Source organism: Anolis sagrei, chromosome 10, assembly GCF_037176765.1.
Source record: "Anolis sagrei isolate rAnoSag1 chromosome 10, rAnoSag1.mat, whole genome shotgun sequence".
NCBI lineage: Eukaryota > Metazoa > Chordata > Lepidosauria > Squamata > Dactyloidae > Anolis > Anolis sagrei.
The window spans coordinates 35,891,937-36,010,116 of NC_090030.1; the positions used below are offsets into that span (position 1 = coordinate 35,891,937).

The 118,180-nt window shown below is 46.4% G+C and overlaps 2 protein-coding genes and 1 pseudogene across 9 annotated transcripts in view; 1 reads left to right on the forward strand and 2 right to left on the reverse strand.

The window, feature by feature from the left end:
- Positions 1-848: 848 nt before the first annotated feature.
- MTMR1 (myotubularin related protein 1) lies at positions 849-67,557 on the reverse strand. 4 transcript variants are annotated; one of them, XM_060756497.2, is made up of 17 exons: positions 67,297-67,557; positions 59,415-59,511; positions 57,576-57,599; positions 55,104-55,154; positions 52,103-52,178; positions 45,656-45,750; positions 45,320-45,427; positions 41,845-41,943; positions 40,292-40,375; positions 39,904-40,053; positions 34,767-34,955; positions 34,479-34,664; positions 33,285-33,491; positions 31,882-31,974; positions 31,604-31,717; positions 19,457-19,633; positions 849-1,459 (listed from the first exon to the last, which is right to left on the reverse strand). In XM_060756497.2, exons 1-17 carry the CDS (start codon positions 67,476-67,478, stop codon positions 1,301-1,303), a joined length of 2,091 nt encoding a protein of 696 aa, XP_060612480.2. In that variant the 5' UTR covers positions 67,479-67,557; the 3' UTR covers positions 849-1,300. The 4 variants fall into 4 exon arrangements, with proteins under 4 accessions (XP_060612480.2, XP_060612481.2, XP_060612482.2 ...); XM_060756498.2 differs by lacking the exon at positions 57,576-57,599; XM_060756499.2 differs by lacking the exon at positions 55,104-55,154.
- Positions 35,958-37,786, forward strand: LOC132763185 (dnaJ homolog subfamily B member 1 pseudogene; annotated as a pseudogene).
- Positions 67,558-79,878: 12,321 nt separating the features above from the next.
- The window catches only part of MTM1 (myotubularin 1), a 70,691-nt gene continuing 32,389 nt past the window's right edge, over positions 79,879-118,180 (reverse strand). For 4 of the 5 annotated variants that reach the window (XM_067471696.1, XM_067471697.1, XM_067471700.1 and 1 more), the window contains exons 8-15: positions 114,133-114,282; positions 110,848-111,036; positions 99,026-99,211; positions 97,817-98,023; positions 92,692-92,784; positions 88,262-88,375; positions 85,016-85,192; positions 79,879-80,144 (exon numbers count right to left, since the gene is read on the reverse strand). In XM_067471696.1, coding sequence (XP_067327797.1) covers positions 79,977-80,144; positions 85,016-85,192; positions 88,262-88,375; positions 92,692-92,784; positions 97,817-98,023; positions 99,026-99,211; positions 110,848-111,036; positions 114,133-114,282 — 1,284 coding nt within the window. In that variant the 3' untranslated portion in view covers positions 79,879-79,976. The remainder of the gene's footprint in view (positions 80,145-85,015; positions 85,193-88,261; positions 88,376-92,691; positions 92,785-97,816; positions 98,024-99,025; positions 99,212-110,847; positions 111,037-114,132; positions 114,283-118,180) is intronic. The other variant, XM_067471699.1, reaches the window with a different exon arrangement.

Consider the following 118,180-nt stretch of genomic DNA (forward strand, 5'->3'; position numbering starts at 1 on the left):
TCGCTGTCTGCTGCAAGTGCTCGGGGGTGCTCTTTTTCTCCTTTGCTCTTCTCATTCGGCCTGGGCTTCCCAAGGGGCTTCCGAGGAAGAGGAGAAGGAAGAAGCAGAGGAGGAGGGAGTTGCTGACCAGGCCGGATGAGAAGAGCGAAGGAGAAGAAGAGCAGTCCCAAACACTTGCAGCAGGCAGTGACAGTGCAGCAGTAGCAACTCCCTCCTCCGCCACTTCCTCCGAGGAAGAGGCGGCGGAGGAGTTGCTGCTGCGCTGTCATTACTTGCTGCAAATGCTCAGGGGCGCTCTTCTCCTCCTTCTCCTTTGCTCTTCTTCTTATCCGGCCTGAGCTTCCCTACATTGCGGATTTTCACTTATGTCCTGGAACGTAACACCTGCGATAAGTGGCCCTGGAACGCAACACCTGCGATAAGTGAGAGTATACTGTACTTGCACTTCATGGATTTTCACTTATCACGGGTGGTTCTGGAACGTAATATCCATGATAAGTGAGGGAACACTATATTTGTGCTCTGGGGATTTTCAGGTATCGCGGGTAGTCCTGGAACGCAACACCTGCGATAAGTGAGAGTATACTGTACTTGCACTTCATGGATTTTCACTTATTGCGGCTGGTTCTGTAACGTAACACCCGCAATAAGTGAGGGAACACTGTATTTGCACTTCACACATTTAGTGAAATGCTTGACTCAAACTTTGTATAGATCAGAGATGTGACTGAGTAAATTCAGTGTTTCAACTCACGTGGATGAAAGGGGACAATGACAACAGTTCAGTCGTTTAGGTTCCAACGCTTATTTTCCATAGTTTGGGTATCTCACCGTTGGCAAAACCCTGCTCAATACTCAATGGCATATTTATTCAAAATATTTTTCAAAATATACAAATGCCTCTACTGTTTAAAAAAGTAAATCCATTCTCAAAGTGCATTCGATCCTATACAACTGTGTTCGGAGAAGCATCGTATTTGATGTGGCTTTTTCTTCTTCCTAAGCAGACCAAAGAGGTTCCCTTCTCAGAAATCGGGGTCCTCCTCCGGTTGGGCCACCTTGGCACTGCCTTCGCCCGCTTTGTCACAGGTTGCTCATACCAAAGTGTAAATTCAGTTAAGACATCTCAAAAAATATATACACAAAAAGACGCTGAAGACATTCTAGCAACCTTCACTGCTACAAAATCACAGGCAAAGCAACTCTTTTGGCCTGGATGCGATGGACACTTGGAAAGGAACCTGTCATCCCCGTCATCCGTTCCGCCTGGCATGTATGTACCTTGCTCGTCAGTCCCGTGTCAGACGGAGGTGTGCACCGGAGTGGCCGCCGGGGAGGAGCCGCGGTCGGAGGAGGAAGAGATGGAGCGTGTGGCCGCTTCTCGCTGCAGCTCTTCCACCCGCTTCTGCAGCTCAGCTCGGATGGCCAGGAGCTCCTTCAGGTTCTGATGGATTGGCATCTGCAAGGGGTATTGGATACACAGCTTGTAAGACTTACTATCAAGACGGTTTCCAACAAATCAGTACATATCAAAACATAATACAGATTAAAACATTAAACAATATAAAACACCACAAAAGCAATAAAAACAACTTCATTCGCGTCTCATCAAGCATTGTCCAGTTCCTTTGTCAAATCATTCGATTTCCTATATTAGCTATTCTGCATTTGTAAACGCTTGCTCGTTTGCGTGTTTGGGCAATGCTGCTGCGTTTGGTGGTCCCTCTGTAGACTTGTCCACAGCTGCATTTTTATTAATTATTATTAACTTGATTTGTACCCTGCTAGCATCTCCCGAAGAACTCGATGTGGCTTACAAAGGCCAAGGCCTCAATACACAACATAACAATACAAAACCTAAAGCAAATTAAAAACAATTAAAGCAAGACTCCTGTTTGGAAAAATTAGGCAAAAGTTAAGCTTGGCAAAAACTTGGTACTTGAAACTGAGAGCACCATGATAAAATGACAACGTTGCCTCAACTGAGGCAACTCACTCACATGAATCATTATAAACACTGGGTGTTAAGCAGTGGAATTTAATATTGTGCTCTGTGTACAATCTGAAAATCTCCTAGGCAAAACTTAAGCTTGGCAAAAACTTGGGACTTGAAACTCAGAGCACTTGAAAGCAAGGACATGATAAAATGACAACGTTGCCTCAACTGAGGCAACTCACTCACATGAATCATTATAAACACTGGGTGTTAAGCAGTGGAGTTAAATATTGTGCTCTGTGTGCAATCTGAAAATCCCCTAGGCAAAACTTAAGCTTGGCAAAAACTTGGTACTTGAAACTCAGAGTACCATGATAAAATGACAACGTTGCCTCAACTGAGGCAACTCACTCACATGAATCATTATAAACACTGGGTGTTAAGCAGTGGAATTAAATATTGTGCTCTGTGTACAAGGGATATCTGAAACATATACCCATTCTGTGTTTCGATCTGGGTCCCCTTCCTTCAGGATCTTATTGTGCAAGGATTCCCGAGCATTTCAGACGAGGAATAGTCAACCTTGAGAAATCCTGAACTCTTTTGCAAGTGAACTAATTACAAACTATCTGTTGATGGTCTCCTTGAAGGATCTTCTGGGAACTTCTGCCAGGCAACATAGGGGAAGGAATCAATCCCCCATATTGAAAAAAATGGGGTGCATGTTAGAATCACAGTGTGTGTGTGTATAATACATACATACACATACACATACATATATATATATAGAGAGAGAGAGAGAGAGAGCTGTACCCGCCACATGTTGCTGTGACCAACCTTCCCTCCCCCTTTCTCTCCTTCTTTCGCTCCCTCTTTCCTTCCTTCCCCTTTCTTCTTTCCTTCTCTACTTCCTTCCTTCTCTTCCTCTTCCTTCCCCTTTTCTTTTCCTTCCTTTCCTTTCTTCCTTCTCTTCCTCTTCCCTTCCCTTTTTCTTTCTCCTCTTCTCTCCTTTCTCTACCTTTTTCCTTCCTTCCTTCACTTTTGCTTCCACCCTTCTCTCTTTCCTTCTTTCCTTCCCTCCCTCTTTCTCTTCTTCCTTTGCTCCCTCTTTCCTTTTTTCCTTCTCTCCTTCCTTCCTTTTCTACCTCTTCCCTTCCTTCCCCCCTTTTCTTTTCCTTCATTTCTCTCCTTTCTTCCTTCTCTACCTCTTTCCTTCCTTCCCTTTTTCGCTTCCATCCTTCTCCCTTTCCTTCTTTCTTTCCCTCCCTCTTTCTCTTCTTTCTTTCTCCCCTTCCTTTCCTCCCTCTTCCCTTTTTCTGTATCGTCATTTAGCTTTTTGGGGTATTTTGGGGGGGGGGGGGGTGGGTGGGTTATGAGTGATGGTCACTCGTTGGCCTGAGAGGTGTTTTGTGTCCAAATTTCGTGTCAATTCGTCCAGAGGTTTTTGAGTTATGTTAATCCCACAAACGAACATTATATTTTTATTTATATAGATATGTGTGTGTACATATGAGTAATGGTCACCTGTTGCCCTGAGATGAGTCTTGTGTCCAAATTTGGTGTCAATTCGTCCAGTTGTTTTTGAGTTATGTTAATCCCACAAATGAACATTACACACACATATATATGGCTTTTTTGTTGTACTTTTTTCGTGTCAGGAGCAACTTGAGAAACCGCAAGTCACTTCTGGTGTGAGAGAATTGGCTGTCTGCAAAGACACTGCCCAGGGGACATTGCCTGGATGTGTTTCCATCCTGTTGGAAGCTTCAAACTCCAAGAAAGGAGATTCCATCTGAACATGAGGAAGAACTTCCTGTGAGAGCCGTTCAGCAGTGGAACTCTCTGCCCCGGAGGGAGTGTGGTGGAGGCTCCTTCTTTGGAAGCTTTTAAACAGAGGCTGGACGGCCATCTGTCAGGCGTGATTTGAATGCAATATTCCTGCTTCTTGGCAGAATGGCGTTGGACTGGATGATGGCCCAGGAGGTCTCTCTCAACTCTAGGATTCTATGATTCTCTCATGTTCCTGCATTAGAAGCTGGAGCTGACAGACGGGAGCTCACCCTGCTTCCAAATTCAAACTTTCGGTAAGCAGTCTGGACAGCACATGGGTTTAACCCATTGCACCGCTGGGAGCTCCAGTTGTGGTACTGAAATTAGCGCACATCTTAAGAATAGATGAAATATGGCAGCGCTTTAATAAAGTGCTTATAATAAAGTGCTTTAATAAAGTGCTTATAAAGGGAAGGAACACTAGGCACGGCACGTGTTCAAATTATTATTATTATTATTATTATTATTATTATTATTATTATCTTTATTTGTCCCCCGCTAGCATCTCCCGAAGGACTCGATGCGGCTTACAAAGGCCAAGGCCTCAATACACAACATAACAATACAACCTAAATCAAATTAAAAACAATTAAAGCAATATTAAACAACAAAACAACAAACAACAAAGAATACATCAAAACACAATATAACTGGGCCGGGCCAGAGTAAGGGTACAGAATTAAAAGTGCTGATGTGACATGTGGCTTATAGGGCAAGTGCAGTGTGTGGTGGGCGGCAATCTTGGTTCTACTAAAGTGCTTCTGGGACTTGGTATTGGAGATTTCCTATTCTGGGAAGGCACATCGGAACAGCCAGGTCTTCAAGTTCTTTCTGAAGACTGCCAATGTAGGGGCCTGTCTAAGATCTTTTGGGAGGGCGTTCCAGAGTCGGGGGGCCACCACAGAAAAGGCCCTGTCTCGTGTCCCCACCAGACGCACTTGCGATGCAGGCGGGATCACGAGCAGGGCCTCTCCAGATGAATGAAGTGAATGCGTGGGTTCGTAGACGGAGATGCGGTCACGCAGGTAGGGTGGTCCCAAACCGTTCAGGACTTTGTAGGTAAGCACCTGCACTTTAAATTGGGCTCAGAAAATAAACAGCAGCCAATGGAGCTCCTTGAACAGAAGGGTTGACCTCTCCCTGTAAGGAGCACCAGTTATCCTGGCCGCTGCCCGCTGGACCAGTTGGAATTTCCGAGGCGTTTTCAAGGGCAGCCCTACGTAGAGCGCATTACAGTAGTCCAATCTAGAGGTGGAGCCCCTGGTGGCTCAGTGGGTTAAAGCCCTGTGCCAGCAGGACTGAAGACCAACAGGTCGCAGGTTCAAATCCGGGGAGAGGTGGATGAGCTCCCTCTATCAGCTCCAGCTCCTCATGCGGGGACATGAGAGAAGCCTCCCACAAGGATGATAAAAAACATCAAAATCATCCAGGCGTCCCCTGGGCAACGTCCTTGCAGACGGCCAATTCTCTCACACCAGGAGTCACTCCTGACACGACAAAAAAAAAAAAATCTGGAGGTAACCAAGGCATGGACCACCCTGGCCAGATCAGCCTTCACGAGGTACGGTCGCAGTTGGCGCACGAGTCTCAATTGTGCAAAAGCCCTCCCGGACACCGCCGACGCCTGAGCCTCAAGCGTGAGCGATGAGTCCAGGAGGACTCCCAAATTGCGGACCTGTGACTTCAGGGGGAGTGTAACCCCGTCCAGCACAGCTTGCCACCCTATACCCCGATCCGGTTTGCGATCGACCAGGAGGACCTCTGTCTTGTCGGGATTGATCTTCAGCTTGTTCCTCCTCATCCAGATAGGCACTCGTCCAGCACTCGAGGGGCTTCCTTGGAATTAGGTGGAAAAGAGACGTAGAGTTGTGTGTCATCTGCATAGAGATGGCACCCAACTCCAAAACTCCGGATGACCTCTCCCAGTGGTTTCATGTAGACGTTGAAAAGCATGGATTCTCGAGCACAGCAGACGCCTTCAAAGTTCACACCTTCCGGCAGCGAGAGGCTTGAATAGCGGCGAGCCCCTTTTGAGGGTCATTGGCAGGCGGGCTTTTAAAGCTGGAAGGGCAAAGGAATGATATTCCAACCAACGTCTGGTTTATATGCAAAGAGACTTTGCAGCGGCGGCGCTTTCCTGAAGTCGGCGCATCTCTCTTTCCCTTTGTGCCTTAAAAGTGTCACCATGGAGGGCTTATGGTCTGCTGCTAGGCAACACGCATTGCACCGCCTGTGTTTTCAAGGCCCGGTTGGTGTGGGGAAGGGAGACCAACCCTTGCCTGTGCGCTCTTCCCATCTTTCATTATTATTATTATTATTATTATTATTATTATTATTATTAACTTTATTGGTACCCCCGCTAGCATCTCCCGAAGGACTCGATGCGGCTTACACAGGCCGAAGCCTCAGAACACAATACAGTAAAAAACATAACACAACAATAAACAAAGCAAATCAAATAGTTAAGCAAAATAACAACAACAGTAACAATACATCAAGACACTTTAAAACTGGGCCAGCCAGCGCAATGGGGTACAGGGTTAAAAGTGCTGGAGTGGCAGGAGGAACGTAGGATTAAAATAGTGCGGTGTGCAGTAATATTAATTGTAGTAAAGTGCTTCTAGGACTTGGGATGGGGGATTCCTAATCTGAGAAGGCACATCGGAACAGCCAAGTTTTTAGGTTCTTTCTGAAAGTTGCTAAAGTAGGGGCCTGTCGAAGATCTTTTGGAAGGGCGTTCCAAAGTCAGGGGGCCGCCACAGAAAAGGCCCTGTCCCGTGTCCCCACCAAGCGCGCTTGCGACGTGGGTGGGATCACGAGCAGGGCCTCCCCAGATGACCGGAGCGAGCGTGTGGGTTCGTAGATGGAGATGCGGTCACGCAGGTAGGGTGGTCCCAAACCGTTCAGGGCTTTGTAGGTGAGCACCTGCACCTTGAATTGGGCTCGGAAAATAAATGGTAGCCAGTGGAGCTCCTTAAACAGAGGGGTAGACCTCTCTTGATAATGAGCCCCGGTCAGCATCCTGGCTGCTGCCCGCTGGACCAATTGAAGTTTCCGAGCCATCTTCAAGGGCAGCCCCACGTAGAGCGCATTGCAGTAATCCATTCTAGAGGTGACCAAGGCATGGACCACCCCGGCCAGATCAGCCTTCGCGAGGTACGGTCGCAGCTGGCGCACAAGTCTCAATTGTGCAAAGGCCCTCCCGGATACCGCCGACGCCTGAGCCTCAAGTGTGAGCGACGAATCCAAGAGGACTCCCAAACTGCGGACCTGTGGCTTCAGGGGGAGTGTAACCCCGTCCAACACAGGTTGCCACCCTATACCCCGATCCGGTTTACATCCCAAAGCCATGCTCCGCGTTGGATTCCTGCACCCACTGCCATTCCCTTTCTGGGAGCAGGTGATCATTCATGCCATAATCCCTCTGAAAAACCACTTCTGCAATCACTCGGTTAGCAATTACAGTTTTTCCCCCCCTTAAGTAACTTAATTAGGCTACAAACATATCAAAAGTCATTACTGCCAATTAAAAAAAGGATGAATCTCCCCCCTTGGCTTGCTTCTAAAGGCATCGCTGGCTCTCCTGCGCCAAGAGAAAAACCCATAAAGGTCTCCTGCTACCCAAAAAGGGAGGCCCTGCTCTCAGTCCCACGCGTCTGGTGGAGACGAGGGGCAGGGCCTTCTTGGTGATGACCCCCCCCTTCGTGGAATTCGCTCCCCAGCAAGATTAGATCGGCGTCCTCCCTCCTTTCCTTTAGAAAAAAATGGAAATCGTGGTTTTGCTTCTAAAACAAGGCACTGCATTTCAAGAAGCGACTGGTTTCTACAGCACGGATCAATTCCACGTTGACATTGTATTACCAATTGACATCCCCTATCAATGCAATTCTATATAGATCATTTTGAGATATGAGGGTCGATTGAAAAGTAATGCCTCCACCTTCGCAACTCAACGGATGGCAGTACTGGTATGCGGCAGGTACTGGCTTGTTCAGTAGCCTCTCCTCTACAGTTCCATTTTGGCGGGAAGCCTTAGCATTGAACAGACCTTCATCACTCCTCAATAGATGGCAGTCCTGGTATGTGGCAGGTACTGGCTTATTCAGTAGACTCTCCTCTACAGTCCCATTTTTGCCTTAGCATTGAACAGTTGGGTTGTTAAAGTCAGTAGCCTCTCCTCTACAGTTCTATTTTGGCGGAAAGCCTTAGCATTGAACGGACCTTCATAACTCCTCAACAGATGGCAGTACTGGTATGCAGCAGGTACTGGCTTCTTCAGTAGACTCTCCTAGTGAAGACATCTGCCCTTGCGCTATGCTACTCTGCTGCTGAGTATGCATGCCCAGTGTGGAACACATCTCACCACGCTCAAACAGTGGACGTGGCTCTTAATGAGACATGCTGCATTATCACGGGGTGTCTGCGCCCCACACCACTGGAGAAATTACACTGTCTAGCCGGTATTGCACCACCTGACATCCGCCGGGAAGTAGCAGCCAATAGTGAAAGGACCAAGGCAGAGACATCTCCAGCTCATCCCCTGTTTGGGTATCAGCCAGCACGTCAACGACTTAAATCAAGAAATAGTTTTCTAAGATTGACAGAGACACATCATGTTCCTTGATGTGTGTTTGGGCAATGCTGCTGCGTTTGGTGGTCCCTCTGTAGACTTGTCCACAGCTGCATGGTACACAGTAAGACTCCTGTAGAAACATGGAAGGCACTGCAGACTACTTCAACCAGAGAAGTCAGCCAGAGCAGAGCACCTGAGGAACCAACCTGGACACAGCAGATTATTGGAGAACACAGAAATATTGGACCACTCTCACAACCACCATGCCAGGCTACACAGAGAAGCCATTGAAATACACAAGCATGTGGACAACTTCAACAGAAAGGAGGAAACCAAGAAAATGAACAAAAGCTGGCTACCAGTATTTAAAAAACTCTAAAATTACAACAGCAAAACAACAGAGAGTAAACAAACAAGGACATCTAATCACCTCTCAACAAAAGTTTGCTCCAGGCACTGCCAGGCAATCAAATGCTAATCAAGGTGGTCAGTTGAAACATTCACCCCTAGCTCCAGCAGACAAAGAGTCCTTTGTCCCACCCTGGTCATTCCACAGATATATAAACCCCTTTTCCTAGTTCCAACAGACCTCACTACCTCTAAGGATGCTTGCCATAGATGCAGGCGAAATGTCAAGAGAGAATGCCTAGAGAACAGTGTTTCTCAACCTGGGGGTCAGGACCTCTTTGGGGGTCACGAGAGGGTGTCAGGGGGGTCACCAAAGACCATCAGAAAACATAGTATTTTCTGTTGGTCATGGAGGTTCTGTGTGGAAAGTTTGGCCCAATTCTATTATTGGTAGGGTTCAGAATGCTCTTTGATTGTAGGTGAACTATAAATCCCAGCAGCTACAACTCCTAAATGTTAAGGTTTGTTTTCCCCAAACTCCACCAGTGTTCACATTTGGGCATATTGAGTATCTGTGCCAGGTTTGGTCCAAATACATCATTGTTTGAGTCCACAGCATTCTCTGGATATAGGTGAACTACAACTCCAAAACTCAAGGCCAATGCCCACCAAATCTTTCCCAAATTTTCTGTTGGTCATGGTTTGGTTCAATTCTATCGTTGGTGGAGTTAAGAATGGTCTTTGATGGTAGGTGAACTATAAATCCCAGCAACTACAACTCCCAAATGACAAAATCAACCCCCAACGCCATCAGTATTCAAATTTGGGCATATTGGGTATTTGTGCCAAATGTGGTCCAGTGAAAGAAAATACATCCTGCTTATCAGATATTTACGATTCATAACAGGAGCAAAATGACAGTTCTGAAGTAGCAATGAAAATAATTTTGTAGTTGGGGGTCACCATAACATGGAGAACTGTATTAAGGGGTCACAGCATTAGGAAGGTTGAGAAACACTGCTCTAGACCATGGCCACATAGCCCAAAGAAACCTACAACAACCCAGTGATTCCGGCCATGAAAGACTTCGACAATACATTCTAAGGATTCAGTTCTTGTGGGGTTTTTTTTCGGGCTAAGGGTTATTTCTGCGTTTGATTTATTCAAATATTCCCATCTAAATCCACGTAACGAAGGTGGAGGCATTACTTTTCATTAAACCCTCGTCCCTTGTAATCAACCAAGTGATTTGGAAAGAAGCTGCTGGTTGATGTGGACTGTATGAGTGCCTCTGCCGCTTATGTCCTACTCCACAAGTTGTCCTCAGGCAAACATTTTCAGTGGTGTATAGGAAACCTCCTGATGTAATAAGATTGTGAAGGTTGTGTTTAGGTTGACTTTAGGTTGTGTTTTGAGGGTTCCCTGTGCCTGCGAGAGAGAAACTATTCCCGTCCAAAATACCCAAATGGAGGTGTGCATGGAGGCCGCACCTATTTTCCTTCAGCATTGTGAAGCCTCTTGGATGACACAATGGGTGCCGACAAGGAGAGGCATACAACATCCACTCACGGACAATGCAACCGGCTCTTAATTGCATGGAAGTCATGGAGTGCTCTTTGTATTCTTGCCTTCCTCTTCAGTCGCTCAAGGACGGTCGTTCAGCAAGGCACGCGTTCCTTCTTGGCCAGGCCTTTTTGAAAGGCGACTTTGGTACAATCAGCTTGGAGGAGGACTATTTGAAGCCCACTTTTCGGAGGTGCAAACCGACCCCCTCCCCATCCCTTTGTGTCTGGGATGCCACAGGGCAACACTTGGCAAGTTCCCATTTGCTTTCTCCAGGCACTGGACTCCGAGGAAGAATGCCTCTCCTCTCCAACCCAAAAGCAAGAGCGTCGTCACGACACTCAACACAAGGGTTTCTTTTTCCTGCTCAAGGAGCTTGTTTTGTTTCTTGAAGACGTAAAATAAGCATGCCAACAAATGTAGGCCTATGTTGTGACTATCAACTGATAGTGTTGTGCCTCAGATAGGGTCTCAGAGTGACTCTGACGAGGATTCTGGGTTTCAGGTTCAATGCGTTCCTCCGGGACCAGACACAGAGGGTGGAGTGGGGAGGCCAAAGCTCAGAGAGCTCCTGCCTTGGCTGTGGAGTGAGTCCCCCAGGGTGCCATCCTCTCACCCCTGTTCTTCAACATCTACGTCCGGCCACTTGCTTGACTGGTGCGGAGCTTTGGCCGAGAGTGCTACCCGTATGCAGATGATACCCAGCTACGCTTGCGTCTCCAACCTGGGACAACCACCGCGATTCCTGAGAACTTGAGGCTGTGTTTGGAAGCAGTGAGGAGTTGGCTGCAAGCGAGCAGACTCAAAGTGAATCCTGCAAAAACGGAGATCCTCTGGCCCGGCCAGCCACCAGAATGAATCCAGTCTCTGCCTGATTTCGATGGGGAAGCTCTGGTTCCGTCTGCCACTGTGAAAAGCCTTGGGGTTGTGTTGGACTCATCGCTGACGATGGAGGCCCAGATCATGGCCAGAAGGAAGCAGGCCTTTTTCCATCTTTGCCAGGAAAGGAAATGGGCATCCGACCTTTCGGGAGAAGCATTGGCAACGGTCATCCACGCCACAGTCACCACGAGGTTGGACTATTGCCACGCTTTGTATTTGGCCTTCCGAAGTCAACGACCCAGAAGATTCAGATGGTCCAAAATGTGGCGGCCAGGCTGTTGGCGGGATCATCTCTAAGATCCCATATGACACTGATTCTGCAACAACTACTAAGAGAACATCGGATCTCTTACAAGAGACGGATCCTGACATTTAGAGCTCAAAATGGCCGCTGTGACGGTCTGGATGAGGGCGAACAAATTGAAATTGAATCCAGACAAGACAGAGGTACTCCTGGTCAGTCGCAAGGCCGAACAGGCTACGGGGTTACAGCCTGTGTTGGATGGGGTCGCACTCCCCCTGAAGACGCAGGTTCGCAGCTTGGGTGTGACCCTGGACTCATCGCTGAGCCTGGAACCTCAGGTTTCGGCGGTGACCAGGGGAGCATTCGCACAGCTAAAGCTTGTGCGCCAACTGCGCCCGTACCTTGGGAAGTCTGACTTGGCCACGGTAGTCCACGCTCTGGTTACATCCCGTTTAGACTACTGCAATGCTCTCTACGTGGGGTTGCCTTTGAAGACAGCTCGGAAGCTCCAACTAGTCCCACGCTCGGCAGCCATGATGTTAGCAGGAGCGGAGCGCAGGGAGCATACAACCCCCCTGTTGCGCCAACTCCACTGGCTACCGATCTGCTACCGGGCTGAATTCAAAGTGCTGGCGTTGGCCTTTAAAGCCCTAAATGGTTCCGGCCCAAGATACCTATCTGACCGCATCTCTGCCTATGAACCCACCAGGACTTTGAGATCATCCGGGGAGGCCCTGCTCTCGATCCCGCCTGCTTCTCAGGCTCGGCTGGCGGGGACGAGAGAGAGGGCCTTCTCGGTGGTGGCTCCTCGGCTGTGGAACGCCCTTCCTACGGACATTAGACTAGCACCATCTCTAATGGTATTCCGCAAAAAGGTGAAGACCTGGATGTTTGTGCAGGCGTTTGAGTAATTTAGTGCAATCTGGTAATGGGACATAGGAAGGGAACAATGGACGACGAACCTGGACTACGCTTGGAGGATGAGAAGATTGGGTACGGTTGTTTTTTGTCATAATTGTGCATTGTAATTGCTTATTGGTAATTTATGGATAATGTGTTAAGTCAATTGTTATATGTTGTATGGAACCACTGCTGCTTCTACTGTTTTTACTGTTTGTGAACCGCCGTGAGTTGCCTTCGGGCTTGAGATACAGCCGTATAGAAGCAAAGTCAATACATAAATAAATAAATAAATAAAATGGCCAAGGACCTTTGTATCTTAGGGACCGCCTCATTCCTCTTCTCCATCCATGGTCACCTCGATCCACCCAGGAAAATCTCCTCTACATCCCGGGCCCGAGGGAGGGAGGGACACCTGGAAGCTACAAGGCGTAGTAGAGCTTTTTCGACCAAGGCTCCAATTCTGTGGAACTCTTTGCCTCCATACATTAGAGCAATGTTGGAGTTGCGACCTTTTGTAAAAGCACTCAAGACTTGGCTGTTTGGTTGTGCATTTAAGTCATTGGATCTAATTTGCCAAATAGTCACTGTTGGATGTTTTTATGTTGAATGTTTTTATATTGTGTAAATGCTATTTTAGATTGTAAGTCGCTCGGAGCAGCTTGGTGGAGAGCCACTAATTAAGAAAGAAGGTGAAGTGAAGGTTCACAATCAGGTTCAAAATGTTCCTGTTGTAGACAATGAGGAACAGGGTGTGCAAGTTCAGTCTCCCACAGCAGGGAATGATGTTTTTGATACTGAGACTAGCCAGGTGCAAATTGACTCAGAAAAGGAGGACAGTTCTCAGCCTGATAATAAGCAGGAAGGCAACCAGGCTCATACTAACGAGCAGCCTGACCTTGATGATACGGGAAGCTTAGATCGGGCTGACCGTTTGGAATTCAGAGTTCGAAGGAGTGTGAGAATAGCCAACAAATACAAGATACTCCACTTAGGCAGAAAAAACGAAATGCAAAGAGACAGAATGGGGGATGCCTGGCTCGAGAGCTGTACGTGTGGAAAAGATCTTGGGGTCCTCGTGGGGAGGAAGGTAAACATGAGCCAGGAATGTGATGTGGTGGCAAAAAAAGCCAATGGGATGTTGGCCTGCATCAATAGGAGCCTAGTGCCTAGGTCCAGGGAAGTCATGCTCCCCATGCTCTATTCCGCCTTGGTTAGACCACTTTACCTGGAATACTGTGTCCAGTTCTGGGCTCCACAATTCAAGAGATATTGACAAGCTGGAATGTGTCCAGAGGAGGGTGACTCAAAGGATCAAGGCTCTGGAGAACAAGCCCTATGAGGAGCGGCTTAAAGAGCTGGGCATGTTTAGCCTGAAGAAGAGAAGGCTGAGAGGAGACATGATGAGAGCCATGTATAAATATGTGAGAGGAAGCCACAGGGAGGAGGAGGGAGCAAGCTTGTTTTCTGCTTCCCTGGAGACTAGGACGCAAGGGAACAATGGCTTCAAACTCCAAGAGAGGAGATTCCACCTGAACATGAGGAAGAACTTCCTGACTGGGAGAGCCGTTCAGCAGTGGAACTCTCTGCCCCGGAGTGTGGTGGAGGCTCCTTCTTTGGAAGCTTTTAAACAGAGGCTGGATGGCCATCTGTCGGGGGTGATTTGAATGCAATATTCCTGCTTCTTGCCAGAATGGGGTTTGACTGGATGGCTCAGGAGGTCTCTTCCCACTCTTTGATTCTATGATTCTCACAAAAAGAAAGTCATCTTCAACCTCAGCAAGATGGAGTGGGTGAGGGATTAGAGGACATCCAACCCCAAATTGGGAAACAAGTCATCCAGGAATACCTGGCCACTCTAAATGGGTTCCAGTCCCCTTTCAGGGCCAGATCAACTACACCAAAGAGTACTGTAGGAACGAGTGGAAGTCATCTCGGAACCATTGGCAACCCTGGAGACTAGGACGCGGAACAATGGCTTCAAACTACAAGAAAGTGTGGTGGAGGCTCCTTCTTTGGAAGCTTTTAAGCAGAGGCTGGATGGCCATCTGTCAGGGGTGATTTAAATACAATATTCCTGCTTCTTGGCAGAATGGGGTTGGACTGGATGGCCCATGACTGTGAGAGCCGTTCAGCAGTGGAACTCTCTGCCCTGGAGGGAGTGTGGTGGAGGCTCCTTCTTTGGAAGCTTTTAAGCAGAGGCTGGATGGCCATCTGTCGGGGGTGCTTTAAATGCAATATTCCTGCTTCTTGGCAGAATGGGGTTGGACTGGATGGCCCATGACTGTGAGAGCCGTTCAGCAGTGGAACTCTCTGCCCCGGAGGGAGTGTGGTGGAGGCTCCTTCTTTGGAAGCTTTTAAGCAGAGGCTGGATGGCCATCTGTCGGGGGTGCTTTGAATGCAATATTCCTGCTTCTTGGCAGAATGGGGTTGGACTGGATGGCCCATGACTGTGAGAGCCGTTCAGCAGTGGAACTCTCTGCCCCGGAGGGAGTGTGGTGGAGGCTCCTTCTTTGGAAGCTTTTAAACAGAGGCTGGATGGCCATCTGTCAGGGGTGATTTGAATGCAATATTCCTGCTTCTTGGCAGAATGGGGTTGGACTGGATGATGGCCCAGGAGGTCTCTTCCCACTCTAGGATTCTATGATTCTACGAACTTCCTGACTGTGAGAGCCGTTCAGCAGTGGAACTCTCTGCCCCGGAGGGAGTGTGGTGGGGGCTCCTTCTTTGGAAGCTTTTAAACAGAGGCTGGATGGCCATCTGTCAGGGGTGATTTGCATGCAACATTCCTGCTTCTTGGCAGAATGGGGTTGGACTGGATAATGGCCCAGGAGGTCTCTTCCAACTCTTGGATTCTATGATTCTATTATTGTTATTAAAAAGCTCCCAAAATGTCACAGATATGCTGAAAGTAAGTGCCTGCAGTTTATGTTTCTATATTATGAATGAAATACGTTTGCCATTTTTGTATCGGCAGCTTTGGTTCCCCCTTAGGGACGTTTTTGGGACAACCTGTTCTTTTACTTCATTATTCCTACGATTTTTTAAATGTTTGCAAACCATTTCGGCACTTCCTGTTGTGCACTGGATTTCCCTATTTTAATGAACCAAAAGGCACCTATTCTGTTACAGGGAGACGGAGTGTGCGTCATTTTCAGATCAATTATGCCGCCAGGCTGCATTTCCTGCATCTGGTTGTCTTTTCAACACCAACTGCATCAAAGGCGTTTCCAACCTCTTTGAGGCAGCATCTCCTTCTGAAGTGTTTGCCTCAGATCTTTGGGCATTTTTTTTTTTTTGTAATGGTGATGATGGCAACCTGCAAGAACGGTGTCAGGCAGGACAACACACTCTTGGCAGAAACGGAGGCAATCTTTGTGTCATCTTTGCAAAGTGACATTTTTATGTTTAGAGTCAACGAGAGTTGCTGACCGGAGGCATTCGGAGGATTCTTTCTCATCTGAGCTTCCTGGGAATTTTGCATTTTTGCAAGTATCTTCCCGGAGGAAAGAAAGCTGGAAACTCAAGAGAGCGCTGAGGTGCTCAAAGGGGGGAGAGGCTCCTTTAATAGCAGTTATAAAAGAGACGCTTGCCTTGGAAAAGGAAAGAATCCGCACAAATCAGGACAAGTGGGTAATCTAAACCAGCACCAAAACTAGACTTTTTAATAGGCCCTATGAGGCTGTTTCTTCCAGCAATTTTCACCCCAGCTTTGCATTCATCCAGCCCCGCACATCGCATGATGTGTTCTGCATACAAGTTAAAAAGGTTGGGTGAGAGGATGCAGCCTTGCCGGACGCCTTTCCCAATCTGGAACCCGTCTCCTGTTCCGTGGTCAGTTCTGACTGTTGCTCCTTGTTCAGATTCCTCAGGAGAGAGAGAAGGTGACTTGGGATGCCCATCCCACCAAGAACTTGCCACAATTTATGATGATCATTCACACAGTCAAAGGCTTTAGAATAGTCAATGAAGCAGAAGTAGATGTTTTTCTGAAACTTCCTGCCTTTCTCCATTATCCAGCGGATATCGGCAATTTGGTCTCTCGTTCCTCTACCTTTTCTGAACCCAGCTTGAACATCTGGCAACTCTCGCTCCATGTATTGCTGGAGTCTTCCTTGCAGGATCTTGAGCATTACCTTCCTGGCATGAGAAATAAGGGCCACTGTACGGAAGTTGGAGCAGTCTTTTGCATTTCCCTTTTTTGGTATGGGGATATAAGTTGATTTTTTCCAGTCTGATGGCCATTCTTGTGTTTTCCGTATTTGCTGACATATGGCATGCATCACCTTGACAGCATCATCTTTTAAGATTTTAAACAGTTCAACTGGGATCCCGTCGTCTCCTGCTGCCTTGTTGTTAGCAATGCTTCTTAAGGCCCATTCAACCTCACTCCTCAGGATGTCTGGTTCTAATTCATTCACCACACCATCATAACTATCCTCAATATTATTATCCTTCCTATACAGATCTTCTGTATAGTCTCGCCACCTTCTCTTGATCTTCTGATGGCCGAAAGCGAGGAGGAGCTGAGGAGCCTTCTACTCAAGGTGAAAGAAGAAAGCGCAAAAGCCGGGTTGCAGCTAAACGTCAAAAAAACCAAGATTATGGCAACAAGAATGATTGACAACTGGAAAATAGAGGGAGAAACCGTGGAGGCCGTGACAGGGTTTGTATTTCTAGGCGCAAAGATTACTGCAGATGCAGACTGTGGCCAGGAAATCAGGAGACGCTTCCTTCTTGGGAGGAGAGCAAGGTTCAGTCTCGATAAAATAGTCAAGAGCAGAGACATCAGACTGGCAACAAAGATCCATTGCCTAGTCAAAGCCATGGTCTTCCCTGTAGTCACCTACGGATGTGAGAGCTGGACCTTCGGGAAGGCTGAGCCAAGGAAGAGAGGCGCTTTTGAGCTGTGGTGCTGGAGGAAAGTGCTGAGAGTGCCTTGGACTGCGAGAAGATCCAACCAGTCCATCCTCCAGGAAATAAAGCCCGACTGCTCACTGGAGGGAAGGAGACTAGAGACAAAGTTGAAGTACTTTGGTCACATCATGAGGAGACAGGAAAGCCTAGAGAAGACAATTATGCTGGGAAAAGTGGAAGGCAAAAGGAAGAGGGGCCGACCAAGGGCAAGATGGATGGATGGCATCCTTGAAGTGACTGGACTGACCTTGAGGGAGCTGGGGGTGGTAACGGCCGACAGGGAGCTCTGGCGTGGGCTGGTCCATGAGGTCACGAAGAGTCAGAGACGACTGAACGAATGAACAACAATGAGGCTGTTTTCGATATTGGCCAAAATTATTGATCTATTTATGTCATTTTTATCCTGCCCATTTCAGCCCGAAGGCGACTCAGGGCAGCAGACAAACCGGCAACAATTAGATGCCCCATATATATATCTTCTATCTATATAAATAAAAATGTAATGTTTGTTTTTGGGATTAACATAACTCAAAAACCGCTGGATGAATTGACACCAGATTTGGACACAAGACACCTCTCAGGCCAACGAGTGACCATCACTCATAAAAACTCTAAAAAACACAGCAGAAGAGACTTAAAAAGCCAAGAAACAAAAAAAAAAATACATTACAACGCATGCACAAAACCAGATACATACACAAACACACATAAGGCCTTCTTTGACAAGGTCCCTCATGACCTTCTGGCAAACAAACTAGTCCAATGTGGGCGAGGCAAAACTACGGTGAGGTGGATCTGGAATTGGTTAAATGGACGAACACAGAGGGTGATTCTCCCCAAGGCTTCCTCCTCTTCATCCTGGAAAGAAGGGACAAGTGGAGTGCCACAAGCAGGGTTCTTCTGTCCTTGGCCCGGTCCTGATCGGGATCTCCATTCATGACTTAGATGAAGGGTTAGAAGGCAGGATCATCAAGTTTGCAGATGACACCAAATGGGGAGGGAGAGCCAAGACTCCAGAGGACAGAAGCAGGATTCAAAGGGATCTTGACAGATTAGAGAGATGATGGGCCAAAACTCACACAATGAAGTTCAACAGGGACAAATGCAAGAGACTCCACTTAGGCAGGAAAAATGAAATGCAAAGAGACAGAATGGGGGACGATGAGGCCTGGCTCGAGAGAGAGCAGGACGTGTGGAAAAGATCTTGGGGTCCTCGTGGACAACAAGTCAAACATGAGCCAGGAATGTGATGTGGCGGCAAACAAAGCCAATGGGATGTTGGCCTGCATCAAGAGGAGCCTAGTGCCTAGATCTAGGGAAGTCCTGCTCCCCATGCTCTATTCCGCCTTGGTTAGACCACTTTACCTGGAATATTGTGTCCAATTCTGGGCACCACAATTCAAGAGAGATATTGACAAGCTGGAATGTGTCCAGAGGAGGGAGACTCAAATGATCATGGGTCTGGAGGACAAGCCCTATGAGGAGCGGCTTAAGGAGCTGGGCATGTTTAGCCTGAAGAAGAGAAGGCTGAGAGGAGATATGATAGCCATGTGTAAATATGTGAGAGGAAGCCACAGGGAGGAGGGAGCAAGCTTGTTTTCTGCTTCCTTGGAGACTAGGACTTCAAAATACAAGAGAGGAGATTCCATCTGAACATGAGGAAGAACTTCCTGACTGTGAGAGCCGTTCAGCAGTGGAACTCTCTGCCCCGGAGTGTGGTGGAGGCTCCATCTTTGGAAGCTTTTAAACAGAGGCTGGATGGCCATCTGTCAGGGGTGATTTGAATGCAATAATCCTGCTTCTTGGCAGAATGGGGTTGGACTGGATGATGGCCCATCAGGTCTCTTCCCACTCTAGGATTCTACGATTCTATGTTTCTATATACACATATACACAAATATATACACACACAAAACACATAAGACACAGACTGGGCCACAGCTAGTACAGTAAACAAACAAACAAATAAATAAATAAGTTCAACAGCTCAGCGGTTTAACCTGCTGCACCACCACGGTACAAATTATATGATTATAAATATTATTTGCCAGGCACTTACACATATGCAAAATTAATGTGTGAAAATAAGTACTTCTCCAGCTGAGTTTCTATACTGCTGCTGTCAACTAAAGAGGTAAAAAAATAAATAATGGAAGCCCATCCCACACTTGACGCATCACATCCCGTTGATCGTTCTGTCATGGAAGCAAAGCCCTGGGGATATTTTTTTTGAAAAAATAAATCCTTTTTGCAAGAATCCTACCTGAGGTCTCATGCGTGGATTCCATCGCACATAATAGTTTACCCACAATTCCAAGTGGCTTAGGCTGGCGACGGGGTACAGGACGTGGTTTTCGTAATTCACGTAGAAAGGGTTGCTGAATTCATCAAGCTGGCTATTGACGTAGGACCACAGGGAGACCGTCCTTGTGCTTATTTCCTGGAAGGAAAAAACAATTGGTCAAACACGCTTGCTTGGAATACACACACACACACACACAAAAGCTTGTAGCACTTCTCGAGTTTTCCACACATCAGAAGCCATTTCTGGCATCAATCATCTCCTTAATATGGAGTAGCTCGCTCTATAAAAGTATCTATAGAATCGTAGAGTTGGAAGAGACCTGGTGGGCCATCATCCAGTCCAACCCCATTCTGCCAAGAAGCAGGAATATTGCCTTCAAAGCACCCCCAACAGATGGCCATCCAGTCTGGCTTCAATGGGGGGGGGGGGGGGAGGAAGAAGAGGAGGAGGAAGAAGAAGAGGAGGAGGAAGAGGAAGAAGAACAAGAAGGAAGAAGAGGAGGAGGAGGAACAGGAGGAACAAGAAGAACAAGAAAGGAGGAGGAGGAGAAGGAGAAGGAAGAGGAAGAAGACAAGGAAGAAGAGGAGGAGGAGAAGGAACAGGAGGAACAAGAAGACAGGAGGAACAGGAGGAGGAGAAAAGGAGGATGAGGAACAGGAGGAACAAGAAGAAGAAGAAAGGAGGAGGAGGAGAAGGAAGAGGAAGAAGACAAGGAAGAAGAGGAGGAGGAGGAGGAACAAGAAGACAGGAGGAAGAGGAGGAGGAGGAGAAAAAGAGGAGGAGGAGGAGGAGGAGGAGGAGAGGAGGAACAACAAGAAGAACAAGAAGACAGGAGGAGGAGGAGGAGGAGGAGAGGAAGAGGAAGAAGAACAAGAAGACAAGGAAGAAGAAGAGGAGGAGAAACAGGAGGAACAAGAACAATAAAGGAGGAGGAGGAGAGGAGGAAGAGGAGGAAGAGGAAGAATAACAAGAAGACAAGGAAGAAGAGGAGGAGGAGGAGGAGGAACAAAAACAAGAAGACAGGAGGAGGAGGAGGAGAAGAGGAGGAGGAAGAAAAGTTGCAGAGTGGAGGGGCATTTGCCACCGAGAAGGAAGGAAAGAAGGAAGGCCTCTTGTATCTCATTCCCACAACTGGGCTTGAGATGGAGGTGGGACTGAGAGAAGGAAGGGCTTCTCCTGGGCTTCAAAGGTCATCAGCAACCCTTTGGATAGTGCCTGGAAACAGCCTGGCAGACAGTAGAGTTGCTGCTGCGCTCTGTAGCCAGCCCCAGTCAGCAACATGGCTGCCTCTCTTTGCACCAGTCACCACACTTGCGTGTTAGTCATCCAGGTGGGATGTCACTAAGGCATGGACCACCCTGGCCAGATCTGGCTTCTCAAGGAACAACAGGCGCAGTTGGAGCACAAGTTTTGGTTGTGCAAAGAATGTCCTCCCGGCCACCACCAACACCTGGGCCTCCAGGTTCAGTGTCAAGTTCAGGAGGACCCCCAAACCATGGACTGGTCAATGGTCAATGGTATCAAAAGCCGCTGAGATGTCCAGGAGTACCAACAGGGACACTCTCCCCTTGTCTAGCTCTCCACAGAGGTCATCCACCAAGGTTACAGCTCTCCAGGAACGAATGGAGCCACTGCAAGACAAGGAGTCCCAGTCCCATCCCAGCAAGATGACCCAGAAGGATTCCATGGTCAATGGTATCAAAAGCCGCTGAGATGTCCAGGAGTACCAACAGGGACACTCTCCCCTTGTCTAGCTCTCCACAGAGGTCATCCACCAAGGTTACAGCTCTCCAGGAACGAATGGAGCCACTGCAAGACAAGGAGTCCCAGTCCCATCCCAGCAAGATGACCCAGAAGGATTCCATGGTCAATGGTATCAAAAGCCGCTGAGATGTCCAGGAGTACCAACAGGGACACTCTCCCCTTGTCTAGCTCTCCACAGAGGTCATCCACCAAGATTACGGCTCTCCAGGACCGAATGGAGCCACTGGAAGACAAGGAGTCCCAGTCCCATCCCAGCAAGATGGCCCAGAAGGATTCCGTGGTCAATGGTATCAAAAGCCGCTGAGATGTCCAGGAGAACCAACAAGGGCACTCTCCCCTTGTCTAGCTCTCCAGAGGTCATCCACCAAGGTGACGAAGGTTGAATCTGTTCTACAGCCTGGCCTGAAACCATACTGAAAGGGATCTGGATAATCTGTTTCATCCAGAAATCCTTGGAGTTGGGAGGCCACCAGACACTCCAAGACCTTGCTCAGAAAGGGGAGGTTGGACACTGACCAATAGTAATCCATTATGGAGGGGTTCAAGGATGGCTTAAATACAGGCCTCACAAAGAAGCTTGTCTCCCATTACTAAGATCCTTTCTGGAATGTAAATATCCCCATTGCAAATAACTGATACACTTCAATTCCAAAAAGGAAACCCAAGGGCTCTGTGGGACATACAAGATGTCAGTTAATAACAAAGCAATGCGCTCAGTTTCTGTATTAAGGATCTAGAGGTGCTGTGTCCCCCATTATGGTTTCTTGATCATAGAATCAAAGAGTTGGAAGAGACCTCCTGGGCCATCTTCTAGTCCAACCCCATTCTGCCAAGAAGCAGGAAAATTGCATTGAAAACACCCCCGACAGATGGCCATCCAGCCTTTGTTTAAAAGCCTCCAAAGAAGGCGCCTCCACCACACTCCGGGGCAGAGAGTTCCACTGCTGAACAGCTCTCAGTCAGGAAGTTCTTCCTCATATTCAGATGGAATCTCCTTTCTTGTAGTTTGAAGCCATGGCTCTATTGCGTCCTAGTCTCCGCCTGAGCTCTGCGAGTGCAGCATTTTCCCGAATGAAGCAGAAAGTGTTTGAGGACCGGGACATCCGTAGGGATACGAAGGTGCTTGTCTATAAAGCTATTGTCCTCCCAATCCTGCTCTATACCTGCGAAACATGGACTGTCTACAGACATCACATGCAGCTCCTGGAACGATTCCATCAGCGCTGCCTCTGGAAAATCCTGCAAATCTCTTGGGAAGGCAAGCGGACAAACGTCAGCGTGCTGGAAGAAGCAAAGACCACCAGCATTGAAGCAATGGTCCTCCGCCATCAACTCCGCTGGACCGGCCATGTTGTCCGGATGCCTGACCACCGTCTCCCAAAGCAGTTGCTCTACTCTGAACTTAAGAACGGAAAATGGAGGAGGAAAAGAGATTTAAAGATGGCCTCAAAGCCAACCTTAAAAACTCTGGCATAGACACTGAGAACTGGGAAGCCCTGGCCCTTGAGCGCTCCAGCTGGAGGTCAGCTGTGACCAGCAGTGCTGCAGAATTCGAGGAGGCACGAGTGGAGGGTGAAAGAGAGAAAGGTGCCAGGAGGAAGGCGCGTCAAGCCAACCCCGACCAGGACCGCCTTCCACCTGGAAACCAATGCCTTCGCTGTGGGAGAAGATGCGGGTCAAGAATAGGGCTCCACAGCCACCTACAAATCCACAAGGAAACCCATCATGGAAGACCATCTTACTCGTCCAACGAGGGATCGCCTAAGTAATTAAGTAAGTCTCCAGGGAAGCAGAAAGGAAGCTTGCTCCCTCCTCCTTAGGACTTCCTCTCACATATTTATACATGGCCCTTATCATGTCGCCTCTCAGGCTTCTCTTCTTCAGGCTAAACATGCCCAGCTCTTTAAGCTGCTCCTCATAGGGCTTGTTCTCCAGACCCTTGACCATTTGAGTCGCCCTCCTCTGATGTAGCTGCATTTTGATGCATTTGCTGAGCAACCATCAATCATTTCAAGTCCAACTTGGATAAACTTGTATTTGAAATGAAGCCTTTCGAACTCCCTGGAGGACCAATTAAAAATGGGATAGAAATCCGGGCTTGTTTAGAAAATAATGGGCTTGGAGGGGCAAGAGGATACGTTTCAAAACACTAATGGCCGTCAATCACTGGAACCAATCATAGTAAAAACTAACCAAATAAAAAAAATATCTGGTGATGTCAGCACAATATGGATGCTTCCTGAGCTCTGAGGATTACCTGGGAAGGAATCCCACGGGAGCATTGCAGCACGCCCAAATCCCTGGGAGTCACTCTGGACCGTGCTCTGACCTACAAGAAGCACTGCCTGAACATCAAGCAAAAAGTGGGCACTAGATACAACATCATACGAAAGCTGACTGGCACAACCTGGGGATCACAACCAGACACAGTGAAGGCATCTGCCCTTGTGCTGTGCTACTCTGCTGCTCAGTACGCATGCCCAGTGGGGAACACATCTCACCACGCTAAAACAGTGGATGTGGCTCTTCATGAGACATGCCGCATTATCACAGGGTGTCTGCGCCCTACACCACTGTTTAGCCGGTATTGCACCACCTGACATCTGCCGGGAAGTAGCAGCCAATAGTGAAAGGACCAAGGCAGAGACAACTCCAGCCCATCCCCTGTTTGGGTATCAGACAGCACGTCAATGACTTAAATCTAGAAATAGTTTTCTAAGATCTACAGAGACACTCGCTGGAACATCTCAGAAAGCGAGAGTCCAAAAGTGGCAGGCTCAAACCCAGAATCTGATACCCAATGAGAGACTCCCCCTTGGGCACACAGAAAACTGGGCGACTTGGAAGGTGCTGAACCGACTGCGCTCTGGCACCATGAGATGCAGAGCCAACCTCAAGAAATGGGGCCACAAAGTGGAATCCTTGACATGCGAGTGCGGAGAAGAGCAAACCACTGACCACCAGCTGCAATGCACCCTGAGCCCTGCCACATGATGCACAAGGGAGGACCTCCTTGCAGCAACACCAGAGGCACTCCAAGGGGACAGATACTAGTCAAAGGACATTTAACCAACTACCAAACTCACAAATGTTGCATTTTGACTGTTTGTTTGCTTTGTTCTGTTAGAAATGTAATATAATGGATTGGTTGCTCTGACATGACAAATAAATAAATAAAGCACAATATGGAGTCAGTGCAGTATTTTCGAAAAAGGAGCGCCGTCTTATGTTTTCCAGTTTGCCTAAACACTGAGCTTCGAGCGGAATGCCCATGCTGAGCTTTATTCAGTTGAGCATCCCATTACGATACAGAAGCATCACTAGGAAGCCATTATTCAATCAAAGTTTCAAAATCAAAATTCTGATCAGCTTCATCTTGCAATTTTATACTCCTCCAGTGCTATAAAGCATCTGTTTCCACTAGAGTTATCTCTTAAATTGCAATATTAAAAAAAAAAAAAGGGGGGGGTGCATTATATTATTCATTCATGAGATAGAGCTGACTGCCTGCAAGGCCCAGACTGGGAGGGAATGCCGAATTCAGCTCCATCTCGTGGTGCCATCATGCCATTTACTCTGCTTGCTAGGCGAATTGTCTTAATTCAGATGCACTCCAGAGCAAAAACCAGAAGGTGTGCTTGGCATAAACTGAGGTTGGTCTTCCTAGAATGGAAGGGAGCGGCTCCATTTGGAGCAGGGTCTGCTCTTGGCCACTTCGCACTCCGCACAAAATAAACACATTAAAATGGATGGTTGACCCAGGTTACGAAACCGACTGCATACATTGTGTGTTGAGGGAGATCCAACGTATCTATATAAATAAAAATGTAATGTTCGTTTGTGCCGTTCACAGAACAGGAGGAGTGTGACCTTGCTGGTTCTCTTGGACATCTCAGCGGCTTTCGATACCATTGATCATGGTATCCTTCTGGGACGACTCTCTGGGATGGGTCTTGGGGGCACAGTTTTGTTGTGGCTCCGGTCCTTCCTGGAGGGTCGATCCCAGATGGTGAAGCTGGGAGACGCCTGCTCAGACCCCTGGCCTTTGACCTGTGGGGTCCCGCAAGGCTCCATTCTGTCTCCCATGCTTTTTAACATCTACATGAAACCGCTGGGAGAGGTCATCCGGAGTTTTGGAGTTGGGTGCCATCTCTACGCAGATGACACGCAACTCTACTACTCTTTTCCACCCAATTCCAAGGAAGCCCCTCGGGTGCTGGACGAGTGCCTGGATGCTGTGTCTATCTGGATGAGGAGGAACAAGCTGAAGATTAATCTCGACAAGACAGAGGTCCTCCTGGTTGATCGTAAACCTGACCGGGGTATAGAGTGGCAACCTGTGTTGGACGGGGTTGCACTCCCCCTGAAGCCACAAGTCCGCAGTTTGGGAGTCCTCTTGGATTCATCGCTCACGCTTGAGGCTCAGGCGTCGGCGGTGTCCAGGAGGACCTTTGCACAATTAACACTCGTGCACCAGCTGCAACCGTACCTTGCAAAGGCTCATCTGGCCGGGGTGGTCCATGCCTAATCACCTCTAGGTTGGATTACTGTAATGTGCTTTACGTGGGGCTGCCCTTGAAAATGGCTCAAAAATTCCAACTGGTTCAACGGGCGGCGGCCAGGATGTTAACTAGTGCTCCTTACAGAGAGAGGTCAGCCCTCCTGTTTAAGGAGCTCCACTGGCTGCCATTTACCTACCGAACCCAATTCAAGGTGCAGGTGCTTACCTACAAAGCCCTAAACGGTTTGGGACCTGCCTACCTGCGTGACCGCATCTCCGTTTATGAACCCACACGCTCCCTTCGTTCATCCGGAGAGGCCCTGCTCGCGATCCCACCTGCGTTGCAGGCGCGTTTGGTGGGGACGAGGGACAGGGCCTTCTCTGTGGTTGCCCCCCGACTCTGGAACGCCCTCCCCAAAGACATTAGAGTAGCACCCACGTTGGCAGTCTTTAGGAAGAACTTGAAGACCTGGCTATTCCGATGTGCCTTTCCAGAATAGGATAACCCCAGCACTATGTCCCAGAAGCACTTTATTAGAGTTTAAAACTCTCTGCACTCTGCACTTGCCCAGAAACCCAACACACCTCCTGTCACACCCAGCACTTTTTAACCTGTACCTATCACTGGCCCGGCCCTGGTTTTACTGCGTAATGGTGTAATGTTTTGTCATTGCTTATGTTTTTATTTGCTTTGAATTGTATTGTTATTGTTTTGCTGTTGTTGTGTTGAGGCCTTGGCCTTTGTAAGCCGCATCGAGTCCCTCAGGAGATGCTAGCGGGGGACAAATAGAGTTTAATAATAATAATAATAATAACTCAGAAACCACTGGGGCAATTGACACCAAATTTGGACACTATGTGCCTAACAACCCAATGTATGTTCTCCACTCAAAAAAACCCAACGAAAACCAAAAGCAGAAAGGACTTCTAAACTGCTTGTCCACTGCGGGGAAGCAGCCGACGTTAAAGCCAGGCGCACGTGCACGGCCACACACACACACACAAGCGAGTGGAGTGGAGGTGGAGGCGCGCCGCATGCAGCCCCTTCTCTTCCCCTCCTATGTCAGGAGAGCAGTCTACTCCTCCTTTCCCTGATGGAAAGTGCTAGTAGCAGCAACCGAGTGCTCCACGCAAGGAAGAAGGGGAGGAGGAGGCGAGGAAGGTCCACGCTGCTTGAATGAAGGACCTTCCTTCTCTCCCTCCCTTCTTTCCTCCTTTTCTTCTTTCCTTCTCCTTCCTTTCCTTCTTTCCCTCCTTCCCTTCCTTCCTGTCCCTCCATCCTTTTTCCTTTCCTTCTTTTCCTCCTTTCCATTTCCTCATTTCCTTCCCCTTCATTTTCTTCCCTCCCACCTTTCTTCATCCTCCTCCTTTTTTTCCCTCCTTCCTTCCTTCCTTCTCCTTCCTTCCTCCCTCCCTTCCTGTCCCACCTTCTTTCTTTTCCTTCCTTCCCTTCTTTCCCTCCCTCCCTTTTTCCTTCCTTCATATCCCTCCTTCCTTCTCCCCCTCCCTTCCCTTCTTTCCTCCTTTTCCTTTTCTTCTTTCTTTCTCCTTCCTTTCCTTCTTTCCCTCCTTCCCTTCCTTCCTGTCCCTCCATCCTTTTTCCTTTCCTTCTTTTCCTCCTTTTCCTCCTTTCCATTTCCTCATTTCCTTCCCCTTCATTTCCTTCCCTCCCACCTTTCTTCATCCCCCTCCTTTTTCCCCTCCTTCCTTCCTTCCTCCCTCCCTTCCTGTCCCTCCTTCTTTCTTTTCCTTCCTTCCCTTCTTTCCCTCCCTCCCTTTTTCTTTCCTTCATGTCCCTCCTTCCTTCCTCCTTCCTTTCCTTCTTTCTATGTAAGATATAAATACAATATTAAATGGAAGGGACGGTCAAGAAGTAACGAGAGAAGGAGGGAAAGAGGGAAGGAAGGAAGGAGGGAAAGAAGGAAAGGAAGAAAGGAAGATAGAGAAGCAAGGAAGGAGAGAAGGAACGAAAGATAGGGAAGGAAGGAAGTAACCAAAGAGCAAAGAAAGGGAGGAAAGAAACAGGTACAGATGGAAGAAAGATGAGAGATAGGGAAAGAAAAAGAGGAAAGGAAGGAAAGAGGGGAGGAGAGAAAGAGGGAGGGAGGATTGGCCACAGCAACGCGTGGTGGGTGCAGCTAGTAGATAAATACAGGGCAAGGCAGCATAACTTCCTTTTTTCAAAACTTAATAAAACCCATTGTATGAATCAGAATTTTTTTATATAACGTAGGCGCATACCTAAAGTTTCATTTTACGTAGTTTTGAAGATCCAATGAGGTAGGTGACGTCCCCCATTCTCCAAACACTGAGTCAATCGATTTCTGGCATTTGTCCTGACTCAGGAATATTGCATTCAAATCACCCCTGACAGATGGCCATCCAGCCTCTGTTTAAAAGCTTCCAAAGAAGGAGCCTCCTCCACACTCTGGGGCAGAGAGTTCCACTGCTGAACGGCTCTCACAGTCAGGAAGTTCTTCCTTATGTTCAGATGGAATCCCCTCTCTTGTAGTTTGAAGCCATTGTTCCATTGCATCCTAGTCTCCAAGGAAGCAGAAAGGAAGCTTGCTCCCTCCTCCTCCCTGTGGCTTCCTCTCACATATTTATACATGGCTATCATATCTCCTCTCAGCCTTCTCTTCTTCAGGCTAAACATGCCCCACTCCTTAAGCCGCTCCTCATAGGGCTTGTTCTCCAGACCCTGGATCCTTTGAGTCACCCTCCTCTGGACAAATTCCAGCTTGTCAATATCTCTCTTGAATTGTGTTGCCCAGAATTGGACACAATATTCCAGGTAAAGTGGTCTAACCAAAGCGGAATAGAGCATGGGGAACATGACTTCCCTAGATCCAGACACTAGACTCCTCTTGATGCAGGCCAAGATCCCATTGGCTTTTTTTGCCGCCACATCACATTCCTGGCTCATGTTTAACTTGTTGTCCACGAGGACTCCAAGATCTTTTTCACACGTACTGCTCTCGAGCCAGGCATTGTCCCCCATTCTGTATCTTTTCTGTCCTTAGATGGTTCACAGAAACATGGGATTCCAAAAAACCCCATAGAAAAAAAATCTGGAGAGCGGGCCGGCCACTCCAAATCCCCCCGAATTGAGAGGAGGCACTCTGGGAAGGGTTCCCTCAAAACAGCCATCGATGCCGCTCTTGAAGTGTGTGCAGTTGTATCCTCTTGTTGGAACCCAATGTCCCCAAAGTCCAACCCATCTAGCCGTGGGGGGAAAAATTCCTGTAACATGTTTACATCCTGGTCCGAATTCTCGGTCACTGCGACTTCATTTTCCTCCAAGAACCAGGACCAAGAATTCCAGCTGAGAAAATGGCACATGACCGCACTGTGTTTTTAGGTGAATGCAAAAGCCTTGGATGCCATTCTCGAGGATTGTTGTCAGCCCAGGAGCGCATGTTTGGTTTGTTGACGGATCCACACCAATGCAAATGGGCTTCATCACTCAAAAAACCAATAGCGTCCTCAGGAACGACTTTGAGAAGAACCTCACACGCGTTCCTCCGAGGATTGAAGTCACGTTCAGAAAGTTCCTGCACAATCGCCATCTTGGAAGGATGGAAATGAAGGTCACCATGAAGAATTCTCCTCACAGAATGATCGGAAAGTCCAAGGGCAGACAACGCATGTTGGTGCGCAGAACGCCGTGGGGATCGCAACATGGAAGCTCTCACGGCCTCCATGTTCTCAGGCGATCCCATGGGCCGAGGGACTCCCGTTCTTCGTCTTGTCGCACTTGCAGTTTGTCTGAAAGTAGTGACCCACGTCACAATGGATTTTCGGTCCAGGACAGGGGCCAAGGGGGCGAAATTAAAGCAATTCCGAAAGGTGCGCTGGGTTGCAATCACAGAACATCCGCTCAAAAAGTGGGCCTCAACAGCAAAAGCACGCTCCTCACTGTTCCAACGCAGGATGGCGACTGAACTGTGTCAGGACAAAACTTGATACTCCCGCCTCTCCAACGAGACCACGAACGCTCTGCTACGTCTTCCACCGACTGAATGGTGCGCATTTGAAAAAAGGAAGTTATGCTGCCGCACCCTGTGTAAGATAGTGAAGCTGGGAGACGCCTGCTCAGACCACTGTCCTTTGACCTGTGGGGTCCCGCAAGGTTCCACCTCCAGATTGGATTACTGTAATGCACTCTACATGGGGCTGCCCTTGAAAACGGCCCAGAAATTTCAACTGGTCCAACAGGCGGCCAGGTTGTTAACTGGTGCTCCTTACAGGGAGTGGTCAACCACTGGCTGCCGTTCATTTTCTGGTCCCAATTCAAGGTGCGGGTGCTTACCTACAAGGCCCTGAACGGTTTGGGATCTGCCTACCTGCGTGACCGCATCTCTCTGTACAAACCCACACGATCTCTTCGTTCATCTGGAGAGGCCCTACTCGCGATCTCACCTGCATTACAAGCGCAATTGGTGGGGACGTGGGACAGGGCCTTCTCGGTGGTGGCCCCTCGACTCTGGAACTCTCTCCCCAGGGACATCAGGCATGCCCCAACCCTGGCAGTCTTTAAGAGGAGCCTGAAAAAGTGGTTGTTCCAGTGTGCCTTCCCAGAATGAGGAACCCTAAGCAACATGTCCCTAATCGCACTTTACTAATGATCTAGGATTGTCTGCTCGCTCCATCTCTCGCCAAATACCCATCCTAGTTATAAGTCACCTGGTCATGCCCAGCATTTTTTTAAATTTTAATTATTACATTTGACCCTGCCATAGGTTTTTAATGCGTTGTGGTGTATTGTTACTGTTTATTGCTTTGTTTATGAGTTTATTTATTGTCTGTATTGTTGTTGTTGTTGTTTTTATTGATGTATTGGGGCTCGGCCTCTTGTATTTATTTATTATTTATTTATTTGCTTCATTTTTATACCGCATTTTTCAGCCCTTGACAGGCGACTCAATGCGGTTTACAGTGCAATTAAAACACAGCAATACAACAACAGGATCGGCGACGTCGATCCACAACAATTAACAATCAGACAGGACAAATCAACAAACAACATATATAACGCCTCAGTTGAAATCAGATCCGTTCTCATAGTCGTTGTGCCATTCCTATGTTCCTTAATTGGTTGCATTGCTTAGCCAAACGCTTGTTCGTAAAGCCAGGTCTTGACCATTCTCCGAAACGTCAGCAATGAAGGTGCCTGTCTGATGTCTGCCGGCAAGGCATTCCATAGCCGAGGGGCCACCACTGAGAAGGCCCTGTCTCTCGTCCCCGCCAAGCCCGCCTGTGACGCAGGCGGGATCGAGAGCAGGGCCTCCCCAGACGATCTTAATGTTCTAGTCGGTTCATAGGTGGAGATGCGTTCAGAGAGGTAAGCAGGGCCAGAACCATTTAGGGCTTTATAGGCTAATGCCAGCACCTTGAATTGTGCCCGGTAGCGGATTGGCAGCCAGTGGAGGTGGCTCAGCAGAGGAGTGGTATGCTCCCTGAGTGCCGCTCCTGTTAGCAACCTGGCTGCCGAGCGCTGGACCATCTGAAGCTTCCGGGCAGTCTTCAAGGGCAACCCCACGTAGAGCGCGTTGCAGTAATCAATCCGGGATGTAACCAGAGCGTGGACCACCGTGGCCAAATCAGACTTCCCAAGGTAAGCCGCACCAAGTCCCTCGGGAGATGGTAGCGGGGTATAAATAAAGTTTATTATTATTATTATTATTATTATTATTATTATTAAGTTGCATTGCTCTCTGTCCACAGGAAGTGGGTCAGGGGAAACCTTTCCTGAACGCCCCTCGCATTTGAAGACATTCAGCTCTACCGGAGAAAGCAAACAACCCTCGACCATCTTCTTTCGGACACAGAGGACTTACCTCTTTAACTCGCTGATGTTCAGAGTTGTACAAAAAGGTGCCAAAGAGGCAGCTGTAAAGGTGGTCCAAAATGGTGATCAAAAACAGCTCGTTGAATTCAAAGGCGGCCGGAAACTGAAACAACAAAAGAAAGGTTGTGTTACAAGCCTTTATTCACAAGGCAAACGTTCAAATATATATATAAAACATATAATAAAAGAGGCAATGAAGTTTTAAGACCTGTCTGAAGGAATCTTGGCGCATTAGAAATATAAACAGTATCATAAAGAGTATCTCACCTGTTTTGTCATTTGCCAAACGCAGTCGATGAACTGAAGGAAGATGGGGGATCTGTCAGCGTCAGCATGGTCATTGTCGCCATGACCCACCCGCTAATGGGGCAAAAAGAATCTTATATAAATAAAAATGTAATGTTCATTTGTGGGATTAACATACTCAAAAACCACTGGACAAAATGACATCAAATTCGACAGCAAAACACATTCTAATCCGATCTATGTCTTTCAAACTAAAAAAAAAAACTGTAAAAAAAATGAAGGGGAAATAACTTAAAACTCCCCAAAAAGAAAAATGGCTTACAGAGCATGCGCAAAAACCCCTCTCTCCACTGCACGAGAAGAATGAAGCACCAACCGTTGTGAGAGAAGAGAAGCTTTGCCAGAGTCCCTTTCCATGCAGGAAGACAGAGTCCGTTTTCTTTTGGGGAGGGGAGGGATTGAGGAAAGGAAAGAGGGAAGGAAGAGGAAGACCTGCCCCAACGGAGGGGAGGGGGCTTGACGAGGCAAGCCCCGGCAGCAGCTGGAGCCACCGCAGTGCCTCCATGAGGCCCACGTGGCTACCAGGCAACACTTCCCCCAAGACCAGAGGACTGCAAGGCAAGCCTGGCTGCAGGAGCGGCTGCATACCGTTGGGTGAAGGGAGGATGCGAACCATGAGAAGGCCAGTAACTCTCCCCTTTCAGCCCCCCCCCCCCAAACCCCCTTTAAAACCCCTTCCAACTGTCCCAGAGGAAGAAGGGGATAGAAAGGGAAAGGAGAGTATAAAGGAAGAAGAGGATTGGTGAAGAGAAGATTATAAATGGAAGGAAATTTAGAAGGAAAGAAAGAGGAAGGAAGAGGAAGGAGGCAGGGATGGGAGAGGAACGGAAGGGAAGAGGCAGGGAAGGAACAAAGAAAGGAAGGGGGAAACTGGTGAAGGGAAGAGAAGAATATAGAATCAGGGAGTCCTAGAGTTGGGAGAGACCTGATGGGCCATCCAGGCCAAACCCATTCTGTCAAGAAGCAAGAAAATCACATTCAAAGCACCCCCGACAGATGGCCACCCAGCCTCTGTTTCAAAGAGGCTTTTTGGAGTGTTTTGGCCAGCATGAATATAACTGAAAAGCCTGGCTGCTTCTCATTACTTTATTTCCCATACCACCTTGCACCTTAACAGCCTGGCTCCTACTACTTTGGTGGAGGAGTTCCCTAGCCCAGATTGCTTCATGTCTGCAAATCCTCTGTTTCCTGAGGGCCACAGCAACGCGTGGCTGGGTACAGCTAGTAACAATAATAATGAGGATTCATTATTCCAAGATATCCTGGATGTCAGAACTGCTTCTTCTAATTCCCAGGTAAATTCTTCCTTCCTCCAAACCAAGGTGCCCAACTGTTCGATCTGGGAAGTGAGGTCTGAGGCTCACCATGGCAAAACGGTGCCCAAAACTCATCCATTCCTTCTCCAAGAGGACCTCAAAGCCTTTGATGGTCCTGTAGTGGCTGTCCAGCATGAGCAGGGCTAGAGAGGTCAGCTGCGCCGTACGGTCCCAGCCGTCGCTGCAGTGGACCACCACCGACGTCTTCCCAGACTCGATCTTGTCGGCGATCCTCACGGCGCCAGCAAGAAGCATCTTCCAAGAGAGGGACAATTCAGAGAGACAAGATGAGCTCCTCTCGCTAAACACACAGGAAGGGTTGCACTCAAGGCTCACCTAGCCTAGCATTACAATTCAGGGACATTGCAAGTTCTCACTTCTGGACACAGAACTTGGCCCCAACCTGCTGAAAGGCCTGCCCTCCGCAAATAACCCAGGTCTGAAAAGGTCAAGGCGCAATCTGACTGCTGCCAAAACTGCCCAATGGAGGAGGAAGGGGAAGAAATATTACCCAACTTATTTTCCAGGTTTAGTATACCTGGCAAGACACATCGTCACTTACAGACCGCTGAACGGGACAAAAAAGAGAAAACAACACTGGAAGATTCAGAAAAGGCCTTTAACGGCCTAAAGACAAGTCCGTTGGTCTCATTTTTCCAACTCTCATATTATAAAATTCGGCTCTTAATTTGAATTATATATATAAAAATGCTCTGTGCATAATGAGTACCTTAAAAACAAAAGAACAATGAACAAAATCACACCAAATTTGACAACAAAACATCTCACAACACAAGGAGTGACCATTACTCAGAAAATTATGATTTTGTCATTTGGGAGTTGTAGTTGCTGGGATTTATAGTCCACCTACAATCAAAGAGCATTCTGAACTCCGTCAACGTTGGAATTGAACCAAACTTGGCACACAGAACTCCCATGACCAACGGAAAATACTGGAAGAGTTTGGTGGGCATTCACCTTGAGTTTGGGAGTTGTAGTTCACCTTCATCCAGAGAGCACTGTGGACTCAAAGAATGGTGGATCTGGACCAAAATATTCCACATGCATAATGGAGGACCTTCTTGTGGCAACAAAAGAGGCACTCCAAGGGGCCAGATACTGGTCAAAGGACATTTAATCAACTACCAAGCTTGCAAATTCTGTGTTTTGTCTGTCTGTTTGTTTGTTTTCTTAAAAATGCAATACAACTATCTGGTTTCTCCTCACACGATAAATAAATACCCGTATATATTCCAGCCAGTGTGTACTTTCCACGTTGGACAGCCACCGAGACTCATCAATGGTGGGGTACACGATCTCCTTGAGCTTGCGCAGGGACTCTCGCATCACGTGGATGTTGGGGATTTCCAAGAAGACCAACTCCACATTGGGGTAGGCGCCTTCGCTTTCGTACCCACCCCCTTTGGCCTGGAAGCAAAATCAGGTCAGGATTTAACACTAGGAAATACACACACACAGAGAGAGAGAGAGAAATACACTTTCCCCCAAACTCTTCCCTACGAATGCTACCTTATTTGTGTCTGCGACGCTGTTCTGCCTGGCGTCGAAGATGAAGAGTTTGTGAGACTGAGCGTTGGCATCCATGATGGTCTGCAAGTACTTCTCGTCTTCCTTGCAACGCTTGTCGTTCGGGCCGACCAGAGGTTGGCTGCAGCGCGTGACCGTGGCCTGGCTTTCGGGGTGGATCCAAGACAACACCTGCGTTCAGAAAAGGCATGCTCATGGGGGGTATGGGGGGGGGGGGCATTCTTAAAAAACATGATCGGGAACATGAAAACAGCTCGGCACCTGGCCCAGGTGCAGAAATTAATGCATGACCAGGAGATCCCTGTTCAAAGTGTAGTTTCCCATAAAAGTGTCCCTAAAGGGTGTGGGGATGATGACATGCTTTCTGAATTGTTACCAGAGAGTTCCCATGATCAGGAACTTGAAAACAGCTCGGCACTTGGCCCAACTGCAGAAATTAATGCATGACCAGGAAATCCCTGTTCAAAGTGTAGTTTCCCATAAAAATGTCCCTAAAGGGTGTGGGGATGATGACATGCTTTCTGAATTGTTACCAGAGTTTCCATGATAGGGAACATGAAAACAGCTCGGCACCTGGCCCAACTGCAGAAATTAATGAGCAAATAGATAGACGGGAGGAGATCAGTCAAAATAGGAGAGCTGAACAGTGGCTTCGGCGTTCTGCCAGGCTCCGAGAGAAAAAGATAAGAAATTATCAGCTAAAGCGAAACCAATTTCTGAGTGCTAGAGACATAGCTAATGAGGAGATAAAAGTCCCAAGTACAGGATATGTAGTCAGATGAAGCATCATTTGGAATCAAGTCAAGATCTCATCCTTGTTTCATGGAAGTTTTGCTTGGAAAAATCATGTTTTAAGTGCCTTTGTTTCATGGTTTTGATTCTAGGATTCTATGCTTTGATATTCATGCCTTGGATTCATGTTTCCTGATTTCTTGCATTTTATTTGGGAAGTTTTGACTGTTTTTATGGACCTTGCTGAACTATTACCCTGGACTACTTTGTTCCTGCTTATCTTCCTACTTAATTGGATTTACCTATTTCTTTTAAGTGCTTTTTTACCTTACTGCTTTTTAAGTATCTTTCCATCCAACGGTGTGGAATTTAAAGTCAAAGGGCTTTTCCTGTCCTGGAGTGCAACATCGTTCCTTGAACCCAAGGCGGTGAGTGCGAGCCATGGCCAAGGACTATAACTGCACCCTGGGCGTGTCCCATGGAGACAGTGATGATGATCTTAAGGAAGCCTATCGGAAGCAGCCGCTGAGCTACCACTCGGACAAAAACAAGGACCCCAGCGCCGAGGAAAGGTTCAAGGGGATCGCCGAGGCCTACGACGTGCTCAGCAACTTCAAAAAGTGCAAAATCTTCAACAAGTTTGATGAGGAAATACTTAAGGGAGGTGGTCCCAGCTACAGTGGAAGCGGTCCCAATGGCACTTCATTCAACAACACATTTCATGGAGATAATAATAATAATAAACTTTATTTATACCCCGCCACTATCTCGCTGAGGGCAGTGGTTCTCAACCTTCCCTTTATACAGTTCCTCGTGTTGTGGTGACCCCCAACCAGAACCCGAACATTATGAATCGCCATGTAAATAATGATCTGCAGGATGTATTTTCATTCACTGGAGCAAATTTGGCACAAATACCCGGTATGCCCAAATTTGAATACTGGTGGGGTTGGCGGGGGGATTGATTTTGCCATTTGGGAGTTGTAGTTGCTGGGATTTATAGTTCACCTGTAAACAAAGAGCATTCTGAACCCCACCAACAATGGAATTGAACCAAAGTTGGCACACAGAACTCCCATGACCAACAGAAAATACTGGAAGGGTTTGATGGGCATTGAGTTTGGGAGTTGAAGTTCACCTACATCCAGAGAGCACTGTGGACTCAAATAATGATGAATCTTGGTACGAATACTCAATATGCCCAAATGTGAACAGTGGTGGAGTTTGGGGAAAATAGACCTTGACATTTGGGAGTTGTAGTTGCTGGGATTTATAGTTAACCTATAAACAAAGAGCATTCTGAACCCCACCAACAATGGAATTGAACCAAAGTTGGCACACAGAACTCCCATGACCAACAGAAAATACTGGAAGGGCATTGAGTTTGGGAGTTGAAGTTCGTCTATATCCAGAGAGCACTGTAGACTCAAACAATGATGGGTCTGGACCAAACTTGGCACGAATACTCAATATGCCCAAATGTGAACACTCGTGGGGTTTTGGGAAAATAGACCTTGAGATTTGGGAGTTGTACTTGCTGGGATTTATAGTTCACCTACAATCAAGGAGCGTTCTGAACCCCAACAATGATAGAATTGGGCCAAACGTCCCACACAGAGATCCCCCATGACCAACAGAAAATACTGGAATGGTATGGTGGGCATTGACCTTGAGTTTGGGAGTTGAAGTTCTCCCATATCCAAGAGCACTCTAGACTCCAACAATGATGGATCTGGACCAAACTTGGCACAGATACTCCATATGCCCAAATGTGAACACTTGTGGGGTTTTGGGGAAATAGACCTTGAGATTTGGGAGTTGTACTTGCTGGGATTTATAGTTCACCTACAATCAAGGAGTGTTCTGAACCCAAACAATGATAGAATTGGGCCAAACTTCCCACACAGAGACCCAACAGAAAATACTGTGTTTTCTGATGGTCTTTGGTGACCCCTCTGACACCCCTTCGCGACCCCTCCAGGGGTCCCGACCCCCAGGTTGAGAAACACTGCGCTGAGGGGGACTTCGGGCGGCTAACATGAGGCCAAGCCCAAAAATACAATACAGCAAAATAAAATACAAAATGCAAACAACAAAAATAACATCACAATAAAACAGATACAATAACAGACTAAACAAAGCAAAATAACATAATATAAAATAAAACACAATGGGCAGGTCACATGGACAAGGTAAAAAGATAAAATCCTCATGCCATGTTTGCAGAATTCTTTGGCGGGAAGAATCTGTTAGTACTTTGGTTTAAATGAAGTGAAAAATTGTTTGTAGTTTAAACTCTGTGTGTGGTGTAGCAACGCAAAGGTAGAACAGAAGCTCTCTGAAGCTCTAGGTGCCCTTACTGCCTATTACAGGGAAAACCAGCTGATCCCTAATCCATCCAAAACACAGACATGTGCCTTTCACCTTAAGAACAGAGAAGCATCCCAAGCTCTGAGGATTATTACCTGGGAAGGAAGGAATCCCACTGGAGCAGTGCAGCGCACCCAAATACCTGGGAGGAGTCACTCTGGACTGTGCTCTGACCTACAAGAAGCACTGCCTGGATATCAAGCAAAACGTGGGTGCTAGAAACAATATCATACAAAAGCTGACTGGCACAACCTGGGGATCACAACCAGACACAGTGAAGACACCTGCCCTTGCGCTATGCTACTGTGCTGCTGAGTACGCATGCGCAGTGTGGAACACATCTCACCATGCTCAAACAGTGGATGTGGCTCTGAATGAGACATGCCGCATTATCACGGGGTGTCTGCGCCCTACACCACGGGAGAAATTACACTGCTTAGCCGGTATTGCACCACCTGACATCCGCCAGGAAGTAGCAGCCAATAGTGAAAGGACCAAGGCAGAGACATCTCCAGCTCATCCCCTGTTTGGGTATCAGCCAGCACGTCAACGACTTAAATCAAGAAATAGTTTTCTAAGATCTACAGAGACACTCGCCGGAACACCTCAACAAGCGAGAGTCCAAAAGTGGCAGGCTCAAACCCAGAACTTGATACCAGATGAGAGACTCCCCCCCTGGGCACACAGAGGACTGGGCGACTTGGAAGGCGCTGAACAGACTGCACTCGGGCACCACGAGATGCAGAGCCAACTTTGAGAAATGGGGCTACAAAGTAGAATCCTCGACATGCGAGTGTGGAGAAGAGCCAAGCACAGACCACCTGGTGCAATGCACCCTGAGCCCCGCCACATGATGCACAAGGGAGGACCTTCTTGCAGCAACACCAGAGGCACTCCAAGGTGCCAGATACTGGTCAAAGGACATTTAATCAACTACCAAACTCACAAATTTTGTATTTTGTCTGTCTGTTTGTTTGTTTTGTTCTGTTAGAAATGTAATATAATATGACTGGTTGTCCTTGTAGGGAATCAAGAGCTGTTAGGCTCAAAAATAACCCTCTCTGGGGGTGATTCCACCAAAATATAGCAGAGTGCAGGGTGCACAGTAAATAAGCAGCAGAAAGTTACATGTAGTGAGCAAGAATTGACTTCCATTCAGCAGGATGGAACAGGATTGCAGATCCACAATTCATAGGATCAAAATAATATATTTATTAAAGATAAAAGAAATCCATTCTGGATAGGAAAGGTTCTTGGAGCTAACTAGCTTCACTGAGCTATCATCTAAGGTAAAAGAAAAGGAAAAATAATAAAAGTAACTATATCTACTACATCTTTGCCTGGCAAGATGCTTCCTCACTCTATAGAGGACAAAAAGAAAAAAGAGTCTGAAAATGGAGACAGACCACATGGCTCAGGCCAGAGCAATAAAAAATACCTTTAAAAGAGGAAGTTACGTTTTCCCTATAGGATTACATTCCTAGGTATTCAAATGGGGAGGAGATAGTACCATGCAAAGGGCAATTCCCCCTTCTTAACCCCTTCTTAACCAACTTAACTACAGGAAATTGGGAGGAATCCCTAAGTCTATCTAGTCTATCTACTCATTGAGGGCTGGAGACTTGTGCAGTCAGGGATGAAACCCAACAGTCCTGACACGACAAACAAACAAGCAACGCAATGCAGTGTAAGGGTTAAATGCACAGAGCTGTGATTGATGTCTAGAGCGTAACTTTGAAGAGTTCCCGTTATGTCGATGCATTCCAGAGAAGATCAGACAAGCATGTGTCTCCCTCTTCCAAGAAAGTAGGCTAGGAGGAAAGACGTGTCTTTTGCGACTCCTGTATATAGTTTTGTAGTAATTTGGCAATAAATATTTAAGTGCCGCTCCGGGCTTTGGAGCTGACTGAAGTTAGCATGCTTCATTATGGACTTTTGTGTACAAAGTATGAACAACACAGAAGTACATTTCAAAGAGGAATTGCTAAGAGATCGATCTCATTGTGCACATACTGACCGGAACTCTGCCTTTTGCCCTGAAGGCTGCGACTCTGGAGAGGTCGTCATCCTTTACGCTCGTTGGCACAACAAGGATGGCAGGATACGTGTCACAAAATTCGTACGTGCTGTTGATTTTGGATATTTTCCAACTCTCGTTGGGTAAACCCTGCGGAGAAGATGTCTTTGAGTGTCCACAGAACTGTGCTCAAAACTCTCATAGTAAAAAATGGACCTTATGAAAAGTTACACAAGCTCAAAACATGCTCTGAATAGGCGAGTCTATATAAAGCTCAAGATGTGACTGGGTCAGAAGCTCAGCCAGCTCCTATTCATTTATATCCCGCCTTTCTCATCAGCTCAAATGACAGAGAGAGCAACAAAAAGTGAAAATCATCATTACCAACCTGCCTCTTGTATTCCGCGATTGGGTCGTAAACTTTCCAGCCATTTGTGGGAAATTTCTCTCGATAGCTGAAGGTGAAGAATGGCTGAAGGAAGGGAAAGAAAAGCACACTTTACTACCACTTTCTCATCAGAATTCAGGGTAGCCCCACGTAGAGTGCATTGCAGTAGTCCAATCTGGAGGTGACGAAGGCGTGGACCACCCTGGCCAGATCCGGCTTCACGAGGTACGGTCGCACCTGGGCTTCAAGTCTAGGAGGACCCCCAAGCTGCAGACCTGTGACTTCAGGGGGAGTGCAACCCCATCGAGCACAGGTTGCCACCCTATACCCCGATCCAGCTTACAACTGACCAGGAGGACCTCTGTCTTGTCAGGATTGATCCTTAGCATATTCACCCTCATCCACACAGCCACAGCGGCCAGGCACTCGTCCAATACCCAAGGGGCTTCCTTGGAGTTAGGTGGAAAAGAGTAGAGTTGGGCGTCATCTGCGTAGAGATGGCACTGAACTCCGAAACTCCGGACGACCTCTCCCAGCGGTTTCATGTAGATCAGTGTTTCTCAACCTGGGGGTCGGGACCCCCAAGGGGGTCGTGAGGGGGTGTCAAAGGGGTTGTCATAGACCATCAGAAAACATAGTATTGTCTGTTGGTCATTGGGATTCTGTGTGGGAAGTTTGACCCAATTCTATTGTTGGTGGAGTTCAGAATGCTCTTTGATTGTAGGTGAACTATAAATCCCAACAACTACAACTCCCAAATGTCAAGGCCTATTTTCCCCAGACTCCACCAGAGTTCACATTTGGGCATACTGAGTATTTGTGCCAAGTTTGGTCCAGATCCATCATTGTATGAATCCACAGCACTCCTCTGGATATAGGTGAACTACAACTCCTAAACTCAAGGTCAATGCCCACTAAACCCTTCCAGTGTTTTCTGTTGGTCATGGGCGTTCTGTGTGCCAAGTTTGGTTTAAATCCATCGCTGGTGGAGTTTAGAATGCTGTTTTATTATAGGTGAACTATAAATCCCAGCAACTACAACTCCCAAATTACAAAATCAATCCTCTCCCCAACCCCACTAGCATTTACATTTGGCCATATTGGGTATTTGTGCTCAATTTAGTCCAGTGAATGAAAATACATCCTGCATATCGGATATTTACATTACGATTTATAACATAGAATCCTAGAATCCTAGAGTTGGAAGAGACCTCCTGGGCCATCATCCAGTCCAACCCCATTCTGCCAAGAAGCAGGAATATTGCATTCAAATCACCCCTGACAGATGGCCATCCAGCCTCTGTTTCAAAGCTTCCAAAGAAGGAGCCTCCACCACACTCCGGGGCAGAGAGTTCCACTGCTGAACGGCTCTCACAGTAGTAAACAGTAGTAAAATGACAGGTATCAAGTAGCAACGAAAACAATAATATGGTTGGGGGTCACCACAATATATGGAACTGCATTAAGGGGTCACGGCATTAGCCTGGTTGAGAACCACTGATGTAGATGTTAAAATGCATGGGGGTAAGGGAACTCCTCATCCAAATACTTACAAGCCCGTGAGAAAGAGGAAATGCTCGAGTAATGAGGTGCTCAAAAATCTCCAGTCTGTTTTCTCCCGGTTTATAGGCAAGCCGCAAGTTCCTCATATCCTGTGGAAAAGAGAGCTTTGATGGTCAGTCTGTTAAGAGGGAAATAATGCTCCACAATTGTGAATGAAACAAGGGGAGCTTTTTTTTGCATGGCTGCGTGTACAGCTAATAGGTGTGGTGGACTCTTGGTGTCTGTTGGAGTTTGGGACCAAGACTCTCTGTGGAAACCCAAAACAAAGGTCACTCAAGTCCCGCTGGACACAACCGTGTAGTTAAGCTGAAGACCTCTGGATTTTAATGTTGGATTTGCTTTTGCTGTTCATTTATTACATTGTTCTTGCATTTTATGTATTTTATTTTCTGCTTTTGTTATTCTTTCGTGTAATAGGGGACGAGGGACAGGGCCTTCTCGGTGGTGGCCCCTCAACTCTGGAACTCTCTCCCACTGGAGATCAGAACCGCCCCGTCTATCCTGACATTTAGGAAACAGGTGAAGACGTGGTTATGGAGACAGGCATTCGACGAGTGAGCCAACACCCTGAGATATGGATGGAGGATGATGAGCAACGATTTTAGCAACGATCCCGCCAGCCTCTCAAGCACGGTTGGCGGGGACGAGAGATAGGGCCTTCTCGGTGGTGGCTCCCCGGCTGTGGAGCGCCCTTCCTGTAGACGTTAGGCTGGCACCATCTCTCATGACATTCCGTAGAAAGCTGAAGACCTGGATGTTTGTGCAGGCGTTCAGTACAATTTTGGTAATTTGAACATAGGAACGGAACAATGGACGACGAATTTGGATCACGCTTGGATGATGAGGCAATCGGGGGTGGGATTTGTGATAACTGTGTATTGATGATTGTTTATTAGTTAGTAATGGAAATGTGTAATTTAACTGTTTTTGCATATTAATTATTGCTGTTTTTATTGTCTTGCTATTTGCTGTCTGGAAACCGCTGTGAGTCGCCCTCGGGCTTGAGATATAGCGGTATACAAGAATAGTAAATAAAATAAATAAATAAATAAATAAATAAATAAATAGTGTGACGACTGACCATTGTAGTTATTGATTGTAATTGCTGTTTTAATGTCTTACTGTAATATGTATTATGATGTTTTATTGATTGTATGTGATATTAGGGTTGGAAACCGGTCTGAGTCCCTCAAGAGAGGTGAGGAGGTCGGGATACAACACTTTTAAATAAATAATAAATAAATAAATAATACTGTGTTTATAAATAAAGTTTATTATTGTTATTGTTATTATTATTATTATTAAAAATGTATAATATCACAAAGGACGACCGTCTCACCCGCCTCATAGGAAACCTGCTACAAAACAGGAGCTTCTTTGTTGAGTTCCAGGGCCAGAGAAGCAGATGGCGGAAACAGAAGAACGGCCTGCCTCCGGGGAGCGTGCTTGCCCCATCCATGGTCAACATCTACACAAATGAGCAGCCACTGCCAGAAGGGACAGAGAGCTTCATCTATGCTGATGATCGTGCCATCACCGCTCAAGCAGGGAGCTTTGAGATGGTTGAACAGAAGCTCTCCGAAGCTCTAGGTGCTCTTACTGCCTATTACAGGGAAAAGCAGCTTGCACCATCAATGCTTAACATTTACACAAATGACCAACTACTTCCAGAAGGGACAGAGAGTTTCATCTATGCTGACGATCATGCCACCACCGCCCAAGCAGTGAGCTTTGCGATGGATGAACAGAAGTGCTCCGAAGCTTTAGGGGCTCTTACTGCCTATTACAGGGGAAACCAGCTTGCACAATCCATGTTCAACATTTACACAAATGATCCGCCACTGCCAGAAGGGACAGAGAGCTTCATCTATGCTGATGATCGTGCCATCACCGCTCAAGCAGGGAGCTTTGAGATGGATGAACAGAAGTGCTCCAAGCTTTAGGGGTTCTTACTGCCTATTACAGGGGAAACCAGCTTGCACCATCAATGTTCAACATTTACACAAATGACCAACTACGTCCAGAGGGGACAGAGAGTTTCATCTATGCTGATGATCATGCCATCACCGCTCAAGCAGGGAGCTTTGAGATGGTCGAACAGAAGCTCTCCGAAGCTCTAGGTCAGGGGTCCTCAAATGAAGGCCCGGCTCTCGCTCAGGGTCAACCTAAGTTTGAAACAACTTGAAACACACAACAACAATCCTATCTCATCAGCCAAAAGCAGGCCCATACTTTCCATTGAATTACTAATAAATTTATATTTTTAAAAATTGTTCTTCATTTTATTTATTGTATTGTTTTTAAATGGTTTTTGCACTACAAATAAGATATGTGCAGTGTGCATAGGAATTCATTCATGTTTTATGAGGGACTATGACCTGGCCCTCTGTTTAAAAAGTTTGAGGACCCCTGCTCTAGGTGCTCTAACTGCCTATTACAGGGAAAACCAGCTGATCCCTAACCCATCCAAAACACAGACATGTGCCTTTAACCTTAAAAACAGACAAGCATCCCGAGCTCTGAGGATTATTACCTGGAAAGGAATCCCACTGGAGCATTGCAGCGCACCCAAATACCTGGGAGTCACTCTGGACCGTGCTCTGACCTACAAGGAGCACTGCCTGGATATCAAGCAAAAAATGGGCGCTAGAAACGAAAGCTGACTGGCACAACCTGGGGATCACAACCAGACACAGTGAAGACATCTGCCCTTGCGCTGTGCTACTCTGCTGCTGAGTATGCATGCCCAGTGTGGAACACATCTCACCACACTAAAACAGTGGATGTGGCTCTTAATGAGACATGCCGCATTATCACGGGATGTCTGCGCCCTACACCACGGGAGAAATTACACTGCTTAGCCAGTATTGCACCACCTGACATCTGCCGGGAAGTAGCAGCCAATAGTGAAAGGACCAAGGCAGAGACATCTCCAGCTCATCCCTTGTTTGGGTATCAGCCAGCACGTCAACGACTTAAATCAAGAAATAGTTTTCTAAGATTTACAGAGACACTCGCTGGAACACCTCAGCAAGCGAGAGTCCAAACCCGGAACCTCAATCCATGGGTGATACCAGATGAGAGACTCCCCCCTGGGCACACAGAAGACGGGGCGACTTGGAAGGCTCTGAACAGACTGGGCTCTGGCACCACGAGACGCAGAGCCAACCTTCAGAAATGGGGCCACAAAGTGGAATCCTCGACATGTGAGTGCGGAGAAGAGCAAGCCACTGACCACCTGCTGCAATGCAACCTGAACCCTGCCACTGCGGGAGAAGATGCAGGTCAAGAATAGGGCTCCACAGCCACCTACGGACCCACTGCCAGGACACTGACCTTGGACACTGCCAGGACACTGACCATCCTACTCGGACATCGAGGGATCGCCTAAGTAACTAAGTAATACACACACACACACACAGAGGAGAGTATTCCATATCACCACCTTCCTATTTAAGCCAATACCTTGCAAACAATTTCAATCCCGCAGGAGGTGTCTCCGTGGCTCTGCACTCCAATCTTTTCAATCCGATTGATCACTCCAAGAGGAACGTCAAGAGTAAAATGTGGATCCTGGAATTGGAAGGAAAAGAAAACACCGCGCTTGTTTACTGCAGCTAAGAACAGATATTTAGCGTTTGATAGTCCGCATGAGATAAAAACATACATTTATATAGACACGTCAAACTGCCACGGCGCTTCACATTGAGATGACAAATGCCAGCCCGTTCTCTGGGGGGAAATACGAGGGAACGTCCTAATTGAAAGAGGAAGGATGCGCAGGAAGGAACAAGGTCTCACCCTTTCAACGTTCTTGAAATACATTTTGAAGTCTGTCACTGTCAGCGTCCCACTGATGGCTCCCATAAATGGACAGATATACACGACATCTTTCGCTGGAGAAAAAAAACAAAACACAAGGCGTCACTTTATTAGTGCAAGCATCCCTAGCGTGCAATGGACACAATTATATGTGCAAACAGGAGGAATGTTTTATGCGACAAACACTTCATATGAATCTAGTCTGACATCACGCTTGGAATGCACTCATTTCACATCGCAAATGGTCTGATTTATATTTATATCAATGCTCACTGAAGTTGATATTGAGCATATCAAGGAAATATTATTTATTTATTTATGACATCCATATATTAGGAGTCCCCGGTGGCGCAGTGGGTTAAAGCGCTGAGCTGCTGAGCTTGTTGATCGCAAGGTCACAGGTTCCATTCCGGGGAGCCCTAGCTTCTGCCAACCTAGCAGTTCGAAAGCATGCAAATGTGAGTACATCAATAATACTACTACTACTACTAATAATAATAATAATAATGGGTAAAGGTTTTCCCCTGACATTAAGTCAAGTCATGTCCAACTCTGGGACTCTGGTGCTCATCTCCATTTCTAAGCCAAAGAGCAGGCGTTGTCCACAGACACCTCCAAGGTGATGTGGCCGGCCTGACTGCATGGAGCGCCATCAGCCCCAGCTTCTGCCAACCTAAGAGTTCGAAAACATGCGAATGTGAGTAGATCAATAATAATAATAATAATAATGGGTAAAGGTTTTCCCCTGACATTAAGTCAAGTCGTGTCCGACTCTGGGACTCTGGTGCTCATCTCCATTTCTAAGCCAAAGAGCAGGCGTTGTCCACAGACACCTCCAAGGTCATGTGGCCGGCATGACTGCATGGAGCGCCGTCAGCCCCAGCTTCTGCCAACCTAGGAGTTTGAAAACATGCGAATCTGAGTAGATCAATAGGTACTGCTCTGTTGGGAAGGTAAGGGCGTTTCATGTAGTCATGCCAGCCACATCACCTTGGAGGTGTCTATGGACAACGCCGGCTCTTCGGCTTAGAAATGGGGGTGAGCACCACACCCCAGAGTTGGACATGACTGGACTTAATGTCAGGGAAAAACCTTCACCTACCTTATATATATTACCATATATACCATATATATATATATATATATATATATATTACCATATATACTTGAGTATAAGCCGACCCACATATAAGCAAAGGCACCCCATTTTGCTGCAAAAAACTGGCCAAACGTATTGACTTGAGTCTAAGAGGAAGGTGAGAAAGGCAGCAGTTATGGGTAAATTTCAAAATAAATATAGATACCAATAAAATTACATTAATCAAGGCATCAGGAGGTTAAATGCTTTTGAATATTTACATAAAAATGCAATTTAATATAACTGTCCAATTCTGATTAAACCATTAGTTTAACCTTCTTCAATGTAATTGTGCTTTTGCATCCTTCCAATAAGAATAGAGCAAAACAATAGATGTAATAACAATAAAGCAAAATAATAAATGTAATAATAACAGTAAATAATAAATGTAACAATAATAGAATAAATAATAGATGTAATAACAATAACAAACAGAATAAAATGTAAATGTAATAATAATGAGTAAAATAATATTTTTATTTTCTATTTATTTATTTACGACATTTATATGCCGCCCTTCTCACCCCGAAGGGGACTCAGAGTGGCTTACAAGGTATATATATATACACATACAATTCACTATACTACTAGCATAGTACAATGTCAGCATTAAACAGTGCTATATTGTACTATACCAATTATATTGGAATATTATTAGTAATATTACATGTAATATAAAATATAATTACAATATATTATTGTTAGTATTATATTGCATTACATTATCTATATATATAAATCTGTTAGGTTGGTTCAACCGGACAGCAAAACTCCACAACCCCCCAACGAAACTTAACCAAAATTCCCATGCCCATAACACAACCCACAAGGTACAAACATATCTACTCAAAATGAAAAACAACACAACAACACACTCACAAAACGGCAAAACAACAAAACTCAAAAAAACCCCAACGAAACCTAACCAAAATTCCCATGCCCATAACACAACCCACAAGGTACAAACATATCTACTCAAAATGAAAAACAACACAGCAACACACTCACAAAACAGCAAAACAACTGAGCATGCGCATTGGTGCCCAGCCGCAAGTTCCCTGGCACGCGCACACAGCCTTCCAGCCAACGTTCCCTCTGCAGAAGCCATGCCCACTCCAAGCCCCGCCGTGCCGCTTCCCGCACACACACACCCCCTGCCGCACGCACACACACAACCCCACACTCCATCACTCCCCCCGCCACCGCACACACACACACACAACCCCACGCTCCATCACTCCCCCCGCCGCCGCACACACACACGCAACCCCAGGCTCCATCATTCCCCCCGCCGCACACACACACGCAACCCCACACTCCATCACTCCCCCCGCCGCCACACACACACACGCAACCCCACGCTCCATCACTCCCCCCGCCGCCACATACACACGCAACCCCACGCTCCATCATTCCCCCCGCCGCACACACACACGCAACCCCACGCTCCATCACTCCCCCCGCCGCCACACACACACACACAACCCCACGCTCCAGTCCCCCCGCCGCCGCACACACGCAACCCCATGCTCCATCACTCCCTCCGCAGCCACACACTCGCAACCCCACTCCCCCTGCCACCGCACACACACATGCAACCCTAGGCTCCATCATCCCCCCCGCCGCCGCACACACACACACGCAACCGCACGCTCCATCACTCCCTCCGCCGCCACACACACGCAACCCCACTCCCCCCGCCGCTGCACACACACACGCAACCCCACGCTCCATCACTCCCCCGCCGCCGCACACACACACGCAACCCCACTCCCCCCGCCGCCACACACACACACGCAACCCCAGGCTCCATCATTCCCCCCGCCGCTGCACACACATAATAGTCCAGATATCTACCTCAACTTTGATAAGTTTTACTATAGGCCACAGCAACGCGTGGCAGGGCACAGCTAGTAATATTATAAATATTAAATGTATATACAATATATATTATATTATTAGAATAGCACAGGAGACAAGGTGGAATTGTCCCCTGCCCCCCCCCCCCCCATATATTCTTATGACAAAAAGAAAAAAGAAAAGAAAATTATTAAAATTAAACTTTATTTGTACCCCGCTACCATCTCCCCAGGGGACTCGGTGCGGCTTACATGAGGCCGAGCCCACAATACAACAATAAAACATAGCAACAGTAATACAACAATAAATAAACTCATAAACAGAAAATAGCAATAAACATTAACAATATAAACATAACAATATTAATATAAATATATTAATGCTAGTATTACAAATTATACTTTTAATCAAAAAATAGTTATTTGAAAAGACTCATTTATTTATTGCATTTTCTTGTAGTAACTGCAATTCATTGAGGATCAAAAAATGATTCATTACAGAATAAATTCAATTAATGATAAAGTGGTTTTAATTCACTGTAGAATGATTTCCACTCGACCAACTGAGCGGCTAAACTGTAAAATGCTGGTTTGACCAAGATTTCCGCAGGGCTTCCCATTGGAATTAAGGCAATTGCTTATGCTTATCAATTACACTGCGAGTACGTTTCAGTGGTTTGACACCAAATTTTGGCAGCAAACTGAGAAACCCATTTGAGGTTTCCTCCAGAGTCCAGCTTCCCAGCCCCTGACTTAGAGGACTGAGAACATTGTGCACGAAGCAACCTCTATACTACTGGTTCTCAACCTTCCTAATGTGTATTGTCAAAGGCTTTCATGGCCGGAATCACTAGGTTCTTGTGGGTTTTTTCGGCCTATAGAGCCATGTTCTAGAGGCATTTCTCCTGACGTTTCGCCTGCATCTATGGCAAGAATCCTTAGAGATAGTGAGGTCTGTTGGAACTAGACAAAAAGGGTTTGTATATCTGTGGAATGACCAGGGTGGGACAAAGGACTCTTGTCTGCTGGAGCTAGGTGGGAATGTTTCAACTGACCACCTTAATTAGCATTTGATGGTCCTCACTACCTCTGAGGATGCTTGCCATAGATGCAGGCGAAACGTCAGGAGAAATGCCTCTAGAACATGGCACTATAGCCCGAAAAAACCTACAAGAACCCTATAATTTATAATTATAATTATAATTAAAAAGGCATTTGTCTAATTTTGGCCCCTTACTCCTCCCACGTTGTGCAGGCCTGACCTAGACCTGTTGGAATTAGAACAATGGGTTTATATATCTGTGAAATGGCTGGGGTGGGGCAAGGAGCTCTTCCCTGCTGCAGTTAGGTGTGAATGTTTCAGCTGATCATCTTCATTAGCATTTGAAGGCCTGCCTGAGCCTGGGAAAATCTCTTGCTGGGGTGTTACAACAGAGAGGAAACAACCAGACACAGATTAACACCTCCCAGCAAGAGATTTTCCCAGGCTCAGGTAGGCCTTCAAATTCTAATGAAGGTGATCAGCTGAAACATTCACACCTAACTGCAGCAAGGAAGAGCTCCTTGCCCCACCCCAGCCATTCCAGATATATAAACTCATTGTCCTAATTCCAACAGATCTCACTACCTCTGAGGATGCTTGCCATAGATGCAGGCGAAACGTCAGGAGAAATGCCTCTAGAACATGGCTCTATAGCCCGAAAAAACCCACAAGAACCTTCCTAATGTGGTGACCTCGTAATATAGGTCCTCATATTGTGGTGGCCCCCAACCATAAAATTATTTTCATTGTTACTTCATAAATGTAATTTTGCTACTGTGACGAATCGTAATGTAAATATCCGATATGCAGGATGTATTTTCATTCACTGGACCAAAATTTGACACAAGTACCCAATATGCCCAAATTTCAATACCAGTGGGGTTGGGGGGAGGAACTGATTTTGTCATTTGGGAGTTGTACTTGCTGGGATTTATAGTTCATCTACAATCAAAGAGCATTCTGATCTCCACCAATGATGGAACTGAAGCAATCTTGGCACACAGGACTCCCATGACCAAAAGAAAACACTAGCAGGGTTTGGTGGGCATGGATCTTGAGTTTGGGAGTTGTAGTTCACCTACATCTGTGGACTCAAACAATGATGGATCAGGACCAAATTTGCCACAAATACTCAATATGCCCAAATGTGAACACTAGTGGAGTTTGGGGGAAATAGACCTTGGCATTTGGGAGTTGTACTTGCTGGGATTTATAGTTCACCTATAATCAAAGAACATTCAGAACTCCACCAATGATTGAATTGAACCAAACTTGGCACACAGAACTCCTGTTTGTCATGGGAGCTCTAGGTGCCCTTACTGCCTATTACAGGGAAAACCAGCTGATCCCTAACCCATCTAAAACACAGTCATGTACCTTTCACCTTAAGAACAGACAAGCATCCCGAGCTCTGAGGATTATTACCTGGGAAGGAATCCCACGGGAGCCTTGCAGCGCACCCAAATCCCTGGGAGTCACTCTGAATTGAAGCACTCTGAAGTGCTCTGACCTACAAGAAGCACTGCCTGAACATCAAGCAAATAGTGAGCACTAGAAACAATATCATACGAAAGCTGACTGGCACAACCTGGGGATCACAACCAGACAACACAACAAGACACCTGCCCTTGCGCTGTGCTACTCTGCTGCTGAGTACGCATGCCCAGTGTGGAACACATCTCACCACGCTAAAACAGTGGATGTGGCTCTTAATGAGACATGCCGCATTATCACGGGGTGTCTGCACCCTACACCACGGGAGAAATTACACTACATTGCACCACCCGACATCCGCCGGGAAGTAGCAGCCAATAGTGAAAGGACCAAGGCAGTGACATCTCCAGCTCATCCCTTGTTTGGGTATCAGCCAGCACGTCAACGACTTAAATCTAGAAAATAGTTTTCTAAGATCTACAGAGACACTCGCTGGAACACCTCAGCAAGCGAGAGTCCAAAAGTGGCAGGCTCAAACCCAACACCTCAACCAATGGCTGATACCAAATGAGAGACTCCCTCCTGGGCACACAGAAGACTGGGCGACTTGGAAGGCGCTGAACAGACTGCGCTCTGGCACCACGAGATGCAGAGCCAACCTCAAGAAATGGGGCCACAAAGTGGAATCCTTGACATGCGAGTGCGAAGAAGAGCAAACCACAGACCACCTGCTGCAATGCACCCTGAGCCCTGCCACATGATGCACGATGGAGGACCTCCTTGCGGCAACACCACAGGCACTCCAAGGGGACAGAGACTGGTCAAAGGACATTTAACCAGCTACCAAACTCACAAGTTGTGTATTTTTCTGTCTGTTTGCTTTGTTCTGTTAGACTGGTTGTTCTGACACGACAAATAAATAAATAAATAAAGCCGTGTAATACTCCACTTACCGATCACTTTGATTGATTCTCCAGGAAAAAGCGGGGCTTCCTCCATCTGGGCCAGTTTGTTGGCATCCCTCAGCACCTGGCAAAGAGCCAAAGGCAGACGTCAACCTCCAGCTCCACTTGCACGGCTCCACCGCACAACAACAACAACAACAACAACAACAACAACTAGAAGGGGCTTTCACTAGGAGGTTACAGGAACAACACACACCAAGGACCTTTCGTCTCAAAGCAGAGCCTGGGACGGAGCAGACACACACTTATCTCTCTTTACAAGCATTTATTTCTACTGGCTTTTTTCTGCCACCTGCCTCAGTTCTGCAATTTAATCGGAAATGGCAAAAGGAGCAAACTATAATCGCTTGGCAGTAATCTGAAAATGGCTCAGGCCTCGGGTTAAGAAAGGAGCCTGGTCAGCAATGCCAGCATCATGAATACTGCTGCAAATTAAAAAGTTTAGGTGAATTCTGGGTGGAGATTCCTAAGCTTGAAAAGGGTAAGAATGGAGTACCCTGTTCCTGATCTCTTTGCTCTAGTTAAGAGTAAGTCTGCTCCAATTCGAGGCCGTTTATCTGAATCCAAAAGGGTTCTGTTAGTTAGGCATGTGCAGAATACAAGCAGAGATTAGCCAAACACCAATTAGCAGCAAAGCATTGCACAAAGGGATGCGCGACTACCGACAAAGTAGTTGGAGGGCTGGGCTTTGGAAGACACTCTGCCTGGCCTTGGGCAAATCACACTATATCAGCCCTACCAAGAAAACCCCATGGATTGCCCAAAGTTGGGAAATAACTTGGATATCTCCAAACAACAACAGCTCAGCTATCTGTATTTGCACACACCGAATGGGAATTTCTGCAAGTACTGCAAACTGTAGGACTTTTTTTACACACAGGTCCCACAGCACGTTGCGGTGAGATTTTGCAAGCATACCCCACCAGGCATTCTCGCAACTCACGACTCTGAAGTTTTCCAACGTATTTATACATTGAGAGGTTCTTTTTATACTACATACATCAATGTTTTATTTAGTTTAAAAACACTCTAGAACAGGCATGGGTAAAGTTGGGCAAACTTGGGCCCTCCAGGTGTTTTGGACTACAACTCCCACAATTCCTAACAGCCTACCGGCTGTTAGGAATTGTGGGAGTTGTAGTCCAAAACACCTGGAGGGCCCAAGTTTGCCCACGACTGCTCTAGAAATCCGAAGTAATTTTATGGCCAGCTTCCAGTGGGAAGTTGACTATAGAGTCACCAGCTAAAGATTCTCAGAGAAGGCGTTTTCCTCATGTTCAAAGAAGAGCATTTTCCCACAGTGCCCATAACCCAGGCCTGGGCAAACTTTCTAACTTGAGGGCCGAATGCAAGCACTCCCTGCCCAGTGATGGATGGAAGGAAAGGAGATAGGAAAGAGGGAAGGAAGGAAGGATGAAAGGAGAAAGAGGAAGAGAAGGAAGGAGGGAGCAATGAGGGAAGGAAGTAAAGACAAAAGGGAAGGAAGACGAGAGAGAGAAAGGGGGAGAGAAGGAAGGATGGAAGGAGAGTGAGGGATGAAAGGACAAAAGGGTGGAAGGGAATGGATAGAGGGAGAAGGATGGAGGGAGAGAGGGAGGGAGGGAGGGAAGGAAGGGAAGGGAAGGAAGAGGGAGAACGAGAAGGATGGAATGAGAAAGATGAAAAGAGGGATGGAGGAAGCAAAGAGGGAAGGAAGGAAAGACAAAAGGGAAGGAAGACAGGAAAGAGAAAGAGGGAGAGAGGGAGAGAGGGAGGAAAGAGGGAAGGAAGGGTGGAAGAGAAGGATGGAAGGAGAAAGCGTGAGGGAGGAAAGGACAAAAGGGTGGAAAGGAAATGGATGGAGAAAGATGGAGGGAGGGAGGGAAGGAAGAGAAGGAGAAGAAAGGAAAAGAGAAGAAAAAGGAAGGAAGGAGAAAGAGGAAAAGAGGGAGCAAAGAGGGAAGGAAGGAAAGACAAAAGATAAGGAAGATAGGAAAGAGAAAGAGGGAGAGAGGGAGGGAAGGGAGAGGGAGGGAAGGAAGGAAGGGCGGAAGAGAAGGATGGAAGGAGAAAGAGTGAGGGAAGAAAGGAGAAAAGGGTGGAAAGGAAATGGATGGAGGGGGAAAGAGGGAGGGAGGGAGGGAAAGAAGGAGGAGAAGGAGGGAGGAAAGAGAAGAAAGGGGAAGGAAGAGGGAGAAAGGGAGGGCGAGAAGGATGAATGAGAAAGATGAAAAGAGGGATGGAGGGAGCAAAGAGGGAAGGAAGGAGAGACAAAAGGGAAGAAAGACAGAAAAGAGAAAGAGGGAGAGAGGGAGGAAAGGGGGAAAGAAGGCAGAAAGGGTGGAAGAGAGCGACGGAAGGAGAAAGAGTGAGGGAAGAAAGGACAAAAGGGTGGAAGGCAATGGATGGAGGGAGGAAAGAGAAAGAAGGAAAGAGAAAATGGAAGGAAGGAGAAAGGGGGAGAGAGGAAGGAAGGACAAAAGGGTGGAAAGGAAGGAAGGAGGGAGAAAGAGGGAGGGAAGGAAGGAAGGAAGGAAGGAAGAAGGAAAGAGAGAAAGAAAGGAAGGAAGGAAGGAAAGAAAAGGGAGAGAAGGAGGAAGGAATGAGAGAAGTAAGGGAGGGATAGGGTGGTGAGAGACAAGAGGGCCTGAGAAAAGAGCCCAAAAGGTCACATCTGGCCCCTGGGCCTGGATTTACCCATACCTGCCCTAACCCCAGCACATGTGGAAGCCTGACTGTATATATTACATTACAAGTTATATTAGTACACAACTCTGCTCTAAACAATCCACTAGATTTAATGGATTACTAGAAGTGACTGATGAAATCCTGATGGAAAAACCATAAAGACCAAAGGCCAGAAACACTTTTGGAGGACAGACAGAAAACGTTAAATTCTCCCTTCTTCTTTTTTGCCATCTATGTAATAAAGAGAAGACTGTTGACACCTGCGGCACTAACAGGGACAAACTACATAGTTAGAGAACAGAGAATGAGTAAAACTTGGCACCTGGTCAACTTCTGCGTCAGAAGTATAGCCATTGTGTCCATCCTGAATCTCCTGAATAGCATGATGCAGCAGTGGGCAAGCAGAAGGAAAAGGGGAAAAAACATGCACAGAACACGTGAAAGGACAGAATGTATTTTTTTTCTCAAAAAGAGACAGTAGATACTCCAGCATAAACATCTATGATCAGGTTTTTAGAATCCATGAAGCTTTGGAAACTGTGAAGCCCAATTAGGATGAACGGGAACGTTTCTGTTGTATGTACTGCCCTTTGGAATCAAACAACCCCCAAAACAGCAGAGTATAAAAGTAGGTCACATGCTTAAAACCACAGAAGAAACCAATTACAGCACATTACAGGAGCAAAGAGAGAGTCCATGCAACCGTCTTAAGATCCAGCTATTGAATATTTTCTGTCCCCATGAGAAACATTAACACAATGTATAGTACTGCTGCTTATAGTCCCTGCTGAAGAGCTGCCTAATAGTGCAAACCTGTGTTGGACAGGGTTGCACTCCCCCTGAAGTCACAGGTCCGCAGTATGGGTGTTCTTCTCGATTCATCACTTACGCTTGAGGCTCAGGCGTTGGCCGGGAGGGCCTTTGCACAATTAAGACTGATGTGCCAACTGCGACCATACCTCGTGAAGGCGGATCTTGCCAGGGTGGTCCACGCCTTAGTCACCTCCAGATTGGACTACTGTAATGCACTCTACGTGGGGCTGCCCTTGAAAACGGCTTGGAAATTTCAGTTGGTCCAACGGGCGGCGGCCAGGTTGTTAACTGGTGCTCCTTACAGAGAGAGGTCAACCCTCCTGTTTAAGGAGCTCCATTGGCTGCCATTTATTTTCCGGACCCAATTCAAGGTGCAGGTTCTTACCTACAAAGCTCTAAACAGTTTGGGACCTGCCTACCTGCGTGACCGCATTTCTGTGTACAAACCCACACGATCTCTTCGATCATCTGGAGAGGCCCTACTCACACTCCCACCTGCATCGCAAGCACAATTGGTGGGGACGAGGGAGAAGGCCTTCTCGGTGGTGGCCCCTCGACTCTGGAACTCACTCTCCAGGGATATTAGACAAGCCCCAGCTCTGGAAGTCTTTAGGAGGAGCCTGAAAAGGTGGCTGTTTCAGTGTGCCTTCTCAGAATACGGAAACTCCCAGCAATATGTCCTCAAACACACTTTAATAAAGATTTTGGATTGTCTGCACATTTCTTCCCTCTTCAAAACCTTTATTCCAATTACATGCTACCTGTTCATGCCCAGCATTACTTTTTTTAATTTTTAATTATTGCATTTGGCCCAGCCATTGGTTTTTAAATGCGTCTTGTTATTGTTATTGCTTATTTTGCTATGAGTTTTGTATTGTTTTTGTATTATTGCTGTTATTGTTGTGTTGTGGGCTCGGCCTCATGTAAGCCGCACCGAGTCCCTCCAGAGATGGTAGTGGGGTACAAATCAAGTATTATTATTATTATTATTATTATTATTATTATTATTATATAACCTTGACTCGAGTATAAACCGAGGGGGACTTTTTCAGCCTAAAAAAAGCTCTGAAAAACTAGGTTTATACTCGAGTATATACATATTTATTTATTATTTATTTCAAAGTTTTATATACCGAGCTTCTCACCTCATAAGAGGGACTCAGCTCATAAGAGGTATATTTTGGGTTGTATAAATACAGTATATGTTGGGTTGTATAAATTTTGTTAGTATGGATGTATTGTTGTATTTGGGCACTGAATGTTTGCCTTTTATGTTTATGAGTCCCTTTGGGAAGATAGAGCGGAATATAAGTAAAGTTATTATTATTATTATTAATTATTATTATTATTATACAGAAGAAAGGCCACAAACATATGAATGATGTTATGTGAAAGGTACACCAGAAGTACAGAAAGCTAAGCAAGAAGTAAGCACCTGCTGAGGAAGAAAGAGGTAACCCCTCAGTTTTAGAATTTTGCACCAAGTGTCTAGCAATTAAGGCCACGTTTGCATAAAAGCATCGTAATGTACATAAATGCAGACATGGATTGCAATCTTGCTTAAATGGGATTTGAAAAAAGACTCATTGCTTTCTCTTAGATGTCTCCTTCCAATGTCTTCAACACAGAGAACACGTTTACGCTGTGAATGTATAGGTACTCTGTAGCCTAAAGCATGTGCGCATCAGTCGAGAAGATCGAATTGGTCAGAATTAATGCAATAAAACTTAAGTTAATACCGTGCATTTTCAACGTAACTCTCACACTCTGGCTTTTATTGCTCATGGAAGCTCTGGAATGTACATAAAACATCTCGGTTGCAAACAAGCTGTTGCACGGCATAGCAAGATGGCCCGACGGGTCTGAAACAACCGTTAATGAAATACAGAAGAACACCGAGGAGGCACACGGAGTTGTCAACACAGCACACAAACACAAACAGGTCAGAGGCTGGCTCGCCGGTAACCACATGGATCCTTACCCTTAGAGTAGGCCTCTTGAACACCTGCCAGTTAAAATACAGATATTATCCAACAAGTCACCAATTCCAATTAGGGCAGTGCTTCTCAACCTTCCTCATGCCGCGACCCCTTAATCTGGTTCCTCATCTTGTGGTGACCCCCAACCGTAACATTATTTTCGTTGCTCCTTCAGAACTGTCATTTTGCTACTGTTGTCCCGTGATATGAGATTAGGTCTCAGGTTGGAGAGAGCTAAGGAAACGTTAATGCAGTGGTTCTCAACCTTCCTCATGCCGCAACTCCTTAATCCAGTTCCTCATATTGTGGTGACCCCCAACCATAACACTGTTTTCTTTGCTACTTCATCACTGTAATTTTGCTACTGCTTTGAATCATAATGTAAATATCTGATATACAGGATGTATTTTCATTAACTGGACCAAATTTGGCACAAATATCTGATACGTCCAAATCTGAATACTGGGGAGGGTTGGAGGAATTGATTTTGTCATCCAGTCTGTGTATGTGTGCTTTGTGTGCATATATTTGTGTATATGTGTATATATATATGTGGTTTTGCACATGCGTTGCACCGGGATTGTGGCGCAGCTGGCTGAGAGTCGGCTGCATTAAAATCACTCTGACCAAAAGGTCATGAGTTCGAAGCCAGCCCGGGTTGGAGTGGGTTTCCAACCAATTGTGTGTAGCCTGTTGTCGACCTTTGCAACCCAAAAAACAGTTGCATCTGTCAAGTAGGAAAATAAGGTACCACCTTAAAGTGTGGGGAGGCTAAATTAACTGATTTATGAGGCCATAAAGAAGACTCCAGCAAAGCATTCCAGCGAGGAAGCATGCGGGGAATGCGGAAGTGCTTCATCAGCGTCGCAGATGGACGATGAAAGCGACAGCTCCCCTGGCGGCCAGAAAAAAGTTAAATAGCCTCTGTGTATGTCTGTATATGTTTGTATGTCAAAATTTGCATTTATGAGGCCATAAAGAAGACTCCAGCAAAAGCATTCCAGCAGGGAAGCATGCGGGGAATGCGGAAGTGCTTCATCAGCATCGCAGATGGACGATGAAAGCGACAGCTCCCCTGGCGGCCAGAAAAAAGTTAAATAGCCTCTGTGTATGTCTGTATATGTTTGTATGTCAAAATTTGCATTTATGAGGCCATAAAGAAGACTCCAGCAAAAGCATTCCAGCGGGGAAGCATGAGGGGAATGTGGAAGCGCTTCATCAGCGTCGCAGATGGACGATGAAAGCGACCGCTCCCCTGGCAGCCAGATAAGAGTTAAATAGCCTCTGTGTATGTCTGTATATGTTTGTATGTCAAAAATTGGCGTTGAATGCTTGCCATATATGTGTACACTGTAATCCGCCCTGAGTCCCCTGCGGGGTGAGGAGAAGGGCGGAATAGAAAAGCTGCAAATAAATAAATAAAAAATAAGTAATTTTTGTTTTTTGGGTTTTAAAGTCTCTTCTGCGGTGTTTTTCAATGTTTTTACTCGTTGGCCTGAGAGGTGTCTTGTGTCCAAATTTGGTCTCAATTCATCCAGTGGTTTTTGAGTTAGATTAATCCCACGAACGAGCATTACATTTTTATTTATATAAATAATACGTATATCGGGAGTATAGATGCATCAGGACTAGTGAGGTTCAGAAGCTGAAACCAAATCTTGGGGGGATGCTATGGGACATTTTCCAGTGTTGGCATACCTGACACATACATCAACACACCTGAAGAGTTTTGGGGTCCCTATGTCATATTCTTGCCCCTCATCATCATCTATATTTTCTTTTCAGCGCTGGTATGTTTAGCAGTGAATAGGCTTCTTAAATAGGTCAATGAGCAGACTTACTCGGTAGTCTCTGGGTACAGTCTCGGAACCCGAAATCTGGCTGGAAATTGTAGCGGCAATGAGTTGCTTGCACCATTCCACATGGGATCCTGTGGGACTGGAAGAACAAAAGACAAACAACTCATTTAGCCAAAGGCCTGCTGTTCTTAGTGATCAAATGAAAGGTTCTTAAAAATACACACTTCTTCAAGATTTCGTGCCAATTGAGGGAAAATCTTGGGAGTGATCCTGGACTCATCGCTGAGCCTGGAACCCCAGGTCTCGGCGGTCGACGGGAGAGCTTTTGCACAATTAAAACTTGTGCGCCAGCTGCGCCCGTACCTTGGGAAGTCAGGTCTGGCCACATCTCGGAGTCTGAGATCCTCTGGGGAGGCCCTGCTCTCGGCCCCGCCTCTGTCACAAGTGAGATTGGCAGGGACGAGGAGCAGGGCCTTCTCGGTGGTGGCTCCTCACCTATGGAATTCACTCCCCGGGGAAATTAGATCAGCGACATTTATTTATTATTTATTTATTTATTTGCTGCACTTGTAGACCGCCGTTCTCAGCCCTAGGGCGACTCACGGCGGTGTACAACATGTAAAAACAGGTACAATTTACAACATAAGCAATATCACAACAACACTAAACAACATCACTATCAATAATACAATTACACTAAATCATTCGCGACGTCTCATTGTTGAATCACAATCCAAATCTTGTTATCCATGTTCCGTTCCAATCGTCATTGCCAGTTATTGCAGCACTTACTCAAACGCCTTCTCAAACAACCACGTCTTTAGTCTCTTGCGGAATGACATAAGGGAGGACGCCAGTCTGATGTCCACAGGGAGGGCGTTCCACAGCCGGGGGGCCACCACCGAGAAGGCCCTATCCCTCGTCCCCGCCAGGCGTGCCTGTGAGGCAGGCGGGATCGAGAGAAGGGCCTCCCCGGACGATCTCAAAGTCCTCGTGGGCTCATAGGCCGAGATGCGGTCAGACAGGTATTTTGGGCAACATCACTCCTTTCCTTCAGAAAGAAATTAAAAACATGGATGTGGGACCAGGCGTTTGGGCAATCTGGCAGATGAATAAAGGACGGTGACGACGGATAGGAATAGACAATGTGGAACGAAGTATGGACCCTGAGTTGGCGAACGCTGTGCTTGAGATTGGCTATCAACTGTGAGATATATTGTTGTTTTAATTGTTTTAATTGTTAACCATTTAATTGCTGTTTTTATATGTTATTGTATTTGTGTAGGCACCGAATTGTGCCATTTTGTAAGCCGCCCTGAGTCCCCCCTCGGGGGTTGAGAAGGGCGGGGTATCAGTACACGAAATAAATAAATAAATAAATAATTTGTTAGAATTGTTCTCCATTTTAATTATTGTATTGTTTGTGTTTTTTGCACTACAAATAAGGTATGTGGCATGTGCATAGGAATTCATTCATGCTTTTTTCAAATTATAATTCGGCCCTCCAACAGTTTGAGGGACTGTAGCCTGGCCCACTGTTGAAAATGTTTGTGGACTCCTGTTCCAGAGTATGCAAACCAGACAGTCTCCACATCAACACTAACAAAGAAACAGCAAGAAATACTGTTTACCCACAAACATAAAGAAATCACATATATGAACATATATATATATATGAACATATATGAACAGGCCGAACAGGGCATAGGGTTACAGCCTGTGCTGGATGGGGTCGCACTCCCCTTGAAGGCGCAGGTTCGCAGCTTGGGTGTGACCCTGGATTCATCGCTGAGCCTGGATCCCCCGGTCTCAGTGGTGACCAGGGGAGCATTTGCACAGCTCAGGCTCGTGCGCCAGCTGCGCCCGTACCTCGGGAAGTCTGACTTTGCCACAGTAGTACACGCTCTGGTCACATCCCACCTTGACTACTGCAACGCTCTCTACGTGGGGCTGCCCTTGAAGACGGCCCGGAAGCTCCAGCTAGTCCAACGCGCGGCAGCCATGTTACTAACAGGAGCGGGACGCAGGGAGCATACAACGCCCTTGTTGTTCCAGCTCCACTGGCTGCCGATCTGCTACCGGGCCCAATTCAAGGTGCTGGTATTGGCCTACAAAGCCTAAACGGTTCCGGCCCAAAATACCTGTCTGACCGCATCTCGGCCTATGAGCCCACGAGGACCTTGAGATCGTCTGGGGAGGCCCTTCTCTCGATCCCGCCTGCCTCACAGGCACGCCTGGCGGGGACGAGGGATAGGGCCTTCTCGGTGGTGGCCCCCCGGCTGTGGAGCACCCTCCCTGTGGACATCAGACTGGCGCCCTCCCTTATGACATTCCGCAAGAGACTAAAGACATGGTTGTTTGAGAAGGCGTTTGAGTAAATGCTGCAACAATTGGCAATTGACGATCGGAACGAAACATGGATAACGGGATTCGGATTGTGATTCAATGATGAGACGTCGCGAATGATTTAGTGTAATTGTATTATTGATAGTGATGTTGTTTAGTGTTGCTGTGATATTGCTTATGTTGTAATTTGTACCTGATTTTACATGTTGTACACCGCCGTGAGTCGCCCTAGGGCTGAGAACGGCGGTCTACAAGTGCAGTAAATAAATAAATAAATAATAAATATATTAGAAACCAGCATTTTCTCATTACTTTATTTTCCAGATATCCAGACTGGGCCACAGCAATGCGTGGCAGGGGACGGCTAGTTTCAAATAAAAATAAAATTGGAAAGGAACCTCCATTTCCAGGGATTTGTGTCGGGAACATGCAAAGGTCGTTTCCTTGAAAGTACCATAAACTGCAGCAAACAGACTGGTTATTGCTTTGTTCCAAGTGTGCTTTGATGGAGGAGATCAGGGCTCCTCAAACTTTTAAAACAGAGGTCAAGTCCCTCAAACTGACGGAAGGCCAGATTATAATTTGAAAAAAAAAACACATTAATTAATTCCTATGCACTCTGCACATCTTATTTATAGTGCAAAAAACACTGAAAAACTACAAAAATTAAAATGAAGAACTAGTTTAACAAATATAAAGTTATTAGTATTTAAATGGGAAGTGTGGGCCTGCTTTTGGCTGATGAGATAGCATTGTTGTTGTTTTGTGCTTTCAAGTCGTTTTACACTTAGGTTGACCCTGAGCGAGGGCCTTACTTTGAGGACCCATGGAGTAGATCAGTGTTTCTCAACATGGGGGTCGGGACCCCTGGAAGGGTCATGAGGGGGTGTCAGAGGGGTCTTTTTTTTATTGGTCATGAAGGTTCTGTGTGGGAAGTTTGGCCCAATTCAATCGTTGGTTGGGTTCAGAATGCTCTTTGATTGTAGGTGAACTATCAATCCCAGCAACTACAACTCCCAAATGTCAAGGTCTATTTCCTCCAAACTCCACTAGTATTTACGTTTGGGCATATTGCGAATTCGTGCCAAGTTTGGTCCAGATCCATCATTGTTTGAGTTCACAGTGCTCTCTGGATGTAGGTGAGCTACAACTCCCAAAACCCAAGATCAGTGCCCACCAAACCCTTCCAGTATTTTCTGTTGGTCATGGGAGTTCTGTGTGTCAAGTTTGATTCAATTCCATCGTTGGTGGAGTTCAGAATGCTCTTTGATTGTAGGTGAACTATAAATCCCACAGGACAAAATCAATGCCCTCCCCCAATCCCACCAGTATTCAAATTTGGGTGTATTGGGTATTCGTGCCCAATTTAGTCCAGTGAATGAAAATACATCCTGCATACCAGATATTTACATTACTATTCATAACAGCAGCAAAATGACCGTTATGAAGTAGCAACGAAACTAATTTTATGGTTGGGGGTCACCATAACATGAGGAACTGTATTAAGGGGTATTGGCATTAGGAAGGTTGAGAACCACTGGAGTAGATGGTATAAATCCGATAGAACTCCAGGATTGTGGCGCAGCTGGATGAGTGTCAGCTGCTTTAAGATCACTCTGACCAAAAGGTCATGAGTTCGAAGCCAGCCCGGGTTGGAGTGGGTTTCCAACCAATTATGTGTAGCCTGTTGTCGACCTTTGCAACCAGAAAGACAGTTGCATCTCTCAAGTAGGAACATTAGGTACCACCTTAAAAAGTGTGGGGAGGCTAAATTAACTGATTTATGAGGCCATAAAGAAGACTCCAGCAAAGCATTCCAGCGGGGAAGCATGCGGGGAATGCGGAAGTGCTTCATCAGTGTCGCAGATGGACGAGGAAAGCGACAGCTCCCCTGGCGGCCAGAACAAAGTTAAATAGCCTCTGTGTATGTCTGCATATGTTTGTGTGTCAAAAATTGGCATTGAATGTTTGCCATATATGTGTACACTGTAATCCGCCCTGAGTGTAAATAATAATAATAATAATAATAATAATAATAATAATAATAATAACTCTGTAACTCTGACTCCAAAATGGAGGGAGCAACAGTCTTCACAGAACTGGGGAACTGTTTCTATCAAACAATGGAGGAAACAAAACTATGGGATGAACAATACTGAAGAAATCTTGGAACTTGAAAAAGCAGATGTGAATGGAAAATTCTGACCAATCTAGGCATCTCTTTCAATGAAAAATTGTGTGTAGAAGCTGCAAAAAATAAATTATAAAAATTGGAACACAGGTTTTTGAGCTAGTGAGACCGAACATTCACCAAGAGGACGGCCCGTGAAGCATTCTTCAACCTTAGTGAGAGGCTCTTTCCCTGGGAATGCCTAAGCACTGAGGGAAAGCATGGAAACTATTTGCTGAAACAGCCAAAAACGGCTGGCGTCTAAATCCAAGAAGGATGCCAGATTCTGAGAAATGGAAAAGAACGCTGCAAATAGTGTCGACTAAACTAGGAAACAAGGTTTATATATCTGTGGAATGATGACCAGGGTGGGACAAAGGACTCTTGTCTGCTGGAGATAGGTGTGAATGTTTCAACTGGCCACCTTGATTAGCATTTAATGGCTTGGAAGTGCCTGGGGGAATCTTCTGTCGAGAGGTGATTAGATGTCCATGTTTGTTTCCTCTGTTGTTGTGCTGTTCTAATTTCAGAGTTTTTGAATACTGGTAGCCAGATTTTGTTCATTTTCATGGTTTCCTCCTTTCTGTTGAAATTATCCGCATGTTTCTTGTGGATGTCAGTGGCTTCTCTGTGTATCCTGACATGGTGGTTGTGAGAGTGGTCCAGCATTTCTGTGTTCTCAAATAATAATCTGCTGTGTCCAGGTTGGTTCCTCAGGTGCTCTGCTATGGCTGACTTCTCTGGCTGAAGGAGTCTGCAGTGCCTTTCGTGTTCCTTGATCTGTGTTTGGGCAATGCTGCTGCCTTTGGTGGTCCCTATGTAGAAAAAGGAAAAGTGTTCTTGCCAGACATCAAGGGGGACCACTGACCGCAGAGGGAAGCTGATGAGGAAACACAACATACAAACTATCTCCAGACCCACCAAGAAAATCCAACCAATGCTACGTTCAGCAAAGGACAAGAGGGATCCTCTCACTTCTGCAGGAGTCTACCGTGTACCATCCAGCTGTGGACAAGAAGTCTCTAGAGGGACCACCAAACACGCATCAAGGTACATGGAAGGCACTGCAGACTACTTCAACCAGAGAAATCAGCCATAGCAGAGCACCTGATGAACCAACCTGGACACAGCATATTATTTGAGAACACAGAAATGCTGGACCACTCTCACAACCACCATGTCAGGCTACACAGAGAAGCCACTGAAATACACAAGAAGCAGGTGGACAACATCAACAGAAAAGAGGAAACCATGAAAATGAATACAATCTAGCTACCAGTATTAAAAAAACTCTAAAATTAGAACAGCACAACAACAGAGAGGAAACAAACAAGGACGTCTAATCACCTCTCAGGAAAGGTTTGCTCCAGGCACTGCCAGGCAATCAAATGCTAATCAAGGTGGTCAGTTTATTTATTATTTATTTATTTAAAAGTTTTGTATACCGGCCTTCTCACCTCTCTAGAGGGACTCAGACCGGTTTCCAACCATAATATCATATACAATCATTAAAACATCATATTACATATTACAGTAAAACATTAAAACAGCAATTACAATCAGTAACTATAATGGTCGGTCGTCAAACTAAAATCATTGCTCATCATCCTCCATCCATATCTTAGGGTGTTGGCTCATTTGTCGAATGCCTGTCTCCATAACCAAGTCTTCACCTGTTTCCTAAATGTCAGGATAGAAGGCGCGGTTCTGACCTCCAGAGGGAGAGAGTTCCAGAGTCGCGGGGCCACCACCGAGAAGGCCCTGTCCCTCGTCCCCACCAGACACGCTTGCGAGGCCGGTGGGACCGAGAGCAGGGCCTCTCCAGACGATCTTAATAATCTTGATGGTTCATAGGGAAGAATACGTTTGGAGAGGTAAACTGGGCCGGAGTCGAAACATTCCCACCAAGCTCCAGCAGACAAGAGTCCTTTGTCCCACCCTGGTCATTCCACAGGTACATAAACCTCTTTTCCTAGTTCCAACAGACCTCACTACCTCTGAGGGTGGTTGCCATAGATGCAGGCGAAACATCAGGAGAGAATGCCTCTAGACCATGGCCATATAGCTCCAAAAAACCTACAACAACCCGACAAAATCAATTTTTTTGAGTGATGGTCACTCCTTGGGTTAGTAGGTGTCTTGTGGTCAAATTTGACGGCAATTCGTCCAGTGGTTTCTGAGTTATGTTAAGCCCACAAGCGAACATTACAGTTTTATTTAGATAGATAGATAGATAGATAGATAGAAGAAGATGACTATCATCATTATGAATGAGAGGCTGGGCTGTCATCTGTCGGGGGTGCTTTGATTTCCCGCAGGGCATGATGGGGTTGGACTGGATGGCCTTTGGTGTCTCCTCCAGCTCGATTAGTATGATGATTGTGAAGCAGAGGCTGGGTGGGTCTCTGTGTGTGTGGTTTGAGGGTGTCCTTTGGGGCCTGCCTTCCTCCTCCTCCTCCTCCTCGAGGCCAAGGCCAATCTTCATTTCATAGAAGAAGATAGATAGATAGATAGAAGAAGATAGATAGAAGAAGAGAGATAGATAGATAGATAGATAGAAGAAGATAGATAGAAGAAGAGAGATAGATAGATAGATAGATAGATGAAGAGAGATAGATAGAAGATAGATAGAAGAAGATAGAAGAAGAGAGATAGATAGATAGAAGAAGATAGATAGAAGATAGATAGATAGATAGATAGAAGAGAGATAGATAGATAGAAGAAGATAGATAGATAGAAGATAGATAGATAGATAGAAGAAGATAGATAGATAGATAGAAGATAGAAGAAGATAGATAGATAGATAGAAGATAGATAGATAGATAGATAGACGATAGGTAGAAGAAGATAGATAGATAGATAGATACGGAAGAAGAGAGAGAGATAGATAGATAGATAGATAGAAGAAGATAGATAGAAGAAGATAGATAGAAGAAGATAGATAGAAGAAGATAGATAGATAGATAGAAGATAGATAGATAGATAGATAGATAGATAGGTAGGTAGATAGATAGATAGACAGACGATAGGTAGAAGAAGATAGATAGATAGATAGATAGATAGATAGATAGATAGATAGATAGAAGAAGATGACTATCATCATTATGGATGAGAGGCTGGGTTGTCACCTGTCGGGGGTGCTTTGATTTCCCGCAGGGCATGATAGGGTTGGACTGGATGGCCTTTGGGGGTCTCCTCCAGCTCGATTAGTATGATGATGATGAAGCAGAGGCTGGGTGGGCCTCTGTGTGTGTGGTTTGAGGGTGTCCTTTGGGGCCTGCCTTCCTCTTTTTCCTCCTGCAGGCCAAGGCCAATCTTCATTCCCATGAGGAGGCGCCAGAGAAGGAAGGGAGGGAGGGAGGAAGGGAGGAGGGGAGGGAGGTAGGCCGCGCGTCCTGCTCTGCTCACCTGTCGAGGGCCTCGACGCTCGGCTGACGGGACGAGGAGGCCGAGGCTGTTGTCGTCGTCCCTGCCCCGCCGCTCCCCGCCGAGGGCAGCCGGGTGGGCCTCCGCGCGGGGCCTGCTCCTCCTCCTCCTCCGCTACTCTCCCCCGCGGCCTGCCCTGCCGTTGAGGCCGGCCTGCCCTCCATGCTGGCGGAACTCCTGCTGGCGTCCTCTCCCGGCGTCGACTGAGGGAAGCGGTGGCACTAGGCCGCCTACCCAGAAGCCTCCGCGCGGGGAAGGCGCCCCATTGGCCGAGGACGGGAAGGGGCGGGGCTTCCAGGGGACAACAAAGGGGCGGGAGCAGGAAAGGAGGCGTGGCTTGGCCCAGAAGGGGCGGGGCTTGCCTCCTCATGTCAACACACCTTCTGGCAAGTCCAGAGCAAGGCCTGGGCCTACTTCGCCCCTCCACCCAGGTGTTTTGGACTCCAACTCCCACAAATGGTTGTTCAGAAAGCACTTGGGTCTTCTTCATGTTCAAGGAGAGGCCAAGCTTCTCCTAGGCTTCTCTAAAGGGCTTCAGAGTGGCTTGTAGGTCTTCTTCTGAATGCACACAGGCTACGTTATCATCAGCATATTGGAGTTATTGCAGTAGGGTTGTTCAAAGAGCGCTTGGGTCTTCTTCATGTTCAGTGAGAGGCAAGGCTTCTCCTAGGCTTCTCTAAAGGGCTTGTAGGTCTCCTTCTGAATGCACACAGGCTACGTTATCATCAGCATATTGGCGTTCTATTAAAGACAGTTTTGGCTTTCAGTTTGCTGAGGTTAAATGGCCTGGTCTTACCTTAAGGCAGGCTTGGGCCAACTTCGCCCCTCCACCCAGGTGTTTTGGACTCCAACTCCCACAATTCCTAACAGCCGTAGGGTTGTTCAAAGAGCGCTTGGGTCTTCTCCATGTTCAATGAGAGGCCAAGCTTCTCCTAGGCTTCTCTAAAGGGCTTCAGAGTGGCTTGTAGGTCTTCTTCTGAATGCGCACAGGCTACGTTATCATCAGCATATTGGAGTTATTGCAGTAGGGTTGTTCAAAGAGCGCTTGGGTCTTCTTCATGTTCAAGGAGAGGCCAAGCTTCTCCTAGGCTTCTCTAAAGGGCTTCAGAGTGGCTTGTAGGTCTTCTTCTGAATGCACACAGGCTACGTTATCATCAGCATATTGGAGTTATTGCAGTAGGGTTGTTCAAAGAGCGCTTGGGTCTTCTCCATGTTCAATGAGAGGCCAAGCTTCTCCTAGGCTTCTCTAAAGGGCTTCAGAGTGGCTTGTAGGTCTTCTTCTGAATGCGCACAGGCTACGTTATCATCAGCATATTGGAGTTATTGCAGTAGGGTTGTTCAAAGAGCGCTTGGGTCTTCTTCATGTTCAAGGAGAGGCCAAGCTTCTCCTAGGCTTCTCTAAAGGGCTTCAGAGTGGCTTGTAGGTCTTCTTCTGAATGCACACAGGCTACGTTATCATCAGCATATTGGAGTTATTGCAGTAGGGTTGTTCAAAGAGCGCTTGGGTCTTCTTCATGTTCAGTGAGAGGCAAGGCTTCTCCTAGGCTTCTCTAAAGGGCTTGTAGGTCTCCTTCTGAATGCACACAGGCTACGTTATCATCAGCATATTGGCGTTCTATTAAAGACAGTTTTGGCTTTCAGTTTGCTGAGGTTAAATGGCCTGGTCTTACCTTAAGGCAGGCTTGGGCCAACTTCGCCCCTCCACCCAGGTGTTTTGGACTCCAACTCCCACAATTCCTAACAGCCGTAGGGTTGTTCAAAGAGCGCTTGGGTCTTCTCCATGTTCAATGAGAGGCAAGGCTTCTCCTAGGCTTCTCTAAAGGGCTTGTAGGTCTCCTTCTGAATGCACACAGGCTACGTTATCATCAGCATATTGGCGTTCTATTAAAGACAGTTTTGGCTTTCAGTTTGCTGAGGTTAAATGGCCTGGTCTTACCTTAAGGCAGGCTTGGGCCAACTTCGCCCCTCCACCCAGGTGTTTTGGACTCCAACTCCCACAATTCCTAACAGCCGTAGGGTTGTTCAAAGAGCGCTTGGGTCTTCTCCATGTTCAATGAGAGGCAAGGCTTCTCCTAGGCTTCTCTAAAGGGCTTGTAGGTCTCCTTCTGAATGCACACAGGCTACGTTATCATCAGCATATTGGCGTTCTATTAAAGACAGTTTTGGCTTTCAGTTTGCTGAGGTTAAATGGCCTGGTCTTACCTTAAGGCAGGCTTGGGCCAACTTCGCCCCTCCACCCAGGTGTTTTGGACTCCAACTCCCACAATTCCTAACAGCCGTAGGGTTGTTCAAAGAGCGCTTGGGTCTTCTCCATGTTCAATGAGAGGCCAAGCTTCTCCTAGGCTTCTCTAAAGGGCTTCAGAGTGGCTTGTAGGTCTTCTTCTGAATGCGCACAGGCTACGTTATCATCAGCATATTGGAGTTATTGCAGTAGGGTTGTTCAAAGAGCGCTTGGGTCTTCTTCATGTTCAATGAGAGGCCAAGCTTCTCCTAGGCTTCTCTAAAGGCCTTCAGAGTGGCTTCTAGGTCTTCTTCTGAATGCGCACAGGCTACGTTATCATCAGCATATTGGAGTTATTGCAGTAGGGTTGTTCAAAGAGCACTTGGGTCTTCTTCATGTTCAGTGAGAGGCAAGGCTTCTCCTAGGCTTCTCTAAAGGGCTTGTAGGTCTCCTTCTGAATGCACACAGGCTACGTTATCATCAGCATATTGGCGTTCTATTAAAGACAGTTTTGGCTTTCAGTTTGCTGAGGTTAAATGGCCTGGTCTTACCTTAAGGCAGGCTTGGGCCAACTTCGCCCCTCCACCCAGGTGTTTTGGACTCCAACTCCCACAATTCCTAACAGCCGTAGGGTTGTTCAAAGAGCGCTTGGGTCTTCTCCATGTTCAATGAGAGGCCAAGCTTCTCCTAGGCTTCTCTAAAGGGCTTCAGAGTGGCTTGTAGGTCTTCTTCTGAATGCGCACAGGCTACGTTATCATCAGCATATTGGAGTTATTGCAGTAGGGTTGTTCAAAGAGCGCTTGGGTCTTCTTCATGTTCAATGAGAGGCCAAGCTTCTCCTAGGCTTCTCTAAAGGCCTTCAGAGTGGCTTCTAGGTCTTCTTCTGAATGCGCACAGGCTACGTGATCATCAGCATATTGGAGTTATTGCAGTAGGGTTGTTCAAAGAGCACTTGGGTCTTCTTCATGTTCAGTGAGAGGCCAAGCTTCCTCTAGGCTTCTCTAAAGGGCTTGTAGGTCTCCTTCTGAATGTGCACAGACTACGTTATCATCAGCATATTGGAGTTCTATTAAAGACAGTTTTGGCTTTCAGTTTGCTGAGGTTAAATTGCTACCGGGCCCAATTCAAAGTGCTGGCTTTAGCCTATAAAGCCCTAAACCAGTGGTTCTCCACCTTCTGAACGCCACGACCCCTTGATATCGTTTGAAGGAGGCGTGGTTTGGCCAAGAAGGGGCGGGGCTTGCCTCGCCTCTTTCCTGGCTCTGCCTGTGTAAACACTAGGCATAGGCAACCATGCTTCTAAATGGTTCCAAAGTACTTACAAAACTAAAGTTCTGGTGGTGAAAACTAGGGGGGGGGGGGGGGGGGGGCTGCTGCTTTGCTTCTACAGAGTTGCTAAAGTTCTGGTGGTTAAAATTTCAGAACTCTTACAAAACTTTCAAAATTTCATGATTATTTCATTATTGGTGATTTTTATGACAGAACCTATTAGGAAATGCCATTTATCATGAAATTCTGAAAATTGTGTTAGAGTTCTGAAAGTTTCACCACCAGAACTTTGGCCACGGTGGTCCACGCTCTGGTTACATCCCGTTTAGACTACTGCAATGCTCTCTACGTGGGGTTGCCTCTGAAGACTTGCCCGAAAGCTTCAACTAGTCCAACAAGCGGCAGCCAGATTACTCACAGGAGCGAGGTACAGGGAGCATACTACTCCTCTGTTACGCCAGCTCCACTGGCTGCCAGTCAGCTTCCGAGCACAATTCAAAGTGCTGGTTTTGACCTCTAAATCCCTAAACAACTCGGGCCCAGTTTACCTGTCCGAACGGATTCTCCCCTACAAACCATCAAGGTTGCTAAGATCTTCCGGAGGGGCCCTGCTCTCGGTCCCACCACCCTCGCAATCCGGTCTGGTGGGGATGAGGGACAGGGCCTTCTCGGTGGTGGCCCCCTCGGCTTTGGAATTCCCTCCCACCAGAAATTAGATCTGCTCCTTCCCTCCTGACCTTTAGAAAGCTAATAAAAGCCTGGCTTTGGAATATGGCATTCGATGATTGAGTCAATAACCCTTGTCCACATGGAAGGTTGGGGATGAATTGGGAATTGGGACTGTGTTTGACGCCTTGGCTTGTGTAATGTGATGATGTATTTTATTGTATTTTATATTTTAATGAATTATTTATTTATTTATTTATTTATTTACTGCATTTGTTGACCGCCGTTCTCAGCCCTAGGGCGACTCACGGCGGTGTGCAACATATAAAAACAGTTTACAATAAGAGAATATCACAACAATAATATCAGCATAACTATCAACAATACAATTACACTAAATCATCCGCGCCGTCTCATCGTAGAATCATAAACCAATCTCGTTTTCCATATTCCGTTCCAGTCATCATTGCCAATTGTTGTAGCACTTAGTCAAACGCCTTCTCAAATAACCATGTCTTTAGTCTTTTGCGGAATGTCATAAGGGAGGGTGCCTGTCTGATGTCCACAGGGAGGGTGTTCCACAGCCGGGGGGCCACCACCGAGAAGGCCCTGTCCCTCGTCCCCGCCAGGCGTGCCTGTGATGCAGGCGGGATCGAGAGAAGGGCCTCCCCGGACGATCTCAAAGTCCTCGTGGGCTCATAGGCCGAGATGCGGTCAGACAGGTATTTTGGGCCGGAACCGTTTAGGGCTTTGTAGGCCAACACCAGCACCTTAAATTGGGCCCGGTAGCAAATCGGCAGCCAGTGGAGCTGGAACAACAAGGGCGTTGTGTGCTCCCTGCGTCCTGCTCCTGTTAGTAACATGGCTGCCGCACGCTGGACTAGCTGAAGCTTCCGGGCCGTCTTCAAGGGCAGCCCCACGTAGAAAGCGTTGCAGTAGTCAAGGCGGGATGTGACCAGAGCGTGTACTACCGTGGCCAAGTCAGACTTCCCAAGGTACGGGCGCAGCTGGCGCACGAGCCTAAACTGTGCAAATGCTCCCCTGGTCACCGCCGAAACCTGGGGATCCAGGCTCAATGATGAATCCAGGGTCACACCCAAGCTGCGAACCTGCGCCTTCAAGGGGAGTGCGACCCCTTCCATCCAGCACAGGCTGTAACCCTATACCCTGCTCGGCCTTGCGACTGACCAGGAGGACCTCTGTCTTGTCTGGATTTAATTTCAGTTTGTTCGCCCTCATCCAGACCGTCACAGCGGCCAGGCACTGGTTCAGGACCTGGACAGCCTCCTTAGTAGCAGGTGGGAAGGAGTGACAGAGTTGGACATCATCTGCGTACAGATGACACCGCACCCCGAAACTCCGGATGATCTCACCCAGTGGCTTCATGTAGGCCGAACGGGATATAGGGTTACAGCCTGTGCTGGACGGGGTCGCACTCCCCTTGAAGGCGCAGGTTCGCAGCTTGGGTGTGACCCTGGACTCATCGCTGAGCCTGGATCCCCAGGTTTCAGCGGTGACCAGGGGAGCATTTGCACAGCTCAGGCTCGTGCGCCAGCTGCGCCCGTATCTCGGGAAGTCTGACTTGGCCACGGTGGTACACGCTCTTGTCACATCCCGCCTGGACTACTGCAACACTCTCTACGTGGGGCTGCCCTTGAAGACGGCCCGGAAGCTTCAGCTGGTCCAGCGTGCGGCAGCCATGTTACTAACTGGAGCGGGATGCAGGGAGCACACAACGCCCTTGTTGTCCCAGCTCCACTGGCTGCCGATTTGCTACCGGGCCCAATTCAAGGTGCTGGTTTTGGCCTACAAAGCCCTAAACGGTTCCGGCCCAAAATACCTTTCGGACCGCATCTTGGCCTACGAGCCCACGAGGACCTTGAGATCGTCTGGGGAGGCCCTTCTCTCGATCCCGCCTGCATCACAGGCACGGCTGGCGGGGACGAGGGACAGGGCCTTCTCGGTGGTGGCCCCCCGGCTGTGGAACACTCTCCCGGCACACATCAGACAGGCGCCCTCCCTCATGTCCTTTCGAAAAAGCCTTAAGACATGGCTGTTCGAGAGGGCATTTAATTAAGTGCTAAGCAACAAACAATTACGGTAATTGAGAACTGGAATGGTACAAGGAAAATGAGACTGGCTATGATTCTACTAAGAGACGAAGCGGATTTTTGTGTAGTCTGTAATTGTTGTATAGTTATATGTTGTCGAAACTGGCCTTTTGTAATTGTCTTTTTATGTGTACTGTACACCGCCATGAGTCGCCCGTATGGGCTGAGAATGGCGGTTAATAAGTGCATCAAATAAATAAATAAATAAATAAATAAATATTAAACAGCATAATGATGATGCATTGTGCTGTTTTTATATTAGTGTATATGAACACATGTTGTGAACCGGCCTGAGTCCCTCCTCGGAGGTGAGAAGACCGGGATATAAACTTCTAAATAAATAAATAAACAGTGTAGAAGCAAAGCACCAGCGCCCCTAGTTTTCACCACCAGAACTTTAGTCTTGTAAGTGCTTCAGAACTGAAAGGGTCTTTGAGTAAAATGTGCAAATGCGAAGCAAGGGGCTTTGAATGAAATTAATTTGAATGAAATTCTCTGTAGAAAAGGAGCAACACGGAAGAAAATGTTTTTAAGAAACAAGATGTGACATGTAGAGGTCATACAAAGTTCAAGCCTACATAGGCAGTTGTGTTGTGGTTGAGCCAAAGGTTGTGGTTAAGCGCAAAGTCTGCAGGTACAAGAAGACACTTTCCAGTACTTTTGCTGAAGTTTATAGCAAAAGGACATCTTTATATCTTCATTCTATTTATAGATATGTGTAGTTAATATCAATAACACATCCCTGTTTGACACCTGGTTTCAGCTTAAATGGGTCACTTTGGGAGCCACTGTGTCCAAGACTGTTGCCATTATGTGGAGGAGCCACAGGATGGTCACAAATTTGTCAGGGCACACAATTTTCTGGAGGATGGTGCAGAGTGCGCTGTGATTCCCTGTGTCGAATGCCTTTGAGGTCAATGAATGCCCTGTACAGAGGCTGGTTTTGTTCCCTGCCTTTTTCTTGGAGCTGTCATGCCGTGAAGATCATGTCCTTTCCTTTGGTCACACCCAGCATTATTTTTTAAATTTTTAATTAGTACATTGCCATGTGTTATTGTTAACTCTGGAATGTGTCCAGAGGAGGGCGACTAAAATGATCAAGGGTCTGGAGAACAAGCCCTATGAGGAGCGGCTTAGGGAACTGGGCATGTTTAGCCTGAAGAAGAGAAGGCTGAGAGGAGATATGATAGCCATGTATAAATATGTGAGAGGAAGCCACAGGGAGGAGGAGGGAGCAAGCTTGTTTTCTGCTTCCTTGGAGACTAGGACGCAATGGAGCCATGGCTTCAAACTACAAGAGAGGAGATTCCATCTGAACATGAGGAAGAACTTCCTGACTGTGAGAGCCGTTCAGCAGTGGAACTCTCTGCCCCGGAGTGTGGTGGAGGCTCCTTCTTTGGAAGCTTTTAAGCAGAGGCTGGATGGCCATTTGTCAGGGGTGATTTGAATGCAATATTCCTGCTTCTTGGCAGAATGGAGTTGGACTGGATGGCCCATGAGGTCTCTTCCAACTCTTTGATTCTAGGATTCTAATGTTTATTGCTATTTTCCATTTATGAGTTTATTTATTGTTTGCATTACTATTGCTATTGTTTTAGTTGTATTGTGGGCTCAGCCTCACCGAGTCCCTTGGGGAGATGGTAGCGGGGTACAAATAAAATATTATTATTCATTATTATTATTATTTGGGATCTGGACAAGCCTTATATTGATTCAAGGGAAAGAGTTGCCTCAGTTGGGTCAACGTTGGAATTCCATGGCAGTCTTGCTTTCCAGTGTTCTTAGTTTTATGTACCAAGTTTTTGCCAAGCTCCTGATTTGTGTATTGGATTTTTCATGCTGCCTTGTTTCACGGATTGTTGTTTCAATTGATCTTACTTTGCCTTGAAGCTCATGGGCAATCCTTTGTTTTGGGATCTTTGCTGTTTTTGCTACATATTTTCTTCAATAAACTGCTTGCTGATTTTACCAAGCTGGTGTGGTGCTTAAGGTCAGAGGAGTTCCTGCTCTGGTGTACGACAGTTAACTGGTTGAATGTTTGTACCGTCCATAATCCCTTACCAGGCTAAGCCTCAAAGGGCCAAAAGCACCTGGAAGGCCACGGATACACACAATCATGTGGTAAGTTTCCCAGAAATGAGACATATGAGACGTTCATTGTTTATTTCATACGACTTAACCAGTATTTTTTTAAAAAAAGAAGAAATTAAGCCAACTTTTAGCATCGACACCTAATGACATGAAATCCTCCACAAAACCCAAGACACCGGTGTCGCCTGTGGCAACAGAAATCGATCATGAGAAGGCAAAGTGTATTTCAACCTGTTTTGACGTTCCTTCCCCGCCGAACACAAAAACCCGAGTAGTGTTTCACTTTGCGAAAACAAGAAAAACGAAGAGCAGACGGAATGAAACATACAAGTGACGGGAGAAGGTTCCAGGGTTGTGGTGACGAATGAGATGTTTGCACAATGCAAGGAAAGAAAAGGCCATTTTAAGTCTGCATAGTTCTTCTTTCCGTTGTGGGGTTTCCTTGTCATTTCAAGTTATGCATTTCGGATCCAATTTCCATAAAGTGGGAAAAAAGCCAACAACCCTGTTTCCCCAAAAATAAGACCTCCCCTGAAAATAAGACTTAATAGAGGTTGCAGCTGAATTCCTAAATGTAAGGCCTCCCTTGAAAGTAAGACCTAGTAGGGGTTTCTGCTGAATTCCTAAATATAAGGCCTCCCCTGAAAGTAAGACCTAGCAGAGGTTTCTGATGAATTGCTAAATATAAGGCCTCCCCTGAAAGTAAGACGTAGCAGAGGTTTCTGCTGAATTGCTAAATATAAGTCCTCCCCTGAAAATAAGCCCTAGTAGGCGTTTCTGCTGGATTCCTAAATATAAGGCCTCCCCTGAAAATAAGACCTAGTAAAGGTTTCTGCTGAATTGCTAAATATAAGCCCCCCCTGAAAATAAGCCCTAGTAGAGGTTTCTGCTGAATTCCTAAATAGGCCTCCCCAGAAAGTAACACCTAGTAGAGGTTTCTGATGAATTGCTAAATATAAGTCCTCCCCTGAAAATAAGCCCTAGTAGAGGTTTCTGCTGAATTCCTAAATAGGCCTCCCCAGAAAGTAAGACCTAGTAGAGGTTTCTGCTGAATTGCTAAATATAAGTCCTCCCTTGAAAATAAGACCTAATAAAGGTTTCTGCTGAATTCCTAAATATAAGGCCTCCCCTGAAAGTAAGACCTAGCAAATTTTTTTGTTTAGAAGCATGCTCTCCCAGTGGCTAGAAGATGCAATACCGTCCCTGCTGTCCAAGTGGTCCAGAATCCGCTCTGGGAGGTCGTGACAGTCTCCACACAGTGCGTGGAAGCCCTTATTTCTTGTGGCCTGTGTGTGAGGGACAATATATTAATTACATACTGACAACTACTGTACAGTATATCATAAATGTTCGTTTATTTTTTGTTTAACAACAAATGTGGATTCTTTTTCATGGAAAAACAAGGCATCCCCTGAAAATAAGACCTAGCGCATCTTTGGGAGCAAAATTTAATATAAGACACTGCCTTATTTTTGGGGAAACAGGGTATGTGTGTAATTGTGAAACAGATGACCAAAAGATGGTGAAAAGAGTGGAAATTCATGAGTTGAGAGAGCTCTAGGACTTCAATCTATACCCTGAAGAAGTAGTGCAAATTCCTTAGTAGACTATTTACTGTATTAATGTGCTCCGACCTTTCTGGTAAGGAAAATATACTATGTCTAAAATACTCCCTCCTCCTCCGACGTCCTCTACAACTAAGAAATCTATAGTTCTTTACGGACTTGAAACGTTAGAACTCCCGATATTTACACTTTACAAAGATGAATTCATACACTCCCAGCGCAATGTACAGATTGATCCTATCGTATCCTCCCCGCTCGCAAAACGTACACGGACAATAATTTACAACACCCTCAAAGAGCCCGTTTGCTTAAGAAGGTCACGCTAGCGACACACAAGTCCTTCATACATCCTATGTTCTTGAGCGTGTTCCGAACTGAACAAATAACCAGTTAAAAACTTCGTATCCTAAGCAAAATATTAATTAAAATACCGAGTTTAACAAGATTTGTGCAGATTTTACAAGTGCTTCTTACCATTATTAAAAAAAAAAAGATTCCCAGAAAGGAACAAATTATAAAACTAGACACGAAAGACGGACACGAAGACAGGAAAGCAAAAGAGCTGCAAAACTTCCAAATCTCTTCAGTGCAGACAGATTTTTGAGTTTATTTCAGGCCTGGGCAAACTTTCAAACTTGGGGGCCGCATTTTAGCACTCCCTGCGAGGAAGACGGGCTGCCCGGTGATAGAAGGAAGGAAGGAAAGGAAAGAAGAAGGAAAGAGAGAAGGATGCAAGGGCGGAAGGAGAAAGAGGGAGAGCAAGAAAGAGGGAGGAAAGACAAAAGAGAAAGAAGAATGGATGAAAGGGAGGAAGGGAAGGGTGGAAGGAAGGAGAAAGAGGGAGGGAAGAGGGAAGGAAGGGAGGGAGGGAGGAGAAAGAGGAAACTAAAGAGGAAGGAAAGAGAGAAGGAAGGAAAAAGAAAAGTGTGGGAAGGAGGCAAGGACAAAAAGGTGGAAGGGAAAGGGATGGATGGAAGGGAAAAGGAAAGAAAGATAAAAGGATGGAAATGGAGGGAGAAAGAGGAAGGAAAGAGAGAAGGAAGGCTGGAAGGAGAGAGAAAGGGGGGAAGGAAGACAGGATGGAAGGAAATGAAGGGGGAGAAAAAGGGAGGGAAGAGAGAAGGAAAGAGGAAGGAAGGGGAGAGAGAGAGAGAGGAAGGAGGGATGAAAGAGGGAAGGAAGGACAAAAGGGTGGAAGGAAATGGAGGGAGGGAGAAAGAGGGAGGAAAGAGAGAAGGAAAGACAGGAAGGAAGGAAGGAAGGAAGGAAGGAAGGAGATAGAGGAAGGAGGGATGAAAGAGGAAAGGAAGAAAGGACGAAAGGGTGGAAGGAAATGGAGGGAGAAAAAGAGAGGAAAGAGAGAAGAAAATACAGGAAGGAAGGAAGGAGAAAGGGAGAGGAAGGAGGGAGGGAGGAAAGAGGGAGGGAAGAAAGGGTGGATGAAAGAGGGAGGATGAAAGAGGGAGGAAAGAGAGAAGGAAAGATAGGAAGGAAGGAAGGAAGGAAGGAGAGAGAGGAAGGAGGGAGGGAGGGAGGAAGGAGGATAGAAAGGAAGGATGAAATAGTGTAAGGGAAGGAAGGAGGGAGAGAGAAAGAGGAAAGTAAGGAAGGATAGGAAGGAGGAATGAAAGGGAAGGAAGGAGGGAGGGAAGGAGGGAGGGAAGGAAGGAAGGAGGGAGGGAAGGAAGGAAGGAAGGATAGGATGGCAAGAGAGAGGAGGGCCTGAGAAGAGCCCAAAGGGCCGCATCCTGCCCCCTGTCCTGGGTTTGCCCAGACCTGGTCTATTTGATAAAACACTGATCCATGAAGGGAACATTATTTACACGCTCGCACGCACACACCCGAACAAACAAACAAACCAACAAATATATTCCAGAATAAAATATTACTATTGACTTTGAGAAGATAAGGCTGATGCTCTGAATAGGCACAAACGTCTAGTGACATTAAGTCGTGATAGCTTTTTTGGGGCCACCACCACTGCAATGACTTTTATTGGATCGGTAGGAACTTATAGAAATTGCAATGTACACCTGTGCTCTCCAAAGGCTTGCCATTTGGCACTGATGGCACTTTGCTCAATATAGAGATAGACGCATTTTAAGTCTGAGCAAGAGAGAGCAAGCATGGGCCAATTTGGGCCCTCTTTTCTCGTGTTTTGGACTTCAACTCCCACAATTCCTGGCCTCAGGCCCTTTCCTTCCCCCCCTCAGCTGCTTAAGCGTGATAGACCTAAAAGATGCCTACCTTCATATACCACCAACAAATAGATATGTTGGATATGAAGGTAGGCATCCTTTAGATCTATCACACTATCATCTAGCTTAAGCGGCTGAGGGGGAAAAGGAAGGGGCCTGAGGCCAGGAATTGTGGGAGTTGAAGTCCAAAACACGAGAAAAGAGGGCCCAAATTGGCCCGTACCTGCTGTAAAGGAAAACGAGTTCCAAAAAAAGCTTATGGCTGTTACTGAAAGCATTACATAAATATGTTTGGAGGCTGCAGGAGGAGAAAAAAAACACTCCTTTTAAAACACTATAGTCGACGAAGATGTCTGCAGGCAAACGGTTCTGAAAGGCACATAAATCAACTTTTAAAAGCCCACTTGTATTCGCCCCCTCCCCTCTCAAAGGACGAGGCGGGAGCTCTAGGTAAGGCATCCGATCTGTTTCCCTCCCGTCCGCAACGTCCGATTCAGCACCACCGAAAGGGATGATGACAGCGTTCCAAAGGAAGCGTCCTTCAAAAGTGCGTCTGCACATGCGACATCATCTGTGAGGAAGACGAGGAGGAGGAAGAGGAATTGGACAGTCTGGGGTTGTTGGTGATCTGCAGCTCTTCCAGCCGCCGCATGTAGTCGTCGCGCAGAGCCAGGAGCTCCAGGTAGCGCTGCTCCACCGGGTTTGGCTGCTGGGGAGAAGCGGAAAGATGTGAAAACGTCGTCATTTCGGGCATATAGTGGAGATTCCACACAACATGAACGTCAACAGAGGCCTCTCAATCCCAATACAGTACTCAGACATCTATTTTGGGAACTCTTCCTCACACAAAGAAATCCTAGTCATCTAGAATTCATTTACCAATAGCCAGACAACCAGAGATTGAGAACAACAACCTTCATGAACCCTTTACATCTACTGAATTGGACATGGCTCTCAATAAATGTAAGAATGGCAAAGCAGCTGGCCTGGATGACCTACGGATGGAACAAATCAAGAACTTTGGCCCAAAAGCAAGGCGCTGGCTGCTGGAGCTGATGAACAACTGCACGGCATCCTGTCAGATCCCCAAAATCTGGAGGAAAGCAAGAGTCATCGCCATCTTGAAGCCAGGCAAAGACCGTAATGATCCAAAAAGCTACAGACCAATCTCCCTGTTGTGCCACCTCTACAAAGTTCTGGAGAGACTTATTTTGCATAGAATTATGGAACAAATAGACCCCTGTCTGATACCACAGCAAGCTGGCTTCAGGAAAGGCAAAAGCTGCACATCGCAAGTGCTGAACCTGACTCAGCACATGGAAGATGGCTTTGAAAGGCAGCAGATCACAGGAGCTGTCTTCATAGACCGGTCCGCAGCCTATGATACTGTGAACCACCGCTGCCTCCTCCTGAGAAAAACGTATAATATCACAAAGGACTACCGTCTCACCCGCCTCATAGGAAACCTGTTACAAAACAGGAGCTTTTTTGTTGAGTTCCAGGACCAGAGAAGCAGATGGCGGAAACAGAACGGCCTGCCTCAGGGGAGTGTGCTTGCTTCATCCATGTTCAACATCTACACCAATGACCAGCCATTGCCAGAAGGGATAGAGAGCTTCATCTATGTTGATGATCGTGCCATCACCGCTCAAGCAGGGAGCTTTGAGATGGTAGAACAGAAGCTCTCCGAAGCTCTAGGTGCTCTTACTGCCTACTAGAGGGAAAACCATCTGATCCCCAACCCATCTAAAACACAGACATGTGCCTTTCACCTTAAGAACAGACAAGCATCCCGAGCTCTGACAATTATTATCTGGGAAGGAATCCCACGGGAGCATTGCAGCACACTCAGGTACCTGGGAGGAGTCACCCTGGACCGTGCTCTGACCTACAAGAAGCACTGCCTGAACATCAAGCAAAACGTGGGCGCTAGAAACAATATCATACACAAGCTGATTGGCACAACCTGGGGATCACAAGCAGACACAGTGAAGACATCTACCCTTGCGCTGTGCTACTCTGCTGCTGAGTATGCATGCCCAGTGTGGAACACATCTCACCACGCTAAAACAGTGGATGTGGCTCTTCATGAGACATGCCGCATTATTACAGGGTGTCTGCGCCCTACACCACTGGAGAAATTACACTGCTTAGCCGGTATTGCAACACCTGACATCCGCCGGGTGACATCCGCCAATAGTGAAAGGACCAAGGCAGAGACATCTCCAGCCCATCCCTTGTTTGGGTATCATCCAGCACGTCAATGACTTAAATCAAGAAATAGTTTTCTAAGATCTAAAGAGACACTCGCTGGAACACCTCAGCAAGCGAGAGTCCAAAAGTGGCAGGCTCAAACCCAGAACTTGATAATAAATGAGAGACTCCCCCCTGGGCACACAGAGGACTGGGCGACTTGGAAGGCGCTGAACAGACTGCGCTCTGGCACCACGAGATGCAGAGCCAACCTCAAGAAATGGGGCCACAAAGTGGAATTCATGACATGCGAGTGTGGAGAGGAGCAAACCACTGACCACCTGCTGCAATGCACCTTGAGCTCTGCCACATGATGCACAAGGGAGGACCTTCTTGCGGCAACATCAGAGGCACTCCAAGGGGACAGAGAATGGTCAAAGGACATTTAATCAACTACCAAGTTTGCAAAATCTGTGGGTTTTTTTAAAAAATCTGTTTGTTTTTTTTGTTCTGTTAGAAATGTAATACAATGGTCTGGTTGCTGATGACTTGATACATAAATAAATATTATTATTATTATTATTATTATTTGTACGTTTTGCATGCTATCACTGCTGTGTTTGGATCACTGTGCTATGTGTTTTGACATATGTGTTTTATACTGGTGTGTGTGTGCGGTTGTGTATGTGTGTGCATATACATACATACATATATAATAATGTTGAAAAGCTGATGCAATATGAGGATTGTATCATATTTGTGTCAGCTCCAATTCCGAGCACAATTCAAAGTGCTGGTTTTGACCTATAAAACCTTATATGGCTCTGGTCCAGCATACCTGTCCGAATGTATCTCCTAATAATAATAATAATAGTAATAATAATAAACCTTTATTTATACCCTGCTACCATCTCCCGAAGGACTCCCGAAGGAGTGTGCAAAATCTATCCCTTTGGGTCTTCAAAACCAATGTGAAATAGGAGCGCTGGAAGGCCGAGAGAGAGAGAGGCGGCTGCCTGGCTTCCTTCCAGCCCCGGAGTGCCATTCACACCATCAGAGAGGCTCGACACAAAAGCCCTGCCCGAAGACGGCTTTTTCTGTCGAGTGGCTCCCCGAGAAAGGCCGTTTGTCAAACCCAGGCGCTTCCGTCTCGATTTGCTCCCAGCTGTTCTGCCAAATCTGGAGGATGAAAGCTGCCAGGCAGGGGCCATCTTTTCCTGTGCTTCAAGGGCAGACTGCCAGTGAAAGAAAGAGCAAGCTCACAAAACCCATCAATGCGGAGACAGAGAAAGCTCTAGTCGTTGCTTTACTTCCTTGGAGTGCGGTATTATTGCTTATAATTGTGTTGTATTTGGATTGTTGAAGGTTTTTCGGGCTATATGGCCATATTCTAGAGGTATTTTCTCCTGATGTTTCGCCTGCATCTATGGCAAGCATCCTCAGAGGTAGTGAGGTCTGTTGGAACTAGGAAATTGAGTTTATATATCTGTGGAGTTGGAAGAGACCTCCTGGGCCATCATCCAGTCCAACCCCATTCTGCCAAGAAGCAGGAATATTGCATTCAAATCACCCCTGACAGATGGCCATCCAGCCTCTGTTTCAAAGCTTGCAAAGAAGGAGCCTCCACCACACTCCGGGGCAGAGAGTTCCACTTCTGAATGGCTCTCACAGTCAGGAAGTTATAGAATCCTAGAATCAAAGAGTTGGAAGAGACCTCCTGGGCCATCACCCAGTCCAACCCCCTTCTGCCAAGAAGCAGGAATATTGCATTCAAATCACCCCTGACAGATGGCCAGCCAGCCACTGTTTCAAAGCTTCCAAAGAAGGAGCCTCCACCACACTCCCTCCGGGGCAGAGAGTTCCACTTCTGAATGGCTCTCACAGTCAGGAAGTTATAGAATCCTAGAATCCAAGAGTTGGAAGAGACCTCCTGGGCCATCACCCAGTCCAACCCCCTTCTGCCAAGAAGCAGGAATATTGCATTCAAATCACCCCTGACAGATGGCCATCCAGCCTCTGTTTCAAAGCTTGCAAAGAAGGAGCCTCCACCACACTCCCTCCGGGGCAGAGAGTTCCACTTCTGAATGGCTCTCACAGTCAGGAAGTTATAGAATCATAGAATCAAAGAGTTGGAAGAGACCTCCTGGGCCATCACCCAGTCCAACCCCCTTCTGCCAAGAAGCAGGAATATTGCATTCAAATCACCCCCAATAGATGGCCATCCAGCCTCTGCTTAAAAGCCTCTAAAGGAGCCTTCACCACAAGCACTCTAAACACTTTCGCAGAAGCATACAAGAAGCTCAGCCTGTCATTGAATACTGAAAAAACCAAGGTGCTGTTCCAGCAGTCACTAGCCAATCCCTCTCCAATGCCAGTGATACAGCTTAATGGTGTCACATTAGAAAATGTCGACCATTTCCGCTCCCTTGGAAGCCACCTCTCCACCAAAGTCAACATTGACACTGAAATACAACACCGCCTGAGCTCTGCGAGTGCAGCATTTTTCCGAATGAAGCAGAGAGTGTTTGAGGACCGGGACATCCGTAGGGATACCAAGGTGCTTGTTGATAAAGCTATTGTCCTCCCAACCCTGCTCTATGCCTGTGAGACGTGGACTGTCTACAGATGTCACATGCAACTCCTGGAACGATTCCATCAGCGCTGCCTCCGGAAAATCCTGCAAATCTCTTGGGAAGACAGGTGGACAAACGTCAGCATGCTGGAAGAAGCAAAGACCACCAGCATTGAAGCGATGGTCCAAGAACGGAAAACGGAACGTTGGTGGACAGGAAAAGAGTTTGAAAGATGGGCTATTTATTTATCATGTCATCCGCAACCAGAACATTGTATTACATTTCTAACAGAACAAAACAAACAAACAGATAAAAAAACACACACACAAATTTTGCAAACTTGGTAGCTGATTAAATGTCCTTTGACCAGTATCTGGCCACTTGGAGTGCCAACCTTAAAAACTCTGGCATAGACACTGAGAAGTGGGAAGCCCTGGCCCTTGAGCACTCCAGCTGGAGGTCAGATGTGACCAGCAGTGCTGCAGAATTTGAAGAGGCACCATGGAGGGTGAAAGAGAGAAGCGTGCCAAGAGGAAGGCGCGTCAAGCCAACCCCAACCGAGACCGCCTTCCACCTGGAAACCGATGCCCTCACTGCGGAAGAAGATGCAGGTCAAGAAGAGGGATCCACAGCCACATACGGACCCACAAAAATACAGGAAGACAATCCTCCTTGGAAAACGAGGCATCGCCTAAGTATGAAGTAGCAACAAAAATGATGTGATGGTTGGGGGTCACCACAACATGAGGAACTGTATTATGGGGCCGCGACATTAGGAAGGTTGAGAAGCAGTGCTTTGCCATAAACAGCTTACCTGTTGCCGAATCCTTGGGTTCCACCGAATGTAATAATTGACCCAGAGTTCCAAGTGCCGCATACTGGCGACAGGATAAAGAGCACGATTCAATTCTTTCGTGTAAAAGGGGTTGACATATTTTGCTTTTGCGCTGTTGATCAAGGACCAGAGAGACAACGTTTTCTCGCTCAACTTCTGCACACACACACAAAGAGAAATACCAAAGAGTCAGCATTATTTCAGGTACGTGGCACACAACAGAACCGTGTGGCTTGACAGCTTTTGCACTTCACGTAACTGCTGCCTTGCGTAACGGCCCTTATGTAACAGGCACACATTCTCTCAAAGGCATCTTCAAAAGCGCCCGTTGAAGGAAGGAGCGTAAGAAGAGTCCCGTTCCATCAGAACAAGGACCTTTCCAGCGCCCAGGGTTACTTTTCCGATGTTAACAACCCGGAAACAAGGCATGAAAACAAAGGGAACAAGCATAAGGAGCTATTTTTCAAATTTATTTTGAAAGCCTGGAGCTCCATGTCTATTTATCAGGCTATATGGTTTCAATGAAGGTACTCCCTCTGATGAAACTCAGCTTTTAGGATCAATATCCATGGGCAACCGGGTCCCAAGACCAATCCTGCCCTGCCAAGATCTAATTCCATAAAGTTTCTTTTAAACTGGCTCCCCTCCTTTCTTCACAAGCGAGTGGAGAGGGGAGGCCTGGTCTCTGAGAGGTCCCCTCTCTCTCTCTTGTGGGGTTCCTCCTCAGGGGGCCATTCTCTCCCCTCTCTTGTTGAACATCTCTATGCGACCACTTGCTCAACTGGTCCAAGGTTTTGGGCTGGAGTGTGACCAGTATGCTGATGACACTCAGCTGGAGCTGAGGATGGAGGGCAGACCAGACTCTGTCTCCGATTCCTTCCATCCGTGCCTCGAGACCGTGACTGGATGGCTGCGTGCCAGCAGGTTGAGGGTGAATCCAGCAAAGATGGAGATCCTATGGCTGGGTCGACCGGGCAGTGGGGATATCCAGCTGCCTATTTATTTATTTATTTATTTATTTATTTCGTGTGCTTCTACCCCGCCCTTCTCAACCCCCGAGGGGGGACTCAGGGCGGCTTACAAAAGGCACATCTTGGTGCCTACACAAATACAATAACATATAAAACCAGCAATTAAATAGTCAACAATTAAAACACTTAAAAACAACAATATATCACACAATCAATAGCCAATCTCAGACACAGCGTTCACCAACTCAGAGTTCATATTTCACTCTACCTTGTCCAGTTCCTATCCATCGTCACAGTCCCTTATTTATCTGCCAGAGTGCCCAAACGCCTGGTCCCACATCCACGTCTTTAATTTCTTTCTGAATGAAAGGAGGGATGTTGCTGATCTGATATCCCCGGGGAGTGAATTCCATAGGTGAGGGGCCACCACTGAGAAGGCCCTGCCCCTCGTCCCCGCCTACCCTGGATGGCGAGGCGCTACGCCCGTCATCGTTGGTCAAGTGTCTGGGAGTCCTTTTGGACCCTCTTTCTGCTGAGGATGGAGGCCCAGGTCTCTCTCCGCCGTGAGCAGAACCGCCTTCTTTCTTTCCCCTGCGGCAGGCTAGACGGCTGGCCCCCTCCCTGTCCAGGGATGACCTAGCCATGGTGATCCAGGCCACGGTCATCTCAAGACTGGACTACTGTAACGCCCTCTACATTGGCCTTCCTCTGTCAGTGATCTGGAAGCTCAAGTTGGTACAAAATTCAGGTGGGAACTCAGATGAGATGCCACATCACCCCAATCTGACTGCAGCTGCATTGGTTACCCATTGAGCACCGGATCACTTTCAAAGGGATGGGACTCCCCTTGAAGGCCTTGCATGGTCTGGGGCCGATGGACCTGAGGGACCGCCTCACCCCCTACCGACCCCAGAGATAGAATCATAGAATCAAAGAGTTGGAAGAGACCTCATGGGCCATCCAGTCCAACCCCATTCTGCCAAGAAGCAGGAACATTGCATTCAAATCACCCCTGACAGATGGCCATCCAGCCTCATAGAATCCTAGAATCCAAGAGTTGGAAGAGACCTGCTGGGCCATCCAGTCCAACCCCCTTCTGCCAAGGAGCAGGAACATTGCATTCAAAGCACCCCTGACAGATGGCCATCCAGCCTCTGCTTAAATGCTTCCAAAGAAGGAGCCTCCACCACACTCTGGGGCAGAGAGTTCCACTGCTGAACGGCTCTCACAGTCAGGAAGTTCTTCCTCATGTTCAGATGGAATCTCCTCTCTTGTAGTTTGAAGCCATTCCTCCATTGCATCCTAGTCTCCAAGGAAGCAGAAAGGAAGCTTGCTCCCTCCTCCTCCCTGTGGCTTCCTCTCACATATTTATACATGGCTATCATATCTCCTCTCAGCCTTCTCTTCTTCAGGCTAAACATGCCCAGCTCCTTAAGCCGCTCCTCATAGGGCTTGTTCTCCAGACCCTTGATCCTTTTAGTCGCCCTCTTTCTCTGGACACATTCCAGCTTGTCAATATCTTTCTTGAATTGTGGTGCCCAGAACTGGACATAATATTCCAGATGTGGTCTAACCAGAGCAGAATAGAGCATGGGTAGCATTACTTCCTTAGATCTAGACACTAGGCTCCTCTTGATGCAGGACAAAATCCCATTGGCTTTTTTTGCCGCCACATCACATTCCTGGCTCATGTTTAACTTGTTGTCCACGAGGACTCCAAGATCTTTTTCACACGTACTGCTCTCGAGCCAGGCATTGTCCCCCATTCTGTCTCTTTGCATTTCATTTTTTCTGCCAAAGTGGAGTATCTTGCATTTGTCACTGTTGAACTAACAAACTGGCAGCCAGTGGAGCTGGCGCAACAGAGGAATTGTATGCTCCCTGAGTGCCGCTCCTGTTAGCATCCTGGCTGCCGAGCGCTGGACCATTTGAAGCTTCCAAGCAGTCTTCAAAGGCAGCCCCACGTAGAGTGTGTTGCAGTAGTCTATACAGGATGTAACTAGAGCGTGGACTACCTTGGCCAAGTCATGCTTCCCAAAGTGGCGCACAAGTTTTAGCTTTTAGGATCAAATATTCCATGGGCAACCTGGTCCTAAGACCAATCCTGCCCTGCCAAGATCTAATTCCATAAAGCATTCGGTTCCACATAAAGGGATCAAAGGCATTCAGCTTTTACGTCACATATTTGTCGGAATCCTTTTTGGAGGGAGAATAAAGTGGAATAGAAATAAATACAACAACAACAACAACTCACCTCTTTCTCTCTCACAGAGTCGCAGTTGTACAAGAAAGTCCCAAAGCGGCAGCTGTACAAGTGATCCAGAATCGTAATCAAAAATTGCTCGTTGAATTCAAAAGCCGTCGGAAACTAGACAAAAAAAAGGGGCAAACAGAGCAAGAAAGGGCATCACAACATGAACACAAACAGAAGCAGCTTTGATTGGAAGGAAAAATAGATCCAATTACGGTTACACTACAATTTTTAATGTGCAGGCAGCCCCCAAGTTGATAATAATAATAATAATAATAATAATAATAATAATAATAATAATAATAATAATAATAATAATATATTTATCGTGTCATCAGCAACCGGACATTTGTATTACATTTTTAACTAAAACAAACAAACAAACAAAACACAGATTTTGCAAACTGATTAAAATAGTTGATTAAAATTCCTTTGACCAGTCTCTGGCCTCGTGGAGTGCCTCTGGTGTTGCCGCAAGAAGGTCCTCCCTTGTGCATCATGTGGCAGGGCTCAGGGTGCATTGCAGCAGGGGGTCAGTGGTTTGCTCTTCTCCGCACTCGCATGCCGAGGATTCCACTTTGTGGCCCCATTTCCTAAGGTTGGCTCTACATCTCCCAAACGTCAAGGTCTATTTTCCCCAAACTCCACCAGTGTTCACATTTGGGCATATGGAATATTCGTGCCAACTTTGGTGCAGATCCATCATTGTTTGAGTCAACAGTGCTCTCTGGATGGAGGTGAACTACAACTCCCAAATTCAAGGTCAGTCCCCACCAAATCCTTCCAGTATTTTCTGTTGGTCATGGGAGTTCTGTGTGCCACATTTGTTTCAATTCCATTGCTGGTGGAGTTCAGAATGCTCTTTGATTGTAGGTGAACTATACATCCCAGCAACTACAACTCCCAAATGAAAAAAATCATAATTTTTGAGTGATGGTCACTCCTTGTGTAGTGAGATGTTTGAAACATTTGTTTCAATTCAATGCTCTTTAATTGTAGGTGAACTAGAAATCCCAGCAACTACAACTCCCAAATGACAAAATCAATCCCCCTGCAACCCCACCAATATTCAAATTTGCACCGGGATTGTGGCGCAGCTGGGATGAGTGTCAGCTGCATTAAGATCACTCTGACCAAAAGGTCATGAGTTCGAAGCCAGCTCGGGTTGGAGTGGGTTTCGAACTAATTGTGTGTAGTCTGTTGTCGACCTTTGCAACCCGAAAGACAGTTGCATCTGTCAAGTAGGAAAATTAGGTAAAGTGTGGGGAGGCTAAATTAACTGATTTCTGAGGCCATAAAGAAGACTCCAGCAAAGCATTCCAGCGGGGAAGCATGCGGGGAATGCGGAAGTGCTTCATCAGCCCAGGTTGGAATGGGATTCCAACCAATTGTGAAGCCTGTTGTCGACCTTTGCAACCCGAAAGACAGTTGCATCTGTCAAGTAGGAAAATTAGGTACCACCTTAAAGTGAGAGGAGGCTAAATTAACTGATTTATGAGGCCATAAAGAAGACTCCAGCAAAGCATTCCAGCGGGGAAGAATGCGGGGAATGCGGAAGTGCTCCATCAGCGTCGCAAATGGATGATGAAAGCGACAGCCTGTCTATGTCTGTATATGTTTGTATGTCAAAATTGGCACTGAATATTTGCCATATATGTGTACACTGTAATCCGCCCTGAGTCCCCTGCGGGGTGAGGAGAAGGGCCGAATAGAAAAGCTGTAAATAAATAAATAAAAAAAATAAAATATTGTGTATTTGTGCCAAATTTGGTCCAGTGAATGAAAATACATCCTGCATATCAGATATTTATATGATCATAGAATCACAGAATCCTAGAGTGGGAAGAGACCTCATGGGCCATTCAGTCCAACCCCATTCTGCCAAGAAGCAGGAATATTGCATTCAAACCACCCCTGACAAATGGCCATCCAGCCTCTGCTTAAAAGCCTCCAAAGAAGGAGCCTCCACCACACTCCGGGGCAGAGAGTTCCACTGCTGAACGGCTCTCACAGTCAGGAAGTTCTTCCTAATGTTCAGATGGAATCTCCTCTCTTGTAGTTTGAAGCCATTGTTCCGCGTCCTAGTCTCCAAGGAAGCAGAAAGGAAGCTTGCTCCCTCCTCCTCCCTGTGGCTTCCTCTCACATATTTATTATACATGGCTATCATATCCCCTCTCAGCCTTCTCTTCTTCAGGCTAAACATGCCCAGCTCCCCAAGCCGCTCCTCATAGGGCTTGTTCTCCAGACCCTTGATCATTTTAGTCGCCCTCCTCTGGACATTCCAGCTTGTCAATATCTCTCTTGAATTTTGGTGCCCAGAATTGGACACAATATTCCAGATGTGGTCTAACCAAAGCGGAATAGAGCATGGGGAGCATTACTTCCTTAGATCTAGACACTAGGCTCCTCTCGATGCCTGAGGCCAAAATCCCATTGGCTTTTTTTGCCGCCACATCACATTCCTGGCTCATGTTTAACTTGTTGTCCACGAGGACTCCAAGATCTTTTTCACACGTACTACTCTCGAGCCAGGCGTCACCCATTCTGTATGTTTGCATTTCGTTTTTCCTGCCAAAGTGGAGTCTCTTGCATTTGTCACTGTTGAACTTCATTTTGTTAGTTTTGGCCCATCATCTCTCTAATCTGTCAAGATCGTTTTGAATCCTGCTCCTGTCCTCTGGAGTCTTGGCTCTCCCTCCCAATTTGGTGTTGTCTGCAAACTTGATGATCCTGCCTTCTAGCCCTTCATCCAAGTCATTAATAAAGATGTTGAACAGGACCGGGCCCAGGACGGATCCCTGCGGCACTCCACTTGTCACTTCTTTCCAAGATGAAGAGGAAGCATTGGTGAGCACTCTGCCTTTTCCCTACCCTCTGTCAGCATTGCCCCATCTTCTCCTCGAAGAGGCCCTATCACCTCCTTGTTTTTCCTTTTTCTACTGACATAAGAAAAGAATCCCTTTTTATTGTTTTTAATGTCCCTGGCAAGCCTGAGCTCATTTTGTGCTTTAGCCTTGCGGACCTTTTCCCTACAGGTGTTGGCTATTTGTTTGAATTCTTCTTTGGTGATTTCTCCCTTTTTCCAGTTCTTGTGCATGTCTCTTTTGTGTCTCAGCACAGTTAGAAGTTCTTTGGACATCCATTCTGGCTTCTTTGCACTTGTCCTATTTTTTCTCTTTGTTGGCACGGTTTGCAATTGCGCCTTGAGTATTTCACTCTTGAGAAATTCCCATCCATCCGTAACTCCCTTGTCTTTTAGTATCTGTGTCCACGGAATGCTGCTCAGCGTTTCCTTCATTTTTCGGAAATCAGCTCTCCTAACGTCCAAAATGTGAGTTTGACTAGTCTTAGTTTCGGCCTTCCTTTGTACCTCAAATTGCAGGAGCACATGGTCACTTGCCCCTAAGGATCCGACCACTTCAACCGCATCGATCAAGTCCTCCGCATTTGTTAGGATGAGATCAAGAGTAGCCAACCCCCTTGTTGCCTCTTCTACCTTCTGGACCATGAAATTGTCTGCAAGGCAAACGAGGAATTTGTTGGGCCTTGTACTCTTGGCCGAGTTTGTTTTCCAGCAAATATCGGGATAGTTGAAATCGCCCATGACTACTACATCTCTTCTCTGTGCCTGTTTGGTCAACTGTTGGCAGAAGACTTCATCAAGTTCTTCCTCCTGGCTTGGGGGTCTGTAGTAGACGCTTACAACGACATCTTTTTGAGTCCCAGTTCCCTTGATTCTTATCCAGATGATTTCAAGCTGGTTTCCCAGATTGCTGTCTTGAATCTCTTCTGCAGCATAAGAGTTTTTGACATATAAGGCTACTCCGCCTCCTCTCCCCTTTGTTCGGTTTCTGTGAAAGAGGTTATACCCCTCGATATCTACATTCCAGCGATAGGAGTCATCCCACCAGGTTTCAGTGATCCCTATGATATCATATTTGTGGTGTTGTGCTAAAAGTTGGAGTTCGTCTTGTTTATTTCCCATGCTCTGTGCATTAGTGTAAAGACATGGGAGCCCCTGAGATCTTCCCTTGAGCTGTTTAATTGGGATTATTGTGCTTTTGGTACTTGGTCCTTGTTGTGTTTGTGCAGCCCTCCGTTTAGCCTTCTGGCGGTTCCCAGACATTATGGGTAAAGTAGTGTTCGCAAGGCTGTTGTCCCCCTCCCCCGGTGGACCTAGTTTAAAGTGCGTCTAATGAGGTTTGCGAGTCTGTGAGCAAAAAGGTGTTTTTTTGATGATTCATAACAATAGCAAAATTACAGTTATGATGTAGCAACAAAACTAATTTTATGGTTGGGGGGTCACCGCAACATAAGGAACTGTATGAAGGGGTCACGGCATTAGGAAGGTTGAAAACAAATGAACACCAAAACATCATGTTTTACAACACATCAACAGAAAAGAACAGTTCAATACATGGAGCAGAACTTACTTGCTTAGACATCTGCCAAACACAGTCAATGAACTGGAGGAAGATGGGAGACCTGTCAGCATCGGCGTGGTTTTTGTCTCCGTGGCCAATTCTCTAGTATTTTAATAGAAAAGAGAGAGAGATACATAAACATCACTTGATTTGCATTAACATGCGCTTGGGAATGACTAACGTTCAACAAAACTAAGAATGACTTCTCAATCTCGTCATGCTGCATTAAGTCCAGAGAAAATCTAAATTAATTGAGTTTTCCATTGTTTCTTTCCATTTTTTTTTCAACAAGGAAACCAGAAGATCGAAACACATCAGATATATGGATTTGTGGGATACGGCCATTTTATTTAATGAGCTTAATTCAGAAAGCACATGCCTATTGGGCGAGGTCTCCTCATCTTGTCTACTTCAGAAAACATTTATGCGTGTGTTCACTAGGATTTCATAGGTGCGTAGCTGTTGCAACCCAGAGCAGGAAACGGGACCCTAAGACAACAATCCACCACACTTGACTTCTGGAAAAAACAATCATTTTTATTGATGAAAGATGAGTACAAAAATAGAGGAAAATAGGCAAGGTAAAAAGCCACAGTAAAAATCAGCAACAAGAAATGTCCATGAACAAGATCAAAAACCCACAGTCACACTGCTAAATCCTGGAACCTGTTAGCAATCCACTAACCGTACTTGAAGCAACTAGGAAGCCTCTTAGGAATAAGGCCACTGGAATCAGGAGACCTGCCAAGGATGATGCCTGAATGTGGAATGATGCCTGGTCTGAAGATCCATCCAGGCGAGAGGTACTTAAGGCCGAGAAATCTATTACGTGACACGCCTGCAGGCTTTGTTTGCATTTCTCTCAGTCTAGCTGACCTTCGTAAACTCTGAGATTCTCCCCTGCTCTGCCAAATCTGCCCTCTCCTATCCTCATTAGAGAGACCGGGTGTCAGATTCTCTGGAGAGCTAAGATTGGGAGGAAAACGGAGTGAAAGTTCGCCACTTGGCTCTGAAATATTCTCATGGGAATTTGGACTTTCACTTTCCAAGGCTGCAGGAGTTTCACTACACAAACCGTCCTCTTCTACATTGCCCTCAGAATCAACATCTTCATTAGCATCATGAGCATCAGGAAATACGATCAGAGAATCAGGTTCAGGTTCACACACAGGCTGAACCCCAACACTAGCTTAGGTTTGTGCATTTCCCCTGTTAATTGCTTTTTCGAAATTGCACACGTACATTTCTGGTTGAATTGCCATCTCCAACTGTAGACTGTATTCCTAGTATGAATCCAAGTGTTTGTATCAAGAAAAACATATGGCTATTGTCAGAAATATTAAATACGGTACTTAAAATTCGGAAAGTCTTCCTAAAGTGTCACCCTCCAGCCACCAAATGCGACAACTCATTGATTCAAATACACCCCTATTTGCTAATTTTAGACGGATTAGGGATCAGCTCGTTTTTTCACTGCCTATGACAGGGAAAACCAGCTGATCCCTAATCCATCTAAAACACAGACATGTGCCTTTCATCTCAAGAACAGACAAGCATCCCGAGCTCTGACAATTATTACCTGGGAAGGAAGGAATCCCACGGGAGCATTGCAGCGCGCCCAAATTCCTGAAAGGAGTTACTCTGGACCGTGCTCTGACCTACAAGAAGCACTGCCTGAACATCAAGCAAAAAGTGGGTGCTAGAAACAATATCATACGAAAGCTGACTGGCACAACCTGGGGATCACAACCAGACACAGTGAAGACATCTGCCCTTGCACTATGCTACTCTGCTGCTGAGTACACATGCCTAGTGTGGAACACATCTCACCACACTAAAACAGTGGATATGGCTGTTAATGAGACGTGCCGCATTATCACAGGGTGTCTGCGCCCCACACCAGTGGAGTAATTACACTGCTTAGCCGGTATTGCACCACCTGACATCCGCCGGGAAGTATCAGCCAATAGTGAAAGGACCAAGGCAGAGACATCTCCAGCCTATCCTCTGTTTGGGTTATCAGCCAGCACGTCAACGGCTTAAATCAAGAAATAGTTTTCTAAGATCTACAGAGACACTCGCTGGAACACCTCAGCAAGCGAGAATCCAAAAGTGGCAGGCTCAAACCCAGAACCTGATACCCAATGAGAGACTCCCCCCTGGGCACACAGAAGACGCGGCGACTTGGAAGGCGCTGAACAGACTGCGCTCTAGCACCACGAGATGCAGAGCCAACCTTCAGAAATGGGGCCACAAAGTGGAATCCTTGACATGCGAGTGCGGAGAGGAGCAAACCACTGACCACCTGCTGCAATGCAACCTGAGCCCTGCCACATGCACAAGGGAGGACCTTCTTGCGGCAACACCAGAGGCACTCCAAGGGGTCAGATCCTGGTCAAAGGACATCTAATCCACTATCAAGATTTTGTGTTTTGTCTGTTTGTTTGTTTGTGTTTGTTCAAACTGTAATACAAATGTCTGGTTGCTGATGACACGATAAATAAATATACCCCTATTTGCAAAACAACTCCAAACTGGAAGGCACGGGGAGGCTTTTACGAATGACTCGGAGCTGTTTCCAAAAGGCACATTCGTTTATTACTGAAGCAGCCGTTAGCTGCCAAAGTTTGAGAGTTATGCCCTTCTGCAGCAACGTGGTTTTGCTTCAGGCCACGATTTAAAAGCCACGTCTCTTCAGCCTGGGAAAATCTGCTCAGGAACACGGCCGGCTTTGACAGGCCAAGCTTGCTTTAATGGGCAAATGGGAAACCCACACGGATAAATCACGTTTATATGCATGATAGCAAGGCGCGAAGCACTATTCCTTAAATCAGTGCTGAATCAACAATGAATCAACCCCGGGAGATACGGCTGGCGTTCTACTACTAATTTACAATCCATGTTGTTGCTTCCATAGGCTGGTGCTTGAAGCTGATGGCAAGGATCCGGAAGTTTCAAAAGGAGATGCGAGCGACTGCCTTTCCAAGCCAAGTTGCATGCAAAGAAATGTGACAAGTGGAGTGACAAGTGACAAGTGGAGTGCCACAGGGTTCCATCCTGGATCTGGTCCTGATCAGGATCTTTATTAATGACTTAGATGAAAGGCTAGAAGGCATGATCATCAAGTTTGCAGACAGGACCAAATTGGGAGGGAGATTAGAGAGATTATGGGCCAAAACTAACAAAATGAAGTTCAACAGGGACAAATGCAAGAGACTCCACTTAGGCAGAAAAAACGAAATGCAACGATACAGAATGGGGACGATGAGGTCTGGCTTGAGAGTCCCAGAAACTACAACTCCCAAATGTCAAAATTCTATTTCCCCCAAATTTCACCAGTGTTCACATTTGGGCATATTGAGTATTTGTGTAGAGTTTGGTCCAGATCCATCATTGTTTGAGTGCACAGTGATCTCTAGATGTAGGTGAACTATAACTCCAAAACCAAAGGACACTGCCCACCCAACCCAATATTTTCTGTTGGTCATGGAAGAACTGTGTGCCAAGTTTGGTTCAATTCCATCGTCGGTGGGGCTCAGAATGCTCTTTGATTGTAGGTGAACTATAAATCCCAGTAAATACAACTCCCAAATGTCAAGATTCTATTTTCCCCAAACTCCACCAGTCTTCACATTTGGGCATATTGAGTCTTCCTGTAGAGTTTGGTCCAGACCCATCATTGTTTGAGTGCACAGTGATCTCTAGATGTAGGTGAACTATAACTCCAAAACCAAAGGACACTGCCCACCAAAACCTTCCAGTATTTTCTGTTGGTCATGGACGAACTGTGTGCCAAGTTTGGTTCAATTCCATCGTCGGTAGGGCTCAGAATGCTCTTTGATTGTAGGTGAACTATAAATCCCAGTAAATACAACTCCCAAATGTCAAGATTCTATTTTCCCCAAACTCCACCAGTGTTTACATTTGGGCATATTGAGTATTCGTGCAGAGTTTGGTCCAGATCCATCATTGTTAAGTCCACAGTGATCTCTGGATGTAGGTTAACTACAACTCCCAAACTCAAGGTCAATGCCCACCAAACCCTTCCAGTATTTTCTGTTGGTCATGGACGAACTGTGTGCCAAGTTTGGTTCAATTCCATTGTTGGTGGGGTTCAGAATGCTCTTTGATTGTAGGTGAACTATAAATCCTAGCAACTACAACTCCCAAATGTCAAGATTCTATTTTCCCCAAAGTCCTCCAGTGTTCACATTTGGGCATATTGAATATTCATGCAGAGTTTGGTCCAGATCCATCATTGTTTGAGTCCACAGTGCTCTCTGGATGTAGGTTAACTACAACTCTAAAACCAAAGGACACTGCCCACCAAACCCTTCCAGTATTTTCCATTGGTCATGGGAGTTATGTGTGCCAAGTTTGGTTCCATTCCATCATTGGTGGGGTTCAGAATGCTCTTTGATTGCAGGTGAACTATAAATCCCAACAACTACAACTCCCAAATGACGAAATCAATTTTTTTGAGTGAAGGACATAGATTGGGTTGTGAGGTGTCTTGTGTCCAAATTTGGTGTCAATTCATCCAGTGGTGTTTGAGTTCTGTGAATCCCACAAACGAACATTATATTTTTATTTATATAGATTATTATTATTATTATTATTGTTATTGTATTGTCGAAGGCTTTCATGGCTGGAATCACTAGGTTCTTGTGGGTTTTTTCGGGCTATAGAGCCATGTTCTAGAGGCATTTCTCCTGATGTTTCGCCTGCATCTATGGCAAGCATCCTCAGAGGTGTGAGGTCTGTTGGAAGTAGGAAAAATGGGTTTATATATCTGTGGAATGGCTGGGGTAGGGCAAGGAGCTCTTCCCTGCTGCAGTTAGGTGTGAATGTTTAGCTGATCACCTTCATTAGCATTTGAAGGCCTGCCTGAGCCTGGGAAAATCTCTTGCTGGGAGGTGTTACAACAGAGAGGAAACAACCAGGCACAGATTAACACCTCCCAGCAAGAGATTTTCCCATTTTTCCTACTTCCAACAGACCTTACACCTCTGAGGATACTTGCCATAGATGCAGGCGAAACGTCAGGAGAAATGCCTCTAGAACATGGCTCTATAGCCCGAAAAAACCCACAAGAACCTAATTATTGTTATTGTTATTATTTAATGGCACTCACGGAGGCAAACTTGTGCCCGAAGCTGATCCATTCCTTCTGCACCAACACTTCGAAGCCCACAATGGTTCGGTAGTAGCTGTCCAGCATCAGCATGGCGAGGGAGGTCAGCTGCGCGGTGCGATCCCAACCGTCGCTGCAGTGGACCAGGACCGAACTCTTCCCCGAGGAGACTTTGTCCGCAACCTGAATGGCACCTGTCAAAACAAGCTGGTCGAAAGGGAAAGGAAACAGGATGAGATCACTCCAAAGCCTGGCCAAGTCTGAAAAGAAGAGGGATTTGATGTATTGTCGAAGGCTTTCATGGCTGGAATCACTAGGTTCTTGTGGGTTTTTTCGGGCTATAGAGCCATGTTCTAGAGGCATTTCTCCTGACGTTTCGCCTGCATCTATGGCAAGCATCCTCAGAGGTTGTGAGGTCTATTGGAACTAGGAAAATTGGGTTTATATATCTGTGGAATGGCCGGGGTGGGGCAAGGAGCTCTTCCCTGCTGCAGTTAGGTGTGAATGTTTAGCTGATCACCTTCATTAGCATTTAAAGGTCTGCCTGAGCCTGGGAAAATCTGTTGCTGGGAGGTGTTAACCAGACACGCATCAAGGAACATGAAAGGCACTGCAGACTACTTCAACTACAGAAGTCAGCCATAGCAGAGCACCTGATGAACCAGCCTGGACACAGCATAGTATTTGAGAACACAGAAATGCTGGACCACACCAACAACCACCATGTCAGACTACACAGAGAAGCCATTGAAATCCACAAAAAGCATGCGGACAACCTCAACAGAAAGGAGGAAACCATGAAAATGAACAAAATCTGGCTACCAGTATTAAAAAACTCAAAAATTATAACAGCTAAACAACAGAGAGGAAAAAACCAGGCACAGATTAACACCTCCCAGCAAGAGATTTTCCCAGGCTCAGGCAGGCCTTTAAATGCTAATGAAGGTGATCAGCTAAACATTCCCACCTAACTGCAGCAGGGAAGAGCTCCTTGCCCCACCCCAGCCATTCCACAGATATATAAACCCATTTTCCCTACTTCCAACAGACCTTCTCAACCTCTGAGGATGCTTGCCATAGATGCAGGCGAAACGTCAGGAGAAATGCCTCTAGAACATGGCTCTATAGCCCGAAAAAACCCACAAGAACCTAGAGGGATTTGAGTTGGAAGGCAGGAAAGGCTTTTTGGGGGGTTCTCCTTGTGGTCACCTTGATGTGTTCAAGCCAATGCGTGGACTCCAGGCTCGAGAGCCAGTGCGACTCCTCCACATGCGGGTAAACAATGTCCTTGAGCTTCTTCAAGGATTCCCGCATGACGTGGATGTTGTGGATATCCAGGAAGAGCAGCTCGGCGTTGGGATAGGCGTCCTCGCTCTCGTACCCTCCTCCTGTGGCCTGGAAATCAGAAGAGAAAGTTGCACGCATCCTTTAGATCACTGGGGTGGCCATTTTATACAATTGGTGGTTTGCACAATTATTTATTTAGAGCTTTTATAACCCGGTCTTCCCGACCTCCGAAGAGGGACTCAGGCCGGTTCACAACAGGAGATTCATAGACAATAGTAGAAAAACATAACAACACCATCATACATCAATACATAAAATACATTACAATACAGGTCGTACAATGATCTGGCCGGAGTGGTCCATGCCTTGGTCACCTCCAGATTGGACTACTGCAATGCGCTCTACATGGGGCTGCCCTTGAAGACGGCTCGGAAGCTCCAACTGGTCCAACGATCAGCAGCCAGGATGCTAACTGGGGCCCCTTACAGAGAGAGGTCAACCCTCCTGTTTAAGGAACTCCACTGGCTGCCATTTATTTTCCGAGCCCAATTTAAGGTGCAGGTGCTTACCTACAAAGCCCTAAACGGTTTGGGACCAGCCTACCTTCGTGACCGCATTTCCATCTACGAACCCACGCGTTCTCTTCGGTCATCTGGAGAGGTCCTGCTCGTGATCCCACCGGCGTCGCAAGCACGCTTGGTGGGGACGCGGGACAGGGCCTTTCCGTGGTGGCCCCCCAACTCTGGAACACCCTCCCCAAAGACCTTAGACAGACCCCTTCATTGGTTGTCTTCAGAAAGAACTTAAAAATCTGGCTTTTCCAATGCACCTTCCCAGATTAGGAAATCTCCTCTACCAAGTCCCACAAGCACTTTACCAGAAACAATGATTGCTGCACACCGCACATCGCACTTGCCCTAGAAACCCTTTATACACCTCCTGTCACATCAGCACTTTTAATCCTTGTACCCACCTTCTGGCCCGGCCCAGTTTTATTGTGTTTTAGTGTATTGTGCCTGTTGTTTACTTTGCTTTATTTTGTTTTTAATTGTTTGATTTGCTTGATTGTATTGTTATGTTGTGTTGTTGAGGCCTCGGCCTGTGTAAGCCGCATCGAATCCTTTGGGAGATGCTCGCGGGGTACAAATAAAGTTTAATAATTAATAAAAATGACATAAGGCCAGGTCATCAGAGTAAAATCACAAATTCATCAGGAGTTATTCACCCAGTCATCATTCTGCAAATGCTATATTCCAAAGCCAAGATTTTACCAGCTTTCTGAAAGTCAGGAGGGAAGGGGCAGATCTAATCTCCAGCGGGAGAGAGAGTTCCAGAGCCGAGGGGCCACCATGTAGCGTGCATTGCAGTAGTCCAGTCTAGAGGTGACTAAGGTGGACTCCCTAACAAACACATACCTGTTAGGTTTGCAAGTCCACTCCCGCCTGAAGATCTTAGTCACCTCTAGACTGGATTACTGCAATTCACGCTACATGGGGCTGCCCTTGAAAACGGCCCGGATCTTCAGGCAGGAGTGGACCGTCATTAAAACATCATATTTCTCAATCACACTAAAACATTAAAACATTGAAACAATTAAAATGGCAAAAATACAATCCTATGATTATAGTGGTCAGTCGTCATCAAAGTCATTATTCGTCAAAGTCATCCATCCATATCACAGGATCCTGGCTCATTCGTTGAATGCCAATCCCCAAAGCCAGGTTTTCACCTGTTTCCTGAACGTTAAGATCGAAGGGGCAGTTCTGATCTCCAGTGGAAGGGAGTTCCAGAGTCGAGGGGCCACCACTGAGAAGGCCCTGTCTCTCATCCCCACCAGCCGCGCCTGTGAGGCCGGTGGGATCGAGAGCAGGGCCCCTCCAGACGATCTTAGTAATCTTGATGGCTCATAAGGGAGGATACGTTCGGACAGGTAAATTGGGCCAGAGTCGTTTAGGGCTTTATAGGTTAAGACCAGCACTTTGAATTGTGCTCGAAAGCTGATTGGCAGCCAGTGGAGCTGGCGCAACAGAGGAGTCGTATGCTCCCTGTACCCTTCTCCTGTTAGTAGTCTCGCTGCCACTCGCTGGACTAGTTGGAGCTTCCGGGCAGTCTTCAGAGGCAACCCCACGTAGAGAGCATTGCAGTAGTCTATACGGGATGTAACCAGAGCGTGGCCAAATCAGACTTCCCAAGGTACGGGCACAGCTGGCGCACAAGTTGTAATTGTGCAGAAGCTCCCCTGACCACCGCCGAGACCTGGGGTTCCAGGCTCAGCGATGAGTCCAGGATCACTCCCATGCTGCTCAATAGCACACTTGTACACAGAAAGAAAAATAAATCAGTTCAGCCAATAATGTGACTGGTGAAACTTATTATATACTGTATATACTCGAGTATAAGCCTAGTTTTTCAGCTCCCTTTTTAGGCTGAAAAAGTTCCCCTCAACTTATACTCGAGTCAAGCTTATTTATTATTTTACTCTGTAATTAGTATTATTTTTATTTCATGTATTATTTTACTCTCTTTACTATTATTACATTTACAGTATTTTACTCTATTATTATTATTATTATTATTATTATTGTTATTACATTTATTATTTTACACTATTTATAATTATTATTACATTTATTATTTTACACTATTTATGATTATAATTATATTTATTATTTTACACTATTTATGATTATCATTATATTTATTATTTTACTTTATTATTATCGCATTTATTATTTTACTCTAACATTTAATATTCTACTCTATTATTACTGTTATTATTGCATTTTCATTATTTTACTTTATTATTATTATATTTATTATTTTACTCTCTTTATTATTTCATGTATTATTTTACCCTTATGTATTATTTTTCTTTCTGTGTACAAGTGGGCTATTGTGTTGCATGTATGTATGTATTATTATTAATTATTATTAATATTATTATTATTAAACTTTATTTGTACCCGGCTAGCATCTCCCGCAGGACTCGATGCGGCTTCCAAAGGCCAAGGCCTCAACACAACAACAGCAAAACAATAACAATACAATTTAAAGCAAATTAAAAACATAAGCAATAACAAAAACATTACACCATTACGCAATAAAAACCAGGGCTGGGCCAGTGATGGGTACAGGTTAAAAAGTGCTGGGTGTAAGAGGTGGTGTGTTGGGTTTCTGGGCAAGTGCAGAGTGCAGAGAGTCCTAAACTCTAATAAAGTGCTTCTGGGACGGAGTGCTGGAGGTTATCCTATTCCAGAAAGGCACATCGGAATAGCCAGGTCTTCAAGTTCTTCCTAAAGACTGCCAATGAGGGTGCTAGTCTAATGTCTTTGGGGAGAGTGTTCTAGAGTCGGGGGGCAACCACAAAGAAGGCCCTGTCCCTCGTCCCTATCAAACGCGCCTGCGACGCAGGTGGGATTTGCTCTCCGGATGAGCAAAGAGAATGCGTGGGTTCATAAACGGAGATGCGGTCATGCAAGTAGGCAGGTCCCAAAACGTTTAGGGCTTTGTAGGTGAGCACCTGCACCTTGAATTGGGCTCGGAAAATGAACGGCAGCCAGTGGAGCTCCTTGAACAGGAGGGTTGACCTCTCTCTGTAAGGAGCACCAGTTAACATCCTGGCCATTGCCCGTTGGACCAGTTGGAATTTCCGAGCCGTTTTCAAGGGCAGCCCCATGTAGAGCGCATTACAGTAGTCCAATCTAGAGGTGACCAAGGCATGGACCACTCCGGCCAGATCAGCCTTCGCAAGGCACGAGTCTCAATTGTGCAAAGGCCCTCCTGGACACCACCGACGCCTGAGCTTCAAGCGTAAGTGATGAATCCAAGAGGACACCCAAACTGTGGACCTGTGACTTCAGGGGGAGTGTAACCCCGTCCAGCACAGGTTGCCACCCTATACCCCGATCCGGTTTACGATCGACCAGGAGGACCTCTGTCTTGTCGGGATTGATCTTCAGCTTGTTCCTCCTCATCCAGACAGACAGAACGGCCAGGCACTCGTCCAGCACCCGAGGGGCTTCCTTGGAGTTAGGTGGAAAACAGTAGTAGAGTTGTGTGTCATCTGCATAGAGGTGGCACCTAACTCCAAAACTCCGGGTGCTACTTGACATCATACACATTTCTGCTTTCGTCACCGCCTCCGGCCCTTTAAACATGAGTTTCTTCCAATGAAACCTATTACAGCTCACGCTCTGGCGTTAGGACAGATTTATTTATTACAGCTTGTGCGCCAGCTGCGCCCGTACCTTGGGAAGTCTGACTTGGCCACGGTAGTCCACGCTCTGGTTACATCCCGTTTAGACTACTGCAACGCTCTCTACGTGGGGTTGCCTTTGAAGACAGCTCGGAAGCTCCAACTAGTCCAACGCTCGGCAGCCATGATGTTAACAGGAGCGGAGCGCAGGGAGCATACGACCCCCCTGTTGCGCCAACTCCACTGGCTACCGATCTGCTACCGGGCTGAATTCAAAGTGCTGGCGTTGGCCTTTAAAGCCCTAAACGGTTCCGGCCCAAGCTACCTATCCGACCGCATCACTACCCACCAGGACTTTGAGATCTTCCAGGGAGACCTTGCTCTTGATCCCGCCTGCTTCTCAAGCTCGGCTGGTGGGGACGAGAGATAGGGCCTTCTCGGTGGTGGCTCCTCGGCTGTGGAAGGCCCTTCCTACGGACATTAGACTAGCACCATCTCTAATGGTATTCCGCAAAAAGGTGAAGACCTGGATGTTTGTGCAGGCGTTTGAGTAATGTAGTGCAATCTGGTAATGGAACATAGGAATGGAACAATGGACGACAAACCTGGACTACGCTTGGATCAGGAGAAGATTGGGTACGGTTGTTGTTTTTTGTAATAATTGTGCATTGTAATTGCTTATTGGTAATTTATGGATAATGTGTTAAGTCAATTGTTCTATGTTGTATGGAACCACTGCTGTTTCGACTGTTTTGACTGTTTGTGAACCGCTGTGAGTCGCCTTCGGGCTTGAGATACAGCGGGATATAAGCAAAGTAAATACATAAATAAATAAATTTCCGCCAAGGATGTTTTAAAAACACACACACACACACAGCGAAACGGCACTACAAAGAAAACACGTTTTCTTAAGCTTGGCAGCGGTTGTGCCTGACCCCTGGCTTGGTACCCAGGGCTGAAAGGACACAACGTACACACCCGAAAGAGTGACGGAAAATCTGAACAGACTTTCCGAAGCACATTTGGTGTCAACATGTTTCCCAACACAGCAGAAGCCAGCCAAGCCCTCCTAGCCAGAAGGAAAAGGGAGTGTTTCTGTCTATCAACATGGTACAAAAAGGGGCACCAAAGCCTCTCTCGGCCGCGTCTGTCTGTCTGTGTGTCTGTCTGGAGCGAAGGGAGGTGGATAATTTTAGCCGCGGATGGGCTGAGTCATTGCCGTGGGGCGCGGACCGAGGAAGGACAAAGCCAAGGGAGTCGCCAGGATGCAGGAGGGAAGGAATGCAGCCCCCAGGCTTCTCCTAAACAGCCTCCAAATCCTGCATTTCTTTCCCATTTAAGGGTTGACAACAATGACAGTTCCCCCACTGCTTTCAAAGCCCAAGTCAGAATTAGTTCAGGCTTCTTGGGTCAAGCTGTTCCAAAGAAAACCCTATTTATTTCTCGTGTCAGCGCAACCAGTCAATTATATTACATTTCTAACAGAACAAAGCAAACAAACAGACAAAATACAAAATTTGTGAGTTTGGTAGTTGATTAAATGTCCTTTGACCAGTAGCTAGCCCCTTCTGGTGTTGCTGCAAGAAGGTCCTCCCTTGTGCATGTGGCAGGGCTCAGGGTGCATTGCAGCAGGTGGTCAGTGGTTTGCTCTTCTCCGCACTCGCATGTCGTGGATTATTCCACTTTGTAGCCCCATTTCTTGAGGTTGGCTCTGCATCTCGTGGTGCCAGAGTGCAGTCTGTTCAGCGCCTTCCAAGTCGCCCTGTCTTCTGTGTGCCCAGGAGGGAGTCTCTCGTTTGGTATCAATTCTGGGTTTGAGCCTGCCACTTTTGGACTCTCGCTTGCTGAGGTGTTCCAGCGAGTGTCTCTGTAGATCTTATATACCGCAATTCTCAGCCCAGGGGCGACTCATTGCAGTGTACAACATGAAAAAAACAAGTGCAATCTACAAAGCATAGTGCAAAACTGTCTACAATTCATCATAATCATAAAAACATCTTATCAAAACTACAACATTACTACAAAATTACTACTACATTCCGAATCGTCTCATCGTCAAGCCACCAATCCGATATCATTTCCGTTTTTCCATTTCTATGGTCAATTGCCAGTCATTGCACTTCTTGGTCAAATGCCTTCTTAAATAGCCAGGTCTTTAACTTCCTGCGGAATATTAGCAGGGAGGGGGCTAGCCTGATGTCCACAGGAAGGGTGTTCCACAGCCGAGGAGCCACCACCGAGAAGGCCCTATCTCTCGTCCCCGCCAGCCGTGCCTGTGACGCAGCCGGGATCGAGAACAGGGCCTCCCCGGAAGATCTCAAAGTCCTCCTGGGTTCATAGGCAGAGATGCGGTCAGTTAGGTATTTCTAGATTTAAGTCGTTGGTGTGCTGGCTGAGACCCAAACAAGGGATGAGCTGGAGATGTCTCTGCCTTGGTCCTTTCACTATTGGCTGCTACTTCCCAGTGGATGTCAGGTGGTGCAATACCGGCTAAGCAGTGGAGTTTCTCCAGTGGTGTAGGGCGCAGACACCCCGTGATAATGCGGCATGTCTCATTAAGAGCCACATCCACTGTTTTAGCATGGTGAGATGTGTTCCACACTGGGCATGCGTACTCAGCAGCAGAGTAGCATGGCGCAAAGGCAGATGTCTTCACTGTGTCTGGTTGTGATCCCCAGGCTGTGCCAGTCAGCTTTCCTATGATATTGTTTCTAGCACCCACTTTTTGCTTGATGTTCAGGCAGTGCTTCTTGTAGGTCAGAGCACGGTCCAGAATGACTCCTCCCAGGGATTTGGGTGTGCTGCAATGCTCCAGTGGGATTCCTACCCAGGTAATAATCCTCAGAGCTTGTGATGCTTGTCTGTTCTTGAGATGAAAGGCACATGTCTGTGTTTTATATGGATCAGGGATCAGCTGGTTTCCCCTGTAATAGGCAGTAAGAGCACCTAGAGCTTTGGAGAGATTCTGTTCAACCATCTCAAAGCTCCCTGCTTGAGTGATGATGGCACGATCATCAGCATAGATGAAGCTCTCTGTCCCTTCTGGCAGTGGCTGGTCATTTGTGTAGATGTTGAACATGGATGGAGCAAGCATGCTCCCCTGAGGCAGGCCGTTCTTCTGTTTCCGCCATCTGCTTCTCTGGCCCTGGAACTCAACAAAGAAGCTCCTGTTTTGTAGCAGGTTTCCTATGAGGCGGGTGAGGTGGTCGTCCTTTGTGGCCCCAGGTTTCAGCGGTGACCAGGGGAGCTTTTGCACAATTAAAACTCGTGCGCCAGCTGCGCCCGTACCTTGGGAAGTCTGACTTGGCCACAGTGGTCCACGCTTTGGTTACATCCCGTTTAGATTACTGCAACGCTCTCTACGTGGGGTTGCCTCTGAAGACTGCCTGGAAGCTCCAACTAGTCCAGCGAGTGGCAGCCAGACTACTAACGGGAGTGGGGTACAGGGAGCACACCACTCCGCGGTTACACCAGCTCCACTGGCTGCCAGTCAGCTTCCGATCACAATTCAAAGTTCTGGTCTTAACCTATAAAGCCCTAAATGACTCTGGCCCAATTTACCTGTCCGAACGTATCCTCCCCTATGAGCCATCAAGATTACTAAGATCGTCTGGAGGGGCCCTCCTCTCGATCCCACCGGCCTCACAGGCACGTCTGGTGGGGACGAGAGACAGGGCCTTCTCGGTGGTGGCCCCTCGACTCTGGAACTCTCTTCCACTGGAGATCAGAACTGCCCCTTCGATCTTAACGTTCAGGAAACAGGTGAAAACCTGGCTTTGGGGATTGGCATTCAACGAGTGAGCCATGATCCTGTGACATGGATGGATGACTTTGACGAATAATGACTTTGATGACGACTGACCACTGTAATCATAGGATTGTATTTTTGCCATTTTAATTGTTTCAATGTTTTAATGTTTTAGTGTGATTTAGAAATATGATGTTTTAATGACGGTCTGTAATATTGATGTTGGAAACCGGGATACAAAACTACCAAATAAATAAATAAATAAATGCTATACATTTTTCTCAGGAGGAGGCGGTGGTTCACAGTATCCAGAAAATGCTGAACTTGTTTCAGACAAAATGCCCGTGGACTCCCTAACAAACACATGCCTGTTAGGTTTGCAAGTCCACTCCTGCCTGAAGATCCGGGCCGTTTTCAAGGGCAGCCCCATGTAGCGTGCATTGCAGTAATCCAGTCTAGAGGTGACTAAGATCTTCAGGCAGGAGTGGACTTGCAAACCTAACAGGTATGTGTTTGTTAGGGAGTCCACCTTAGTCACCTCTAGACTGGACTACTGCAATGCACGCTACATGGGGCTGCCCTTGAAAACGGCCCAGAAATTCCAGATGGTCCAATGGGTGGCAGCCATGTTGTTAACTGGGGCTCCTTACAGGGAGAGGTCAACCCTCCTGTTCAAGGATCTCCACTGGCTGCCATTCATTTTCCAGACCCAATTCAAGGTGCAGGTTCTTACCTACAAAGCCCTGAACGGTTTGGGACCCGCTTACCTGCGTGATCGCATCTCTGTGTACGAACCCACACGATCCCTTCAATCATCTGGAGAGGCCCTGCTCACGATCCCACCTGCATTGGTGGGGACGAGAGAGAGGGCCTTTTCGGTGGTGGCCCCTCAACTCTCGAACTCACTTCCTAAGGATATCAGGCATGCCCCAACCCTGGCAGTCTTTAGGAGGAGCCTGAAGACGTGGTTGTTCCAATGTGCCGTCCCGGAATAATGACCCCATAGCACTTTGTCCCTCTAAAGCACTTGACATTTTAGGTCTGCTTGTACGTTTTCCACAAACGTCACTTTCACCTTTTCGCCCATGCTCCAGCATTACTTTCAATTTCAATTTTACATTTGGCCATCCCACAGTTTTAATTGTGTGTTAATGTTGCATTATTTTATTGTCTATGTTTTTATTTTAACTGCTTGTATTGTTATTATTGCTTGTATTGTTGTGTTTGGGCTCGGCCACATGTAAGCCACACCGAGTCCCTTGGTTATTATTAGTGTTGTTATTATTATCTGCTCTCCCCTCCTCCTCCATCTCCTCCTCCTCCATCTCCATTGTGGGGAGGCTAAATTAACTGATTTATGAGGCCATAAAGAAGACTCCAGCAAAGCATTCCAGCGGGGAAGCATGCGGGGAATGCGGAAGTGCTTCATCAGCGTCGCAGATGGACAAGGAAAGCGACAGCTCCACATTAGGTGCCACCTTAAAGTGTAGAGAGGCTAAATTAACTGATTTATGAGGCCATAAAGAAGACTCCAGCAAAAGCATTCCAGCGGGGAAGCATGCGGGGAATGCGGAAGTGCTTCATCAGCGTCGCAGATGGACAAGGAAAGCGACAGCTCCACATTAGGTGCCACCTTAAAGTGTAGAGAGGCTAAATTAACTGATTTATGAGGCCATAAAGAAGACTCCAGCAAAGCATTCCAGCGGGGAAGCATGCGGGGAATGCGGAAGTGCTTCATCAGCGTCGCAGATGGACAAGGAAAGCGACAGCTCCACGTTAGGTGCCACCTTAAAGTGTAGAGAGGCTAAATTAACTGATTTATGAGGCCATAAAGAAGACTCCAGCAAAGCATTCCAGCGGGGAAGCATGCGGGGAATGCGGAAGTGCTTCATCAGCGTCGCAGATGGACAAGGAAAGCGACAGCTCCACATTAGGTGCCACCTTAAAGTGTAGAGAGGCTAAATTAACTGATTTATGAGGCCATAAAGAAGACTCCAGCAAAGCATTCCAGCGGGGAAGCATGCGGGGAATGCGGAAGTGCTTCATCAGCGTCGCAGATGGACAAGGAAAGCAACAGCTCCACATTAGGTGCCACCTTAAAGTGTAGAGAGGCTAAATTAACTGATTTATGAGGCCATAAAGAAGACTCCAGCAAAAGCATTCCAGCGGGGAAGCATGCGGGGAATGCGGAAGTGCTTCATCAGCGTCGCAGATGGACAAGGAAAGCAACAGCTCCACATTAGGTGCCACCTTAAAGTGTAGAGAGGCTAAATTAACTGATTTATGAGGCCATAAAGAAGACTCCAGCAAAGCATTCCAGCGGGGAAGCATGCGGGGAATGCGGAAGTGCTTCATCAGTGTCGCAGACGGATGATGAAAGCGACAGCTCCCCTGGCGGCCAGAAAAAGTTAAATAGCTTCTGTCTATGTCTATATATGTTTGTATGTCAAAATTGGCATTGAATGTTTACCATATATGTGTACACTGTAATCCGCCCTGAGTCCCCTGCGGGGTGAGGAGAAGGGCGGAATAGAAAAGCTGTCAATAAATAAATAAATACATAAATCTCCTCCTCCTCCAAAGCAAAGCAAGTACACCACTTAAAACCATAGACCACTGAAAGAAGAAAATCTAGAGGTATCTCCTAGGCCTGTTCAATCCATGGTTCTAAATGATCCTAAAGTACTTACAAAACTAAAGTGCTGGTGGTGAAAATTTCAGAACTCTAACAAAACTCTCAAAATTTCATTATGAAGGGCCGTTTCTAATTGGTTCTGTCAGAAAAATTACCAATAATGAAATAATAATGAAATTTTGAAAGAGTCCTGTAGTTTTAGTTTTGTAAGTACTTTAGAACCATAGACCACTGAAAGAAGAAAATCTAGAGGTATCTCCTAGGCCTGTCCAATGCATGGTTCTAAATCAGGGGTCAGGAACCTTTGGCCCTCCAGGTGTGGTGGACTTCAACTCCCACAATTCCTTGAGGCTCGGCATTCGCCCCAAAGGCTTACCTTGGCCTCAAGGAATTGTGGGAGTTGAAGTCCACCACACCTGGAGGGCCGAAGGTTCCCCATGCCTGTTCTAAATGGTCCTAAAGTACTTACAAAACTAAAGTGCTGGTGGTGAAAATTTCGGAACTCTAACAAAACTCTCAAAATTTCATTATGAATGGCAGTTCCTAATTGGTTCTGTGACTGTCAAAAAAATCACCCATAATGAAATAATAATTAAATTTTGAAAGAGTCCTGAAATTTTCACCACCAGAACTTTAGTTTTGTAAGTATATTAGAACCATAGACCACTGAAAGAAGAAAATCTAGAGGTGTCTCCTAGGCCTGCTCAATGCAAGGTTGAAATGGTCCTAAAGTACTTACAAAACTAAAGTTCGGGTGGTGAAAATTTCGGAACTCTAACAAAACTCTCAAAATTTCATTATGAAGGGCAGTTCCCAATTGGTTCTGTCATAAAAATCACCAATAATGAAATAATAATAAAATTTTGAAAGAGTTCTGAAATTTTCACCACCAAAACTTTAGTTTTGTAAGTACTTTAGAACCATTTAGAACCATGCACTGAATCTCTAGCACTTCTGGACTCTGAATTGTAAATCATGTTGCATTCCTACCACAAGGTTTCTTTCAAACAGATTCTATGTCTGTGGGAAAAACGACAAGGTTTTGGTCAACCACCAGCATTGACTCTGCAGAATCAAATGATGACATGGCAACCATTTCTACAGCCCAACTACGACGTAAAAGAGGCATGTTTCTCACCCTGGATGCTCGACCAACACCCGCTTACCTTATTGGCGACGGCATTGACGTTGGGCCTTGCGTCATAGATGGTGAGTTTGGAGAGCTGCCCATTGGTGTCCCTTATGATCTCCAGGTACTTCTCGTCGTCTTTGTTCCTCTTGCCGCTCATCCCAACCAGGGGCTGGCTGCAGCGCGTGATGACGGCCTGGTTTTCCGGGTGGATCCATGATAACACCTGAGCAAGCGGCATCAAAAAATCACTCATTGCGCGAAGCATTTCATAGAATCCTAGAATCCTAGAGTTGGAAGAGACCTCCTGGGCCATCCAGTCCAACCCCATTCTGCCAAGAAGCAGGAATGTTGCATTCAAAGCACCCCTGACAGATGGTGCATTTCCTCAAAACTGTTTGCAGATTCACTACCTGCGGAAACCAGCCTCTAGTTAAAGCCTCCACACTGAGATTCCCCTTAAAGGAGTCGCTTCCTTCTCGTAGCGCCCTTTCAAGTCATACAGAGAAAACTTTAACCATACTATTAAGCTACTAGCCGTCCCCTACCACGCATTACTGTGGCCCACATGGGAGCTCTGTGTGGAAGGTTTGGCCCAATTCTATCGTTGGTGGAGTTCAGAATGCTCTGTGATTGTAGCTGAACTACAAATCCCAGCAACTACAACTCCCACATGTCAAGATTCTATTTTCTCCAAACTCCACCAGTGTTCACATTTGGGCATATTGAAGATTCATGTAGAGTTTGGTCCAGATCCATCATTGTTTGAGTCCACAGCGCTCTCTGGATGTAGGTGAACTACAACTCCAAAACCAAAGGACACTGCCCACCAAATGCTTCCAGTATTTTCTGTTGGTCAGGGGAGAACTGTGTGCCAAGTTCAGTTCCATTCCATTGTTGGTGGGGTTCAGAATGTTCTTTGATTGTAGGTGAACTATAAATCCCAGCAACTACAACTCCCACATGTCAAGATTCTATTTTCTCCAAACTCCACCAGTGTTCACATTTGGGCATATTGAGTATTCGTGTAGAGTTAGGTCCAGATCCATCATTGTTTGAGTCTACAGCGCTCTCTGGATGTAGGTGAACTACAACTCCAAAACCAAAGGACACTGCCCACCAAACCCTTCCAGTATTTTCTGTTGGTCAGGGGAGAACTGTGTGCCAAGTTCAGTTCCATTCCATCGTCGGTGGGGTTCAGAATGTTCTTTGATTGTAGGTGAACTATAAATCCCAGCAACTACAACTCCCAAATGTCAAGATTCTATTTTCCCCAAACTCCACCAGTGTTCACATTTGGGCATATTGAGTGTTCGTGTAGAGTTAGGTCCAGATCCATCATTGTTTGTGTCCACAGTGATCTCTGGATGTAGGTGAACTACAACTCCAAAACCAAAGGACACTGCCCACCAAAGCCTTCCAGTATTTTCTGTTGGTCATGGGAGAACTGTGTGCCAAGTTTGGTTCAAGTCCACCATTGGTGGAGTTCAGAATGCTCTTTAATTGTAGATGAGCTATAAATCTTAGCAACTACAACTCCCAAATGACAAAATCAATTTTTTTTTGAGTGAAGGACATACATTGGGTTGTTAGGTGTCTTGTGTCCAAATTTGGTGTCAATTCGCTCAGTGGTTTTTAAGTTCTGTGAATCCCACAAACGAACATGACATTTTTATTTATATAGATATTCAGAGCAGAACTACAACTCCAAAACCAAAGGAGTGAAGAACATACATTGGGTTGTTAGATGTCTTGTGTCCAAATTTGGTGTCAATTCGCCCAGTGGTTTTTGAGTTCTGTTAATCCCACAAACGAACCTTACATTGTATTGTCGAAGGCTTTCATGGCTGGAATCACTAGGTTCTTGTGGGTTTTTTCGGGCTATAGAGCCATGTTCTAGAGGCATTTCTCCTGACGTTTCGCCTGCATCTATGGCAAGCATCCTCCGAGGTAGAGGTCTGTTGGAATTAGGACAATGGGTTTATATATATCTGTGGAATGGCTGGGGTGGGGCAAGGAGCTCTTCCCTGCTGCAGTTAGGTGTGAATGTTCAGCTGATCACCTTCATTAGCATTTGAAGGCCTGCCTGAGCCTGGGAAAATCTCTTGCTGGGAGGTGTTAATCTGTGCCTGGTTTTTTCCTCTCTGTTGTTTAGCTGTTATAATTTTACAGTATTAAAAAACTCAAAAATTATAACAGCTAAACAACAGAGAGGAAAAAACCAGGCACAGATTAACACCTCCCAGCAAGAGATTTTCCCAGGCTCAGGCAGGCCTTCAAATGCTAATGAAGGTGATCAGCTGAACATTCACACCTAACTGCAGCAGGGAAGAGCTCTTTGCCCCACCCCAGCCATTCCACAGATATATATAAACCCATTGTTTATATATTGACTGAGTGCTGCTGCTGGTGCCTGGGAGCCAATCCGGCGCTCTCAAGCACCCCAGCAGTGCACCGCGCCCCCCTCCTCCTCCTCACAAGCTCACAAGCGGCCTCCGCGCGCCATCCGGCTCCGGCTTCTGCGCCCTCCTCCTCCTCCTCCTCGCACTTCCTGCAACACAGCTGGGAGGAGGAGGAGGAGGGCGCAGGAGCCGGAGCCCGTTGGATGGCGCGCGCGCGCGCTCACCCGAGGAGGAGGAGGAGGAGGGCGCAGGAGCCGGAGCCGGATGGCGCGCGGAGGCCGCTTGTGTGAGTTTTCAGGGCTTTATGTATGACCATGTTCCAGAAGCATTCTCTCCTGACATTTTGCCCACATCTATGGCAGGCATCCTCAGAGGTCTGTTGGAAACTAGGCCTGTTTGATCAAGAAAAAAATTCGATATTTAAAATACTAGGCAAATGGAGTTTAAAAAATGTTTTGTAAATATTTACGAAATTTCGTAAATAACAAAACATTTTTTTTGGAAAGTTTTGTAAATATTTTAAATATCGAAACAAAAAAACACCCCAATTACGAATCGATTTTAGAAACAAATTTTTTCTTGATCAAACAGGCCTAATATATAAACCCATTGTCCTAATTCCAACAGACCTCTACCTCTGAGGATGCTTGCCATAGATGCAGGCGAAACGTCAGGAGAAATGTCTCTAGAACATGGCTCTATAGCCCGAAAAAACCCACAAGAACCTAGTGAACCTTAAATTTTTATTTATATAGATTGCAGACTATATCACAAGGTCTGGCGCATCCCAATACGGGCTGATTAGCCATTCTATGCTACAGAGACTCATTTCCATCACTTAAATCAACAACAACAACAACAAACCAACATTTTATTATGGTGCGAAGATTCCGATTTGACCGTAGGTGGACAATACTTACTGGTATTCTACCTCGGGATCTAAAAGCAGACACCTTTTTGAGATCCTCGTCTGTGGTGTTATAGGGCACGACCAGAAGCGAGGGGTACGTGTCGCACAAGGCGTGATGCTCGTTGAGAAATGTGACCCTCCACTGGTCGTTAGGCAGACCCTGGAAGACAACAGAGGGGACACTCACGGGGACATCTCTCACGTCTACTTAAAACAATAGGAACATCATACACATGCTATTATGGCCACAGGGTGGCAATAACCGACCAACTTACAAGAAGTATCTACATAAACAAGCAACTAGGGAAGTCAATATTTATTTATTTACTTACTTACGATATTTATATGCCGATCTTCTCACCCAGAAAGGGACTCAGAGCGGCTTACAAGATACACACACACACACACACAATATATATATATTATATTATTAGCAAAGTACAATATCATAGAATCATAGAATCAAAGAGTTAGAAGAGACCTCCTGGGCCATCCAGTCCAACCCCATTCTGCCAAGAAGCAGGAAGATTGCATTCAAATCACCCCTGACAGATGGCCATCCAGCCTCTGCTTAAAAGCTTCCAAAGAAGGAGCCTCCACCACACTCCGGGGCAGAGAGTTCCACTGCGGAACGGCTCTCACAGTCAGGAAGTTCTTCCTCATGTTCAGATGGAATCTCCTCTCTTGTAGTTTGAAGCCATTGTTCCGCGTCCTAGTCTCCAGGGAAGCAGAAAACAAGCTTGCTCCCTCCTCCCTGTGGCTTCCTCTCACATATTTATACATGGCAATCATATCTCCTCTCAGCCTTCTCTTCTTCAGGCTAAACATGCCCTGCTCCTTAAGCCGCTCCTCATAGGGCTTGTTCTCCAGACCCTTGATCATTTTAGTCGCCCTCCTCTGGACACATTCCAGCTTGTCAATGTCTCTCTTGAATTGCAGTGCCCAGAACTGGACACAATATTCCAGGTAAAGTGGTCTAACCAAAGCAGAATAGAGGGGTAGCATTACTTCCTTAGATCTAGACACTAGGCTCCTCTTGATGCAGGCCAAAATCCCATTGGCTTTTTTTGCCACCACATCACATTGTTGGCTCATGTTTAACTTGTTGTCCATGAGGACTCCGAGATCTTTTTCACACGTACTGCTCTCTAGCCAGGTCTCCCCCATTCTGTATCTTTGCATTTCATTTTTTCTGCCAAAGTGGAGTATCTTGCATTTGTCACTGTTGAACTTCATTTTGTTAGTTTCGGCCCATCTCTCTAATCTGTCAAGATTATCAGTATTATACTTTACTATATTGTACTATACCATTATATTGTAATATTATTAGTAATATTACATGTAATATAAAATATATAATTATAATTATATAATTATATTGTGCTGGTACGGCTGTACCAGGAGCTCCAACTTTATTTTCTTTCTGTTATCTATTTGCAGTCATAGGGCAGGCCACCTGTCCATCATAATTAAGCTTTGGTTCTGCCCCTTGTTCAGGGCTCTGGGTGGGAAAAGAGCCATTTTGGGGCAGTCTCTCATAAGGAAGCTAAACTAGAGGACGTAGACCAGCTCGTCCTGTAGAAAAGAACATCCGGGGAAACAGAAACAGAAATTCCAGGGAAAAGGTCCCAAGGCTCTGGCTGAGAGCTCACAGCCTCTCAGACTCACAGCAATCAGAGGGAAAACAGCCCTGAAGTTTTCAAAGAATTCTCTGAGGGAGGACAGCACTACAGATCCATGGAACTCCAGCTGAAATATCTTCAAGTCTCGGCTGGTAGGTCTACTTGATACCCAGACGCATTTGGAATCGGTAGTAGCACCCACACCGATGAGGCATAGATAGTAAACAGCCTGGAAGAGGTTAAAAGGGGTTTTTCCTACAGAGAATGTTCAGTTAATCAAAGACAGGTGCCAGTCCATTGAGGACTAGAACAAGAAAGCCTTGAAGTGTTGTTTGAACCATTGAAGATTTGTTGTTGTATCATTAAAGACTCTAAAGACCATCACTTCAGAAAAATCCCTGAGAACCTCTCTTTGAGGCACCCTGGCTTCCCGCTGGGCTTAAAGTATATGTCATGCCATGACTAGTCATGCCAGACTAATCTGATCTCTTTTTTTGATAGAGCTACAAGCTGGGTAGATGCGGGGAATGCCGTGGATGGAGCGTAGTTGGATTTCAGGAAGGCCTTCTTGGACAAGGTCCCCCATGACCTTCTGGCAAGGAAACTAGTCCAAGGTGGGCGAGGCAAAACTACGGTGAGGTGGATCTGTAATTGGTTAAGTGGACGAACACAGAGAGTGCTCACTAATGCTTCCTCTTCATCTTGGAAAGAAGTGACAAGTGGAGTGCCGCAGGGTTCCGTCCTGGGCCCGGTCCTGTTCAACATCTTTATTAATGACTTAGATGAAGGGTTAGAAGGCAGGATCATCAAGTTTGCAGACGACACCAAATTGGGAGGGAGAGCCAAGACTCCAGAGGACAGGAGCAGGATTCAAAACGATCTTGACAGATTAGAGAGATGAAGGGCCAAAACTAACAAAATGAAGTTCAACAGTGACAAATGCAAGATATTCCACTTTGGCAGGAAAAACAAAATGCAAAGATACAGAATGGGGGACAATGAGGCCTGGCTCGAGAGCAGGACGTGTGAAAAAGATCTTGGAGTCCTCGTGGACAGGAAGTTAAACATGAGCCAACAATGTGATGTGGCGGCAAAAAAAGCCAATGGGATTTTGGCCTGCATCAAGAGGAGCATAGTGTCTAGATCTAAGGAAGTAATGCTCCCCATGCTCTATTCTGCTTTGGTTAGACCACACCTGGAATATTGTGTCCAATTCTGGGCACCACAATTCAAGAGAGAGATTGACAAGCTGGAATGTGTCCAGAGGAGGGCGACTCAAATGATCAAGGGTCTGGAGAACAAGCCCTATGAGGAGCGGCTTAGGGAACTGGGCATATTTAGCATGAAGAAGAGAAGGCTGAGAGGAGATATGATAGCCATGTATAAATATGTGAGAGGAAGCCACAGGGAGGAGGAGGGAGCAAGCTTGTTTTCTGCTTCCCTGGAGACTAGGACGCAATGGAACAATGGCTTCAAACTACAAGAGAGGAGATTCCATCTGAACATGAGGAAGAACTTCCTGACTGTGAGAGCCGTTCAGCAGTGGAACTCTCTGCCCCAGAGTGTGGTGGAGGCTCCTTCTTTGGAAGCTTTTAAGCAGAGGCTGGATGGCCATCTGTCAGGGGTGATTTGAATGCAATATTCCTGCTTCTTGGCAGAATGGGGTTGGACTGGATGATGGCCCAGGAGGTCTCTTCCAACTCTTTGATTCTAGGATTCTATATGTCCTATAGAAAAGACAGCTGTTACAGGCCCAGCGCGCAACAGAACAATATATATAATTATAATATCATAATATTGTTAGTATTACATTGCATTACAATACAATATTATAAATAATATATGTATATAGAATATATTATATTAAATTATACTCTTAGCATAGCACATAGCACAATTAAGATTGGAGGCAACATGTGGAAGAACTTTGGGATACAGAAGAAAAGTCCAACAAGAAGAGACCTGTTTTCTACCAGATGTTTCCCATCTATACCCTTGTGATTCTCTCTTTTTTATTCTTTCTTAAATTCTGGACTTTGAGCACTTTGGACTATATTTACAGGATTGTTTGAGTACGGACACTTATTTTACTATATCAGCAAAAGTACAAGGAGAAAGATCAGAGTGAATCAGGAGTGCCAAATACATTGCATAAATAATACAATATAATAATCTATATATATAAATCTGTTAGGTTGGTTCAACCGGACAGCAAAACTCCACAACCCCCCAATGAAACTTAACCAAAATTCCCATGCCCATAACACAACCCACAAGGTACAAACATATCTACTCAAAATGAAAAACAACACAACAACACACTCACAAAACGGCAAAACAACTGAGCATGCGCATTGGTGCCCAGCCGCAAGTTCCCTGGCGCGCGCACAGTCTTCTGGCCAACGTTCCCTCTGCAGAAGCCATGCCCACTCCAAG

Bases quoted from the DNA above. Each gene is read 5' to 3' on its own strand.
- MTMR1 (XM_060756497.2), bottom strand. From the start codon at position 67,478: ATGGAGGGCAGGCCGGCCTCAACGGCAGGGCAGGCCGCGGGGGAGAGT. The intron at 52,179-55,103 runs GTGCCAAGTTTT...GCTCTTTGCCAG, and splicing joins CTGACGCAGAAGTTGACCAG to GTGCTGAGGGATGCCAACAA. The intron at 45,751-52,102 runs GTAAGTGGAGTA...TTTTTTCTCCAG, and splicing joins AGAATCAATCAAAGTGATCG to CGAAAGATGTCGTGTATATC.